This window comes from Aptenodytes patagonicus, chromosome 2, assembly GCF_965638725.1.
Source record: "Aptenodytes patagonicus chromosome 2, bAptPat1.pri.cur, whole genome shotgun sequence".
Classification (NCBI taxonomy): domain Eukaryota; kingdom Metazoa; phylum Chordata; class Aves; order Sphenisciformes; family Spheniscidae; genus Aptenodytes; species Aptenodytes patagonicus.
This window is the reverse complement of record NC_134950.1, coordinates 33,026,921-33,171,099: the sequence shown is the minus strand read 5'-3', so window position 1 is coordinate 33,171,099 and position 144,179 is coordinate 33,026,921. Positions and strand designations below refer to the sequence as shown.

Sequence of the window (144,179 nt, the reverse complement as noted above, 5' to 3'; positions counted from 1 at the left end):
ACATTTTAAGGGAGGAAAGTTGTTAACAAGAGGTAGAGCATTTCAAAGAACATGGATGGAGTTTGCTAGCTGGACAGGACACAGCCTAATGAAGAGAGATCTAAGGCTCTTGTAGTTGTGGCATGAAAAGCTTAGACAGTTACAACACAATAATCTTGATTTATTTATTTGAGTTCTTCTTGTACCAGTAAGAACAGGTGGTTCCACCTGCAGAAATGAGGGCCAGACCATTACAGCCTCCCCACCTCCGCACCTTCAGCCATTACTCTGAGCAGCGAAAGGGTTTATTCATCCTAATGAATTGTTGGAAAATTTTCCAAAGCAGCCAAAAAGACACCAAAAGCATCTGTAAATCATCTCTCTTGTCCTCAGAATAATCTGGTAGCACTGAAGACAGAGGAACTATGGTCTTCACCTGTTCCCCAAGCTACCTAGGAGAGACCGTGCTGCCAGAATAGCACGCTAACTAAAAATAAATGAGTGAATTTGCTCAAGAATTTGCCTAGATTGTTAAAACCAGTGGGAAATGTTGCTTCAGAGAGATACTCTGACAAGGAAAACCACTTATGCAAAAGCATCAGAATTTTCTAGGGGAAATGTCATTTTCTGCTAGGAAAGAGAGGTGCAATTTTCTGTCAGGAAAATAAAAATGATAGTTTTGTGATTGCCCACCTAGAGGGACCCTATCTATTAAATTCACTACTCACAGGGAGAAAGCAAATAGGTAAGAGCAATCCCTCAGGAAGCTGCTACCTGCTGCAGACATTGTTGTCTCCCACACAGATATTGATTAAGGTCCTAGGTTTTCTTTCACGTTTTCCCGCTTTCCTAATGTTTTTTTTAAATTATTATTATTTTTGGTTTAGATAAAAATTTTCTAGATGCACACATAACATTTCATAAATGCTTAAAATCCATGCTGACTCAGTATAGCAACAACTTGCAGGAGAACAGCTTTAGGAAAGGAACTACTATTACAGAAAGCATGGTAAATTAGTTTTTACTGAATGTCTTCCAGGGTCTGCTCAAAAGTCTGTAGTTACTGGGCAATATACAAACCACATTATTTCCACCCACATGGATTTGCACCAATGTGAAAGGTTAACTTTCATGTAAATTGCATGGGAAATGGAATGCCACCCCTGGAGCCAAGGAGGAGGTAAGTAAAAGAAAATGCACTGAATGGTATCATCTGAGATAAAATAAAGGGGAGAAATGAAGGAGGATGATGTAGTTTATAAAAATATCCTCGAGACCAGTAGACTTATCTCTCCTTTGCATAATTTCTCTTCTACACCAACATCAAGGTCCAGATTCTGATCCCTATAATTTACCTTCTTCCAAGAGCAATGCCCAATTCCCTGAGCATTTATTTTTCTTCCCTTGGATATATTTGTCCATAACTTACAAAAGTGTATAGAATGTAGCACATTTTCTGTGTCTTCTTCTATAGCAAAATAATGACATGATTGTTATAAGGAAAATTACGCTGACCATGACCTCAAATACTTAGCTTTTGAAATGAAATTCAAAGAAGAGGAAAGGAGGTTGTGATATTTATCCTTTTTAACTCTGTACATCCAGGACAGAAATGTATCCCAGCAGAGTTTGCAGAAGTTGTCATACTTTCATTTCAGTCAGAAAATTTATACCTCCAAGACGCTAAAACTTGGTGTTCTGAACCTAGAAAGAAATAATTATAATGAGAGTCCCAGACACTAGTATATTTGCAATGAAAACTACCTCTGCAGAAAGAATTGAGACAAATGGCAAAGTGAGAGCTGTGCAAGGCAAAAGGAGGAACTGGGAGTAAGGGAATTAAGAAGTAGCAAATAGCAAACATCTGCAAGAAAACTGCTGATTTGTGGCTGAACAACCTCTCTTACTAAGCCAGATGGTTCGTTAGCAAAAAGCATGGGTAGATGCCAAAGCAGCTTTAACTCTTCAGTGACCAACACCTGTATCCAGTGCTTTCAGGAGCATTACAGAGACAGGGCACTCCAGAGCTGTGTCACGTACTTTAATGTTAAGGCTGGCAGTACTGGAGCATGGGTCTCCACTGCAAATTCTAGCCTTTAAATAGCCCTGACACGCATGGAGCCTGGGAAATGAGGCAGCAGTTTATTTCTAAAGGAATAGTAGATCTGTTGCTTTGTAGCAGCATCTTGCTGCCCTTTGCTGTTACCTCTCCTTTTATGACCTCTTCCCACCACCCATCATGGTCCAGGGCAAATGTGGTTTTGCACAATGTTCAGTTTGTTTCTTTTCCATTTCTCAAGGCACAAGACGTTCTTTCTTCATCTGTGCCTTTACCTTTCTCTGTGACACTGATATTGGCCTTGAGGAATGCTCTGTTATTCTTGTACCCAAGGCAGAGACTTATTTTTAACTTTGTAAATATACTACCTGCCGTGGCCAAATTTCCAGCCGCTCTCTGCTTTCACTATAGTCTTAACTGTGGGTGAATGAGCATGTTTGAAAAATCAGGCCCACCCAGGCTCATACAAATGCTCTGTGACAATATTTGGGCATCTGCCTTACAGCCAGCATAGAGTGGGCAGAGAGATTACTGCCCTCTTTCACCTCAAGAACATCAACACTGTAGATTGTCTGTGAAAGGAGGCCTCTGAGAACCTGGGTTTGTACCTCCAGGACCATCTCTGTGGGACTCAGCTGATACTTCACGCCACTGTCACTAAATGCTTTCTTAATATCATACATAGCTGAGCCCATGACAGGCATTTTTGGTTGTCTTTTTCAGGCTTTCTTTTCCAGGAGGCGGCCTCTTGTATCTGCCCAGCCATCTCTGTCCTTTTGCTTCTTGGCCATGGCTAGCTTTTAGGAGATGTCTACTTTCCCCTTCTCCCAGAGGTCCTTTTTCACTTCAGGCCAGAGCCTGCCTTGCCCTGGCTGGAGGGGCTACTTCAGTGGGCAGTGCTCCCCAGGGGATAGATCAGAGACACTCAGTTCCACTGGAAGTACTATGAGCATTAATATAGGTTTCCTAATCTCACTGCAACTTTCCCCCGTGTCCCAAAACCATGGTGAGGGTCCTCCTTGTGAGGAAAAGAAATCTCTGTTTGTACTTTCCCAAGGCCATCTTCAAATGAAAAGGAAAAGAGCTGAGGAGTCAGGGATGATGGCAGTAATTTATAATTACAACCCTTTACCCAGGATGATGGGGTACATAGTATCCATCAAAGACAAGTAAGTGCTTAGTAGATACTGAGTCAGACTTGTAATTTCCCACCAGCTGGCAAGGATGCCCTCTCAATGGCTGAATATGCTTTCTCTCATGCTGATAGCTTTGTGCTAAGGCTAATATTATATTTAAAAGTATACTTAATGTTATATCAATATAATGCAGTTCCTTCACCTTGCTGGAGGCATCTGCCTGGAGTATAAATGGCTTGGAAAATCTGGCACCATCAGCAGTGGTGCTGTTCCCTTTCTTTATTCTGGAAGCAGTGATACCACTTCCAAGAACCTAGACACAAACTGCCCAGTATAGCTAGCCAAACACAAAAAAATGCATACATCTGTCTTCTTTCTCCATCTGTGATAATCTGTCTGCATTGCATCTGGACATTATTCCGTCATGTTTTATATGCCTCTTGCCTAGAAGCCCAAAGGACAAAAGCCACTTACAGTCTGCACACACTACCCAGGGATTGCTCTCAATCTTTCTTCCTAATCAAATTCCAAATTCAGAAAAAAAATCCTGATCACATGTAGCTGGTCTTCCCGTTGTTCATTGAAAATCACAGTGTCATTTGAATATGTCTTTATACATTCCTGATGTGGCCAGAGAAATTGAATGCTGAAAAACAACTATATCCGCTTACCAGATGAAATTATTCTGAACTCCAGGTGTGGAAAGGCCAGATTCCCTGCTGCCCCACCTTTACTCTTCTGGTCAGAGGGGTACACTAAGGTCCCTTGGTTAAAAACAGTGAGGATATAGACATGGCAAATTAGCAAATTTAGCACATCAAATATGCCTTAGATTTGGATTCACATTTACCTACCAGAAAGCCACCTGGGTTAGGACATCACTACCTGTCTTTCCCTCAGGATAGGGGATTCCTTTGTCATTTCCTATTTTTACATCTCTCTCAGCTCTTGTTTTTGACTAGCAGCTTCTCTGGGTTTTGACCTTAATTCAAGGACCTTTTTTTTTTTAATGGAAGTGTCTAGATGTGATAACAGATGCATTTGCTTCATCCTTGAGGGAACACATCCCTTAACTTCTGTACCACATAATCTAAAGGTTTGTGTGATTAGGCTCAGCTTGGGTTTACAGAGATAAGGTGCTACGTAAAAGCCTTGCTTTTTCTCCCTCCCCATGCAAAACTACTTCTTGCACCTGTGGCTCAACCAGCCTCTATTTCAAAGTATTTCACATGGATCCTTGCCATTTTGCAAATAGCTTGTACTCCAAACCTGCCTGCTTGATACTTGAACTTTGTTGGAATTCTGTCCCCTGTTCTTTGACTATACCCTCAAGGTATAGTCCTAGTTCAGCAAGGCCACCCGGAAATTTCTCTTCTCCCTCCTCACCCCAGTCTTACAACCCAAATATTCTTGTTGGCTGCAGGCTTTACAACCTTGCTGCTGCCTCCTAGGCAAATAAATGACCTCCTAGGGTGTCAATAAATGACCCCCTGGTTGTGGTCTAATTAAGAAGTGCTCTACCATGTCTTCTGATATCTGACTAAAACACCCTACGCACTCATCAGTTGTGCATGATAGGTTGACATCCTTGGCACATAAAGAGCATGATGCTCTTTAGAATAGCAGACACCTCTTTTATTAGGCATGATACACAGTTAGTGCATCAATCAGTAAACATTTCTTTGTGCAATCAAACTCAGGAAATAGCTTAGTTTTGCTATTCATATTTTGGGATAGCATGCAGCATAATTTATCAGCACCTGCATTCATGGTCACATATCTGACAACTGATTTGCAGCTCTGAACCCCTCAATATGCACCTAAAGACAATCACCAGTAGCTGTCTTGTTATTGTTCCCCTGGCATCTCAAGGATGTTTATTCATGGGCCTCCGGCTGTCTTCCTATCACTTCAGCCCTGCTCTCAAGTCAGTAGATCTGAGCCTGTGTCATCAACTGTATTTCTCATTGTCATTATAGAATAATCATTTGTATTTCCACCCATTTTCACTGAGCCTTGATCAAAACTAAAGTCACTGTCTAGAGCTGTCATAGCTTTCATGCACCAGCTTTTTTCCATTGTGGAAACAAACAATAAGAAGCCATCACACCGCTATGGAAGAGCAGCTCCCTGGGACCCTATTTTTGTGTCCTGCTTCATGACTATGATATTTCAACCACATCTGTATAACTTTGGCTCTTTGGCCCTCTACTTCTCCGGTCCTCATCTATGCTTTCACTCTTTCATTAGTTTCATGCCACAATCTGTTTCACAGTTTCTCACTTCTGCTTCACTGCAGTAAAAAGCTGAAGTTGCTAATCCTCTCCTGCTCCTTGCTCGTACAGTCAGCGTCAGGGAGCAGAGACAGGAGAGTCATTTCTCCGTAAAATGCCGTCACTGCTGTTGTGGGGTTTTTCATTCCATCATTTTTAGAAATATAGGACACCTGATGCAGCACTGGAGCTGGCCACAGTAGAAGCACCTTAAGTGTTGAGATGCCAGGGAGACTGATGCAATCCTCCAATCATACATCAAGGTTCGCGTTGCATCTTTAACCTTTGGCTCTCTTGTAGGTACAAGGAAAGAAAGAAGGAGGACACAATTCATTTATGCATTTTTATATGTGATTTTCCTTAGGAGATGGGACAATGAAAAAATACAGACCGCCTAAGAAACTACAGTCTTATGTCTGCTCAATCAACATTAGTGTAGAGATTTCATATATAGAGAGAACATACAGTTATTTCCTCTACTTTAACCAGTAAATCAGATGGAAATTAATCTATTTACAACCAATGTGCAAAATATTTCATAATTCTACATAATTAATTATAAGTCTGTGTATCACAGCAAAGATAAATTCAATTGATTGAGAAACCAACCATGACACATGAAGGTCTTACACTGAGTAGTGAGTACATAAGTATGCAGAATTAGGTACAGCTTGATCAATAATATCTTTATCAACAGTACCCATCAGAATACAGAGCTGAGAACCTGACAGGTATATAACATACATGTCTGGGGACTTAATTTGGCTGTGTATAGTAGCTGACAAATATTTTCAGCAAAGTGTCCTTCACATATACCTCTACTGTCCTTCAACTGCACAGTACAGCGATAAAGACTGCAGTAGAAGGAAATTTAACCATATGTAACATTTATATTATACTGTACAGTGAGACTCTAAATGTAACTCTTCTTTTCACTAGGATGCTAATGTCCCTGATACATTCACTGTATGCAGCGCAAAAGAATATAGTGAAAAATGCCATTCATGTGCAGACAGGTGGAAATTGGCCCCTCACAACTATTAGCTGAACTCTAAATATAAAGACCCCCTTGTGTTGTATTTCCCTTTGCTAACGAGCCATATTTGAGTAGCTAACAAGGGCAAATTTGTCAAAACTCAAAGAGTATTTGATGACCAAACCCACTAGCCTAACATTTCAGTGGCTGTGCTCTATAACAGAGCAACTTCTACTGACACTTACAGCACAAATGCAGATGATCTTTATGCAACAGTAGTCTCCATCTGCAAGAACATTTTTTCTGGTAGCAGAAGTTAGATAGATATTGAGGTAACATTAAACTTTGCCAAGGATCAGCTTCAGATGCAAAGATGGTTTTGCTCTTTAAACAATCTCAGAGTAAAAAGCCAAAGCCTCAAAGACTGGAGTCCATAACAGATTCCACAGAAGAAATAAGGGCATAACTTTCTCTTTAAATCTGATTACAACTGTAAGCAAATCACAACACTTTTCAGTTTCACAGATAAACAAAATCAGCCAATCCATCTGAAAATACCACTTGATTCTAAAAGTAGCTGGACAGTTCTCACTAGTACTGAGCCAGGGAAAAGTCAAGTTCCTAAAAGGCTTTGTCAGTGAACCAATGGGAGATTTCTCCTTTAGTCTGATAAAACCAAGACTGACAACACCGCTACCAACACAACAAACACAAGTGTTACAACCCATTTTAGAGGGGAGACTGTAGGCATATTTAATATTCCTATAAAATACTATGTGCTTTGACCTATCTTTTCTTTAAAGGTACATAATGAATAAATGGGGTCATTAGTATTGCTGAAACATTGGAGCAATACAGGAGGTCAGGATGTCACTGTCCAGTTTTCTTCAAATTCTTTCTCTTTCTTCAAGACTCTTAATGGGAATTTCAGTCATATTACCAGGTTCAAAGGACACCTTGCTATACCGTTCAACAAGTTTGCTTTTCCAGGAGACATCTTTCCATTTTTGTAATGGCTTGCAGCATTGTATGAGGCCGAAACAGCAGATGGTCTCACAGTTACATTCCTACTGTGTTCCAAAACTCACAAAACCTGCTTTGCTTTAACCAAAATTTTTATATTCTTTGCTCATAATAGCTATCTTGGGCCAGCTTTGCCTTACTATTCAAATTTCATTCCTTTTATTGTTACACTGCCAGGGTGAGAGCCTGAGAGTGGCTGTCAGTGAGTTGACTTCATGAGGCATGCCTTTGTACCTGTACACAGGACAGCACAAAGTTGATGCCACATGGTGCATGGCAAAAACAAAATTTTGTCTTGCTCAATTTCACATGTATTTGGAAAGACTGTTCTCATTACAATGTATTTCCTAGTTTAGGAAAGAAATATGCTTGATTGTCAGGTCCTTAGTGTTTTAAAATTTCCCGTGATCTAAATGTTGCTCTTGCAACAATTTGTCAAAGATAGATTGTTACATGAAATGATTTTATGTATCAGAAAACAATTAGAGGTAAGAGGTAAAATCTCTCTTAATTATTTATACCTAAAGCAAAGCAAAGACATTAAGAATGTATTATTTTAAAAAGAAGTAAAAACGTTTGTGTGTTTAAGACAAAGAAATGGCACATCAGGGATCCTGCCTTCTCCTCTGTGTTCTTAGTGACTCTCAAGTGTGGTTTTAGTCAGGTTGCTTGTGCACTGCGCTGTGGACTTGCTCCTTGCAGGGGCATTGGCAACCCTCAGCAGTTCACCTGTTCTGCATAAAGTGTGATGACAGCTAAGTGTTGGCATTTGTGAAGACTGGCAAAAGCTACTAAACCCTAGCCAGGAGGTAAAGTTGAGTGACTCCCAAATTCTACCAATCGCCAGGGACTGCAAAGCATCTGAAGTGCTATGAGGAGGTGGATCCTTTCATTCAAGGTTCTCAAGCCTACATCTTCTTCTGCAGGTAGTTTTGCTCCAAGATCAAGACAAAAGTCACCATTTATGGATTTAATGTTAAATAGCCATTAAATGAAATGCGTAAGTCATTAATGGAGCTAGCACTGGAGCTCCAGTTTGCTTTTAACCAGGCAAATGTCCTAACTATTGCCAGAGAACCAGGTTTCTTCTGGAAACTCAGAAACAGCCCAGCAGTTTTATGAGGACCACCAAGAACTTTGGATGTATGTGCTGAGTACCCCTTTAGGCCTTCAATTATGTTTATGAACCACGTTCTGACTCTTTGAGGAAACAAAGGAAAAAAGAGTAAAAGCAAGGTCCATAAAGGTACTTGAAAGCTTAGTTTCCTCATTTCTAAAATGGGTCTAGTGATCTATACTATGTATTTATGTGTTGCCATGTCAGTGCTAACTGTATTATTTTCTTGCTCACGCCACTTACAGCTGCACTGTGTTATGCAGTGCATTGTCTGTTTTGATATATTGCTCCGCAGAAACTGAGTCATTAGCTAATCATATGTGCAGACATCCAGAAACACTGTTGAAAGGATTTTGGCTCTTTGATTTCTTCAAATATTCCCTTCAAATGAAAATCACAATTTTTCCACTCCACTCATCCAGTGCTCTAAATGTTGTTATACATAATGTTTCCCACAGGGGCTGAGGCATTAGCTGGTATTCATGGGCTCCTAAAGCTGTTTCTGAGAGATGTTGATGTGGAGCTTCCTTATCTCAGTCTCATTATATATATACATACATTTATGTACATGCAAGAGAAACAGCCCTGCAGACTCCAAGCTCAGAGAAGAAGGAAGGGGAGGAGGTGCTCCAGGCACCTGAGCAGAGATTCCCCTGCAGCCTGTGGAGGAGACCATAGCAAAGCAGGTTGTCCACCGGCAGCCCATTGAGGAGCACGGTGGAGCAGATATCCACACTGCAGCCTATGGATGACCCCACGGGTTATCCGACCCCATTCTTTAGCTTCTCTCACTTTTCCCTGGCTTACAGCCACACATGGATAACTAAGTGCTACCAAACCTCTGCTTCCACACACCACCATACATTTTCAATGAATTCCTAGCTAATAACAATGAAGCTAAGGAGGATTCAAAGCAGGTTTGCCTTTGGCTTCATTGTCTTGAGCAATAGTTTCCTCCTACTTTCAGCAGCTACTAGTAGCTATGGCAGCTACATAGATACCTATGTAACGTACCATTAAATCACGTAACGTACCACATAAAATCAGTACCTTGCTGCTCTACTGTAGTTGTCTGGTTGTTTTTTTCACTCTGGCAGAGGGGTGATTAAAACCCCCTTCAGCTTTTGCCTTGTAGAGGACATGTCTTCCCACCAGTACCACTAGCATAGGCGTGACATCCCAAACTGCTCTCTTGATTTCCATTTCTGGAACTAACTCCCACAGGAGTTTCCCTCTGCCTTAGGAAGTTTGTGGCATGGAGGTGTTTTTCTACTATTTTTCACTCAGTCAGCCAAAATGTTTACGAAAATTGTGGTCTTATAGAAACAATGGATCCTAAAGTAATGGGGTATACTGCAAAGCAGAACCAGATTTCACTCTTTATACTAAAAATGCCTAAACCTCAGCTCTGATCTAGCAGTTTACATGACCCCATCAGCAATGAAGCCAACAACTGGAAAAGTGGAAGGGCTCTGACTTCATGGGAAGAGTCAGAGGGCTGTGGTCTCCACACCCTCACTTTAGCTGCCAGCATGCAGATGCAGCTCCCAGCTTTCGACCAAGTCATTGCAAGACTGCCAGTTCCCAAAGGAAAATTACAACAATGTTAGACAGCTAATTCTGCTTGTTTATGTTATCAGCATCAGAAAACATATGTATCAGCACAATTTTAAGTCCAAAGATTAAATGAAAAATTAGGCTCTGGACAAAATAAATGGCTCCAACGAGCATCAGTATAACTGTTTCACAAAGCCAAAGATCATGTTTAGACAACATCAGCCAGTCAGTAATTGATTTGGGGTAATTTTCTATCCAAAGCAAGTTTACTGCCCACCTGCTCTTCTTTTCAGGCACAGAAAGCTGCCGCGGTGCTAAAGGAGGGCATCCACCCAGACCAGTAATCACAGCCTGCTGGAAATGTGCTCCTGAACAAACCACCACCAGCTGGCACTCATGGGACTGCATCAGCAGCATACCCTGTACTGCAGATCTGGCGGGCCCCAGGATTTCACTGAGACACTTGTCCTCAGACACAGATGCTTTTTGAGGGAGTTGTTTGACTTTGGGAATCTTTTCAGCCTCAGTCTCCTCTTAAGAGTTGCTAGTCAGCAAGCAATACAAAAATAAATATGTTTCAGTAAGGTAACTCACGCATACAGACTCATCAGTTTGTAAATAGAAGACATCCACCCAAAGTAACTGGTGATATAGCTCTGACTCCCTCCTATCGTATTACCCAGGTAGCCACACTTCTTCATAGCTTTATTTCTAGGAAATGCTTCATAGCATTACAGGAATTTTCAGTTTCTGATGATATAATTCAACTGTCCCACATTCTGTCTTTCTTTTTCAAGCAGCACTGCTGGGAAAGATAAGAAATAAAGGTATATTACATTTTTACAGGCATTCTTGCAGGCACAAATGCCTATATCTTTTCCATATTCATAAATTAATAATTAATAATAATAGTGTTTTTAAGTACACTGGACCACTCAGATTTCTAGCACTAATAGTATGTCACACTTCAGCACCAAAAATTATCATGTAATTTACAAAAAAAAATTCTTAATTTTAACTAAACCATCATTTTAGCATGAATTTTAGTGTTTGCCACAAGTTTCTAGTTCCTCAGATGAAGCAATCTGCAGGAATCTGTGCAAAATCCAGACGTTCTCATGAAATTACTGAAATACTCCATTTCAACTTTATCAATACAACCTTTCAGTTACCTATATGATCGTCAAAAGGGTGTGGTTAATCAGAGCATGGCTGCAGGATATTCAGATTTGTGAAGAGTTCCAAAATGTTGATTTTTCACCCTAATTCAGGGTGGGGCCAAATTTCTGAAATTGCAGCATCTCCTATAGGGCAGGATTTCCGTGCTTTGACCATTCTCAGGTCAAATGACTGAAATGACCATTCTCAAATGACTTGACATTTCTCGGAAACTACAGTCTCATGTACAGCTCCACCACTGTGCTATAGTGTGCATTGGGTCGAAAGGGTGTAAGCATTTTAAAAGTGTTTGGGAACTGCCATTGCTCCTTTAAGATATATTTAGAACACTCCTGGTCAAAATTAACAAGTATTTCTACAAGCAGCTATGTGACACTGCGTGTTAGAGGCTAGAAAGAATGACGGTATGTGGGCTCTTCTATCTGAGAATGGCAGTAACAGATTAGTAACAAAATCTTAGAATAAGCCCTAGGATAAATTCTTTTAAGGAGGTTCGTCATTGTGGTACTGCAATTCATTTTCATGCAGTGCCCCTTTCCATTGTACCGATTCAATAAAGCATTTCAGCATGGGGGCACGTATGTGAATTCTGTTCAAAATCAAGCATAAGCTTAAACCACTTAGGATCCCAAAAGGCCTGAGTTCAGGAAAAAAAGCATGTTGCCAGGACCTTAGCAGAAATGGCTATGAATCCTACTTCTGGGTAATGTCGCTGGAGTTGACAGGTTAAATTTAAATTCTCTGCTTCATGAAATAAGGCGGTGGAGGGAGGTCTGTCCTAACAGAGACATTCAGAAAAATTGTGCAGATGGAAACTGATAGTGCTTACCAGCTACCTTTCCACTACGCTCTGCCAAGTATAAGCAGCTATGTGACCAGGGAGCTGGGAGACAATACAGCGAAGAAATTAATTACAAACTGATTACACACAGCATCAGTTTCATGCCTTCTCACCATATCACCGGGAGACTTGGACACACATCAGCAGATCTCAGTTCCTGCATACGTGCTTTTCTGGTAACAGCTACCATGATGCTACATTACACTAGGAACACTTTTCTTCCCTCTCGCTCTCTTTTTTTGTTTTTTAGTTCAAAAAGAGTACAGAAGCACTTGAAGCTGACCTAAAAAGGTGGGGTTAATGAAAATCATGCAGATGGTGAATGTCAGAAGAATGGGTCGAGGATTTGCATGCATCATAGTGGAGCCACTGCATATATTTCCATAACAGTAAGTGATGAATAATAAAATGTACAAGTTTTATGGTTTTATCATGCCATCATCTCTGATGTAATATTCTTTTTGGTGCATTTTTTTCTTCCTTGTCCACAGTGCTCCTTCCTTCATTATTTAGTTCAAATAATGAGCCTTTCTCCACCCTTGGGAGTTTTATTTATACATTTTTCCCTTCCTGACGCAAAATAGAAATATGCATTAAGAAGCCATCCCAGAGGTGATTCGAGTAATTCATATGTAAAGCAAATGGAGTAATATCTGGGGAGGACTACTAAGAGCATATCACTGTTCAAGAACCTCTTGTTTTCGTCTTTTTTTCTACCATTGTGCCCCAAAAAAAGAAAACTCACACGTGTCAAAATAGATGACAAAAAAAAATTGGTGGTGCTATTTGGTCAAAATCTTGGAAAGTTTTTCTCTTTAGGGAATGGTGGTAATTTATATTTTACTGTTTACCAGGCAGATGGGCAATCCTCGGGACAGCCTGATCCTGTAGCTGCTGAGTGCTAGCAGAAGTGCTATTAAGCCTGATCCTTCCACACAGAACCCAAAGCGAATGTTTACATTTCATTTCAAAGCAAACAAGACCAAGGTTTATACTGGAGGTTATTATCTCTGTTTTACAAATGAAGACCAGTGTAAGAAAGCCTTATGATTGCCTGGCTGTCTTTTGGACCAAAATTTTACATTCTCCCATTAACCACTGCATGCACAGTGGAAATTGAGGGGGAGATGAACTGCACTTAGCTGTCGCCAAACCAGAGAGGCATCCAAATTTCCTTTGTCAAGAAATTTCATCATTTCTGTTTGTGGAGCCCAAGACATTTTTCAGTGACCGTCGTAAACATGACTGTGTGATTGCTGTATGGCCGCTGACAACTTGCTTTATTTTAAGACCCTGAGAATAATGCAGGGATTCCCCAGGGTCTGCGGAGCAGAGCTGGAAAATGTCAGCATTGGGTGCTTAATTTTCTAACTGAAAAATTCTGCCTGTCTCTGGCTAGGATCACCTAAGTGTCAATAATATTGAATTTTTTAATACCCAACCTTTACACCTGCTTATCTCTTAGCAGGATTCAGAGACTCAGTGTTCCTCCATCAGCTCTGCCTATGGAGCTCTTTCCAATACATTTTCTTTAGAGTTTACCTACTGGAGCAGATCTGAGCACATCAAGGTAAACATTCAAATATTTTCAGTTAGACCAAAGCTGTTTAAACATAGCCTTCCTGGAAGATTTTCAGTGTCCTTCAGATGCCGCCTTAGTCTTTGCTAACTTATTCTCTTATTTTATTCTAAATACATTAAGATATTAATGTTGTGAACTGATGAACAAGCTATATTTGCCAAATGTGACTAATTTACTTTAAATGAATTTTAAGCCTGTAGTTTTGACAGCCTTCAACAAAGGCTTAAACAATTCTGACAGCTGCCAATTATAACAATAGCTGGGGCTGGAGACTAAAGAAAGAAAAATAGGTAGAAAGAGAAACAACTAATACAGGTTTTTATGAGGGACACTGAAACGATTTGCACATTAAAAATTCATTTGATAAATAATTTTACCTTCCCAAATGCATTTTGCTCAACCTTTCCAAAAGGGATCATTTAGACTTCTACGTCAAAAAAAAAAATTTTCTTTTTCAGCATTTAAAAAGGGGGATAAAAAGAGCTAAAAACTAAATCCCTTGCTGAAATGTTCAGTTTTATTTATTTGACCTGCTTTGTTTTATGTCTGTTTGTTCAAAAACAAACAAAGCACCCTAAAATTTTGTCAATTAGGGATGACCTGAATTACCTGTTCCTTCCCACGCTCTTCCATTTTTTCAACTCAGCTGAACTCAGGAAAAAAAAAATCAATTACTTGCACAGACATGTTACAGCCCTCAAAAAGCTAGAAGCCACAGCTCCCACAGTTTGAGATAAAGATAAAAGGCAGGCAGCAACCTGCCTGTATCATCCATTAGATGGGAGGGAAAAGCTCTACTCCACCTATGAATGGGAGATGTACTCTTTTTCCAGCTCCTGCTGACTGGCTGGATCCTGAGCTTGACCTGCTCTTTTGGTACATGTCTCTCACCTCCACGATACAGTTCCTTCTCTACAGGTTCCATTTCCACTGGTCAGGGTTTGGGGCAGGAGGGGAGGCAAAGAGAAGAGGGATGGCCATCCAGCTTTCCTTAATGTAGGGCAGAATAAGGAAGAGCCTGACGTTGCCTTTCAACATGGTTGGCATAGTTATTTGCATGAAAAAGTGAAATCTGGTAAAAAAAAAAAAAAAATCACCAGAAGAGATCTATAGTAGTTTGCACTCCTTTTTTTTCCTTAGCTTAAATGAAAATATAAGCAGAAAATTGAGAATAATATGCCAGAAATTATCTTTTTTCCCTTGTTCAAAGTGTAAAATTTTCACTGGGATTGGAATTTCACCCCAGATGGCTTGGCCAAGGAACGTATGCCAATAGTGTGACCCTCACTGTATATGATTTGACTTCTTGACATTTAGCAAACTTAGAAAATGTTATTAAGAGACATAGATACTGTAAAGATGAGCCTTACTAATACTAATACACCTATTTTCTGTCATTGTTTTCCTGGAGTATCTGGCAGTGCGGAAGGTAGCTCAGGCTGTAAGCAAAATATCTAAATTCATACAGTACTACACCCTCACTAACAAGTTTTGCCCAGTCCTGGACATTTCTGCAACTCATTTTACCCAATCCAGTCCCTGGTAAAAAAATGCTTTCGGGAACTGCAGCCTATGATAGGAGGCAGGAGAGCTCAGAAAACTCACATAATGGAGCAAGTATCTATCTACACCTCATGAAGGCTTCTATATCCTCTGACAGAGATGAGGCTGAACCAGACTGGTCAGCAGGGGTAGGCAGTAATGAGGAACTGACCCAAAGCAAAGACGGCAATATGGCACCACCGAGGAACAAAACCCCTTACGGCGTGACACCCGCCCCTATGCCACATACCCTCTCTGCACAACATGCTTTCTGGAAGCAATGGTAGACCTGAAATGGTACGCCTACCTTACTGTTTCAGTTCAGGAGTGTGCTTCTAATAGCAAGTGTCTTGATATCCCCCCCTACCTCACTTTGGCTTGCACTACAGAGGGGTTTTGGAGCTGAAATTCTGAATTTAAACAGAAATGAATTTGAATTTAATTCTTTCTGGATGAAACTAAACAAGAAGGTATACTCCAGAAAAGCAGCTGAATCAGATTAATTATTGTTCTGCTCTCAGAAACATGATTTCAGTGCTCACAACCAGATAAGAATTAGTCCAAAGTAAAAATTCTTGAAATGCATTGAGCGTGGACATCAGGTCTCGTGGCATTTCACCGTACAGACCTTGCTCCCTCTGGACCGCAGTACGGGCTAATGTAGACATGTTAGCTAGCACGCCAAGGGAAACAGAAAGCATTAGCGTCCCTCAGGTGCTTCACGTAAGTGTCTGAACCATCTTGCAATCAGATTTCAAAGCACTGAATATTCATTACAATGAATTCAATCAATCTTTATTGTATACAGAAGTGCAACTGCAAAGTATTCTACAGGCAATTTCTGTAAGTAATTTTTATTGTAATTTCCATTACAACTGCAAATAGAAACTTGCTCTTAATGTTTTCATAGCAGTCTCCCACTTGAGCTGTTATCATGAAATACATTTTCTGTCATGGAGTACTGAGGACAGCATAGCACAGATGGGACGGGCAATATAAAATTATTTAGGAAATGGATCTCATTACCAAATGGTTGACATGTTAAAAATTAGGAGAAAGGGTGACAGGATTATCTTACAAAAAGGATGCAGGGGAAGATGGATTACTTCTAATGAGATTTATTCACTGATTTTTTTTTGCTTAGAGTTGAGACTTAAAAGACCATTAAAAATAAGACAATAAATTTTAATTATAGAGATGGTTTCCTTTTTCCTGGGGTTCTGTAGAACTTAGGGAGACACCAAAGGGAGGTGTCCAAAGATTGCTCTGTACAGCACTCTATCAAACCGTAGTTGAATACATACAGTTATTTATCTAATGCTCAAATGAATTATTGTTCTGCTCTCAGAAACGTAATTTTTGAAGGAATTCCTAACAATGTCCTTTTGCTTTCTAATGTGACTCATGGAGGATGCTAGTTTAGGCTACAGCTGCCAACATAATTAGTCGATTAAGCAAAGTGACTCTGGAGTGTGCACTGATCTGATGCATGTGATCTAAATAATGAAACATTTTGTCCCTCCAAACAGGAATGCTTCTCAAGCACATGCCTAAATCAAAAAACATGTGGTCCTGCTGTGGCAAAGTTCCAGGGATGCACCAGTGGTTACAAGATGCACCTTGTACCTAGCACTGGCACAAAATTGGACTTCGTATGACGGTTCAGTAAAACTTCTGAATCAGAAGACAGTCTGCAGAAAAGGCATAAAAATGCCTTACAGGATGAAAAGATAATAGACTATCACACTATATTTTAACAAAGGGTCACCATCCCCAGTGGGAACAAATAAACCATAAAACTGTTACTGCAGTTGGCAGAAAAAGAAATCTTTCTTCCCTCACTTCACAGGCACCTTTCTCCTATGAAATCAAATGCTACTGAACCAACTAAACTTTCCAAATAAACTGTATAAGCTCATCTTTTTTTTAATTGATACGATAATTTTATTTTATGGTAAAATTAAAGCAGTTGTGTATTTTCCCCCCTTGAATAGGAAATTGGTTCCCTGGAAATGCTGAGAAAGGATTTTCTACAAAATCTAATCCCATCTGATAGGTTTGTTGGAAAATTTCATATTGGGTATGATAAAGAAGACTTTTTTTGTATCTGCCTTCTCTTGCTCCATCAGGAATAGTGAATAAATGTCCTGAATAACATCTCACAGCCCACCAGCAGTAGCAAGAGTTATTGGTTTTAAAATAGAAAATTAAACCATTCTGAAGTTAAAGATTTTCACGCCAGATGAAGCCTCTGCTCTGTTAACAACAGTTCTGGAGAAATGCATTCATGATTTTCTGGTAATCCATAATTCCAATTTACTGATATTTGAAAATTACCATAGGGTTCTCCTCTGGGATGTTCATTTACTTCTACTGTTAATGTGAAAAAACTGCATGTCTATTTATCAGTCCACACAGTAAACAGCCAGTGTTTAGTCAACAGTCCCTAGTTAATGTTCACAACATTTCTGTGAGGTATTGTTTGTTCCATCTTACCATCAAAAATGAATCCAAGAGAGAAAAAAAGCAAATGAATGGATCAATATTTCAACAGATTCAGTGTTAAAGCTACGATTGTAAATTGCAGCGCTCTGATGCTCATGGCTATATACATTTCTACAGATCCCCAAGAGATGGCTAATATCTATTACCTCCCTCCTTGTCAAATGGCCAATGAGGACCCAAGGAGGACCTACAAATCAGAAGTTTTCTATGCTGTTTTGGAAAAACTAAGCATTTTTCCTCCTGTTTTCCTACTTAGCTATGAAAGATTAACTTCACTCATTGCTCTACAGAAGTATACATGAAGGCTAACTCCCTATGTCCTTCTACAGAGACATTTTTGACTAAACTACAAGGATCACGGTCTTCAGTAGAAGAATAATGAATAAGGGTCCGAATCAGGGAAATTATGTTTAATTTGATGTCAGCAAGAAGCTTCCTGACTTCCTACTTTCTGGCAGCACCACATGTTCACATTCAGCAAAATTATTCAAGAACAACCTCCTGGAAACACAAGAACAGCCCATCCCCTACAAAGGGAAAGGAAGAAGGCAGAACAACTCGGGCTGTTCTATGATTCTATGAAAATCAAGATCCCATTGCAACATTAGGAGAAAAACTGAACACAGACGGAGGCTGAACCTGTAAAGAGATAAGCCATATGAAATTATAACATTATTGACATCAAATGGGGAAAAAAAGAAAACAGAAAATCAGAAGTATTGGTAAGCCCTTGAAAATGTTTCAAAAGAAGCTTGAAAGTAATCTTGAAAGCCACGTGCACAGATCACACAGTGAAGAAGTTCCCAAAATGGAATAAGGGGCACCATGCTGTAAAATAACAAAAAAGAACACAAGCAGAATAAAAGAAAGATTTAATAAACAGGAAAGTCCAGCAGAAACCAAGCTAAAAACAGCCAGCTCACATGATGAGCTACAAACTATCTGACAAGGGTTTGATAGTGATGCTATACTCAGGACTCTCGACTTTTACTCAATCCCTGCCTTGCCAAAAGGGTTTTATTTTGTTGTTACGGGCTTATTGCTATTAAAAGCCATGTAACAATGTATATTTACATTGCACTTTGTGACTTACAGCAAAAGATCCCTTGTAGCAATTGTCTCACAGGTGAGACATCCTTATGTGTGCGTGAAGGCCTATGAAGCATTTGCACTGAAAATGTCATTATGTTTACAGCAATGAGGAATGCTTAGTATGGCTGAAGGGGTTTGGGCTGGGGGTCTGAGGGGGGAAGGGAGCAAGAGAAGTCATTCCTGAAAGACCTTGGAGGGAAGGCAAAATCCTGAGAATGGCACACTGGCTTGAAGAGCAACAGGGCTAATTTACTGATGGGTTAGTAATTGTCAGGCTTCAGTGAAAGCCACAGAAAACCTTTAAAATCTCTATAAAAGGGGCCTGTTTTAAAGAGGCTGTCATTGCTGAAAGGAAAAATAACAGACTAATGGGACTAATTCTAAACCCAGCAGGTCTGGAGGTGAGTCCCCACAGAATAGAAAGGGAAAGCAATCATGTCAGATGAAAGGGAACTTGTAAGGGAAGAATATTCTTCTGGGTACCATCAAGCCAATTGTGGACTAACGCACATCTCTCATTGCTGTCACTAATTTAAATAGGCTGAACATTCAATCACTATTATTATGTTATCTTTTTAGCTGAAGGTCGAACACATGGGCATTGAAACCTTACCATTTCTCCTGTACATGGAAAAAATGTATGCCCCTACATTTGGTATGTAACATTGCACTTTGTAACTAGAACTTCTACTAGTAAGTAGAATTGAAGGATGTATCTGAGCAAAAGAAAGCAGAAAACGCTTTGGCTGGGTGGCGATCTCTACCCAGTGAGTAGGGATACATATCAGCAAGGTAAGAAATGACATGCTCCCTCTCATAGAGCTTCCCAGTATGGACATACATGTATGGTATGCTGTGCCAGGGCTGTGGCCACTGGTGAGCAGTTCTTTTTATTGTGATTTATGATTATTTCTCATAAAACTGTACGACGGAAAACAACAGAAGTCTCTACAGGGCTTTTCCTTTATTTATGCACTCCGTGATGCAGACATTGAAAAAAAAAAATCACAAAGCAGAGTTATTAGCAGGAAACCTAGTCATAATTCTGTAACTCCAAAACAAGAAGTATCCCTGTTCTATAAGTTTCTTAAAGAATCATACAATAATTTAGGTTGGAAGGAATTTAGGTCAACTAGGCAGACCTCCCAGAGCAGGGCCAGCTTCCAGTTTAACGAGGTTGCTCAAGGCTGTGTCCAAGAAAGTTTCAAGTATCTCCAAGGATGGCAACTCACCAACTTTCCTAGGTAACTATTCCAGTGTTTCTCATCCTCATTGTGCAGAAATATTTTCTTTATATCTATATCTGGAAGATTTAATGGTTTTATATTGAAAGTAAAAATTGCTAAGTATGGTCTTTTCAGCATGCTAAATAAATATATTTAAATAAACAAATGCCCAGCTCTTTGCTAGAACTTGCAGTGTAACCTGGAATACGATAATACATTTTTAATAGCCTATGTCTTGCAAAAAAAAAAAAAATTCAAGGACTCTTAGGATTTCTGAGTTATTACTCTCCCAATTTGAACAATGGGAACAGAGATGACAGATCATAGCTTTCCATCCTGCTTTGTAAACTAAAAAAAAAAAAAATCCTTCTTTGGATCCTTCCAAAAAGGAGATTTTGATGCACCCTGTTGCAGCTCTGTCTTCTAGACAGGACACATGGTGTGCTTCATCAGCACTCACCAAACGTTCACTGAAGTAGATTCAGATAATGTGTTAGAAATTATTGAAGTTATACTTATTTTTATACGTATCCCAGTGTGTTAAAAGACGCAATTCTGCTACGGACTATGCAGCACAGAACAGCACAAGGGTTTCTATCACATTTAAGCAATAATACAGAACCCTCACAGGCATGGACTGGTCAAGGAGGAAGAGAGGAGGTGAGAGGACCTCAGATTTTCATCTCCTGACTTCTGTCCCAGCACTGGGCTATCCAAATCACAGACCCAGATGCACTGGGTAGAGACCTGCTGTGGACAGCTGAAGGCTACAGAGTTGTGTGCCTCCTCGTCCCAGCAGCACAAAGAGAAAGAGGTCCCCCACCACACACTGGGATCGCCTTGCCCTCCTTCTCCCCTGCCACCCAACCTGGGGCTGCGGTGACCGCAGAGCCAGATGCCACTGGTGGACAACCAAATAGACAAAAGGGCAGAGAGAGACAGCCCTGGCACAAGAAAGTGCTACACAGCAAACAATAATTATTGTGGATCCAAGCAGCACATAGAAATGTCCTTCTCTATGTGACTGGTTTTAACTAAGTGAAGTATCCATGCCCATGTCATGACAGTCCTTAGAGCGACCATATACAAGTCAATGCACATAATGTCACTGTGCCTTTTGCAGTCAAAAACTATGAGTGATTCAGCAATTGCCAAGCAAGCCGAGAGTACTGGGATAATATAACACAATCTTTTCTATAACTATAGATGTTTCCTGAATTAATTTCTGTTTGGATAAGAACATACCTCTAAGAAAACACTGACCTGTAAAAATGCCAGTGACGGTAAAACCATCACAACCTTTGGGAAATAATTGAGATGATTAGTAACCTCCATGGTTAAAAATGTAACCTGTACTTACAGGCTAAAATAATCTTCTTTCAACTTCCAGTCTCTACCTTTTTTTACACCTGGGTGTGCTAAAATGAAGGTCCCATTATCAAACTTTTGTTCCTCATGTAAAACTACCCTGAAGTAATTTTTCTTCCTCCTCAGGGAGCTCAATGGATTAGTTGACCTTATTTTTTTAATAAGTGGGTCCTGTCCTTACAGCTGTTGATGTTTTCACCACTTGATGTTTCCTCAAGGACATTTACATAATAGTTAACTTGAATTGTGCTTATTACTCCAGCAGCTGAAGCAGGGCACACCATGGTAACGGGCCCACAATTACTTCTGCGATCTCCGACAGCGCTACAGCAATCATTGCTATGTGAATGGGATGAACACATTTACTGACAATCTCAGGGAGAAAACCTGGAAAATGATTGTATAAACACACATCGTGGTCTTCCATCTTAAATTCAAAACCATCTGAGACAAAACAGCAACTGAACCAAATATTTGTATTTTCCTTCACTGTTAAGGTTGTATGTGTACATAAAGATGTAATCTGGTTTTATCCCGTAAAAAGAATGATGCAATACAGGTCCAGGGATATAAAAGTGTAAAAGCAGATATTTTCAGCCTTAAACAGTACTTTTTTTCTCTATTTCTCTCTCTCACTCATGCACAAATGCTTCTCTGAGACACACTACAGAATGAATCAATGCACCATTGCAGTAATGGGAGCGGGACTGGCACCTGAATGCCTAATTTTGAAAAATACAGATTGCTCCTAACTCTTCTGAAAGGTGTAATACCCCCCACCCAAGGCTACGAGGATCCTGGATGGCTCCCGTTGCTATTACTTGAATGTGTGTCACTCCTGTTGTTTCCACACTACAGAATTTCCAAAGTATCTGCAGGAGGTTTCAAATGAACTCCAAATTTCAAAGCGATACCCAGGGGGAAGCACTGAATTTGATTTGGGTTTGCTCTGAAGCAAAGACCTTCAGGCATGAACCCCAGAGTTTCCTAAACTTGAGTGAAGCTTTCAGGAAAGCTGACTGAAGTTAGTAATAAAAGCCAATGTTAGGCAAGCTTTCAGTTTCAGAAACCACTGTATGTAGTTCACAACATCGGTATCACAATGCTCTAACCTAAAAGTAAAATACTGCTGTAAAAGTGTAATCTTTGGTATAAATCCAGAGTAAATCTATGGAAGTACATCTGCTAACTGCAGCTGGTCAGAACCATCACGTATGACTCTATGTCATTCAAGGAACCAACAAATTGACTCTAAAAAAACTCTGCTGAGAAACCAGTGCAGCCTGCTGAGCATGACAATTAATTGTTTCCAGTTCAATAAGATGAGGGAAACAAACACAGGAGACCTGTGACAGCTGAGCCTAGCATCCACCTTGGGATGTTCAGCAGCTAGCTTTTTGGGATGACGTTGCCAAAATCCTTCTAAGCCAAAATTCTTCAGAGATCAGCTCTGCAAGCCTTGGCCAAGGAGGTTGCTACCTCCACCTCCTACTGGGGATCAAATCAAGTCCTGAGAGCTGGCAACTGTTCTCAACAACTGCAGTGAATGAACTGCAGCGTAGCCAGGTGTCTCCTCTTCCCCAGCCCCTGCTGCCTCTTACTGCTCGCTCACGGACTCCTGTTGGGGCTGTGTGTGTTTCCAGTTCTTCTGCAGAGCACAGAAATGCAGCTTCGCTCATGCTAAGCAAATAATACACGCTCTCTGCTCAGGCCTTGACTCTTTGTACTAGTATCTGCAGCCTGCAGGACCAAACCGAAGCTTATTCATGGTGTACAATACTTTGGCTTGAAAATTGGCACCCTAACACGCAGAGGATTTATGGCACATGACTGTGCATAACAGAATCAGATTGTTATTCCAGGAAATCGGACCCAATCTCATCCCAACAAAGCTAGTGGTAATTTTCCTAATTAATGCATCAGGAGCAGTCCTCAGGAACTATACTGAAATGTAGTTTTCCATTAGCCTCCGCAGGGCTGCAGTTTTACAACGTGACAATTATTCAAATATCATTTAATTGTAAAAATTATAGTTTTAAACTGTGTCATGGGTTTTGACATTTGATAAATTCATGATACATTTTACTACATGTTCCTGCTCAGGTGTTAGTGTGCAAAATCCCACAAATGCAACAAAATACAATAAAACTTCTGACTTAAGATATTAATTAGGTAATTAAACTGTCACACAAGATTTGTTTGTCCTTTGTAAATTAGTAGCTCAATCCTCACAATTTATAAGCAGAACAAATCATAAAACAAAAGGGTTGGTTCACTATAAAAACCACTAAGCTTTTGCACAAGGCCAAAGCAGCCATGGAAAATTGATTTTCCACAGCTTACTCAGTCCTGAATAGGCTCCGCTTTGTAGAAGATTTTTTATTGAGTGAAGCCAAAACTCATTATAGCTAAGACCTTTAGCAACAACGTGTGTTTGCTCCATTATTTTTAATGTCATCAACATCACATTTTAATCTCATGTATTAAAGTGGGAAGAGCACAAAGATATATTTGCATTTTATTACCAGTCTAAAAGAAGGAGACTATGCTAGATCTTTAGTAAAATGTGGGCCGTGCGAGAAGGAAAATGATTATTCATTATTTCTCACAGGATGAGATGTGGGTAAAGAGCAGGTTTAAGGTAAAGGGAAGCAGGGTTTTTTGTACAGTGTACTATTAAATTGTGTGACTTGTTATCACTGGATCTTAGGGCAGTCAACACATAAATAGCTCTAGACAAATTTGGGGGACAGGACACTAAACACAGCATTCCAGGTGCTGCTTAAGAAACCTCTCGACCAGTGATCACCAGAAGCTGGGAATCCCTGAGCAACCTGGTCTCTCCTCAGAGTCTGGCCTTGCTGTGGGCAACAGGTTGGACCAGAGACCTCCTGAGGTGTCTTCCAACCTGAATTGTGCTACGTCCCTCTATACATGCTCTTTTCTTACACCGTTAACATCCTAGCTGGTATCAGAAACAAGTTAGAGGGCTACATGGACATTTGATTTGAGTTGGGATGGAAGTTTTTACATGGTGTTAACAGGCAAAATTGTGTCACCTGATCCGAGATATATTAAAGTCAACAGTCTTCAGTAGCTTCTCTGGTCATTGGATTGGTCTAGTTAATTTTGTCAGGATTATCACAAAGAAATTCATCTGGAACATACTCCACACACCTGAATAATAATAGTGTAGAGGCTGGGCAACCTGCATTTTACAAGCGGTACAATTTATAATCCACACAAAAAACACCAGCTGCTCACCCAGCTCTTGGTAGAGACGTGATCTCATGGAGTCACAGTGCTTAAATCCAGAAGTGCCATTTGTGATCATCTAACCTGATCTACTTATCACAAGCCATTACCTTTGTACTGAGCTCAATAACTTTGTGTTTGACTTAAATACATCTTCCAGAATGACATCCTGTCTTAATTTGAAAATGAGAGATGGGGAATCCATCTCTTCCCTTCATCATGTATTTCAATGATTAATCACTCTTTCTGTTAAAAACGGGCACAGAATTTCTAATTTGAATTTGCTGGTGACAGCTTCCAGCCATTGCTTCTTTAGTAATCAGAATTTTCCTATTGTGAATATGCTCACGCATTTTAATGAGGTCACCTCTGAGTCTTGTTTTTAATTCACTAACATGCCAATTTCTTTACTTCTCATGGGATGAGGTATTTCTTACAGCTCATGAATCATTTTGGTAGTTCTTTCCCTTGCTCTCTCAAATCTTTCAACGGTTTTTTAAATATGAAAATGAACTGGATACAATATTTCCTTTCTGTGCAGAGAAGACATCTCCACAATCCTATTACGAATCTGTTTATCGATGGACATCCTACTATTGGAGGATGCAAACTGGATTCCTTTGGATGAAATAAAATCATATTAGAAGACTGACAGTTACTATAGGAGAGGATCTGATATACGAAGGTTTAGTTGAACACCCAGATTCCTGAGTAAAGAAAACAAATTTCTTAGTGAAACATGCTGACTGTCAAGCTGTGGCCTTTCAAAAGTCATATTACCACCTGACCTCAGCTTCCATAACTATAACATTGGAACAAAATCTTGTTAACCCTGACACACCAGGAAAAAGAAAAGATTGCTTGTTGTATTACTGTCATAGCAATTCCATTCTTCACCACAACTGAAATTTTCAAATAATTATGCCACCTTAATGTTAAAAAATTAATTTTATGCTATAGTCCTTTCTTCTCCAGGGGCTATTCAAAGCAAATTCTTAGCCCCTATTACCACCGCAGACATAGGAAAAACTATTATCCTACTGCTACAATGGTGAGATAGGTGACTGCTGAGATAAAAAAGGGCATGGGCTGTACTATGTTAGTTCAAACCTACTGAATTTTGCAAACTTTTAGCTGACGATTCTCAATTTAGAATCACTGCTGCCATTATTGATGTTTACTAATGCCAATTTAAATGCATTACTGAATTGAATATTTGAGCTCTCCACAATGTGCCTTATTTACTTTTGAAATTATTCCTTTTTAGCAATAGAGATACATGGTTTCTCAGAAGTGACGGATGCTGCATTCCTTTTGCTGCTCAGGATTCTTACCATCCTTTCAGACAATTGAATTTCTTCCATTTGTAAAATCTATTAGAGAGGAAGGATTGCAAGTAAAACCCAATGACTGGAATCAGAACTGTTTTGGCAATACAGGAATACTTCATTGCTGCATATTAATACCTAGGGTTCCCATTTTTAAAATTGTATTTACTTAAGTCTTATGAATTAGAACTTGAGCAATATTATGAAAAAGCTCATGAGGGATATAAATTCATTATATTCATATAACAGATTTCTGTAAGATACACTTCAGCTTGAACTAATTTGATGTTTTGATTTTTGGAAATGCCCTATATAAATGTGACCGCATTAAATGTCTAAAGCTTGATTAACCAGAGAGACTGAATAAAACAATAGCAAGCACAGCATCTTTGTCCAAAGAGATACTTTCTAGACAGGTTCCTAAAAAAGGATCTACTTTAAATCAGATGTGAAGCAGTATTTGTCAGTAATTTAAATGGGACTATTAAACTGATGCTAGTAGATATGAAAATACTAATAAAATTTGTGACTTCATAAATAATTATTTGCAGAATGACTCAGAGAAAGTAATAGCCCTTTCCAGATTTAAAAATTTATGAACTGTTGACACTCTATTGATTGGAGCATTTACTGCACCTTCAATAGGTCTAATTAATGAAACTTAGAATTAAACATAGCACTTAGCAGGATGACACTATGCCCCAGTTCTTTGCAAACATCTCCACATTCAAACATTTTCATGCTCATGGAGTGGCCTACTGCTTGTCCTAGTGAGGCCAGGGAGTGTTTCATATTAGCTTCAGTTATCTTATGCTTACCTACATATGAATATAAAGCTACTTACGAGACACATAAATTGCAGGATCTGACACTTGATGAAACAACACTGTTAAAAATCAGAAGTAAAAGAACACTTGGTTTGTTTCTTTTATCAGTTAACTTTAAATCATTACTATAGCAATGAAGACGTAGAGGATCACTGCAACACACTGGAACCTGTGTCACAGATCCGGAAAAATAAATTTGTTATGTTTTGCAAATAAAATAAATTTGCATTTTAATATGTTCCAATACAAAGGTATAGATCCAGAAATAGGCAGTCTAACGTAACAGAGAACAATAACCTGGAAAGCAGACTCTGAAAGGGATCTGTAGGTCCCAGTGGAGAAATGGCATGAACTCTTAAGCAGCTACATTATGGCAAGAAAAGTTAATATAATTTTTGAACACGTTAAAAGAAAAGAAATAAGCAAAAGCAGAGAGGCAGTTTTTGCCAGTTGATGAGATCATTTTAGAATAACGTGTTTCTGTCTGCTACTCTTTTTTTAAAAGATGTTAAGAACGAAGGACAGAAATGGAATAAGAAGAGCCATAAAGCTCAGGCCTAAGATAATGCCTTAAAGCAAGAAACTTCAGGGGCCAGATCGTCTTGGGTTTTCAAGAAAAGGACTGAGAAGAGACTGGAAACTAAAACAGAAAAAGACACAAAGAAAACCAGAAGATGGACTTCCCAGGCCAGTCAGTCTCACGTCTGTGCCTGGGAAGATCATGGAACAGATCCTCCTGGAAGCTATGCTAAGGCCCATGGAGGACACGGAGGTGATTTGAGACAGCCAGCATGGCTTCACCAAGGGCAAGTCCTGCCTCACTAACCTAGTGGCCTTCTATGATGGAGTGACTTCATCAGTGGACATGGGAAGGGCTACAGCTGTCATCTATCTGGACCTCTGTAAGGCCTTTGACACGGTCCCCCACAACATCCTTCTCTCTCAACTGGAGAGGTATGGATTTGATGGGTGGACTGTCTGGTGGGTGAGGAATTGGTTAGATGGTCACATCCAGAGGGTAGTGGTCAATGGCTCAACATCCAGATGGAGATTGGTGACGAGTGGCATCCTGCAGGGGTCCGTATTGGGACCGGTACTGTTTAATATCTTCATCAATGACATAGACAGTGGGATCAAGTGCACCCTCAGCAAGTTTGCAGATGACACCAAGCTGAGTGGTGCAGTCAACATGCCAGATGGATGGGATGCCATCCAGAGGGACCTAGAGAAGCTCGAGAAGTGGGTCTGTGTGAACCTCATGAGGTTTAACAAGGCCAAGTGCAAGGCCCTGCACCTGGGTCGGGGCAACCCCCGGTATCAATACAGGCTGGGGGATGAAGGGATTGAGAGCAGCCCTGCCGAGAAGGACTTGGGGGTACTGGTGGATGAAAAGCTGGACATGAGCCAGCAATGTGCGCTTGCAGCCCAGAAGGCCAATTGTATCCTGGGCTGCATCAAAAGCAGCATGGCCAGCAGGTCAAGGGAGGGGATTCTGCCCCTCTGCTCTGCTCTGGTGAGACCCCACCCGGAGTACTGTGTCCAGCTCTGGAGCCCTCAGCATAAGAAAGACATGGACCTGTTGGAGCGGGTCCAGAGGAGGGCCATGAAAATGATCAGGGGGATGGAACACCTCTCCTATGAAGAAAGGCTGAGAGAGTTGGGGTTGTTCAGCCTAGAGAAGAGAAGGCTTCGGGGAGACCTTCTTGCAGCCTATCAGTACTTCAAGGGGGCTCATAAAAAAGATGGCGGCAAACTTTTTAGCAGGGCCTGTTGCAACAGGACAAGGGGGAATGGCTTTAAACTAAAGGGGGGTAGATTTAGACTAGATAGAAGGAAGAAATTTTTTACACTGAGGGTGGTGAAACACTGGCACAGGTTGCCCAGAGAGGTGGTGGATGCCCCATCCCTGGAAACATTCCAGGTCAGGCTGGACGGGGCTCTGAACAACCTGATCTAGTTGAAGATGTCCCTGCCCACGGCAGGGGGGTTGGACTAGGTGACCTTTAGAGGTCCCTTCCAACCCAAACTATTCTATGATTCTATGATTCAGAAGGCAGAGAAATTCAAATGAAAAACTAGACATCATTTTTCACAAAAATTGGTGGATTTCTCATCTCTCAGTGCCTTCTGGTGAAGACTAGATACCATTCTAGAAAAGTTTTAGGAAAAAATGAGTCATCTTGCCAAATAGTTGCTAGAATGTAAGAGTAACTGTGTATTTATTCAACACATGAAAGAAAGAGACTTTATGATTTATTATTCCGTTCTGTCCATCTGCAAAGGTAGAAAAGTCAGTGGAGCAAGGATTTCAGCTAAAGGAGATCAAAGTTTTCTGGCTCAATGAGTCCTGTTGCCAGAATTTTACTGATAGCCAGGCATCTAACAAGCAATTTGAGAAGACCCACATCTTGAAAGAATGGAATTTGATCCTTGCCTAACTGTTCAATCTATAAATCCAAGAGCTTAAAGTTGTCATCCTGAAAGTCATATTGTTACATCTGTAGTATCCTCCTCATATTGCATGATCTCATATCACATATACACTGCAATATTTTAATGCAACAGCCTCAAAAGGAGATGAGTTTACAACCTTTGTTTTCTCAGTTTTGTGAGCTTCAGTCAGCACCAAAATGTTACTTATACTTTAGAGGTGTATTAGAATACCAAGGACAGCAAAAATTTTTGGGTTAGCAGATGGATTTTCTACTGCTAACCATCATATAAATGTGGTATTCTAACTTGTGAAATTTTGGGTAATGAAATATTTCTAATTCTAAAATTGACTTAATTCTAAAAGCTACCTGCCTTTGGAAGCTGATATCCTATAGTAGTCCACAGAATACAACTGTGGCTAGCAATAGCAGTACATATTCACCTGCCAGTGTAGATTTCTACTTGAATCTTCCCTAGAAAGGGGGTGCTACACTCTTCAGCTTACAACCTCATTTGTTCCCCAGGAACTTCCCTCAATCATCTCTCCTTTTCACCCTTCAGATAAAAACAGCTTTCATGTATTGAGTGAATCTGTAGGTTACCAACACTATGACCCATCCATCCTTCTCTATCTACCAGCTTCTCTGGAGGAATATAGTAAGTCCACTCCAAAACACCACACTTCAAAGAACTTTTGGACAATTGGAATTTAAGTTTAAAAACCAGTATGAAAACACACTCCTAGCCAGTCCCATTCAGCTGCTGAACTGGAATTTTTAATCTAATGTGATTTTCCATTTTTGGTTATTACAATGGCTACGTACCATGAAGCCATCAACAAAGGCGGGCAGCTTTTGCTCTTTTTTTCATTTTCTGGCTAAAGTTAGAGCCCTTACATGACTTGAATCTAATAGCATTTGACTGAATAGGAAATCAGAAGTCAGACAGGAATTTTTCAGCCCTAGAAAAGATAAAAGTGAGTTACTGCTTTAATTGGCTGTTGAATTAGCTCATATGAATAATAGCTCACGGTCTTTTCAAGTTCTGTGCTTTAATAAGACTCCATTTTACTTCTTTGTCTGAAGATTTACTGGAAAATGTTCATTCCTTCTGGACATAGTGATTACATTCAAACTCCAGACATGAAAAAAGAAACAGCTATGCAAAGCAAAAAGCATAAATAGTATAGGCTGCTGGTAGCACTGGTTTTTTAACCACCTTCTCCATGTGGCAAACACAAAGGTATGTTTTAATTATGCTACAGGATAAAAACTGAGGGGGCACTTCGTGACATGGGACTGCACCATACGGGCTTTGCAGAGCTGCATATAAAAATGAAAACAAGAAAAGGCAAAAAGGGACAGAACAGATGTGTGCCAGTCAGCAGAACCATCACCCATGTCACAGAGCTTGAACTCACGGGCTTTTGTAAGTTCAGAGCTGAACCAACAAACATGCAGAGAAATTTTGTGTGATCCGAAAAGTAGATTCCTACTGAGCCCCATACCTACAGTACCTACAAGCAGACACTACCAAAAAGCCACCTTGTGTATATCAATAATCAAAACAAAAAGTCAATACAAAAGGAAACAATTCTTTATTCTCTTTGAACGATTTTTGTTGTGAGTTACTAAGCCAGTAGCTCCCTACCTGCATGTACTCTTACTAAAACACCCCTTTCCTTGCAAACAGTAGCATTAAAGATGTTTATCTAATCTCCAACCAGTCACAAGCTTTAATGCATTGCCACTATCTTCCATGGTACCAATTAAATATCTACCTAAGCACTATTTACCCTTAGTGGACCCAACCATACTACTCGGAGGCAGTGACTATGTGGGGCATAGTGTGGAGCAAATCCCCACAAGAGACAAGAACCTCCAAAATTTCCATCACCTTCCACTCTCAGCACAAAGTGCACTCATGAACCCTACACATTTAAAATAGGAGTATAGCCATTAAAGTACTCATCACAAATCTGAAACCCCATACTATCCAAACAAACAACCCTGCCCTACAGACAGAAAAAGGCACGTGGAGCATCAGTACATTGTTTAATGCCCCTCTTGGAAATCTCTCCTGTACAAGGGTGATAATAACATCTTGTATCTATGTATTTTGACATCGTCTTTAATCACTATTTTTGCATAGGACCACTGCTTCATTCACCAAACAGCTAATCAATAATTTGCTTTCACCTCATAACTCACTGTGTGGCCCATGCTTTGTTTACTGCCCACTATTCAATTGTGTTATGATGGCAGAATTATTAATTTCCTCCAGGGCTTCTCAATGGTGCTCATCACTTCAATATCTGAGTGCTGCACAAATGCAAATTAATTTAGCTTCACAAAAATCCACAGTGGCAAAGAAAAGGTACTGCTGCTGTCTAAAATATAGAGCGTGAAGGCACAGAAAAATTAAAGGCAGAGTTATTCACTGACTTTAGATGTCCTGTCTGAGGCATCACAGATGTAATTTAAAAGTATTTAACAATATTTCAAGCATAGAGGTTGCAGCATCAGTCACAGGTGTGACTGCTGAGCAAATTGGATTTAGGATTCTAAAGGTGGTCATTAAAAATTAGATAATTAGAAGCTATTAGACTATTAGAGGTTCCATACACAGAGATCACAGAACTTGTTTAAGTGGCTATATTAGCACTAGATAGGAAAAGTCCAGTGCAACAGTGCATTGTTTCAGTCACATGACCTTCCTTTACCCTCCCTTGCTTCATTCATTAACGACTTCCCAGCTCAAGCAATAAATGAGGCAGGAGTCATGCGGGCATCGCTCGTCTCTCCTACACAGCCCTAGTACATCCCTAGAGCAGGTCCATCCTGCACAACTTTTGAGCCAGAAATCCTGCATAAAAACAATATGTGATCACACGTGTATCATAAGGGGACCAAATTAAGGTTGCCAAGCAACCACCTCCCCATGTTATGCCACAAATCCTTGTCCTTCATCTCTTCAGCAAACAAATGCCAGGCCCTGTCTCATAACCCTGCTCTTTCCCTAGTCTGCTTCTGCAACCCTAATTACCCGTGCTCCCAAAGGCTTCTTCATTGCAGTTTCTTTGTCCAACCAGTACCAGCCTTCCCTCATTACTCCAGTTGTTATTCTGTCTTTGTGTTCTTCATAATTAGCATTTAGTCCATCCCATTTCCTATTTCCCTGACCAGCTCTCAGTCCCAAAAGATGAGACAGACACTGTTAAAAAAAATAAATCATGCTCAGTGAGGAGGGAAACTTCAGAGATTTTAGCTGTTAAGATTTTAGCAAGTGTCTCCAAAAGCAGTATAAAGCACAGTTTTTTCTAAAGCATTAAAAAGTTGCCAAGTTTAAGCAGATTTTTACAGTGAAAAGACAGTCCACTTCTCTGCTACTGAAAAAATTGCCTGCCAGATTTCAATTATCTATTGCAGAATAGGGCATGCTACCGCATTTCCAAGAAAAGATCACCAGAATGAGCAAAACATTGTCATATTGCATAAAGTTTATCCCCAAAACCAGCTAAGACATCTCAGCTGCCTTTTTTCAAATACAAACAATAATCAATGGGCATGTAACACTGAAAATGTCAGATAAAGATAATGAAGTCTGGCAAAGCTGTGAGCAAAAACAGTTGTTAAATGAAATTTTCTTTAAACTTCTTAATGGGCTAAGAGCAAGACTAGCAATAAAAAAGTTCTCCTACACTTCATTCTCAAAGTGGTTTTCTGCTACTGTTTCCCTCTAAGTGTGAATTTCACTCAAATGCAAATAATATTGTTAAAGTCTATTTTATCTATCCTCAGCATATTTTTCCTTTATCATTGTCTGTTGTCTTTACTGTGATAAATCACCGAGTAAGTAAAAATAAATTTTAGTTGCAAAAAGAATAGATGATGAGCCTGATATCAGGAACTGGATCCTTGTTTGAGAGACAGCAATAACATACCATTTATTGTCCTAAAACACACATATCTATGGATATGCCTGACTACATAGAGAAAAATGGTCTAGAATATACTTGGAGCATCAAATGGTCTGTTGGTCTTCTCCAAGGGGTGTGAGACAAAAGCCATGATGAAACAGCTGATAACCAGCAAACAGTCACAATAAATTTAGTCAATCCAAAGAAGAGCAAAAACAGCAAAAGAAAGTTAAAATAATCATGTACATGTCACTGCAACAGGAAGGGAGACAGAGCAAAGTGAATCAGGCACTTTGCAGCATACTTTTTTTGTCTATTTCTTGTTACACAAGGCATTTTGCTGTTCAGAAAACTGCAGTCAGCAAACCAAATCAGAAACGTGCCAGTATATACCTCATTTCAATAGGACATTTGGAGGACACTTTCAAACTAGGCCTCCTGGTCTTGGAATGACTTGTGATTTAGATCTGCTGATTATTGACTCTTTTGTTTTTCTAGGAAAATTTCACTGTGAACCTCTGAGGTGCAGTGGATGGCGTTGTCCCCCATCTGTCTAATCTAACTCCTTCTGCATCATCTACTTGTCTCCTCCCATTTTAAAAGGAGAATTGGATCTGGTATTCTTCACTCCATTACTTTTTACTTTACAGAGCGAAGAACCCTATGATTTTAGGATTGAAAGCGTACTTAGTATCCCACATCTAGATAAACATAATAGGTCTTGGTAGGACACATGCTTAAAATAAGCAAAAGAAGATGCCTCTTTACCCAGCAAGGATCCGGCCTGTGGAACCAACTGCCACGGGACATTGTGGACATTGTGGAAGAAAGAAAGATCCATCAAGGGTTACTGAGTAGGAAAACTGTATCGGGCTCAGGCATCTCCTGACAGGAATCAGTGGCCGGAACGATCCCTGGGGGAGTACAGCCCAGAGTGTGCTTGTCCTACTCTTAGTCTTCCCCCGGCGTTCACCTACTGCCAGTGATAATAGGGAGAGGCTGGACTACTAGGGCATTACTAAATGTGTAGAAACCATAGGAAGGTCTGAAACTGCATACACTGGGAGAGTAACAGGAGCTCTATCATATGTGCTCGCCCTCTGCTGCTACTCCTAGGCCCATGTTTATGGCTGCTCTTCCTACACGGTTTCCTATCTGAGAGACAGGTGTCAGCTCTTCCCAAAAAAAAAAACCCTAAGACTTTACCTGGGAACAGTGAACTGAAGAGGAAAGAAATCAGGGAAAACAAATGCAGGGGAATATGGAAGTGGAAACAACAAGGCAGGGGAGAGTCAAAGGATTGCAAATGTAAAAAATAGGGATTCATAGGGGGACATCAAGCTGAGCATCTCTAACAGCACTGCTGTGAGCACTCTGAACGTATGCAAGGATGTGGGGAGGCTGCCCAGTGGTGGCCTATCCCGAGATGGGCCAGGATAAGAAAACTGAAATAGGCCCACAGCCACTGGGATTCCCCTTCCAGTTGCCTTCTCTAAGAGCAGAGCTGCTGATGACAGGTTCACCCAAGGCAAGAATGTCACTGACAAGAAAATCCTGCTACCTGGTGGGGTCTTGGAAGGGGAGGATATACAATTTACAGGCTACTGGATAGGTGGCCAGATGGTCTGATCCCACACAACAGTTCTCATGGTCTCATGAACATGCTGTCCTCATTCAGAATCACACAATCGGTTTCCGCCTCAATTTCCCCCATCTTCCCCCACCAGGCCTATGGTGTTTTATGTATTTGCAGCACAGGACTGAGCCTAGATGTAACCAAGTCACTCCCATCATGAGGCCTTGCACAGCTCTAGCTCACGTCTCATGGACAAGGGTGTTGAGGAAGATCTCATTATGTACAATCCCCGTGTTAGCATTAAGCCATTGCTTACAGATTTCTAGGAAAAAAAAGATCCGCAAATACCGTAATACCATTATGCAGCTTCCCCACAGTGATCCTGAATGCTGCTGAAAGGAACACCATGTGCAGCCGTGCAAGTATAAAAGCCTGCATGAAACCAGGCGAGCACTAAAGCTGCACTATTCCAACGTGTATGTGGAATGAGCAGCAACTAAAATCACTAATGGTGACATTGTTTGCAGCTGGCTTATCAAGCCACTATCAAGCTTTAACAAGATGGTTTTTAGATAGGCTGTGCCCAGCAAAAAGGCATGATTTTGGAAGCGGAGAAATGCTAATAGAAACACAACAGCACGTTACTGCTTTATAACATGAATGTTACACAGGAAAACAAAAGGATAAGAAAAATATAATTCAAGAACAAAATGGTGACCATGCTTCAGATATAAGACACAGTTACGCATATGTATCAGTGCTCTTTCTTTCTCCCTATGCTTTCAGTACACAGCTAATCTTTTCATCTGCTTGGTGTATTTCTAGCGTTCTGCAGAAAAATTCAGGAAGTTACAAAAAAAAGGCAAAACATCACAAAAATTACAAAATCACACATGCACATGTTTGTAGTCTTCTCTCTCTAAATTTCACATTAAAATGTGCAGGGTTTCGTTGCTTACTGAAACACAAGCTATGCTAACATCTTCTAATCTATACTTAACCTGCTGTGAAGAGTAAGGCTAGACAAAAGATTTTTTTTCACCCATGTTAGGAAAATATTCTGGCAAACATTCCTGCAAGAAAATCTTTATTGTACCCGTGCTTTCAAGGGCACAGAGGACTCTGACAAGGTTCTGTTTTATGAGAACAGAATGAAAATAAAACATCAAATAGTGCTCGCCAAGGGAGTACCATCCATCTTGTTATGCATGTAGGGTGAATCTGGTGGAAAAAATAGCATGTGAGTATATCATTAAAAACTGTACCATGATATATATGCATAAGAAGGGTAATTAAGGTTGCACAGGCACCATTCTTCTCTGACTTTTAAGGACTTCGTCATCCAATCTGAATAATATATTTTTCCCTGGGTTTGGGTGAGGGGGTGCGAAGCAATAGGGATGAAAACAAGCTAATCATGAACTAATTACTAATTAATTTTCTAAAATTGCACAGGCACAAAGAGAAATTGCTCCTGGAGGCCTAAAGAAGTAGGAGTGACCAAAGAAAAAAAATCAGCTGCTCTGAATAAAGTCCATTATATTTCCTAATGACAAAGGCTAAGTGTAAACAAGTCACCCAAAAGTCAGTAAGAAAAAGCTGAATTTCTCAAGTTATTTAAGAGAGCTAAACAAGGCTGCACGGTCTCCCAGCCTATGCAGCAGAGACAAAAAAGCACAGGCAGAGAGTATGAGATTCATGACCTACCTCTGCCATTTGTATCATTTCAGTGCCAATGTAGTTCATTTACCTAGCAACAATAGTCTTCAAAGTGCTGCATAAACATTTATGTTTCCAGTACCACCTCCCCTTCTCCCTTGTCTGCAAGGGGGTAAAAAGTAAGATCCTTTCTAACAAATGCAGAAAGGAACAAATGGGAAAAAAGAACAAAAGCTTTTCAATGATCTGGCCAAGGCCACAGAAGAAGCATCCAACAAAAGTGGGACGAAAGCCCCAGTTATATTCCACTGCTATTTAGAAGCAGTTAAGGAGCACTTTGCTCAGCAGCACATCCTTACAGCCCCTACATCCACAGACCTGGAGGTAGGCTGGGCTGCAAATCCATTTTAGTGTCAATCAAGAGAAGGCCCAGCCTGTGAAAGAAAACAAGTCCTAGCCTTGCTAGGACATGCTGGAGCTTAATTCATGCTCCTCTAAAATTTATGTGAAACACAACATCAAAAGGTGGCAGTGGATCAGAAATTATATATGGAGTGTCTGGTAACTGCTCCCGTATATGGCCAAGGGTTCGACAGGACAGTGATTGCCATGCAATTTCTTGCACAGCTTTCTCGGCAACCCCCGCCCCGGGAGTCCGGTACCCCCTTGCAGGCGGAGAGCAGAGCTTCCCCCTCCCACCCCCCGCCTGAGCACCCGCGGCCGCACCGCGCCGGCTCCCGCGGAAGGGGCTGCGGAGGGTCCCGGCCCGGGGCACCCGGGGGCCGGGCAGAGGAGCCGCTCCCGCACCGCCGGGTGGCAGGGGCGGCGCCGGGGAAGGGAGCGGGGAAATGCTGCTGTCATTGCGGCGGTGGCTACAGGAGAGCCGAAAGTGAGCTCCCTCCCGCAGGGGCTGCGGGAACCCACCGCCGACGGGGACCCTCCCGCTCTGCCTGCCGCCCGTTGCTGCCGATTAAGCTCGGAGGAGAGAAAAAACGGAATTAAATAAAAAAACCCAGATGCCAGGGCGGGTTTGCTGCCTGCTGGGCGTGCCGGGTGCCGCGGCAGGGGATGGGGAGCCGAGCCGAGCCAAGATGCGTTATGGCAGCGCGGCCCCGCTGTCCCCGCCCCCTCCCCCCCCCGGGCAGCTGAGCCCCGCAGAGCCAAGCCGAACCCAGCCTCTTCCCCGGTGCCGCCCCGCGCCGGGAAGGCAGCAGGGCGGCGGGGAGCGGCCGGGCCGGGCGGAGCCGGCACCGCGGCCCCTCACCCGCTCCGCGCTGCGGCTGCCGCGCTGGCGCAGGGCCCGCGGGGGGGTGCAGGGGGACGGGCAGCCGCCCCGCGCCCCGCGCTGCGCTGCCGCGCCCAACCCCTGCCCTGTCCCCGCCCTGCCCGCCTCCTGCCCTGCCTGCCCCCTCCTCGTTCCGTCTCTGCCCCTCCCTGCCTGCCTCCATGCCTCCACCCTGCCTGTCTCCCTACCCCTCCCTGCCTGCCTCCTGCCCCCAGACCGTCTCCCTGCCTGCCCCCTCCTTGCCTGCCCGTCCCCCACCCCGCCCACCCGCCCCGGCCGGCACGCAGCTGCCCTGGGGAGCGCCGCCGCCTCCAGCACCACGGAGAGCGCCCGGGCACCCTCCGCCCGCCCCGCGCCCCGCCGAGCCGTACAGGGCCGGGCCGGGCCGGACCGGGCCGGGCTCGCCGCCTGCTGCCCCGCCGGGCCAGCCCCCCACCACGGCATGCATCCGCCTGAGCCCGGGGTAGGGCCACCCCTGCCGGGGTGCTGGGGGCCGGGGGGGTGTCTCTCGGTTAGGGCGAGGCTCCCCAGCCCTGTGAGGCGTCCCCCTCCCTCCGCCCTTAGATGCGCAGCACTCAGTCGTTTCTCACCATTTCCTTTCAGGAGTAAGCTACTCTCACTACAGACATCCCGGCACAATTAGATCTCTGTCTCCTGCTCACCCTACCCCACAGGCAGCCACACAGCTGAAGGCCCAGAAGTGTCCCACCCCAAAAGGCCGCAGGGCCCCCGGGGCCGCCTTGCTGGTCCCGGTGAGGACAGGGCCTTCCATTAGCTGATCACTCCCTGCATCCCAGCAAACCTGCTTCATCCCCCTCCCGCCAACGAGCCAAAGCTGCCTCAGCAGGGAGCCATCACAGCATCTGCCGTGCCGCAGCTCACACGCTGGTGAATCACACGCCTCTCTCTGTGCACGCTGTACTCTTTGGGGATGTTTCTCTCCCCAAACTCACTTCCAGGCTTTACTATTCTCATTTAAAGAAAAAAAAACCCTAGTTCCTGCAATTCAGAAATCATCAATAGTGACTCAAAAGAGAAAGCTGCCCTCAGACTCATGCTCTGGGCCCTGCTTTACTCAAAGATGCTGTTTACTGACCTCAAGGAAGCTTGAAAAGCATAATCCCGCGCTACCTGTTCTAGGGGAGCACACACAGAGGAAGAGCATCGCAGCGCTGGCACACCGCGTGGACTGTGCAGCTGCAAATGGCGCTGCTGAAGGAAGGAGAACAGTGCCAATGCCCTGCCTGCTCTGGGAGAACACAGCTACACTCTGGAGACCTCTGCCCGCTCTCCTACTTTTCTCACCCACCCATACACACCATGAGCAGCTCCATAAGTAGCGTCCTCCAAATTCCAAGCTGAAAATTTGCCCTATGCCCTGTCTGTCTGCAAGCAGTGTGGGAGTCTGTTACCACTGCAAGCTTTTGACTATAAGGCTGGTTTTCCCCTGGGAGAGGTAAATGAGCTCCAGCCGGACAGTGTAAGGATGAGAAGGTGAAGATAGAGTGTCCCCCTCTTTGTACCACCGTCTTGGATACTGTCTGCTCTAGGCCAGCAACTGCTTCCAGCCCTAGGAAGTGTACACATAGGTCCCATCACTGCCATGTTTCAAGCAAGAATTTCAGTTAACCACCCACATTTGTTTAGTGGCTGTCAGTCATGTCACTGGCTTTCCTCTTGCTGGGGATATAGAATCCTTACAATTAATGTAGAGAATCCTTAGAATGTGTCCATCCCCTTTCATGTAATAATCGTATCAGGTCCCATTCTGCACAATTTATCAAATGAATCAAGCTCGCAACTTCCCAGTGGCTCTTGTTTTCTCTAGTACATCAGGGAAGCGGTTATTGGCTTCTTTTCCCATTCATCCTGGTTTTGGCTTTCCAGAGCCCTTTGAGAGTGTGATCAGGTCCAGCTGCCGTTCCCCAAGTTTTAGCAGAGTTTGAGTTGGCCAGGGTTAGGTCTGGGGATACTAAAACAAATACTGAAATGCAGAAACATTCAGTATAAAACAATTGTATATGGTGTCTGTATACATTTGTAGGAAATGGGATGCAGAGGTAAAAACAATCTGAGCAGCTGTTTTACTGAAATGGTTTAGAAAATCCCTTGCATTGGTGCCTTTTTTTGTCATTTCTTTGGAATAAACTGTGTTAAAATGAATTTGTGCGTGTTTTACAGGTAGCAACAGCAGAGCCTTCAAGACCAATAGGCTTTTTTCATGTAAGACATAAAACATTTGACATGGAATGTACTATTAAAGCCAGACCAAGGGGGGAGAGGCATGCAAGGGCTGATTTCCATTTCAAACTGCATTCTGGCACTTTGTACTCCAGCACCATTGGTGGATCAATATTTAATGCCCGGAGATTCTGGCTCTGCAGGAGTCATGTCAGGGGACCTCTAGAGCCAATCTGCTTGGGTAGAGGAGTGATAATTATTCATGGGCTCCTGCCTCTTGCTCCTTCTCTTGCACAGCCCCACTCTGCTGACTCAGTGCCTTATTCAGTCTTCTCTCCCTCTCTCCACTGCTGTAGCTGGACCCCTTTGCCTTCACCACCTCTGAGAGCCTGCACATCCCACCATGGCTAAAACAGCAATGGGTAAGAAACCTCATCTCTTTTTCTTCAGCCAGTACGACGGCCACTATTTCCTAGGACGGCTACCTACACTGGGTGCTCTTCTCAGTGTCCCTAAAGTTTATAAAAAATCAAGACAACGCTAAACATATTTTTAATTTCTTTGATCAGAAAAAGAGGGAGGAGGTGCGGGATCCCGGGGGTCTTTTAACGTCCTGAGATCAGATTAATTATTTACTGATGGGTGAGGTCGGCGCATGAGCGCAGCCTAATTTTGAAACGGCTTTCATTATTTTAAAGACGAATATCTATATTAAGACATTAAAAAAAAAAAAAGAAAAAAAAGCAAAAACGAACCGGAAAGTTATCCCCGCTATAAATACGCCTCCCACCGCCCCCGTAGCCCCCCTCGGCCGGGGCCGGCGCTCCCCTCCGCTTCCGAAACGAACCGCGTGGGGAGGAGAAGAAAGGAGGGAAGGAGGAAAGGCACCGCCGAGCGAAACCCAGCACCGCGGCGGCGGGGGCGGGGGGCTGCGGGCGGCGGCCCTGGGGGGGCCGGGCCGGGCCGGGCCGGCGGCGGGGCGCGCGGGGGCCCGCGGTGCCGGGGGGGGCGGGCGGGCGGGCTGCAGCGGGGCGGGCACCTGCCGCGGCGCGCACTGCGGGTCGGCCGCGCCCAGCCCGGCGCAAGGGGCTGCGGGGGGGCGAGGAGAAGGAGCCGCCGCTTGTCTGCTGCCCCGGCGCTGCCCGCACCTGCAGTCTGTCGGGGGGGCGGGGGGGGGGGGGGGGAGAGCGGGGCGGGGAGGGGGGGGGAGCGGGGCGGGGGGGGGGGGGGGCTGAAGTAGGTCACTGCATCACGGATAGCTGGTATTTGCTAGCAGTTCCCACCCTGTTTTTCTCTCAGGGGACAGCTTCCAGGGCTGCCGTTATCTTGCGTTTTTCAGCTGCAAGCAAAGCATCCTCCCACCCGCCTCTGTTCCCCCCCCCCCCCCCCCCGGACGGGAGCCGCACCCTGCGCCCTGCCGCCGCGGCGCGCCGCCCCCTCCCCCCCGCGCCACCCCCGCTCGGCCCCGGGGAGCGGCCGGGCGGGGCGGGGCGCGGCCGCGGGAGCTGCGCGCTCCCCGCCGCAGCCCCGGCCCCAGGGAGCCTTCGGGTCTCGGGGAGCCCTTTGCCCTCGGGTCCCTTCTGGCCACGGGGCGTCTGTCCTGGCGCCAGCGGCGGGAGCGAGAGGCAGCAGCCCGGCTCCGGCCCCTTTGTTCGAGGGAGGCTGCTGGAGTGGGTGGGGGAGCGGAAAATCGCAGTGGAGGGTGTGGGAGCGAGAGAAGCACAACCGTGGGGTCAGGCTGCTGAAAGCATGCGGACCCTATTACTCCTTGGTCTTTCTATTTTTTTTTTTTTTGGGGGGGTGAATGAGGCAGGACCTACGTTTGACGCATTCAAATTCAAGTTTTCACAGTCATTCACCATTAAAGTCATGCACACAGAAATCCCACAAAATAAGGATGGAGACCTCCAATGCAATTATTATCCTTCCCCCAAGAAGCAAATCCCATTCAAATTCACGTTCTGTGCAGACTCTGTTATCACTCTTAAATCATGTTGCACAAAGTTATACTGAATCCTCCTGGCACTGGCTGTAACCAATGCATTATACATTTATTTATTTATTTGAATGCTGATGTTCTACTCCCGAGGTATAATCGGTGGGGATTGAAAGCGTGTTAATCTGGCTGTGGCACCCCTGGGAACAGGGCATGAGACAGTTGTAGGTGCAGATAGAGGAGGGAGACAAGGGCTGTGGGAGTCTGGCCAGCCCTGCAGTGCCGAGCACGCCGTCCCCTCCCCACTGCAGCAATCTGGTAATCAGTATTGATAATTTGTAGTCAGTCGGAGACTTATCGCTGCAGAAGGCCCTGTTAGGAATTCTGTCACAAGGGAAGAAAGGGCTCTTCAGCCTTTGATTAATGATCTCGCAGCACACAAATAGAAAGGTTTCTGCAGCAAGAGAGATGCCTGGAACCATTAGGTTTGCCCAGAGACGGATTGACTGTGCCACGCCAGTTTGCCTATTAATACCTGGTTAACAAGCTACATACACAAGCAATAAAAAGCAATGGAACTACCTAGGTTTCTAAAGATACTAATTACAACAGCATTCAATTAAAAATGAAAGAAACATTATGAAAAGCATCTTCCTTCGTTAAACTCACACAGGTTAAGGATTCTCTTCACCATTTCTTTGAACCTTATTCTTCCTTACTGTAGGTATTTGGAGAGAAAATTTGGATCTAGACAGCATATTAGAATAAGCCACTTTATTTCAAGAGTTTTTTCACGGCAACAAATTTTATTTTCATGTGGAAAAATAGGTGCATTCTCAGTCAGACCCATTTCCAGTTAGAGCTAAATAAGCTACATTTGTTTTGTACTCAAGCTTTACCCAATAGACCACTGAGAGAACTACAGAGTGCCTGATTTTTTTTCCCCTGTTGAGCACCGTATTTTGCAAAGTGGCAATAAAGGCTAGATCCTGCTGCCACTGGAGCCAACAGAACGTTTCTAATCAGCTTAAGCTGGCCCACTATTATGTTTCTGGCCCTGGTCCAGCAAGGCACTTAAGCAGGTGTCTGAGTTTGAGCATGTGAATAGCCCTACTGGCTTTGGACAGAACTCTTCCCATAACTCAGGTTAGGCAGATGCTAAATACCTTGATAGGCCTGTGTTTATATTCTGCCATAGAAAGCAAAATTAAGCCTCATTTTCTCTTAGGCTCCGTTAAATAAAAGGTTTCCAAGGAAAGCTCCTTTGACTTACATAGGAATTTCAACAGCTGCAAGAACTTCTGGAGCTCAGTACACCCTGAATGCCCATGAAGTTCTTTCTGTTTAGTTTCCATAGTATATGAATGATGCACACCAGGCACACACATATCTATTTATTTCTTTTATTTTTTATATTTAAGTGTGTCTTATTTTAAAATTTCATATAACACGTCCGTACAGAAATTCTGGGGGCTTCCTCCCCTTGACGCCATCTTCCAAATGAAATCTGGATTGTATGGGTGGACTCCTTCATACCTTATGCTCCCTACCATACAGGATGTGTGTCGCATAAATCAGCAGCTTTTGCAGGTGGGGTCACTACAGACCTGATAGGCCATGTACCTGGTTGGATAAACTTTCCTAGGGTATGTACATGGCAGTGTGAGGGTGAAGCGGTCAGTGATGTCACTGGAAGTAAAAAAGGTGTCTGAAACCATTATTTCATTGTTTCCTTGCAGTGTTTAATTTAAAGAGTATTACGAAAACATCTTCAGGAAATTATCATACAGAATGTCTCAGTCCCGATTATGGTTCTTGTTTATTTTATAGGAATTTGTCTAACAGAAATACATGAGATATGTGTGAATAACGTGTTAAAGAGGTGTTTTAATTCAGACTCTTTTTGAGATAGTCAGGAACTCTGTGAGGTGACAAATGGGTGGGATTATGGGGATACGGGAATTCAGGCAGCCCCATGCTGCCTCCTTTGCATATCTCAGTAAGACTGATTAAACTGTTGTAAAAGTGCTTCAGAGTTGTTCTTCTATTTTGTCATTTGCATTTTACTTACAAGCTCAGACCTCAGTACTTAGCCTGATGGATGCAATGTCACTGCTAAGTTTGTCTGTTAACTGAGTACTACATTATTGTTTTATCTGGTATGTAAACATACATACGAAGTCATAAATATGTGTATGGTTGTTGGAGTTTAACTGGTTCAATCATTTTAATAACTAGGCTTTTTTACTGCAAAGGGGTAAGCATTCTACCTCTGATCTGCCAGTACACTTAAACAATTGCACGAGTGGTCATCTGGACATCAATGGCAGCGACAAGCTTCAAGTTAAACAACATACGGCTAAGCACCAGGCTGAATTTGGACTGAACATGCTCCTTTCCATATTATGCAGTTTTTAGCAGAAGGTTTTAACCTTCCCCTTTTATAAATAACTATGGTTCTTACCCTTTTATAAATAAATGAACACAAGTCAGCACTGAATTATTTTCAACTGTCAGAAAATTACATATCTGAATAGACAAATGGGAAATTAAGGTGAGAATGAATGTAGACTAGATTCAGAAAATAGTTTATTGTCTCATAATGTTAGCAGAAATGTGATTTGAGTGAGACACCATTATTCCAAATCTTGTCAAGATCTAGCAGAAGAAACATTTCAATTAGTTTATTTTTCTGAGAATTTTGATTACTAAACTAATATAAAGTTGCTGTCTAGTACAATTCACTAGATAACTGAAGGTTAACACCTTTTCACATTCTTTTCCTGTTTTTAAAGAGTAGATTACTCTTTCTGCTATTGATAATTCAGGCAGTGATAATTTTAAAAACAGTCCATATGGCTAAGAATTTATATTGCCTCATAGCAGCTCTTTCCTTACCCTGTCAAGTGTAGAAGCAGGAGGATGGAGCGTCATCTATTCCATCATCTTATGGAAGAGATCCCGTAACATGCTGAGGAAATAAAAATAAAATTCAGCAGCTTGAACACTTCCAAAATGCTCTCTCACCTCCACCTCCATCACCTCTTTGTCCCAATATAAGCTCTATTTAGACTAAAGGCTTCCCTGTTTAATAATGGATGCCTGTAATTCATTCACATTGATTTTGTGAATTTGAATTTCCTTTAATTAATTAATTAAGCCTGGGGGGGGGGGTTAATTTCTTTTGTATTTGTACTACAATAGTACATTTCTCTAGATCATTTTTTGCACACCTGTTTTTTACTATAAATATTTGTGTAACCTAACCTCATGGTTAGATTTTTCTCAGGTGACATTTATATTCATTTCTTTAGAAAAGAATTCTCCATTTTCAAATTAACAGCATTAATTAAAAAACCTCATTACAGAAGAGAGATCATAGAATCATAGAATAGTTTGGGTTGGAAGGGACCTCTAAAGGTCATCTAGTCCAACCCCCCTGCCGTGGGCAGGGACATCTTCAACTAGATCAGGTTGCTCAGAGCCCCGTCCAACCTGACCTTGAATGTTTCCAGGGATGGGGCATCCACCACCTCTCTGGGCAACCTGTGCCAGTGTTTCACCACCCTCAGCGTAAAAAATGTCCTCCCTATATCTAGTCTGAATCTACCCTCTTTTAGTTTAAAACCATTACCCTTTATCCTATCGCTCATATCCAGCAATATATTTAAATAGCATTTTAGCCTTCAAAGACTGTACAAAATTAACTAATGAATTCTCCGAAGAGACTTCTGTGAGAAGTAGGCATTATTGTGTAGTCTGAAACACAGAGATCAGAGGGTTCCCACAACAGGTAGGTCTGAGCAATACTTGACCTGTGCAGCATGTTCACGTAGGTCTAATTTAACTACGTTATTAGTTCATAGTCAAAAGGAACAATGGACGTTCCGCACTTCTGAAAAACATCAAGCCCTAGGTGTCTTAACCTAGGCATCCTAAAATGGTGTCACACCAAATAACTGATGTAGTTGGAAAATAAACTCACTAAAAGCTTTGCTAAAGATTATACAGCAAGAAAGCCACCACCTGAACGTAAGGGACTGAAGGCGGCTCCTAGGCGGCTCGGCTCATTGCCCTAGCCCAGTGACCAGTGGGCAACAACACAGCTGGAAGTGAAGCCCGCCAACAAGCCTTCTCGCAGAGTGTGCTCCCCCCCGGGCTATACATATATTGAGTACATTTGCCTTTCAACTTACGTTATCAGGCTTCAAAACTCTTTATCCTGGCACTCTCAGTAGTTCTGCCCAATGCTTTAATTGGGCAGGAAAAAAAGGAAAAACTGTCACATCATGAACCAGCAGTGCTTACTTACCTCTGCAGTAATACCTTAAAAAATCCAGCGTTAATTCTCCATACAAGTCACCTTTACAAACAAAAACTGTTGCTGTCATCAGGTGGCTTGCAGAGAACATGTCTTCTTCAGCAGTATCCGTAAAATGGTTGATAGATGAACCAACTTTGCAAATGAGTCTTGCCTTATTGGAGTCAATGGAGTTCAACCACTGGCCTTAGCACAATCAGCTGATGCTTGGCCCATGCGGACACAGAAATTGGTAGCTGATTTGGAGGAATGGCTGCTATTCACAATTCTCCCTAGGGTACACATGATCCTCAGGCTATGAATTCTGTGGATAGTCTGAGGTGTTGTTGATTTTCATTCAGTTTAAAAATACTGTTGATCCCACTTGGATGTGTGAGTCCACCTGTGAACATCAGCCAGCAATTCTACCTGGGACACATTATCTTGATCCTGAAAGGTGCTGGGCACCCATGACTACAGTGCAGGCAGTATCTTTAGCTCTAGTTGCTCAGCACTTTTCAAAAACAGAAAAAATTGCTTTGGAGACCTCAGTCTGCAAAGACCTGCATCCTCAGTCGAAAAAATGGACTAATGCAGAAATGTTGGCCCCGGGAACAAAATGTTCAAGATGTCGTGTGTCTGAGCAATACAAAGCTGCTCTGTAATTATTTCATTTTCTCTTCCACTTACTATGTTTTTCTTTTTCCTGTCTGCTAATACATAATTTAAGAAATGAAGCAAATTTAAGCTCTTTCTGCCAGGATATGCCATTAAACTGATGCACAGCATTTACACGAAACATTAGGCTTTGCTGAATACATTTAGCAATGTTATTTTTTGTAGGTGTAGCTGTCTAATCCAAGAAGTTCATAAATAAATTATAATTTATGCACTCATTCTGATACACAAAACTCATCACTGTTGTAGCAATTATTATGTGGAGAAATTGTGATCTTTCACGCACACAATCACAAAACAGGATTGTTGGGGTTTGGTGGGGTTTTCTTCACCAGTTTTGCCCCAAGCAGGGAGGTTAGTTTAGGAAGGTGAGTGAGGATAGAGTTAGTAAAGCTCTAAGGCACCGGGCTGGGATACAGGTGTGACTGCACCTCCACAACACGTGGGGAGAGGTCAGCGCCTCTGGCCGTGGTTGAACAGCACATTGCTGAGGTCTGCCCAGAATGGATGTACTTGTCGCTCAGTGACCGGAGGGAAATACAGGGGGGGATGGTGAGACTTCAGCCGTCCCTTGGGCACTTCACCCGCGGCTGCAGAGAAGCCCTGATTTGGCCTTCACCACCGTAGTGCGAGGAAGAAGAGGTGGTGATGGGTACAGTCCTCCCCCTCAGCCAAACAGCTGGAGTTTGGCCTCCGAGTGTGGCACGGGATGTGGCAGCCCTTGTCCCTGCATGTCCTCCGTCCCTGGAAAACAGCAGAGCCTCCAAGCTGTGGCCCCTTCCCACTCCCCCATGGGAACGGCATCATGCTGGAAAGAGGACAGGAGAGCATACAGGAGTGAGCATGACCTCCACCTAGTAACTGGGAAGCTCTAGTTTATAGGACCATCGCTGGATTTTGCATGATACAGCTACTGGACAAAAAATAGAAACAGCTGTGGGAGCAGAAGATAAAACTCGAGTTTCTTCGGGTGGCAATTAGGACCCTTCAGCTTTAATCCCCTCATTTCTGAAAGAGATTGAACCCAGCTCTGGCATTTCCGAGTCCAAGGTGGTCACTGTAGACAGCTGTACCAAGGGGCAGGAGTAAGACAGCCAGCAACGTTTCTTCTCAGCTACATTTTAAAAGAAAGCAGTGTCTGCCCCTGCATTTATGAAGGACCCTGTCCTATCTATGTGTGTGACATCCTCTCAGAAAATAGGTTACACAGATTTCTTCAGGGGACGGGGACTGGTTTGGAAGAACACCCAATTCCCAATATCGGGGGATTAAACATTTCAAGTCTGAGGCACCCTTGCTTGTAGAAAAAAGTAGCACCCTACAATGCACCAGCAATTTGAAGAGCAGAAATTGTGGTATTTACGGATTTTCATGACCTCTCTGCAGCTGTGCAGGAATTTGCAGAATCCGCATTTTGGATTTAGAAGCCTGAATTTTTCTTAAATATCATTTTAGGCACCTAGCTCCTTTATTGGATTTGTCCCTTAATCATTTTATGACCTGACTTTCTCTTCATTAAGATGGGGATAATCTTACATACTTACCTCAGAGTTGTGATGTGAGGTTATGTTCCATACTGCATGGAAATGTGTAACAATGCTCTAATATTATAGAAGTTGCAAAAATCCATACCAATCAGATTAGGAAACAGAGCAATTTACCTTCTAAAGCTGTGTTAACATTCTGTGATATTCAGGTACTTTTTATAATCCTTAGGGAATTTCTTAGGCAAAGACAAAATAATGATGCATATATTTTATACTACTGATTGGCATAGAAGTCTACAAATTGAGAATTCAACTTAAGCTAAGATATGCTTTACGTGAAGCTAGCTAAGGTACCTTTTAATGTTTCAGGTTTTTACGTTAAATTTAAATATTTTCACTAGTCATTAAGAGACTACGTAGCTATAACTTGTGCTCTTGATACTATTTTTGATCCTTTCTAAAGTTGTTGAAAACACAAATTGTCCTTTTGGCCTAAGATTTCTGATACACACATGTTCCAATTCATCCTCTGGTTTCCACTAGGATGGCTCCTGATGGGGTTTCATTGGCAGGGCTCCCTGAAGTGTCTAATATTATTACGGTTATTATTTTTTCCATTTCAAAAGACTGTAGAGACCACAGCCAGCTCAAAGATGCACAGAAATTTTTCCCTACATTTATATATAAAAGTGTAGCAAAATTTGTTTGTTTGTTTGTTTACTAGTATTTTTGTACTGCAAATCCTCCAGTTACCTGAATGGAGCTGTAAGAAATGTTTGCAGGCTCCTAGCAAATCTCTTAAATTAAAATGAATGCATGAATCGAGCTCTATAATTTTTCAAAGACATTTTTTGGAAGTGAAATTTACTTCTGTAACCCATTTTATTAGCCTTTACTAAATATCACATTTAACTATTTTGATGTATTTGTTTCTTACATCACTCGTGTGAAAAGAAAGACCAACTGATGTCACTCAGCAGTTGTGTTTATAGTCACTTGAATATACAGTCTTTGTCTCCAGGTACTGGCATTTATTCAATTTATTATGTAGGTGCAATACAAAAGACTATTTCTAAGCTAATATCTTTTCTATGTGTTCAGATATTTTTTGATGCTGTCAAGACTGCAGTCAGGGAGCTTTCAATGTCGTATGTTGTAGATAGGAAAGAAGCCCATACTCGTGGTTTAAAAAACAAATGTTTAATATTTGTCAGCAAAACACTTGTTCTCAAGGCAAATAGCTTCTTGCTGGGGAAATGATGTTCTACCTCTAAACATCCTTATTTTCTAAGTAAAATATCAATAAGGACTTCTTAAGAAAAGTAAGATATTTATTTTAGTCTGCATTGAGGATTCAAGTTATTCCCTTTGGAAGTGCATTCACATTTTTTGCAGTGAAACATTAAGAAGAGAAATATCTTATGTAGAGAATCACACTGCGTTAGATTAACAGTGTAAAGAATTTCACCTTCTAGTGGTGGGAGGCCTGAAAAACAGTATTAAATATGAAAGAGGTACTTTTAAGTGCTCTGCAAAATTGTAATTCTCCATTTGCATAGCTTGCCAGTGCTGTTCTAGAGATCTCAGCTCTGCTGGCATCCTGATCTCTCCTGCACGGAAGATGTGAACAGTACTGCAAAGGGTAAAAAACAGCAATAATAAGAATAAATACTGAACCGTGGCAGAAAATTCAAGGCATTTAGAGAAGCAAACAGGAGTAATCTACAATACAAAGGTTACAAAATTGGATTTAGTATATTTCTATGTAGTTATACAGATATAATTTCCTAGATTAAAACAAAAATTAATAAAAAGTATCCTGGAAACAGAATATTATATCAGATGGACCTCAGTCTGCCCTGAACTGCTACTCTAATATTTTTATAGTGTTTTAGTGCCATTTACATATTAGAGGAAAGTCTGAGCTAGCAGTAAGGAAGACTTCTATTTCAGGTGACTCTGAACTTCCTTGTGAACAATCTGCCATCCTAGTCGGAGTTTCCCATCTGCTCCATCCCCACCACCTACTGATTTCCAGTCCCAATCCATTTCCTTCGTACCCTTCCCCTCATTTTCTTAACCCAGCCTCCTCATCCAGTCAGTCATAGTATCACCCTCATTCTTGGTAGAGTTTCAATCACCCCATCCCCTGACTGACTTCACCTTTTTTTTCCCCTCTTTTTATTTAATTCATCTGCTCTTGGCAATTTCTTCCACCAGGCAGGTTCAACTCTCGTTCCTTCACACAGCCCATTCCTTCTGATAATCCTCCACATTTCTGCAGGGCCAGAAGGGGAGGAATTAAGACCACAAGATAGTTGTTTCCTCTTCTTTTTCCAATTTCCAGCACTCCCCTGGTCCACAACAGGGAGGAGCAACCGAGAAGAGCAGTGTTTGAAGCATCACTCTCAGCCCATGTGGAATCAGTCATGTCCAGCACAAAGTGTCTTCAGAGAAGTTGGTTGTAAATCTTGGACATGTCTCTCCCAGCCATGGTTGAAGCCTGAAATCAGATATTTCAGTGACTTATTCCATGGCCAGGCCTGGGCAGATTTTTCAAATGAGGAATGATTTCCTGGCACAAAGTGCTAGAGCCTTTCAAACAAATACAATAAATGCTTGTTTAGTTTACCACGTGCAAGCTATGTATTTTTCCATAGTCATCTTCCCAGAAATAGTGAAATAATTTTTGCTAAAAGCTTCTCCGAAATTCAGCAAGAGGCAGCCCAACAGCCAAGAAAACTGTAGGCCAAATCATTGTAATTTAACAAAGTGATACTCGGTGGAAGGAGGACTCCCATATTTTCTAATGCAGTGGAAGTAAAAAAAGTGGCACTAAATGGGAAATAGCAATGGCTCACTGTGGTGTATGGGTCACACATTTAAGTGGCTAAGATGTGCAAATGCCAAGAACACCAATCTTGCTGGAATTAGATCCTAAACCAGTGCAAATCTATGGTAGGTGACCCATGTTGATTTATGTCTGATGAACCCATTTTTTCCCCTTCGAATCTCCCGAAGCAGCAGCTTAAGAAGGAAACATCTCCTTTATTATTTTGAAAAGTCATATAAAAGCCAGCTACAATAATAAAGGAGAATTTGATTATACATGAAAAGAGACTTTTTTATACAGGAAAAAGAATTTGATTATACAACAAAAGAGAAAAAACAGGCCATTATAAGTTGACATTCGGATATCTCCAGCTCCCTTTACTTTTAGAACATATGGGCATGGTGGTGTTGGGTTGACGGTTGGACTCGATGATCTTAGAGGTCTTTTCCAACCTCAATGATTCTATGATTCTATGATTCTATATTGAAAAATGGGATGGCCAAGCCAGTCCTGGAATTTTGGTAAGTGTGTTATAAAGGACAGGCTGAACAACACAGAAGAAGTTCTGATTTGCCTTTAATGACAGACTGTTGATGCTGGGATATGCTGGTGCACAGTGCCCTGAAAATCTAGCTATTGCAAGTTGTCCTGGTTTCGGCTGGGATAGTGTGAAGATCCTTTTTTATTCAAAGTGAGCCAAGCACCCTCGCACCAGAACCCCACCGAAATCAATGGAGCATCTCCGTAGGGATCGTCTCCTCATGTGGTTAATTTAGTAGCAAAGCAGTGTCTCTGAATTCATCAAGATCCTCTTCTGTGTAAGTGGAGGCCAGTGCTGCAGAAAGAGAGAGAGAGAGAGAGAGCGCTACAGAGAGAGAAATAGACTGACAGAGCAAATGAATTCTAGAAGTCTTCAGTAATATTTCAGAACAGGAGAAAGATCACTAAATTGAAAAAACAGTGTAAAAGAGGGAAGGAGAAGAGAAAGATGAAAAACAGAGGTGGATCGTGAAAGACTTAATTGGGAGCAGTTACATTACTGAAAGTCCATATAAATTGTTAAAACGTAGACATTTATGCATTAATTTTACATCTTCAAAAATCAATGTATTTCTATTATGCAAATCGGAGTAAGCTACTTAAAACACAGGTCACTTTCTCTGACCAGTGGTTCTTGTTCTAGTTTCATTGTAGCATCAAATGTAACAAAAATATCCCACCAGCAATTGTTCTCTCTCAGCCAATTTAATCAATTCTGAATAATATACTAATTTCTTTGAACCATCAGCATGGCTTCAAAGAAGAGGCTGTTGTTCTTTATTTTTCTTTTTTTCTCATTCATTTTACACATCTTCTGATTAAAGTACTCAATAATATTTACAATCTATGCCTAACTATGATAAATTTTAGCGATATGCTGTTGAGTGGTATCATTATTTTCTTAATGGAGGCAATCAAATGTTTGAATATATGCATAAAGACATGGCAGGATGCAATAGTAGAAGTATAAATCAGGTAATTAGTAATAATAGCTGCATAGACAGTTTAGTTAAAGAGCATACAGAAAAATCTGAACGCCACAGAATAACAGACATGTGACAAATAGCTCAAAAATTTCATCTTAGAAAGCCCCCCAGAAAGCATCTATTGGATAAAACTTAAATGCACCAAAGTCAAAGAGAACTTTTCAGTTGACTTAAAACAAGGCTGGGATTTCATCCACGAATGATCTGATTGCTAGTAAAACAGTATTTCAGCTCAAGATCAGGACTGACAAAAACTTCAAACTATTGTAATTAATTTTACTGGGAGTTAGGAGAAGTTCACAATGGTGGAATGGTGCAGGACATGGGCCGTATCTTCTAGATGGACTTCTAGAGGACCACTGATAAATGGCCACAGCTCAGTGGGTGCTCAAGCTGAAGCTTTATTTTAGCATACATGCTTTGCGTGTATTTTTTCTCAGGCTAAGAAAGGATGTGACAAATTGGAAAATGCTTGTCACCTAGCAGGAGTCAAGGTTACTGAAGATTTCATCCATCACTTCACACAAGTCACTTCATTGATTGTTGTCACTGCCCAAATCAGTTTTACTAAAAGAAGAAAAGAATGTCCAATTAAATAAATCTCTCAGATTTATTTTATGGTCTGGATTAGGTCTTAAGTTTGACCTATATTAATGTTTTCGATTGTGCCAATTTCTGGTTAAAATAGGCACACTGATATCCACATGCTCTATTTCCAATACGATTTTATGGTTTTGTTCAATAACAAAACTTGCAGAGACCCCAGATTTGTTCTGCTACATAAGTTAATACTCGCTGATGACCAGACTGCTATTTTATTTGCAACAGTTCCAAATGATCATTTAGACTCTGCAAGCTATACAAAATCTTCCCAGTGAGGCAAACCCAAAATTTAAAAGAATAGTGGCAATAATTCTCTTTATTTGCTTTTATGTGTCCTTTTTATTGCCTGTGTCTATTCTGTATGGCTTATTGCTTGCTTTGCAAGCAAGCTTAAGTGCTGAGAGAGTTTTTACCAAATCTGAAAGGGTACTTGGAAGACTGCATTTCAAAAAAGAGGTAGGATGACTGGGGAAGTGGCCTATGGTGATGGCCACATCTGAAGTCCAGCAGCTGAACAGCCAGGGTCTCTTCCTGGTGCTACCCCAACAACATGCTCTTGGAACGTGGCAAAAGGAAACCGTGAGGTTCTTTGGCAAGAAAGGAGGTAGGATGGAGGGCAGCGAATGAGTGAGTGGTTGGGGAAAGAGCCAGGGAAGGAGCCCGAGGGATTTGGTTCTGTAATGTGCTGGGGATGAGCTCACCAAGAGTCCACAGCTAATGCACAAATCCTGAATGATAACAATAGTGCAGAGGTCCAGTGAGATGAGACGCATTTTTGTTGGGATAGCAAGCACTAAAAGATGTGAATAACAAAGAGGAGTGGAGCTGGGACTGTAAGTTGCCAGCAAGCCCTCCCTCCCACAATGGCACACAAATTGAGCTCGCTCTGGGAATTGAACTGTGGAGAAACTGGTTGGAAGGACATCTAGAGGTTATCTAGCCTGTCCTCCTGCTTGAAGAAGGACCATCACCACTTTGTCTAGCCAACTCCTGAATGGATGATCTCACAAATTCCCAAGCCACAATTTGTGGCTGTTGTTCCTTCTTCTGTTATCTGGAAGAGTTCGGGTCTGTCATTTCATTGGTCTTTCCTTCAAATAGTTGTAAGCCACTAGTATATTGTCCCTTAGCCATCTCTTTGCCTAACTGAACAAACCTGGCCCCCTCCACCACCCTTCACAGGCCACAGGCTTCAGGTCCCTCACCTTCCTAGTAGCCCTCCACTGGACCCAAGTCCCTCCATGTCTCTGTTAAATTGGGGGCCCCAAAACTGGATGCAGTACCTCAGGTGCAGCTCCACAGCACCAAATACTTTCAAGTACCGGTGAACCCAACCTCCCCTCCTGTTGATTCACACACACCTCTGCTTCTGGCCTGCTTCCTCTCTCCATTTTCCCAATCTGACCCCTTTAAAAGAAAGATGGAAGAAATAGCAAAAAACCTCTTCCTTGTGAGACTTTCAGAGCCAACCTACGTATGCTGAATTTATTTCTGTAAATTTATTTTAAAAACCGTCACTGCCCGGTATCTGTTCCTATTTTGGTGCTTAGACTTCATCTTTCAGCATTGACAGTTACGGGTTTACGTAGCCACACACTGAAATGTCATCTGAAATCTCACTTGGGCATTTGTACTCTCTTTAGGACTGTGTAGAAGACTAGCAGAAAATTCTCTTACATCTTTAAATGCTGTGAAAATAGGTTTTCACAGTGAACATGTTGAACACTGAAATGTCTAGAAGTAGCCCAAGTTTCTAGATTTAGGGACCTGCCAAAAGATACTTTTCCTAGTCATTCTGTTGCCCGCTTGTTAGGAGATAATGCCAAATGAAAAGATGAGTTTTACAGAATCTGCTTTGTATCAACATGGTTGATCAGGGAGTTGCTGTCATTTTTGCTTGCTTTCTATGCAGTGCTTTCAAAGTCCTTGAAAACCTAACGACATCATTTTTGAACCAAAGGATTTCTCCAAGGATAAACACACCCTTGGTAGGCTTCCTACGCAGGGAGACTTTCTTAAATTAGGGACTAAATTTCTCTAAACCCAGAAATTCAGTCCTTTGGAGTATCTTGTAATTAAATAAATACAGCCCCTTGCTCCCACATATATGCAACTGAGTAAACTCTTAAATTTGTATAAAAGAATTTAAATTTCTATAGTCTTTGTTATGAAAAAAGGGAATTAAGCCCTACAATATAAAGCACCAGAGTATAAACCAGAGTATCAGGGCATCTGCAACACAGTTTCCATTATCACACCTCCTTGGGTTTAAAGCAAAATCCTCCACAAATACAAGTTACATCAATAGGCAGACTTTAATATCAGTTTTATACAGAAACTTAAAAGTCATTTACTAAGAGCTTATTTTGTTCTGGCATTCAAATTTGAAACACTGTTGTTAATTAACACAATTATAATGTGTATGCCATTGTTTGTATTATTGCCAGGATAGGAACCCTTCACTTTTAAGTAATCTACTTACATATGTCATTTGCAATTGTGTACAGAAAGCAAACTAATGCCTTTATTCAAGCTGATGAGACAACCTTATTTAAAATGTCCCACAAAATTAAAATTCCATTCAAAACCCAGAAGAAAATTGGATTTTTCAGACTGTCTCCTTTCATTGTCTTCTGCATTTTGACATTTAGTCGGTAGTCATGGCAGCTAGTAAGAGTGATGTGTAACATAAAGATGCAGTTACACATATTTGGCTTTGGGTTAAGTACATTGAATACATATGGATTGCTCAAAATCAACCAATAAACTTATGTAAAAAAAGCTTTATACATTTTTATGTATACATATATATAAACTAAATAATGAATGCTTCTATGTGTTTCCTATTCAGACTCTATAAAATGGGTTTTCTAGGCTAAATGAAATGATTAGTTTGAGGGGTACCTTCCACAGCCCTCACAGCAGCATATTGTCTCTAAAATGGATTCTCCTGATAATTATGTTGTGAAAATAATTGCAATAGGTTCTGCACTCAGTGAAATGACTCAGCAAGCAAGGAATACATTTAATTACTGGAATATAAAGATCAAGAGTCCAACCCTACTGCAAATTATAATTGCATTTATCCCATATAATAAAACCACAAATTTCTACTTAGCTGATTGCCCTCAGTATTTTCTTTGCCTAAAGCAAAAAAAAACGCACCTTGCAATTGAGTTTGCTTATGCAAACTTAGTTATGACTAACTAATATTTTGGCTTTCATCAGTTCAAAGCACAATTTTTAAAATACTGGAAGACATCAAAGAGATCTGCACTTTGGAATGGCACAGGATGTGTGTTAATGAGGGTTGTGGTTACAACCCCCATATGAGTTACAAAAAAAGTCATGTTTTATATCTGACTTACAGTTCTATTAAAACCACATGTGTATCTGATCCAGAAAAATGGCAAGGATCAGACTCTCTGTTAATGGAAACTGGTAGCGATGCAGCTCTGTTCTCTTGATTGAGGTACTCCACAACAGCTGAGACTCCCTGAATGATGAAAACAGAAAAAGCTGGATTCTTTACCCAGTCTTTCTTAATTGCCTGCTTTGCTGAAGCATTTTGGGCCATTCCTTTGCTTGATGCTGTATCAATGGCTTGCTTTCAGAACATGTGGGTAATTCCTAAAACTTGCTCTGTTGAGAAGCTCAATATGGCTCTTAAAACAATTTGACTGTAATCTCAGTCCAAAGATGGGGAGGAGGGATTTCATAACATAATTGAAATAATATCAGTACAGGTCCAGAAAGGATCTGCTGTGTCCAGATGAAAAGAAACAGTAGCAGAACTCTTTTTTCAATTGTGAGGACTGACAATATGCCAGGGTTATGTCATTACTCTCTAGGCATGATATTACACAGCTGCTGTGGAATAAAATTACATCCAATGTCAGTGGGTGATGCATGGCCAGGTGATGCAAGACCAGAAGAGTTTGTCGAGCCTACGTAAAGGGATCAGGGTGGTGCAAAATTAAGTCAGTGGAAGCCTCTGAAGAGATCATTAGGAAAAATTGAATGAATGCCACCATTCCAAACACACGGGGCTGAGGGCGAGATTCAGAAAAATAAAAGAAATGCTGGCAGCCAGCTCTGTCACACCCTGCTCTAGTAACCCGGTCTTACTGTGCTAAAACAGAACCCGCAGCACGATTCATACCTTGGGAAGATGCTGTTTGATCATGTGTCACTAAACCATTGCCGTTCTATTTCATCATACTTGATTTGCATCCTCACTCTAGGGGCTGTTTCACCAGCCAGCACCCATATTGTCTGTAGCACTCTCAATCTGAGACAGCCTGTGCCAACGGAGGTGCCACTCATCCAGAAATCAGGAGACCTGTGTTCTCCACGAAGCTTTCCTACAGAGTGGGTCTGTGACCTGAGGCAGTTTTTTTCACCTCTGGATCATTTTCCCCCCAGCATCCCTTGCCTGTCTTTCTCACTTACACCGTAAGCTCTTTGGCACAGGGTGTTCGCATCCGACATGTTTGTACAAAAAGTAGTGCAGATCTCAGCTGGGCCTCCGCGTGCTCCCTCAATACAATAACGAGATGACCTTAAGAGCATGCTGGGAGACAGCAGCCATCTCCGGTAGCCTAGTACCTGACTGCTGGGTGCTCCAGAGGAAACTAGCATGCTCAACACAAGGACTCGAAATTGCACTTCCCACCCAGTGCCTGGATCACCAGCAAGCAGAAAGCTCTAGGCACACTGCCATTGTGGTGACTGATACCTGCATGCCAGGGCTGTCGGGGGACAGCAGGCTCCTGCAGGCTCTGCAACTTCTGTCCTTCCAAGCTGTAACTCAGTCCACCCCACACGTCTCTTGCTATCTGCTTCGAGGACACTAAAGAACTACCACCTCCTTTGCCCGTCCTTCCCTGGTGCTTCAGCCACCAGCACGGACCCAGGACCAAGCCGAGCACCACAGCTTTGCACCCAGGAAACAGCATGGCCCGGGGGGCTCATAAGCACTACATAGCCACTTCTGAGGGAAGGATCATAAATGTGGGGGATGTCCTGCTGCAGGGAAGTCCTGAAGCAAACTCCACTAGACTGCTGTTAAAGCAGGCTAGCAGAGGTGGTAGCCCCAATGTCAAAAATGCTGAGACAAGATAACCTGTGTACAGCAGGGCTGCGATGGATGTGTTGAGGAAAGTCTCTGAGAAGCCGCCTGCTTCTCTGGCCTTCACACATGAACATTAGCATTCCTGAAAACACTCCTTTTAGTCTGTGTGGAGACTCAGGTTCTGGTTCAGTGCTGCTTACCAAGAGGGATCTTCAAAGTCACATTAGTGGAAATTTTGGAGTGAAATATCTGGCTTTTTAAGCCATTTTATATGTAACTTGTCTCAGAAGTAAGAGAGTTTAATGGCTTTGTGTGCTGGCGAAAGGGTATGTCACAACCCTTCAGGCATACAATGCGAAAGAAATACATTACACACAGTGAGCATTAAATCATGGAAAGCAAATCTGCCCATTCAGAAATGCCAGGGCTTAAGGTTTTGATCCTTAAATCATTCATATAAAACTCTAAGTGATACCTCAGGGGATAGGGATTTTTCTTGAGAACAGGAAAATTAATGATAGGATTAGACGCAGAATGATAACGTGCAGAATCATTAATACTACTCTGTCAGTAGTCCTAAACTAAAAGTAAAACTGAGGATTTTTCTATAAGACATGACAGAGCCAAGCTTGCTATAATACCAATCGAAGGAGACTGTTTTCCCTGTGTGCAGGTACGTAACAAAACCAACAACAGTTCTCAAGCAGGCAAGGTGAGCCAAGTAAGGAGAGTTATTTAATCCTGGTGCAGCTGCTACCCCCTGTGCCCTTTTTCCATCCAGTTCACATTCAGGAAAATCTCTTCGGTTTACATCATCCCATAGCTGAATTTCCACAGTCTTTTGTGCTTCCACAGAATACAGGAGACAGCAGATAGCAGAATGGTTACTGGATGGGGCTGCCTTAAAGGCTTGCAAACTATTGATGCTTACATGACTTTCACACTTGGGTGATAAGAGTGTATCAGGAACTATCTATGGCTGTGATGGCCTCTTATGAAGGTAGGCATAGGTTCAGCATCTTAAACATCAGCATCCTGCCAAAGCATCTGAAGAACAGGGGTAGAATTTCTCACTGCAAAAAATTAAACAGTTTTTTTCAGTTAACCAGCAGGAAATAAAGCTGTCTTAGGAGTACTGTAGCCTTTGAGTTCATTCCTCACTGTTCATCCTCCCCATTGTCTTCAAAGTCTGTTTTAGTAGCTCACATCCTTTCCTACATAAAAAGCTATATGGGAAGAAAATTGGGGGAAGGGAGATGGGCTGTGGAGGCAGGGAAAGAAATATGAGGGGGATGCCTTGAAAAAATTGCAAAGGCAAGGCAGACCTTAAAGAAGGAGGTCTTCTCCCCCTGGGGAAAAAAATCTCTGGAATATTTGTTTTCACCCTGGCTGAAGTTCCCTGAAGTTCAAATGGATTTCAGGAGGGCTGCAGACCTCTGTATTAGCATTGGGCTCTGTTGCCTTCCCCTCAGTCCTGGAGGACTGCTGGAACTGAACTACCAAGACCTTCCTCATGCTGATGTGATGCACTGGCTCTCCAAAGGGTTGGCTCACAAGAGAGAGTGCAGCGTCTGGCTCTGCCACTGCTACGAACTAGTTTCTGCAGAGCTGGAGAAGGAGGAGAAGGTTACCCATAGCTTTCTTGTCTGGCTTACTTCTGTTCTTCCCATGTTTCCACCAGCACGCAATGTTGTGAGGCTATCAGGGCCCTGAGTGCACTGACAGGCTCTGGACAGGCACATGTCTGTATTCCTTCCACCCTGGAAGGAAATGGGTGTGTTTACGTTTCTGTAAACAGACAGTACAATCTGGCCCGAGATTCTCTAATAGTGACTATGGCAAAGCATCTGCATCACTTTGTTTCGAGTAACCATGACAAGATTTTTTTTTTCCTCCAAATTAAAAAAAAAACCCTTCCATTAAAATCTCATTTTGACAATGAGGTTGCATTAGCCTGACAAAATAGTCCCATTAACTCATGTCACAGATGACCATAACAGTCAGGGTTCAGTAAATGGATTTTCTCATTGCTTCAGCAGTGAAAATCACATAAATTGAAATAATACAACATAGTAAATTCACATCTTAACATTCTGACATCAGAAAATAAAGTGAACAAAGACATTTGAATCCAATCACACACATAAAGTAAAAATCATAGACATGGGATCTGGAGTAGTCCATTTTAGTCCAAAAATCCGTAGTAATGATCAGTGATTAAGCTGTAAATTTAGGGGCAATTTCCAGTCAGACTTGTGCCACCCTCCAATCTGCATGTTTGCATGTGTTTGCATCGACACACCGTAGATGCAAGAAATTCACTACTGGGCAGCCTTTGCATAAGCAAACAGCTGCTTGTGTATTCCTTGGGATGGGTTTTCCAGCCAGACCCTAAGCTGTCACCTGAGCTATGCTGTAGAAGTGGCATGCAAGGGCTTGCACTCGAGGACAGGGTTCATTGGTACAATTTGACACAGCCTCAATAGGAAGCTGAAGGGTCAGATGTGTCGCTTGCATCTTTGTGTTTTGAAGAACTTATGCTACAGCGCTCCCTGATTTCACTGCCACCCTGTGCTTTTATGAATGACACTAATGCTTGATTCCATCCCAGGCCATTTCAAAGCTGTTTGTTAAAAGGATCTCTTGTTGGAGAGAATAAAATTGCTAATACTTCTGCTGAAACCTAGGTAGCTTTAGCGACCTCAGAACAGTCATGAGGGTTACAGAAATTAATGCCTAAAACTACTTTTTAATAGTTGCCACAAAAGCAGATTAGGTCTGTCCAAGTTCTTTCTTTCTCATTTTCTGGACATACGGTAGGAAATGCTAGCCACTGTTGACAGAGGAAACTCAGTAATTCACAATTTCTTTTCCTCATTTTCTGTTTCTTGTTTCCTTTTCATAGTACCTGCTTACTCTATGGCCTAGATACGGAAATATCACAAAACTCAGGGGCAGGGGACATGACCAAAACTCTATACTTGTCCCTATATTAAACTGCATTGCAGTATATGAAAAGTGCAATTTTAAAGACTTGGTCACCAAATAATGGCCCCAAGTGAGTGAGGATCCTGTGCCACCTTTCCCACCAGTGAAACGTGAGCACTATAGGGCATTAAAAAGGCGGTTCTGTCCAGCTCATCTCGAGTGCCTTTGCTTTGAGCCCATGAGCCGTTAGTACAATTTGAAGCAATCTAATTTTTGTTGGGGAAACTGGACAAGTACACATGTACATGAGGTTGCGAGATGGACTCAGACCAAATACTCTGTTGAGCAGTGTTTTGCACTCAGAGAGACAGTCACAAAATAAGCCCCACCTGTGTGAACCACCAAAATGAGATGTAACTCATGATTAAGCGTAAGGGATGCATAAGATGTATTCACTGCAGGGGCTTTTGCTTTCATTCCCTTCATCACTGGTAACTCCATAAGCCTATAAACATCCTTAGGTTTTCTGACAACAGAGGGAGATTCACTGGCCTTAAGACAACCTGATTCGTTTATCTTAGACGTCTCTCTTGGAATGGGACTAATCACTTTCTATTGGTGCTTATCTCTCCATTGACTAAAAAGAAAGCTTTCATGACTGCGGCAAACTAGCTGTCTTAAATACTAGATGGCCAGCATTAATTAAAGTGAATCCCAGACTCATACATCTCAGATGAGCGCCAAAAATTAAATGATATGTAGAATCCCTATCACTCATGCCCCATCTTGAGTTTTACTTCCCCCAGTCCCATGTACTAGTCCCAATACTAGTTCACCACTTTACTAGCACTCATCTTGCAGCCTTCTTCAAATACCCCACCAGCTGTGGGGAAACAATTGCAGTTATGATCATGTAACACCATTTCGTTTGACAGAAAAGGATGCAGCACGCTACTAAAATGGATTATTAAAAAAAAAATACTGGTCAACAGAGCGTGCCTGTTGGTGTTCACAAAATGCATGGCTTTTCATGACTTAAAGCATTGTCTTGAGAAGCCAAATACTCTAGCACTTCAAAGGAAGCATTAACAAAGTGAAATTTGTAACAAACTGCTTTGTCAATAACATCCATGAGAAATCATTGTAAAGGATGGCTGTGGTAGGTCTTCTGTACCTTGCATTTCATGCTTCACCTAATCTTACTTGTTATTCCTGCAGTCTCTTCCAAAGCAGAAAACAAAGCAGGACTTCAGTTCAGTCTCAGAAAGCTGATTGTCTCACAGGTGCCTGGCAAGGGAACATAGGGCTGAGCTGTGTTATGGGTTGAACATTTTGACCATGGACAACGTGCCAGTTTCTGTTTCCTTCCAGGGTGCAGAACTTCAAGAACTAGTTGGCTAGTGGGACTTGAAGTGTCAAAAATCAGTAACACTTTATTATATGCAGACTTGATTCAGTAAGGGAAAAGGAATCAACATATTTGCCTTCATCAGATGTTAATTATAAGTGACATTTACACTTATCTCTCTGCTTTCATGTGTTAAAAATAGTCTTGCTTATGAATAATGGTCTCTGCTGTGACACAGCAATCTGTCCTAGCTGTGCTTTGCCAAGGAACAAAATGTGACCCAAATTGGCCATAGCCTGTCAGTCAGGACAGACTTTCATTTTACAGTGTAAACTGTAAAAAATTCCTTATAGCTATTGGATAAGAGATGAGAACAGACAGGGTGGTTTTACCAGTGTTTTCCCTAATCTTCCTATTTCTCCCAGCAACAAATAAGTGGTTGCTGACTTCTAATGGCAGCCATAGCACTCTTCCTTATTGGGTTCGCTCAATGGGCACATGAGCTGCAGGACTGGCGATGGACTAATTTTCTGTCATTAGTGGAGGAATATGAGATGTATCTGAATAAGCACATTATTTGACATCAGGAGAGCACTTTTGAAGTGAATCATCAAAACACCCCAGCTGGCCATGCTTTGGTTCACACTGCGGAGCAATCTTGGAGTGCACAAACTGGTTTACTAGGTAATAAAATTGGAATATGTGCTTTAGTAGTACGTCTGCTATGCTCCAGGCACTAATGGGTGTTCAGACCATGGGACCAAACTAGTCTAGAGAAAAGACCCCCAAAAATATATACAGCATGGGCATGGAGTCCTTAGAATTGTTTCCCTCTGGAGATCCAGTCCTGCTCTGCTTCCCTGCTTGCTCATACAGACGTAGCACTGGCGCCCTTGAAAGCCTCTGGGAGATCTTACCTGGACCAGCAGGTAAAGAGCCCACAAAGGAAGAGCATGGAAATGTTCACCCAACACAGGGAGTGGTTTCACAGTTTCTAAACATAGCTGTTGAAAATAATGCCTGAAGTTTGAGAAAATGGTGACATTGGCTTAAAACAATGATATTAAGGTGCATTTGGGTCTCATTCAGAAAAGAATAATGCATTCTTGAGCTTCAAAGCTATCTGAGTTTCTTTTTCTCTGAAGCTGTCAAAGCTCTTAGGGGCATTAGATAATATTTCTAAGGTTTTCTCTGCAACTCTGAATATGAGGATTTATTTAAAAAAAATAGATGAGGCTCTGAAATAATCACACAGCTTCAGAAATTAAGAAGACCTCTAAATACTAGGATATTCAGAGCAAAACTGCAAGAATTGCTAATACTGAAATCCCTTCTGGTCTTAGCAAAAATCAGTGTTCTGTTCTTGCCCAACTTTGAAGGTTTTAATGCATCTAAACATTTAAATCTTGGAATCATAGAATCATTAAGGTTGGAAAAGACCTCTAAGATCATCAAGTCCAACCGTCGACCCAACACCACCATGCCCACTAAACCATGTCCCTAAGCACCTCATCTACACGTCTTTTAAATACTTCCAGGGATGGGGACTCCACCACTTCCCTGGGCAGCCTCTTCCAATGTTTAACCACTCTTTCAGTAAAGACATTTTTCCTTACATCCAATCTAAACCTCCCTTGGTGCAACTTGAGGCCATTTCCTCTCGTCCTATTGCTAGTTACTTGGGAGAAGAGACCGACACCCACCTCGCTACAACCTCCTTTCAGGTAGCTGTAGAGAGCGATGAGGTCTCCCCTCAGCCTCCTTCTCTCCAGGCTAAACAGTCCCAGTTCCCTCAGCCGCTCCTCATAAGACTTGTTCTCCAGACCCCTCACCAGCCTCGTTGCCCTTCTCTGGACACGCTCCAGCACCTCAACGTCCTTCTTGTAGTGAGGGGCCCAAAACTGAACACAGCATTCGAGGTGCGGCCTCACCAGTGCCGAGTACAGGGGCACCATCACTTCCCTACTCCTGCTGGCCACACTAGTTCTGATACAGGCCAGGATGCCATTGGCCTTCTTGGCCGCCTGGGCACACTGCCGGCTCATGTTCAGCCGGCTGTCAACCAGCACCCCCAGGTCCTTTTCCGCCAGGCAGCTTTCCAGCCACTCTTCCCCAAGCCTGTAGCGCTGCATGGGGTTGTTGTGGCCGAAGTGCAGGACCCGGCACTTGGCCTTGTTGAACCTCATACAGTTGGCCTTGGCCCATCGATCCAGCCTGTCCAGGTCCCTCTGCAGAGCCTTCCTACCCTCGAGCAGATCAACACTCCCGCCCAACTTGGTGTCGTCTGCAAACTTCCTGAGGGTGCACTCAATCCCCTCGTCCAGATCATCGATAAAGATATTAAACAAGACCGGCCCCAAAACTGAGCCCTGGGGAACACCGCTCGTGACCGGCCGCCAACTGGATGTAACTCCATTCACCACAACTCTCTGGGCCCGGCTGTCCAGCCAGTTTTTGACCCAGCGCAGAGTACACCTGTCTAAGCCGTGAGCCGCCAGCTTCTCGAGGAGAATGCTGTGGGAGACGGTGTCAAAGGCCTTACTGAAGTCCAGGTAGACCACATCCACAGCCTTTCCCTCATCCGCTAGGCAGGTCACCTGGTCATAGAAGGAGATCATGTCCAATCTATCTTGTTGCATATAACTAAGAAGATTCTGTTGCTGTCTTTTGTCAACATTGTTCTTTCCTAGCAATTTCTTTATCAAAGCTTTTGTAGTATTACGATTACCATCATTTGCTTCCCTTCATTTAACTTGCACAGTTAATGGAATGATATGTACCCTACATGACTGCACAAGCAGCTATATAATTAGCAAGCCAGTTGAAACACATTTGGAAAATAAACTTTGTTGCAGTCACTGCTTGTCTTCAAGTATTTTTAAAAGCTCCACTATAAGACAGATAATTTTTGTGCCTATTTCAGTTAACACAAGAGGTCCTGTGCAGATTGCATAAATGCTGTGCTGTTGGCTTTCTGGCCTAAGTGTGCTGTTTTTTTAATAGAAAAACATTTATTTTTGAGAGAACAAGCTTCCATGGCTAAAGCACTAACTCCTCGGGATTAGGGAAAGCACAGTTATCTCCCTGTTCAACCTGTGTGACATGGGCCAGCCACTCTAATCAGACCACTAACCGGAATAACATTACTGCTTTTTTTTTTTCTTTAATGTATGGCAGTTTAAGGAAAGGACAGCTGAGCAAAGCAGGGCTCCTGCTACTCAGTGCTGCCAAATAAGCTGTTCTTTGCCTGGTCAAGGGGGACAAGTCATCACAATGCTGATGTTGGATACCTGAGGAGGTGTGTAGGTCTTCAGTTCCTTTGAGGCTCTCAGCCCTTAAGTCTCCAACAGGAAAAGCAGTACTTGTCAACATGGCAGGTTTTTTGGTTCCCAGGGTTGCAGCAGCCTCCGGAACTTGCTGTGAGTATTCAAGCCAAGTTCCAACTATAGTTGAAGGACTTTCTAGGGCAAATGGAGACTAAATCAATACCATGAAAAAAAAAATGTAATGCTTGTAAAGCATAGAAGGTCATCCTAATTCTGTCAGTAGCCAGAATGAAATAGGACAATCATTTCACCAGCGTGCTTTCACTGCAGCTATTGTGCTGAAAGGAAAGAGAGCTGAGCACGTTCTTATCTTTCTCCAGCCATGGTTTGCAGATGACAAGCTGGGAGAACAAACACCTTTTCCTAATTATTTTAAATGCTGTTAGAAAACAACACATATTCAATGTCAGGCAAAGGTAAAAAATAATAACAAAGGCCCCAAAAGGCAGGATTCCTAGGATGCTGCTTTGCATGCCTCTTTCTGTGAAGGTATTGCAAGTTATACATTGTAGCAGTGATTCAGCAGACCTTGTACAAGAACGTTTAGCTTTCAGCTTGTGTCATCAATGGCCATGTCTTTAACACGCAAGCCAGCATCCATTTTCTGTATGTTTAGCAGCCTCCCAGGCAGCATGCAGGGTCTCGTGTACTCCCACGCCACAACCTCCCTGCTGAAAAGGATGCAATTTTGGTGGTGTGGGCAGCTGGCTGGGCAAGCCCTCCTCAAAGGACAGTCTGGACAACCACACCTGTGTGCATAGAATTATGCATGCGGCTAAATGCTTTGTTGGATGGAGGCCTAAATGAACATATCATTATGTTTGACTATTAACAGACATCAGTTGGACATGATTTGTCTCTTCACAGGATTTTTGTGTTATTCCTTGCAAGTTGGTACTTACGTTTCAAACCAAAAAACTTGTCAAGTTCAAGCTTCCTTGACAACCTCAGTTCACAGAAAGCAAAATCTTCAGTACGCTCTTGACCTGAGGTGCTGGCTTTCACCAATGGTTTCTGAAAAGCTATATGTCCTTTAGGTGGGTTATTTAGGGTCCATTATTAGAGGCCCCCATGCAAAGCTTAATTAGATAATTAATCATCCACTGGCAGTTAGAAATCCATTTCTGAACTGATGGATCATTCAAATACCACCATTTTGAGCAGTACCCAAAGGCTCAACCTTGGGGGCCTTTCTCAGTAGGAAAATCAAGTTCAAAAAGCACAAGAACAGCCATGAGAAAGACTGAATGACAATTTCGTATGTATCCACAATTTGAAGATCAAAGGGCTGTCTGATTTTCCTTTAGTAACATCAAGGATTAATTTGGTCTAATCTGTTAAGAACAATACTTGAAGCCACAGTTATATTTTAAGCAATCTTTTCACATGCTGGCAGCAAATGTGTGTCTGCCTCTGCAGATATGATTTTGATAGTAGCAGGGATTTGTGTGTGCCAAGATGAATTTTGAAGCAATCCCCCCTCAACATACATATTTTATGCAGTGTGGGCAGTGGCTAGGACACCAGGACTCAGGAGCTGGCTCTAGTCTGAGCTCTGTCATTAAACTGCCAAGCGACCAGATACAAGACTATTTTTCTACTTATGGGTGATAGCAATTAGAAAGGGTGAATGCAGAATATCATTTAATGGTTAGGTATTGATATCACCATTTCTAGACCAGCCCCTCCTCAGTCCATGACTGGGGCCTATAGGCATTACAAGGTCAGTAAAGGTAACACCATAAAGGTAAATTACAAGGGTATTTATTGCATCAGCTGATACGCACTAGATGTGAGTATGGAAGCAACGTATTTTGGCCAGTAAGTGAGGAAGGAAAAGCTTTGTTTCAAGTAGTTGCGCATATTAAGGACATTATGCAAAGGATTTGATAAATATATCCTCATTTCTGCTTTTATTTTTAATTATCTGGATGACATTTTCATTTGTAACAGATAATGTCTTTAGCATCTGCCTATGGCAACACATGGGCAGCGTTTCAGAGCTGTTCTCAATTGCATTTGGATACGTCAGAGAATTTGTAAGAGCTTCATGTCTCTCCACCTGCCAGGAGAGAGTGGAGTCATGGCACTCTTCCAATGCTAAATACAGTTCCTGGTAGCCAGATTAACTTTCTATAAACCAGAGAGGACTGTCTGCATTACACCCAAGGCTGAGGTAATGTAGGAGATCAGAAGCAGTCTCTGCAGTACTGAGCATCTCGCGTGATTTTATAAAGGCTCAATGTTCAGAAGAAATAGTTGAAAGTAAATATTCTAGAGAAATCTGCCAGGTGGATGATGGAGCAGATTTGCTGGTCCCCAGCCAGTCACCTCAGTCAGAGATTCACTAAGGAGGAGCTGGGGAAGTGAAGCGTGCTAACAAGGTCTCTCGTTTCAGCTTACAAGGAAAAGATGAAGGAGCTGTCCATGCTCTCTCTGATCTGCTCCTGTTTTTACCCTGAACCTCGCAACATGAACATCTATAAATATGATGGTGAGTGACTTTCACTGGAAATCATCCTGCAGGTCAGATAATGTGCTACTGCTGGGAAATGACTCAGTTCACCATCCCAGTCCATAATGTTAGTCAGTGGATGTTTTGCTGATTTAACAATTCATTTGCTGGCTTTGGCTATTACCTTCTATTGATTGTGTATTACCCGTGATGCTGGCTATTGTTCCTAATAGCAGCTAACTAAACTCTTAAAGCTAGCCCTCTCATACTGAGCTGTACTTTTCCTGCTACCCATTTGAAAATTACAGCTCTTCACAGCTGACATAATTCCCAAGGAAACCAAGAAAAGATGAAGGCATGCTTAAAAAATTAATCAGCTTGGGCACTGCTCGCAGGGGGTGTGAAATGACACAGAACCCCAATAAGCTTCCAAAACTGCTGTACATTTTTATCTTTATGAGATTAAAGTATAATTAAGCTATTACAGATAAAATGGAATGTACTTCTCCTGAGAACAGTTTTCAGCCCATAATCTGCCATTGCGTTTAAAATGCCCAAGGCAAAGATGCTAAATCTTTTGTCTGTACTTCTGATCCTACACTAACGTCTGTGCTGCTTCTCTCCTCAATACCGCTGAGGTATTGAAGGGCTTAGCATTTCTCACTTTATTGTGCAGACATGGAAGTGAAACAAATCAACAAACGTGCCTCGGGCCAGGCCTTTGAACTGATCCTAAAGCCGCCATCTCCGGTCTCAGAAGCACCACGAACTTTAGCTTCTCCAAAGAAGAAAGAACTCTCTCTTGAGGAGATCCAGAAAAAGCTGGAGGCTGCCGAGGAGAGGAGAAAGGTATCTTTCCTTAAAAAAATGCTAGTAATTAAACCTGACTTGGTGTACAGAATAACAGCCACGTTTCCTGTCCGTTGATGTGTTTTCCATTGCCATCACTGAATCACAGTGGCCTGCATGGACAAAAATTAGTAACATGTTTAAAGAAAAAATGAGTTTATTTTCTTTCAGCAGCTTGCAAACAAACCTCACTGGTTTTGATGATTGGGAAGTATACATCACAAAATACAGATAGCTTTGGACAGGAGGCCCAAGTGGGTTCAAATACACATGCTTACTGTGTGAGTGTAAGTAGTTCATTCAGAGCATCTATAATAGTTGCTGAAAACCAGTGCAATTCTTCTGGTGTCTAAGTTTAAGAGATGGATGTACAATCTTGACTCCTTGTAGTGCCCATGGAAATTACGCACAAGGCCTGCCTGAGGCAGCTAAAATGTCTTATTTATGCAGTATGGAAGCATGCCAGCCCTGAATAAAGAGCATTCTGGATCACTCACCACACACTTGGATGGAGATGCTAGCATAGCACAGCTGCTAAGGAGAGGCATTTCTAGCAGACAGTCTCAATAGTGCTGGAAGTTGGTCTTGTGGGGTTATCTACAGACTAAGTCTTCCCTTTATGACCTTACCCTTAGTGGTAAAACCCTGTTTCATAATCAATAAGTTTGTCACATAGGGTTTGGAAGGGTTGTTACACCTTCTTCACAAAGGTTAGCACAAATGCAGGGTGCATGCAACAGGAAGTCCACGTTAACTGTTTATTTGGCTTTCATCATGACTGATGTGTTGAAGAGGTCTTTATTTGCTCTAACTCAGAGCTAGCTCAGATTGCCTTTTTTTTTTCCAGAAGATAAAAGGCAAAGTTCCAGATCAGGTAAGTCAGAGGATGACAAGCAAAGCCAATGACACACCATTGCCAGCCTGAATTGCCAGTCTGAAAATTAGCAGTGTTCTGTATGGGCCCAGTGTTTATGCTGTGTTGCACCATTTCAGGAAAGTCATGGCTGTCTGCAATGGCCACAGAAAATTCAAGATGTGGTAATATATTGTCCTGGTTATTCCATGTTTCCTTTTGGTATGGCACAAGAGGAGAGCCACAGAAGCCAGAGAAGCCTCAGGAGCCATAGAAGGACTTTCTGTGTCCTTCAACCACGCAATCAATGTTATTTTGTGGCAAATCTGCCTACACCAGTTAAATTGGAGTTAGAAACCCCTTCCACCTGCTCATGGAGTCCCTGGTAGAGCATATCTAAAAATGAAACAAGCTTAGATGTCTCTAAGCCTTTAATTTATCTCTTAAACAATGTGATTTGTTACTAAAACTGGCATTTACATAATTGTTTCCAGATACAGACAAAAGTGTATACAGAAGTCCAGGGAGGGACAGCAGATATGCCACAGATAGCACCCCAGACCAGGGTTGCTTCCAAGAAACCCAGTGGAGTGTTTATACTGGTGTGTGGTGAGATGTGAATCCATTGGAGTCAGCAGATCTGGATTACTGACAGGTCCTTAAAACCTGGCACTCAGTTTTGATTTGCAGTGAAACCTGACTATTCTGGACCTCACTAATTTGAACAATTCATTTAGGTGAACCCTGAAGTGTTGCCACATTTGCCATTTCTGCTGCCTTGCTAACACAGACTCTCTGCTTCTAATGCACACACATTAGCACTATTGCTTCTTTCAAAGAAATATTTCTGCCAGAATATTCGTTTCAGTAAAAGGACATGACTGTATGTGAAAGGAGTATGCATTTGCACTAGCACCTGCCCAGAAGTATGAGCTTTCACACACGCAAATGATGATATGCCCCAAAGACTCGATCCGTGAAGTGCCTCTGTACTGAGTACAAATGCTCAAGTAAAGATATGGACAGAATGAAATGGCAGCAGTTAAGAAGCCTGATATTATACTTAGTGGGAAATATAAATTTAACGTCGCAAAGATTTAATTTCATTTATTTTGTTACTATTCATTTCTTCCTAAAGAAAAACTCATTATGCAGTAAACTGGTAATCAGTGATAGCAATACAGACACCTGCCATTTCTTCCCCTTGGTACTATATTCATTTTGAATGAACATATAACTGAGTTCTTTTAATAGACAAGATCCTCCATATTAGCATTGCAGCAGCAATTGCTGGGAAAGGAACAAAGAACAGAGCGGAAAACTTCATTACCTAACTGTTAAAATCCCTGGTGCTCCCACATCTCAACTATTGCCTTCATTTTTGGCCTGAAAAAGAGTATATTGCAGAGAAGGATAAAAAAGCAATCAGAGGAACAGAACATCTTCCATAAGAAGATAAATTAAATAGTCCACTTTTCAGCTTGGAAAGAGACAACAGATGGAAGATAAGATAGAAGTCTACAAAGTCATGAATGGTAATGAGAAGATGAATAGGAACAATTATATTCTGTTTCACACAATCCAAAGGGAAAGAAACACTCAATGAAATCATCAGACAGCAATTTCAAAACAGAGGGAGGGAATCACCTTTTCATGTATTGTTTAATCAAGCTGTATTTGTTATCACAGGCTATTTAGAGATTATTAAAATATTATTTATTTCAAAAATATAATAGCAAAATTGATAGAGCACTACCTTGTACGAAATTATTATATGAATGCAGCCTCTGGCTCAGAAAATACGTAACTTGGTGACTCCTGAAAGCTAGGGAGCTATATATCTCTCTCTCTCAAGGAAATGACCAGGCAGAGTTGCCCAATTTCATCTACACTCTCCCTAAGCATCTTCCACTTTCTGCTGCTAGACAAACCAGACAGACTTTCTGACATCCAGCATGGCATTTGTTATCATACTTTTCAATCTATGTACAACAGCTGTCAGGCATGACCATTCTAGATTGTGTCCTTCCAGCACAGTTCTAATTAAAATCAAGTATAACTAATGGATGAGAATTGCCTTTTCAGAACAAATACTGATTGATTTCACACTGTTTAGGAATTAGGTTCTGCTCCGTTAATTAGGCAGTGTTCATTAATAAATTTTCAAACTCATGAGAACACATACAGCAATACATGCACTTCCGCAGTCTCCTGCTTATGCTGTTTCCTGTCATCATTCTTGTTGATTCCCTTATAAGCTTTTACAGGGCTCTTTCTTTTTCTCACCCTCTTTCTCTACCTCACTTGACAGTCACTGTAACCTCATACTCTCAGACCAGACCGAGAGTTTCACCTGAGGCATTTTTTCCTTTTGCACCACACAGCGAGACCCATTTGGGCTAGTTACAGATTTGTCCTTTCCATTTATAGAATCCTCTTTAAAACATGTCGTTATAATCCCATTATTTTTTTGGCATATGTGTGCTATATTTTCCCACCTTTGTGGATAATCGGAAAGATCTTTTCATCCTTACCACTTAAGAAATTAGAGCACAGTGACATTGTAAGCAGCAGAAGTTTATTCCTCACAGAACCTTTAACATTTATCAATTTTTATCCATTGGCCTTGAATGTTCAGCTATTATTACACTTGATGTACAGACTTCAAGAGCCATATGTTGAATTATATATCTTTATTGCCCATGTTCAACTTACTAGCATAAAAATGAAACACTAAAGGGACACACATTTCTACTAGACTTTGGATTATGGGAGAGAATCGTATGTAATTAAATCCTCTTAATGGCTTTCTATTGGGATGAAATTGAATCAGGCTCGTCCCTAGTGCTTAGCGCCACAAAGAATGCAGGAGAACAGTCATAATTTTTAACTTTCATGCTGTTGGATATAGACTTATAGCTACATGAGTTTTTAATACCATTACTATGAAATGCTGCAAAATAAGCCCCCGGTGCAGCCTAGACTGGGCAAGGCTTGCTGTGCTCCCTGCAGCAGGCAGGCAGCCCAGGGCATCTCTGCCAGCATTGTGGCCGCACTCTGCATCGGGCTTCAGCACCCAACTCGCCGCCCCTTTGAGCCAGCCCCACAGCCTGCCCAGAGGCACTTCCTAATACTCTTGATCCGTCTCTCCTTTGGCATTGAAAAAGCCACCCATGCGTTACCGCACAGTACAGCAGGCTGTTGGGGGAAAAGGCTTCCCCAAGGCGGGGAAGATGGCGGAGCTGGGGGACAAATGCCCCCTCCTAGAAATTGTGCGGGACCTACAAAACTGCCGCTCCAGGCAAGAGGAGAGGCAGAGAAGGGATCAGCACCTTCCCTGGCAAAAGTGGAGCTTTCTTTGTTCTTCCAACTCATTCCTATTCCCCTCCTTGGTTTCCTGTAATTTGTAAGCGAGCAGGCTGGGAGGGAGGACGGGCACTGCCCAAGGCATTTGCCTCCTGTCTTGCCCATCTACTCATCTCCCTTTCTGTTACTGTTGGCCCTTGGCTGTGCTTGTGCGGAGAGGGAATACAGCATGAAATGCTTTTCTGTGTAAAGGTCCTAGCAATATGTGTGGAATCAGCACTGGAACCATGTGTTTCTGCCCCGTTTTGATTTACACCATAGTGTTTCCATACATGGTGCTTCACCCCTAATGTTTACAGAAGATAACCAAAACTGCAAGCCACTCCACAGTTCCTCATCCAAAAAGCGTAAGCCTATGGGATATGTGCCCATGGGAAGGTGTTTGCTACCAGCTGGGAGAAGGTTTGGTGTTAGGCACCAGGGTCTGTCTTGGAGCATGTGGAGTCGTGAGCAGAGACAGCATATATCGCAATGCTGGCAAAGCTTCTTTCCACAGTCTACCGTGGGCTTTGCCGTTTTGCAGCAATCATAAGACAAACTGACATTGATCTTCATTAACTTTAAAATGCCAGGCTTCAGACTGCAGCAGATCAAGAAATGCCTCATGAGCAGGTAGGGGAACATCAGGTAGAGGGCTCAGGTGATACCGCTTGCATCCCTCCAACATGCCTTGTTCACCCCCATGGGTCACAACCCTGAGAGCAGCAATTTTGTGCCAGCTGAGGAAGAGACAGTGAGTTTTCTGGAATCACATTGTGGATGGGCTCTTTATTTTTTTTTTACTCTACTTCATGTTTTTACTAGCCCTGACCCAAAGGTCCCTTGGCAGACTGGACAAAAAAAAAGGATTCTCATCTAAATTCAAGCAAAATTTTGCACCATCTAGTTTCAGTAGAAGCAGGACTTCACCTACGGTTATAGTTCAGATGTCTCTGGCTCTCCTGCCACATGGCCGTTTCACTCCTCTGCTCTGTGACTCCATGGAGCAGGATCATCCCCCTCTTCTTCATGTCTCTTTAGACTGTCATCACTCTGGGAGAGGAACTGCCTCTCCCTGTATATTTGCACACTGCCTGGGACAGTGAGTCCTCACAACAGCCAGAACAGGTGCTAATGTAATACAAATAATAGTATTCCCAGTGAGGAATAGCATGTTATCATACAGAGATTTGAGGAAGCCAGTGCCATGAGCGAGGTCTAACTTGAGTCCATTCCCTTGCTTTTACATGGAAAAATCCCAACCTCAATTACTTCCTCTGAAAACATCACTACTTCAACTCACCATTTCTTTCTGACTAATACCTAGGCTTCACCTTGGCATTTATGTTGCAGTAGGAGCCTTTAATCCTGTCTTCACATTCTGCTCCATTAATACTATCTCTTAAATACACAATACACTGAAGAATACCAAGGTTAATGCAGCTTCTGCTGAACAATTTAATTTTAAAAAATCCAGCCAGTGAATGAATGTGTTACGAAATCAGAGTTCTCATGGCTGGTAGTGTGCCTCATACATCCTAGTAACTAAGATGGTCGGGTGAATGCATTCAAGCTGAAATTCCTAGTTTAAAAGCAGTTGTCTGAGCCCATTTCTTGCTTAAAAGTAATCCTTTAATTTTATCTCTGCATAAATGACTTCAATATTTGGATGTACACATCAAAAATAGATAAATGTGAGAAAATAAAGCACCTGTTACTCAGATAAATAGAATTTTCTTCCTGTGAGTAATGATTAAAAAATATGTCTATCTATCTCCAAAGCCAGTTTCCATAAACAATTTTGCTCATAAAGTGAATGTTTAGTTGTCTGCATCTATCTCTGGCCAGCTAAATATGAGATGTGGATTTCCTTTTGAAACACTAATCTCTGAAAACTGGGGGTGCACATGATCCTTTAGAAATATGACATAGAAGTTTTTAGCACAGTAGTACATTTCTAGGAGCAAAAGTGTCTGTACCAGGAATGTTTTACAACATTTTTATCCTCCACACCTAGCATTAGATGTGCTGTAGCTTCATTGATTAAGCCTTGTTATATTTAAGAAGTCTTCTGAATATTCCCTCTTGAGTATTGTTTCTTCTTTTCTCCACCATTCCATAATTTTCTCTCCTTATTAATCTTCTTTATCTTTCATCCCATTTCCAACCTTTTTTACTCATTTTCTTACAATAGCTGTACAAGAAGCACTTACCATAAGCCATTTACAAGTGTGTTAGAATATCAACTATCACGGATTTCAAAATATCCTTTCCAGCACTTCAAACAATACAATGTTGAAGATAAACTTGGAATAAAAACTTCCTATGTATGTTGGAATCCTGTGTCAAGACCACGGGAGTCCAAACATAGCAGTTAAAAGCCAACACAAACAACAAAGGGAGTCTGTTAATCCCAGGCCCACTAGGTATCTGGGTCATTCATTTAGCCATTTCTGGATGTGTAGTAGACTTTCGAACAGACAGGGTGGCCAAGTTCTTTTGCCAAATGTGTTGGAAACAGAAAGTTGTTTGACAATCCAGTACAAAAACATACCAACCACCTTCCAAAATTGTCCTAAGGGGATTTCAAAAATGGTCTGAACACCAGGGAAACAGGCAGACTCACAGCTGGGGTACAATGGCATTGGAAGAGGGACGTCAGTTTAAATGAGACTCTGCCCCATGAATGTTTTGTGGCAGGGAGGAGGGTGCCTGTATTTTGAACCAGTCCTGGGTACCTTGAACATTTTGAGTGAGGAAAAGGAATGCCATTTAAGGTATATCATGAAGGAAAATCGCATTGGAGTGTGCAGTCAGTTCCTGAGGCCTGGTTTAGCTTTCATTCAGACTCCTACTGGTGCCAGTGCAATTTGCATTCAGTAAATACTGAATTAGTCTATAAGGATTTTCTTCATTATCATGCATTAGTGGACAAATTACTTTTGAATGCGATGTCTGCCAGCGTAGCCTCCAGAACTGTGTGTACTTTTATATGGAACTCTAATTTTTCACTGTTCTCCTGGATTTATGATAATAAGTAGTTCCAGAAGGCAGTTCTCTTCCAGAAGAGAAGAAAACAAATCCTGAAAAATGGGCAAGTGCCCCAAAGTCTCAAAGGCATTTTGCTACCTCCTGTTGAAAGCCAATGTTCTTTTCAAAAATGCTGCTTATAGGCACAGTCCAGATCTTACTTTTTATTACAGCATCTCCATGGGCCCTGGATATGTCCTTGGAAATGTCTGTTATCTGAAAGTGCTTGATTTTATAACACAGTATATATACGTATTTAATGCCATGAAACGTTAGCCATCCAAATTAACAAGTCACTTCTTAAACGTTTCATGGGAAAGGCCATTACAATTAGTATCATAGTATCTTTTCTATTCAAACTCCCAACAGGAAGGGAAATAGATTCTTAGATTATCAAAGTTACTTTTAGATAACTTAAGCAAAGGGTTCACAAAATTCCTATCAGCAACCAAAATTTAATGACAATAACTTTTCCAAAATTAGATGAAAGGTTGCCATTGAACAGTAAATTAAACAGAAAATGCAGAATAACTTCACAAGCACTGGTCAAACTGAGCCACTCAAATTGGTCCAAAAATAGTAAAACAAGATGAAGATGTTCAATTATTTCAGTTTTACATTGCACCAAATCTTTCAAAATAACTTTTTTACATTTTAAAATAGCCTACAGTTAAAGAAATGTTAAATGCTAAGTATCTGGAATCAAGTATTTTGCTTCAAAATAACCTATTTTTATTATATGATTATTAAAATTATTGATGTTTTTGTTAAACTTATGGGGCTTTTATGATTTTTCAATTAGTCTACAAAATTCCTTCTTTGCCCAGCTCTTTTTCCCTTTGGCTCATCCTCCTTCCATTCTCCACCAGTGAAACTCCCTCTTCTCTTGGCTGTGCCTGTCTGGGGACTTTTTGTTCCCATTTGCAACATCTTTTGGCCTGCACAACAGTTATTTTCTCTGAGTCAAAGATCTGAAAAATGCTTGCTCTATTACTCTCTGTTCAGCATAAGCTGTAATGGAGGTAAGAGCAAGGAAGAGCCTTTGTAAGGTACCAACCATTTCAGTAGACCATTCCCATCAGCAAGTGCTCCAGGGATCACAGTTTGAGAAATGAACCCTTAACTGCAACCAGGCCAGAGGTGAAAGCAAATGCATTAAGTAACCAAGACTGATGAAAGTAGTTTTTTCCTCTGATCTCAAGCAAGCCATTACAGCCTTTCAAAGCTAGATATGTTTTACTCCAGTGTCTTGCTGCAAGGTGTTCTGCCTGGCCTTTGCAGACTTTTCTAGAATCTGCTTAATTTGCCTCATCAGTGCATTTGGCTTTATGTGTATCTTACCTTCGTTAAAATACTTGTTTTCTCCTCCAACTTGGATCTCACTCATGTAAAAGAATTGCAGCCTTTTTCACTCCATTTAAAGCCACACGATATAATTTAATAGGATTCATTATCACTAATTGTAATTATTGGTTAAGCCCTTTAATTTAGGCCTTAAACTAATTTATTTTTATGGATAACAATGCTAACAGTGTATTGTGATCTGCACTGAAATAAACACTTAGTTTCCTGGAGCCATATTTCATTCCCTGTTTTCTGTTTGCTTCTCATGCGCCCTCTAATTTATTTTATCCAGAAGCGTACAATGTTGTTTATCATTTCCAAATAACCCCTCTGTAACATATTGCCTTTTCAATTAGACTTGCCTGGAGGATGGACCCAATGCTGCAACTTCTTTGGCTTCTCTCCTAGTATTAGTGGTTTCGTGTTAGTAATTTGATTTAAAATAAATAACAAAGCTTATGATTCTGAGCAATGAGTTTACAAAGAAGAATAACATAGTATTGCGCATAGGCTGCATCCATTTAATTCCTACTTGCAGTTTTCATCTTCTTGCAAAATTTGAATTTTTAACTAAAAATAGCTTTTTTTTTATTTTCTATAGAATAAAACCCTTTTTTCCCTTCCTAATCAGTGAGATGAAGCCAAACATAAATATCATGGGAAAAAAACATTGTCTGAATTGATTCTGTCTGTCCTTCACAACAGTAAACTTCAAAGCCTGTTATTAACTATTCAAGCACATTAAAGGATAGTCCAGCCTAGGTGAAAAATGCACCTCTCCTGTGTCGGCAACTTCCTTTTTAACACTGTTCATACCTTCAGCCCCCAATCCCGTATCTCTACAAATAAAATGCTCATAGCTAAAAGACTGCAGCTGACAGAGGTTGAGCAACCACTGCAGTAACCCAGACAACCCAGGGCAGTAACCATGACAGCATTTCTTGTTAACAGAAGTGCTTCGGATGCTTCTCTGCTGCTGCCTCACACGCATACCTCACATTTAGCCAGTGTCTCTAAGCCCCTGTTACTGAAGCTAATCTGGTTTACACAGAGAAGTGATCTTTCCAAACTGTGCATGTAACAACTAAGCAACAAACTTTATGCAGTTTCCAAACTCAGTGAACTGTTGCCCTATGAGATTTTTTTTGCTCCACATGAGTATTTCATTTCAGCTGCATGTCTCTCTGTTTCCAGTCCCAGGAGGCCCAGGTGCTGAAACATCTGGCAGAGAAGAGAGAACATGAGCGAGAAGTGCTTCAAAAGGCTTTGGAGGAGAACAATAACTTCAGCAAAATGGCAGAGGAAAAGCTGATACTGAAAATGGAACAGATCAAAGAAAACCGTGAAGCTAATTTAGCTGCTCTTATTGAACGTCTCCAAGAAAAGGTAACCACACTATCACTCCTCACCCTAGACTAGAAAGGAAAATCTAATCAATATTTTGAAGAGATGTTGTGGGTAGCTCCTATCTTAGTTGCTACAGTTGAGCAATTTTTAAATCAGAGCCCCTGATGCGTATCTAAACCACCACTCACTTTTGAAAAAGAGTAAACATCCATAACCACACAATCACAGAATGGTTGAGGTTGGAACAGGCCTCTGGAGATCATCTGGTCCAACCCCCCTGCTCAAGCAGGGTGACCCAGAGCAGGCTGTCCAGGACCATGTGCAGATGGCTTTTGAATATCTCCAGGGATGGAGACTCCACAACCTCCCTGGGCAACCTGTGCCAGTGCTCGGTCACCCTCACAGTGAAAAAGTGTTTCCTGATGTTCAGAGGGAACCTCCTGTGTTTCAGCGTGTGCCCATTGCCTCTGGTCCTGTCACTGGGCACCACTGAGAAGAGCCTGGCTCTGTCCTCTTTGCACCCTCCTTCAGGTATTTATATAAGATCCTCCCTTTAAGCCCTCCCTTCTCCAGGCTGAACAGTCCCAGTTCTCTCGGCCTTTCCTCATAGGAGAGACTGGGAGATGTTCCAGTTCCTTAATCATCATGGCCCTTCGCTGGACTGTCTCCAGAGAAAGGTTGATTTTCTAGCTTTTAAGAAGTGCTGTGAACAAATGAAGGGTCGCTTGTGTTTAGATTTCGACTTTTAAGAAAAGTCATTGAACAGATCAAACAGTTGTCTTGTGTCTGTAGTTCTTGGTTTCTCAGAGGAGAAAGATGAAAAAATATGGGGAAAAAATATTTCCTGTACATCAAAAGTGTCCTGTTCTTCCATAAGTCTTGCAACTAAAGAGAGTACATTTTCTTTTGGAGATCTTTGGTACAGTCAGAGGAAACAGGTAAATCACAAACCCCACCATGCAGACTAAGTGTGCCTTTCTCCAAAACAACCCTTCCACACAAGAGAGGGAAACATGTGAATAAAGATTTAGAAGTGTTAAGAAAAAATTAATTAGTTCTGCATAAGTGATCACTTGTTTCTCTCAATGATGAACTTTCTAATATGTTAGTGAATTGACTAACAAAGAAAATAGCTCTCAGTGGTTTTCAATGAGATCTTCTCCATAAGCACCTCTGCTTCTTTGTCGGAGAAAAAAGTCTTGGGGAGCAGGAAAGAAACAACAGAAACCAAAGGATCATTCTTGATCTTAAGAACTGTACCCAGATTACTTGATGTTTTTGCATTAGATTAGTTTGCAGGCGCATATCCCAAAGCTTATGAAAACAAAGGGAAAAGTCAATTAGCCATCCTTGAGGCCCAAAAGGAAATCAGAAGGACAGCTGAAGCGTCTCTCTGTCCTAGGTTAATGTTAACAGACTGCTAAGCCCCGTTTCCACAGCAATATGATGGCATATATGCATGAAATCCAAAGAAGGCTTCTGAACAAAAATGACAATAATTCATTTGGGAACATTTGTACACACCAGTAATTAAAAATTGCATGACTACACAGTTTGCCAACACAAAAGTAAACCCTGAATATGCAGAAAAAGAAGAAGTGAGATATCTGGGTCCAAATCTTCAAAAGTTACACAGAACTGTGGACGCCCCGAGGTTTTGGTGTCTAGAAGTTCCTACAATCAAAGATAACTTCTGTATACTGCAGTTAACAGGAGCAAGGAACAAGACCCATATAAAATCTAGCATCCAGAATTATGGATCTTATAAGAAACTGTGATTTACAGAGTCAGTTGATGCAATAAGCCATCTTGGCCTGTGATCCATAGTCCAACTCAGACAATAAAAAGATAAGTGTTTACTTCAGTGAATTTTTGACTGTAAAAGACCCTCTAATGCATGGAAATACCTAGGGAGCGTCTTAAACTGAAGTCAGCTAGGGATGGATGTTTGCTTCTGTAGTGAGCTTGTGCTTGTCATTTGGTTGTCTGGAGTTTTTTTCAGTGATCAGACACAAGAAATAAAAGTCTGATAGTTTGACAGTTGAAAGGAAAGAGGCATAAACCAAAAACCCTAAAAGCCAGAAGCTGCCAAAAATAATAGTTTTATAAACACCCCAAGTAGAACATTCCTAAATTCGACAGCTGTTGTTCCTGACCACAGGCCCATTTCCACAGAAGTATCTGAATATACAGTGGCTCAAATAAGTCTAAATTAGTTATGACTGCTTTTGTGAAAGGGAAGAAAACATGGCTGAAAGTGGAGAGAAGAGCCTAGCATTGACTTTTGGTAACTGTGTCCCTTCTCCATCACAGCCAGAGAAAGAATGGAGACGACAGCTAGCTTCATCGTTTGGTCTAAGGCGATGTTTGAGATGTTCAGATTGACCCGTCTTGACGGAACTAAATTCTTGGACCTTTATTTATGGTTCCTAAATGCTACAGATAACACAGTAACTAACACTTCTTCTGCATACAGTGTGCAAGGAATTAATTCAAGCCCACTCATCCTTCCCTATATTTAGTTTAACATCTAGGAATTCGAAGGGCAAATGTGAGCACATGGCACATTTTATGCTGCAAGCAGCACCTCTCTATGTGGGCCTTTAAAATGAAACTCTGTGAGGTGCTGAGGATTATAAGGCCATATCAGATAAAAGACCGAGCTCCAGAGCATAAGTAGAATGTAAGCATCGGACATGCCTCAGGCTGGTCTGGTGGGACACCTCTCCTGAGTTGCATCCTTTAAAGACAGTTGTGCTGTGAAACAAGTTTTGCACAAGCATCAAAGGCACAACCTAAATGGGTTGTCACCAGGAGCCTCCCTGGGCAGGCAGAATGAGAAAGAGTTTTGATTTTTCCCTTCTTGATGTTTTCCAGGAGAGGCATGCTGCAGAGGTCCGTAGAAACAAGGAGCTCCAGGTGGAACTGTCTGGCTGAAAACAGCAATGGTGGATGTGACCCATCCCCACCATTAGTAAACTCCCCCTGCCTATATTATTATGGATCATGCGATATCAGTATGGGAAATGTATGACATGGTTTAAAAAAAAAAATCAAGAACTCAATAAAAAACTTTAAAAAAGAAACAAAAATAAAAAACCAATGCGGTCTCTTTGCAGAATGATTTGCTTGATGTTTAAAAAACTTGGATCTTACTTTGTAAATACTTACATTTTTGTTAAAAAATACAAGTATTGCATTATGCAAGTTATTTCATAATCTTACATGTCCTGTAACAGGCTTCTGATGTTGTCTATTTCCACTCAGTTGAATTTGCTGGGTCTGTTCATTTGAAGCACCTCACGTCTAATTCCATTCCCTGCGACTTTCATTCCAACCCACCACGAGGTCAGTAGTAGTTCTATGGTGCTAGAGACCAGTCATTGCCTAATAACCTAGACTGCTTTGCCATCAATAAGCTTTGTTAAAACAGTGACTAGATCACAGGTTTTGTGACTTCACGTTCAGCTGTCCAAGACAAAAGCCTCTTAAAATGTAGTTTCTTCAAGTGCAACTTAGACTACAGGACTCTGTAGTGTGCTATATAATTGAGGTTAAATCGCCACGTGCAGTACTTGTTGCTTCTGCTTTTTGAAGTGAGAGGCAACAAATACAGCTGTGCAACAGAATGAAAGCAAGTGGGATCAGTTTGAGGCAAATTTAAGACGCACATTGTAACCATCAAGCTGTGACAAATTCTGATGATGCCAGACAGCCATACAAATGCTAATTGTAAAGTGAGCTTAATTCACCACCTGAAAATTTATTGATGGAGCAACTAAAAGCATCAAGTGGCTTTATCTGTAGATGCCATGACCTATGACACTTATCTGATGCTACCACATTACATGTGTAATAGTACAAGAGGCTACCGAATATTTCATCTGGAACCCATGAGCCAGTTGTTACCTTTTTTTTTGACACTGCTGACTTCCATTCGTCATGAATTTTACTCTTCAGTGTTAGCCAACCCTACCTAGTGACAGACATCTAGGACTAAGAGGGCTGAAGCAGGAGGAATGACTAGACAGGGTGCTTGTGCCAAGTACAGTATCACCAAACCTAACACATCGTCCCCAAAATAGCTGCAGTTTTGAAGTTGTCCCTACCCCCCTGGAGGTTGCTGCCTGCATATTCTACTCTTCATTAGTGCTATTTTCCTGTATGTCATTGTGAGCAAGCTGTGATTAATAAAGAATTGGGGTTCTGTGAACTGAAAAAGGGCTTGTCTCTTCTCTTGCTCCATTACTTTTCTGACATGTGCCCATGTGAGGTGAAAACCTAATGTAGTCCTAAAAGCACGGAAATGAGACTTAAATGAGAACTGTTAATAAACCAAGCCTATTTCTCTGCTAACACAGGACTAACCCCTGCTATGCGTTTTCCAGTGCTTAGGCTGGTTGTTTTTAAAGATTATCATATAAACTGAGCCTATAAATGTGACCTCTAGCACTGGGTTGATTAAAAAAGATAACTAGCTACACACACATGCACATGCACCCCTTAATCCTGACTCAATATTGGGGAAAAAAAGGAATTTGGGGAAAGAAAAGTGAATAATGTAGCTCTGGGCACATACATCAATAGCTGCAGCAAGATTCTGGCTGTTAACACACTGATTTTCAGGGTAAAAGGAATTCATTTACAGGATTTATTGAAAACCACAAAATTGCTAGGGAAACTGCTGAGCTGCAGAGCTGAGATATAAAATTGGGTCTGACCACATTTAAAACTGGACAGGTGATCGAAAGTTACCTCTAGGATTAGTTTTCTGATTTGAAGTCATGAAAGTGGCATTATTTACTTGCTCTTTCGGAGAGATGGGCCAAAAGCTCCAGATCTGCAACACTCAGTTTCTGACCCATGCAGCCTATTTTATTTCAGAGCCAAGTTATGTCCCAGGAAGACTTGGCCCGCAGTCAAAAACTAGCAGAAGCTGATCCAAGCGCAAGGCTGCAAGCTCAGCTCTGTGTGCAATGAGCTCTGTACCACAGAATGAGAGGAGTACTCCAACTTGTTATGGCAGCTGGATTTCCTTGCCTAAATTCCTTGTCTTTCTGGCAAAATTACCAGAAGTAAACCTGGTAGAGAAGCCAAATAGCAAACTTTGAATCTGGATGTCATGAGTTTCAATGTTCCCAAGGCTTCAAAGTTTGTATATTGCTTTAAGCCCCAGTAAAATATGTCATTCAGTCAAGCTTGTATTTCAATTTAAGGTCCAGGATCTTGGTTTGAGGGCTCCTGGATTTTGGTTTCATTTCCCAATGGCAAGTCACTTAGAGTTTTCCCTGTCCATTGACTTCACAAGCTCTGGTCGTGCATCAAGCCCTTTTCCCGTTTGTCTTGCTGGCTACGCTTGCTCGGAGAACAGGCCAAGGGCAGAGCTCTGATGCTGAGGCCAAGGAGGGCAGCCTGCCTTGCCTCCATGGGGCTAAACTTTCTTCCCCCACAGACGAGGGTGTCCACATCCAAAGTGCCAGTTGGGATGGTCCCTGGCACATGTCCACCCCAGCACAGACCCGGGCATTGCCTGGGAAATGCTTCTCCACAGGTACCAAGACTGCACCAGGGAAATGAGTGAAGAGCAAGACAGTGTGAGCGCTGTAGACCTATGTCACAGCCCATGCTCTGCTCCTGTTCACTTGGATCTTTTAACAGTTGTGGGTCTGGAGTTCATTTTATTATTTATTTTTTAATTCACGACAAACGGAGTGCTCAGGACTTTTAGATTAGAAAAATTGGGCCCCCTCTTCGATTAACTGTAGATGCCCAACTACATGCCATGAGCTTTGAGCAGCTGGCACTGCAATGCAGAGCATTTTCCGTAGGCTGCCTGAAACCTCCCAAAGGACGGGAGGGAGCCTGGAGCTCCGGCATTGCACCACGCAGATGCTCCCTCCTCTCACTGAGGTATATGACGGCTCAGCAGCAGGGCAGAGCTGTGCAGCACACCAAGAAAGGCGCTTCTGACCTGTGGCCTCTGCAGGTCCCAGGGCTGCCCCTCCGAGGGTGGGTAGGGCTGGGTTTCCTGTTAGCTAACCCACCAGTTACGTCAAGGCTGCCACGAGGAGACTGCCTGAGTAATCAAACAGGAACAATTCAAAACTGTCACAGTTCACGTGGTCCTACTGAAGCCACACAAAATTTATGCTCAAACCAAGTCAGACATTTCCAAAGTCAGGAGGCTTGGGTGTAGGGTTTAAACCCATCACTGATCCAGAACTTGAAAACAATGCCTTTTTTTCCCTTTGTTATCACACTTCTTGTCACGTGGAGGTGGTTTTTCTGAATGACTGGAACAAAATCCTAACCCTTCTATAGCCAAATAGCAATTTCTCTCTGTTCCTTCACTCCAGAATCCCCAAACATGTCACTGATGTGCAGCAACGTGCTACGCACACACGCAGAGTCGTCTGCCTGTCTGCCTTTCAGCAGTCCTTTCAGAGGGATGGGCTCTGTGATTAGTGGGGGAAAGAGCTTTACTCCCAGCAACTTAAACCATATGGAGAAAAGTACTTCTCACTCGTCTCCCAGAGGGAGAGAGACATGGTTTAAAACCTACATTTAGAGCAGCATGAACACCTTCTTTCTCATCCAACTGTTAGATCTCATCATGTCGGATCAAACCCTCTCAGCAGGATTTTGGTGGAGAGAAGAGAGGATTGCATGGGAAGAGGCAGGCCCTACTTCCATCTTGCAGCACATGCCCCATCCTGCGCCTATTTCAGCAGCGGAAGGAGGCAGCCGTTCACACAGCAGAAGGGATACTGCGAGGGAGGTAATGGGAGAATTTTAGATAATCTTTCCCATGCCTCAGGGCTGGTGCCGCAGTGATGCTGGTGCAATAGTGCCATGCAGTGGTCAGTCTTAATAATGGTGATCATCTCTAAACACACGAGGGATTGCAAGGATTTCCTCTGAAGGATATCCATTTAGTCTGCTGCACAGTTTACACTAGGTCTTTATGTAAGGTAGATGGTAGCTCCGAAATCTGAAGACTGAGTCCAGACATTTTCAGGCTTAATTCCACTGTAACGTGAGTGGCACGACCACGGATAGCTGTAAGATCAAACAGGGCTGATATTTTTGTATGGAACAAGGAGTAGCCAGAATTACAGCTATTGCACCACCACCATCAGAAACTCTCATGACTATGAGAATATCTGCATTACTGAAACTTCAAACATGTCTAGAAAGCAACAGATAATACACAGCGGCCAGCTCAGAAGAAAGACCGAGGACATGATATAGGCAACGTCAGAAGTATAGGGGAGAACAAGAAAAGCTAGCATCAAAAACCATCAACAGATCAGGAGCTAAATGAACCATGAAATATCTCTCGCATTTGAAAAGCAGACTTCATCTGCCAGCAGAGGAGAGAGGATGGTCACCCTTGAAGCTCCATCCCCTGAAAAACCCCGAACACTTTCTCCACCCCCACCCCAATACTTGGAACTAGGGCATAAGACAGAGGAGCCTAAAATCCAGCCTACAGTATATATGTAAATGTAACCCATAGCTCTGTGAGCAGCAGAAACCAGAATATGCTATGGACTCCCCATGGATTAGGGGGTTCTCCAATGTACAATAAAATGCCTGTGCTTCAGCCATTTATAACTTCAGTGTTACGCTCATGCTCTGATAGCATCTGAGCTTTAACTTTTCTTCTGGGGAAATTAATGGAGGTTCCTTTTTCTATTCAAATGTCCACAAAGACCATAGGAATGCATATAGTTGATAATTTACTTAGGGAAACATTCACCTTCTTCAACTTTACAATGTGATGCCATGCCCCCTTTCTTTTGGGTGGCAGTAAATAGCTGCTGGAAAACATCTTCCTACCATAACAGGTTGGCTTTGATCAAATGGGTTCCAGAAAAGGAAGCTCCTGGGCAGCTCCTGAAGATGGAGGACATGAAAGGCATTATCCAAGATACAGCCCAGACAAGTGTGATGTGAGGAAACAGCCAAGCTTCAACTTAAATTTCTTTTAGCTATTATAGTTGCAACAGACTTTTAAACAAACTTTGGAAAACAAGTACACCATAATAAAATACATTTTAAAAACATTAACTCTTAAAATATAAAATTTGCCAGAGTCTTTTAGATAATAATTTCCACGGGTTCACAGAAGTTCACAAAAAATCCCCATGTACAACTGCTCGTGACCAGAAGAGGGCAAGCTCTGATTATTTAACAGGCAACTACAGCTGGTAAGTTTTACTTAGAAAAGCCTGTCAAGCTGTGTTCTATCCTGAAATCCTGCTTTAGAGCATCGTGGAGACTGATGTTCTACACTTGCCCTAAAATCTGGATTTGGGCTTATATGCAACATAAAAGATAATACTTTTTCTTTGGGCAAAATTCATTACTTTGGCTAGATTTCCTTAAGAATACAGCACTGGGCAGGCATTGTATAAGCTAAAGGATAGGGTAGCCATATGAATAAACAGGTTCAAATTAGCTGCTCTGTTAGTCTGGAGTTTAGGAGCTGGTTCCTACTCCCAGTCTGAACCAGCCCTCCTGAGTGCAGGATGGAAGCAGGAAAACCTCACTGCTTTTCAGCTGGATTTTGAGCAGGCTGGGAAAGGGAGACGCTCACAGCAGAAGCAACCAGACTCAGCAGCAACTTCCCTTCCTGAACTGTTTTACACTTACACATTTGCAAATGATGAAAAAACTGGTAGAGCGCTGTGGCATATGAACAGCTCTCAGTGAACCACGAACCAGTTACCCAGATTGCAGATTATCCCTGACAGGTATTAGCACGGGAGAAGCACTGGATAAATGCACATCTTCTGCCTCCAGGGACAGGTTTGGAAGCAGCATAGCTGCTTGATCACAAAACACAGCCTGTGCCTGAATTAACAGTTTCTGTTAGACCTTTAGATGTCCCCATGAAGGGCCAGCTCAGTTTTCCTTGTGCCATGCTCCTAGGACACCCTACCAATGCTGGAGGCAGCCTGACCAGACCCAGCATGGTGTGTCAGCACAGGTCCCTGCCTGCCCAGCCACAGCCTGCAGCAGAGCTCTAGGGGAAGGAGAAGGCATGCCCTGGGTGCTGCAGGGAAGGAGGACGCTGCCAGCTGCCACTGGGAGACAGCAGAAAATGTGGCAGCAGCACTCGAGTTGGGGGAACATAAGGGCAAAGTTGGGGGTGCCGCTTCTGCTTTGAGTTACCCCCCAGCCCTGGGACCTCAGGAGGGGTCCTGTGGGAAGGAGTGCTGTGCACGGGGTCACAGGATGTCCTGGGAGCTGTACTCTGGAGCCATCCAAGATGCTCTCCAGAACTGACACGGCTGTGTGGATGTGTGGCCCTGTGTGCCCCAGCTCACAGCAGATCATCAGCCTTGGGCATTATCTGTGTGTCCTGGCCAGCTGTTGGCTCCATAGTAGAGCTGACTGTAGAAATTGTACTACTTTTTTTATTTTCCAGTGCATTTTTACCCTCCTGCTTTATGCAATAATCAAATGCTTGGACTAGTTTTAAAAAAGTTAGTATTTTTCTATTAAAGGAGTCATGATGACTTTTGAAGGCAGGCAGTCATGTCTGTTCTCTCAGGAGGCTACCTCCGTAGCTGTGATACATCTCATCAGCAAACCAAGCTGGAATTTACAACATTGAAATTGGAGAGATTCTTCCTCATTATTTCCCATTATTTTTATGGTTATCCAAGGTTGCCAGTCTCTCCACATCAAGGCTGAACAGAGATTTTTTTTTTTTCTTTCAAAGCTACCTAGTTGTGGAAGACTAGGAGGAAACAATAAAAATAGAAGAGCCACCTAATATCATTCTTCCCTACCTAATAATTTTACCAAGAAATTGATAACTCACACATCTTCTTCCAGAGCTCTTGAACATGGAGAGTTTACAGTGTTGCCAGGCACACTTTTTGCCAGTGCAAGCTGCTGCTGTGCCTGGCACGTCCTGGGCAGGGCTGGGGAGTCCCATGTTCCTACCAGGCAGCCTGCACGCAGCTGTGCTGCTTGGACACTGTGACTGAGACACGGGCTGTTTGCACCATTCGGCCTCCGTGCTGAGGCCTGTTTAATGCTCATAGATGTAGCAAGCGGTCTTGGCTACATCTTTGGTTCTTTGGTTCTTTGCATTGCCCAAGGCATCTGCTGGCTCTTGCAGCACATGTCAAAGGATGTACCCAAACAGCCTTAAGCTCCCTAGCCTGGGCTCAGGGCCGGCTGAGCTCAGCCAGCTTGAAAACAGGATCTCCCCAGCCAAGCAACTCCATGCTGGGAGTCCCAGGACACGCCAGTGCAAGCGCTCGGCTGCTGTAGCACAGCTACGGGGGCTCCAGCTCACTGTGAGCTCGGCTCAGCCGGTGCAGAGGGCAGAGCCACCATGGCTAAGCAGGTCCCTGCAGACCCCGGAATCAAGGCAAAGCTGGCACTTAGTCCTGCACCAAACTCTGGCTCTTTTTCCCCCAGCGCCACAGGTTCTTCTGGCCAAGGCTTCCCATGTCGTAGCTCCCCACTCTTCCTGCAGCCAGGCTGGCTGCTCCTGTCTTTTTCTACTACATCCCAATTAGTCCTTGGGGGTTTTTGTGAGTATTAAAGCAGACTTGATTCCCTCTCTCCTCCAGGAGGCACTGGGTAAATCCAGTCAGCTGCCACGATGCTGAGGCTGACTCCCAGAGCCACTCAGCCACCTCCCTCCCTTTGCTGCACCTCTGCACCGAGACCTCCTCCAAAGGCGGATAGGAAGGGAAGGGTGTGGGCAGGACTTGTGGGCCTGTCCTGTAGCTCTGAGCAGGGCTCCCCAACACATTGACCGATTTTTCAAGCTTTTCCAGATTACTCCTACTGTTTCCCTCTGAATTAAGCAAGTACCTAACTGCAAAAATGATGTCTTGCAGGTTTGATTAATTCTGCATCTTTTGAACCTTCACTTGCAAGAGCAGCTGCACTGGGTGAGACCAAGTACTCGTTTGGCCCAGTACTTGGCCACTGCTGGTGGGCAGTGACAGATGCTCAAAAATTAGTATAAGAACAGTACAGGCACATAGCGATGCTTCTCCAGCCTCCAACAATACGCACTTCTGAAGCTGCCTGAGCAAGAATTACATAGTACATTTAACATCCCTGATGGATATTTTCTTTTATTAGTATGTCTGATCACTTTTTGAGGCCAATGCAAACTTCTGGTATCCGTAACATCCCACGACTGTGAGCCCCACAGGTGTTTGATTTCACCTGGTAGTGGTGTCTGCTATCTGCTACATCTTCAAGAAGCTCATCAGTTCTTTCAAAAAAAGAGAGGCAGGCAAGAAACTTTGAATTTGTTGGCAAAGAAGAGAAATTTCTTGGACAAAGTTCTTCTGTTCGTCCAGACCAGCAGCTCCCCAACTCTCTGAACCCTACTCACCCACCCCCTACTCAAACACCAGCATGAAGGCAGAGTCACCCCGCAAAAGTACAGTTTGCTTGTCTATAGTTCCCAAATTATTCTATTTCTTCCCAGTTTAAGCAGCGTAACTCTTGAAGATGTCTGTTTTAACAGACATGCTCCACAGTATTACACAACGGACGTACAGATGTGCCTTCCTGGCCTGCACAAGCCAGCTCCTGTTCTTGGCAGTCGCCAGCCAAAGAGTAGTCCTTCCCCTAAGGAGAGGGTCTTTCTCCATGAGGGATCTCAGAAGTAGAGTGGCTCTTCTGACTCACTGGAAATGAATACTCATGCACACTTTGTATTTTCAAAGCTTCTGGCCCGGGGTGAAAAGCTGCCACATGGAAACCCTCCTAGCTAGCACAGGTCACCCAGAGATGCTACTGCTTACTACTGTAAGTATGGAGCACTGTCCCAGACTATATGGAAAACTGGATTTTTTTTCTGTGTTTTAATACTGGAAAAATTCCTCTCTTTTTATTTGGACCAATAAAATATAGGGAATATTTTTTCATCTTCCCATTTTACTCCTTTCCGAGAGAAATTAGATTTTTCTTAGTTTGGAGGAGAATAATTAGCTACACTGGAAGGGGATCCCTGCTTTACCCTGTCCTGTAACACAGGGGGACCACCATGCAGTCAATTAGTATTTTACCTGTAGCCTTCTAAGGATTCTCCAGGCAAAGAGAGAAAGGCAAGAGGTTTCTAAATCGAAGATAATTGCTTTCCAGGGTGTAGGTGTAGCCTGTATCTCTCCTTTTTTCCACCACATTTCAGACTATTTTCCAACGGACTTAAAGGCAGGACAAAACCAAGAAATCAACTAAGTATTCCAGCTTGCTGAAGAGCCCTGTATGCATTTTGTACCTCGAAAATCCTACGCCCAGCATAAGATGATGTACAGATCTGGAGTGTAAACAAAAATGAATTATTAAAAAAGAAACACACCATGTTTCTAAGCAGTATATTGATTTCTGCAGTGGAAATCAAACACAAATACTCTGATACTGAATCCCAGCATAGCTATACCCATAAACTTAATCTTTCTTGGTTTGTGTAACATGGGAAAACATGATCTTTCTCTTTATTCTGCTCAGTGATTTATTCATTATTCTGGTGTTAACAATAACTTATTTTCTTTCCACTAGCCTGTTAGTAGAAGCTATAGTTGACTGAAAGCACAGAAAAGCTTTTGCACAGAGCATATTATCTCAACTAAGAAAAAGGCTTAAAACATGCTTTTGCATCTTTCCATCACTGTGAAGACAGTATTGTTCTTCAAATGACCACTATGTTTACAATGGTCTTAAAAGCAAACAGAAATGAAATATGAAATTACCTCCATTATACTTGGCCAGACAATGGCTGACTGAAAATACAGCTGCAAGTAGCTAGAGCAGTTGCAGTTTTATTCAGCAGCTGGTCTTAGGGAAAGACTATGAATTTGAGATATCAAAATGCCTAAAGAAGAGTTGGAACAACTCCGCAATTTTCTCAGAATTAGGTAAGACTCATGAATCTTACCATCTTGAGGGCTATTTCTGAGAAAATGACTGGAGATGGAGATAAATAGCATCAATGACGCAACAGACTTTAGGAAGACAAAGGCAGGTGGGTATGTGGGTGATACTATGAATATTCATGGAATTCATTGCATTGCATGAGGTAGCTGCTACACATCAACAGAGGTAAGCATGTCAGTAACTGCGGATATTTTATTACATCTACATCTGAGGAACAACTCCACTATGAAATTACAAATGTGGCACTTGCAATAGCAAGTGTAGCAGTCAGCCTGCTACTGGACAAACCATTAACTACATGTCTTCATAGGCTTTGGGTATGATATGCCACTAAAGTAATACAATCTATGAATCAGTAACAACTCCCTATGGAATCATAAAATTATTTTCACATAATTATCAAAAAAGCTGTAGAAAGAAACACCCTCTGACAAGGGACCAATAAGGAGGATTCTTCATGCAGAAGAGGAGAAATAGTCTATAGTCCTGGACAGAAACATGAAGCGGAAGCCACCTGTGGGACACAGAATGGCCACTCCTGCAAACAGTGGCCCAGATAGGTACATGGTTCTGGTGAAAATGTCCTGCATTCAGGTAGCTGCAATTACTTAGCCACCACTGACAGATTTTAAGCTGCCTTTGGGAAGTTGCTGGCAGTACAGACACTGTTCCTATAAACAGTATTAAATTCAAGGCAACTCCAAGCAGAAATTAAAGCTTCTCTAATTTTGTCTTCTCACCCACACTTTGGATGACTCACATGCTACCTACCTAAGTGGACCTCTCTCATGACCCAAGTCCTCCAGGCAACTGCCCTAGTTACCCTTACAAGCTACCTATCCCCTGAGTAAGCCTGTGCATGGCACTGGGCTTCATTTGGTACAGCAGTCGTAAGAGAATGTGAATCCATGAACTTCTCAAATGCTATTAAATGTCTTAGAAAGGACACACACACACCCCACACACACACCCACTTACTACAAACTGCTTCATGTTTTCTGGCAAAAGAGGTCTCAGAGGCCATGGTAGAGAAAAATATGTAAAGGAGAAGGCAGACAGTTTCTAAAATATGTCTGGTTTACTCCATCTTATGTATTTTGTCCACTATAGCATAAAATAATACTCACAAGTCCTGGTAAAAGTGTTTCATGGCAAATGCAGGTCATTCTTTGGGATCTGCATGAGGGGATGAAACAACATAAATAATAAGGTAACACATCATTTTGAGTGTTTGGACCTCATCAATTCATGTGCGCTTCTTGAAACAGTCCAACGCTTACCCTATGGAAACCTGTTTAAGTCACACACAAGGAATTGCACAGAATTCAATACTTGTTGTCAAACTGAATAAGTGTTTTACTTTGTGAAGAATTAACTTTGCCTCTCAAAAACCAGATGTGGATCTGCAAAATTACTTAAGGATAAGTTTATTTCCTTTTCTTTCCCATTAATCACAATCTGATTTACTTAATTTACTTAAACTTGGACTATTTTCATGGATTCTTAAAAGAGAATGGATTATAATTAAATGGCTGGGGCATTCTGAGCATATATGGAATCCTTTAACTGGATATCACTAGTAAGTGCTGCAAATGTTTTGTATTACGTTAGCATTTAATTGGTTTTGATCATTCATATTTTCATCCCTGAGAGAATATGGAATGAATTTTTGGTGTTGAAACATTATCTCAGTTTTTATTATTCTAAAGAAAAACTGATGGTGCTATAACAGTCACAAATAAATACATCCTGAAAGTAAAATCTTTTTAGTTATAGATTTAAACCTTTGTATTTTGACCATACTTTAAAAAACCACAATTTGAAATTAACTGTAAACTTCATAGAAAAGGACAAAACAACACTTAAGAGGTGTGGTCATTCATTTGATCTTTGCACAGCTAATCAGGGTCAGGGATCTGACCTCCATATTGACTAATACCAACAGAAATTTGTTCCACAGTGTCAGTAAATGTTGAATGAGGCTCCAAACAGGTCACTCAAAATCTCATAGTTGAAAAGCTGAGTCATTGTAAAAAGGAAACATTTAGAGTCACTTGAGTAAATAAGAAAAAGCACATACTATGGCCCTTCAGACAACATCCTCTTTTTATCTAGATACCATGGCATAATTTTCCCTAAAATGGAAAGTACGTTGCTGTTGATGTGGAACTGTGGCAACCATTCATTCATTCATCACGTATATCCAAATAGTACCTGTATCTGACTGCAAACTGAAAAAAGCAATATCAGCAAAGGAAATACTGTCTTTGGCTTCCTACAAAGGAAGAAAAATTTACCTGGTTAAGTACCTGTGACCCCGTGTGGGACTCAGCTCAGGAGCTGCATCTCTCCATTCTCTGACACAGATGAACTTTCTGGTTGGGCTACCTTCCTACCTTCCTGCTTGCCAGAGCTCTCGTGAATTTATCAGTCCTCGTTGTATTAATGAATCCATCAGAATAGTAGGTTTGGTACAAGACATACAAACAATAACAGACTCTACATCTCAATAAAGTACCTAAGCAGTGGCATCTATTAAGAGTAAGTCCTCATGTGCTGGATGCAGGCAACACTGGTCTCATGTTGACAGCAAGAAGAAATGCATGGAGGGGCTTGCCTGCTTTACTGTAGCTCCCAGTCACAAACCAACCTATCCTCAAAGTAGAAAGTCAGGCCACAGCCCTATCTAATTCTCCCATCATGTTAAGTGCTAAGCCTAAAGTCAAGGACATGTTGTATAGGTTGTAGTTAGGCATCTGTGAAGATGACTGCAAAGATTACTTTTATCTATTTTAATCCACCCCAAAGAGGAGTTTCTTTATCAGCCCTTTTGGAGAGAGATGTAAATGATAGTACCTTTATGCTCACTTGATTTAATGATACATGGTTTTGGGCCTGCTCCCAGTGGCCCATCGCACAGAACATTTGAGGGAAGCAGAAGAAACTGCTAGGAGTAGGAGAGCTCAGTAGTGATCCCACGTCATTTAAGATTATTTAGGATTCTGGCAGGATACCCCAAGTGAACACAGCACCATGTAGGAGCCGAATGAGGGAAGAACCCGGTTCATTCCAGTGTTAAAAAATGGTTGACCTTTCAGCAAATCCACTGGTAGTTGTATGTACCAGAGCAGGCCTGAAGTAAAGATAACAACAAATGATGCCTGGTGATGACAGCTAAAACCAGAGTCCTAAAACATTTATCTGCTGAACAGAGCCAAGCAAATCCTGAGCTTGTGCCTCTGATCAAAGGCCACCAAGAAAGAGCTGCAGCATTCCTTGGCACATTCAGGAGGTCCCATGGCTATTTTTGACAGCTACCATATGGTGGCCAGCCAATATATTCTGCAGATGGGCAGATGATCACATCTTGTTGACAAAGAGCTTTAAGAGATGTACTCTCTTAAAGAGATCCACAGTATTTCCAAGCTCTCTCCCAGACAGTAGCATCCCAGCACAGGGTGAGCTGCGACAAAGTGTCCAGCGGGTGATGGGGCACTTCAGCTCACTTCTCAAAAGATAATGCAGAGCTTATGGTGCTCTTTTAACCAATTCAGGGGAGACCTCAAAGTCACCCATACACCCAGAGGAAGGATCATGTCAAGGCCATGAAGGTGCCTTTGTCCAGATGAAGTCTGTTTCTGGGCACAGACGTGCTGTTTTGCAGTGTGTCTCAGGCAACCAGCGCAAACATAAATCTGTTCAAATTTGAGGGGTGTTTTACACAGAGCTGAAGCCCCTTTGAGTAACACTCTTCCGTCAGCAGAAAATAAATCGTGTGGATATTACACCGACTGAGCATCCCTATTAGCATTTTCAAACACAATGTCACGTAGGAGGATGCCAGAGAAGTAGTGAGAAAACAAAAGAGACTGCAAGCCAGGGTCTTGTAAGTCTCCAGTGGAAATGGTTTTCATGTCAAATGACATGTGTCAAACATGAGTCACTGCTGCCATTGCTCCCTACCCAGAAGAGGGAAATGTATACTCTGTGGTCAAGGCAGAGCAGGACAGGATGATAGATATTATGCAGTTTGACTCCAGTGCAAATGAGCTGTTAGGGTTTAATAAAGGTATCTCTCTATAATGCATATTACATTTCCATAGCACTCCATGAAAGGACTGGAAATAGAGCCTTCCAGCCAGTGTGAGTTCACCAACATTTCAGTGACAGAAAGCAATACTCTTGGAAAGGTCTCCTGAACCGCTGCCCGCATTTGGTAACTCTGGTGACTAATACGAAGCTGTTGTTTTAAAAACGGCATTGGAACAAGAAAACTGTAGTTCTGCTTCATTTTCCTCCCTGATTATGTGCCAAGTGGCAGTGATGACTGACAGTTTGATGCAAAGAAAAGTTTAGGTTGGGGTGTTATTATTTAGACATAAAAAAGACAAAGCACCTGCAAAAGTATGTACACATAAAACACGTCTTTTCTTTTTGAGAACATGGTCTTATATAAAGGGGGCTGCTTAAACTAAGAGCAAAGTGGGCCAATCCTCAGCCATTGCAGTATTTTGAGCAAAGCTCCAGCAGCTCACCAATGCCAAGAAACTGGCCTATTGTCTGCCTTTCAACCCCACTTCGTTGTGAGACTCGTCTTCAGTTTACCCAAGTTTAGTGTACCTCAGTAGCTCAGTCAACAGAGGGAAGTAGATGACAAACATTCCCTCCCAGAAGTGTGGGCTTACTTTCTGGCAGCTTAGCGACATGAGAGCTGTCGCTGATGCAAATCCTTCAGCCAGCACCGCTGTGCTTTGCCATCAGGCTTCCTCTCTAGTCAAGGCATCACTGCCTCTTAAAAGTCAAAGTGACATGGTTCATTTTCGATACCAGCAGTGTACGTGGTTTGAATCATATCTCACTTCTTCAAAGATTTGCCCAGAATGAAGCATCTGTTAGGAAAAAAATTGTAACGCTGATCCTTCCTTGCTCATCTGGACACCTTAGAGGCATGCGTGTCATTAAGGTCACACTGTGTCATCCCTTCCATGTGATGCGCAGGCTGGGTTATCTCTGAGATTATAGGAGGAAGTTCAGGGGCCAGGAGGGAGGATTTGCAGTGATGCCCGCAAGTGCTGTTACTTTTTAGGTATGCTTGTATGGGAGCCTGCAGGACTCGGACAGTTCAGTGTGCCCACCGCATTTCACTTTTCAGACTGGGCTTCTCCATTACTATTTTCTTATTTTTTAATAACAGTTAATTCAAACCTATTAATAGTGACTATTTCAACAGAGCATAAACACAACCCCTCATCTGGAATAGGCATTTGCAGGAGTGTGACACTCTCGCTCCAAAGAGATGCCAGTACAGCTCCAGAGCAGAAAGGTATTTTCTGACACTAGATTATTTTCTGTAAGGGATCTCTCGGTCCTCAGTGGCACCGAAATTATTATTTTGCAGTTTTGACCACGTAACACTTGATCCCACAGGTCTCAGGAAGAAAGGGCACTCTTGGACTGCAACAGGGATTTCATCCCCATGAAGACAGCAGGGTGAAACTTAATTATTACCCATCGTGCCAAGCCTCTGCACAGGTTTTTTGTTTGTTTGTTTTGGTTTTTTTGAAGGAAATCCTCCTTCTCTTGTGCCCTACATGTTAGAACTGAGCCCAGCCACAGTTGCTGGCTTTAGAGGGACAGGAAGGAAAGCCAAGGAGAGTCAGTCCACTGCGCCCCAACCTGCAAAAAGCCACGGAGACGTCAGGAGACAATACATACTATAAAGTCCTCTGCTGGAACAAAAGCACCCTCATTGCACTCTCGTTCTCTTTTAAATCAACAGAGTTGTAAAAGTTATTTCTATAGGCGCCTATTTTCTCTCTCTCATAAAATTGTATGAAAGCGTTTCCCAAACAGCCACATCACTATTGTGCAGCCAACACCCCCGCCCCAAATGGCGCTCCTCCGCTCCCATGGGCCACACCACTGAATACAGCAATTGCTCTGCTGCCTCACAACCTTCCTCCTCTGTCTTGTGAAAGTCAGAGCATAAACCAAAATTGTTCCAGAGACACTAGTCTGTAATGTGTTTTCTGTACACTCCCTAAGAAGAGACATAACTGGCATATTTTTGTATGTCCTTGAGAAAAGAGTTTTCCTTCCTGCTCTAAAGAGATAGTGTTTCTTTCCTTATGGAGGATCCCTAAACAAGCCTCCTGACCAAATTACAATTTTTTTTCTGACATCATCATGAGGAGACCACTTGCCCAAGGTTATAAGGGCTTCTTGTTCATTTCTTGAACAGGTTCTTGCCGTCACTCCAAGGTACAGATTGACCATTTGAAGCAACTGAGCCATGTGTAGGCACAGATGCTTTGCTGAAGCATCCAGTTGTTTATTTAGTGCTACACATTTGTGACTGTTCCTGGTATCAGGCAGTAAAACTAGAGAGGCAACAGAAGGAAAACAAGTAATTAGAGGGAAAAAATCTACTACGGTACTGCTTATGCCCAGGGAAGACTGTAAGAGCACAGCTGTGTCTGCAGCAAGTCAGGTTCTGGGCCACCTTGTGCAAAAGAAGCAATGTTTTATTGCCAGCTTGTCATCCAGGTAATTATGTTCATTTCATTAATAGAGGCAACTTCATTCAGAATAAAGGTCCAGCCCAACTGATGGTGATCCTACCTCTCGTGTCCAGGTTACTGATGAGTCACGCAGTGTTGGTAACCACCATGACATTTCTGGCAAATGAGGAGGATTGAGGGGAGTATCCTCTCCCTTCACACACAAGCCTTTCCTCAACCTTAACCTCTTTCCACAGTCCCAACCAGTTTCCTTTCATGCCTTTAACTCCTCCCAAAGCTGCACTCTGACTGCAAATTTTCACCTCCTAGACGTTTTTATCACTGCAAGATTTTCCACTGGAATCCCAGCTTGCACTTCCCTGTGTCCCTACCATGACCCAGCACCACACTGGCAATCTGTGCCATCTCAACAGAGCCTTCAGCTGTGCATCCCCCTCCATCACCCCCACGCAGAGCTCCTCGAACAGATACTTTTCTCCCCCTTAAACCCACTCTTCTCTAGGTCTGGACCACATGAAGACCACATGTGGCCACCACTTATCCCTCCCAGTTGAAGGGGTCTAAGTAGCAAATCCAAGACCTTCAGCCCCACTGATGAACCATGTGCTTGATGATCTGAGACATCGTAAGGGAAGCTGTGCCTTCAAATAATTTATTTAAGACCTAGTACATTATACACAAAAGACTGTGTTAAAAATACAATGTTGAGTTGTGAAGTCAAACACACAAAAACACATCTAAGGGGAGTATTAATTTTGCCTAAGAAATCTGTTTCATTCCAACCACTGGCTGGATTTTCTTTCATCAGGGAGTAGTGAAGGGGTCTAGTTGTTGCTGAAATAGTTGAATGTGTTAGGAGACTTTGGAGTGTGAAATACACTCCTACAGTTAAGGGTACTGAACGGTACTGTGGGAACTGGATTCTTTTTTTTTTTGCTTCTATTTACATAAAAATGTGGGAGACTAGGAAAAGGTTTCCTAAAGGTTCTCGCTGCTCCTCACTGCCTGAAACACTGACATGGGAAGTAGCTCAGTCTGATGTGAAGAAGTACTCACCCTCTCTGGCTTCCAGAAAGTCAAGAGCAGCTGTGCTTTGAATCCAGGAACTGCTGCAGAAGTCCTGAAGAAAAAAACCAGCCCAGTTTGAAACACCTCAGCCAAGCATCTCAATCAACTATTTGATTTTCAACTTTCTGAGTCCCAACTCCCTACCCAGAACGTAGTGCTACACCTCCATGGGACACTGCAAATACCACTTAACTTTGGGGAAGCGAATGTAATAGTGTTGAGACTGAAAAGCCCTGGGGATAGGGAGAAGGAGGCTTATTAATAAAAACTTCCTCTTTAGAGTCAGGCTTCAACATAAAAGGGGTCTCAACTTTTCCCCTGTACCACTGTACCACTCCCCTAGAATACATGTCATTCTGCAGCTTCTGCGATCTTGGAACAAAGCGGGACTAGATGCTGGATACAAGTTCTGTATACAAATATATCTTCATCATCTCTCACTGCCCCATAGGATTAACAGCACTGTTGCAACAGTTCTGCTAGTACAAACGAGTGAGGAGCAGACACTGTCACCAAAAAATTAAATCTGAGGTGGCACTAGCCCCTGGCAAAGTCTCCTCTAGTGTTTTTCAGTCCGTCAGACATAGTTGTTAAAGGAACCTTGTTTGGGATGTGTCAAATACAATCTCATAAAAATCTCCTTTCTGATGGGAGTTTTGGGTTATAAAAGTTAATGCAATGAAGATAGCTGAGCTGAACAGGCTGTTTCCCAATAGACTCTGGTATAAAAAGTATTTCATTATATAAAGCTTGAATCACAGCTTTCTCAGCAACTGTTTGGTACAGACTGGGTTTCTATCTCACGCAAGGCAATGAAAATAGTATGGAGGAAAGGCTTCACTTCCTAGCAGAGGAACTGGCAATAAGAAGGGATTTTGAACCTTTTTTTTTTTTTTTTTGCATTAGAAAGTATACAGCCAAAATGAAAGCTAAAGAATAATTTCATTATTGCTCCCTCTTTGCTTAAAAAATGCTTGAAGTCAGACTGTCTGGCTAGCACATTATAAGGATATTGATGTTGTTAAAAAGGAAAAAAAAAAAAGCAAAGCAGGGATTTTTCTACCTAGAAACCTGATGCGTCACTCCTTCAGCTTTGTCCCTGGGGGCAGACCATGGGAATTCCCAGTCTTGGGCCCCTGTGGCTCTCAGCCAGCCCTGCCATTGAAGCTGTGCTTTCAGCCTGGGATGTTGCTGTGCTGCAGGGGCGGAAAATGAGGCTTCAGTCTGTTAACTGGCAGGATGAGGTCAGGCCTGAGGGGGCTGTGTAAAGAGTCCTGCAGACCTCTGTCAGCACCATGAAGAAGCAGGGAGCCTTCTTACTGCCCAGAGAGGAGATAAAAATTAGACAAACGTTGTCTAAAACAACAACCCAAAGATTTTTAAAGCCCCATGACAGATTTTGCTTTAACGTCTTTCAGTGAGTACCTTGACTCATTGAGGGCTCTCGCAGCTTTGTGGCTGGTTGGGCCGAGGTGGGGGGTATGTGGGATTTCAATCCTCTCTTTTGAAACAGGCACGGATTTAACAGGTGAGGGGGTGACAACCATTGAGCTTTAGATCTACAATCACACCTCTCGGTGTGCTCGTTTGATTTGATGCTCCAAAACTTGGGACATGGCTGTGGCCACGTGGCAGTTCAGCCCCTGGCTTCAGGTGGGGGCTGCACCTGCCCCTTGCTCAGCCGATACTGGCTTATGTGGTGGAAGAGGTCTGTGCAGCTGGACCTGAAGTACAGAGGGCCAGATCTCAGATACCTAATGGAAGGGAAGGGTTTGTCTTCAAAAGAGCTGCTCTTTCTGCTTGCATGGCCCTTACAACACACCTCTGACTAACACATCTTACCCCTCCCTGCCCACACCGACTTAATGGGTATTTGGTTTTGTCCAACAGGCATGTGCACCATTCACATCTCCACCTATACCAATTCTTAACAGGGTAAAGTTTAATCATTATTATTCCTGGTGCTATTTTTGGGAAGAAAAAGAGTAATTTTGTCATTGCGTGCTCCAGAAAACATGAAAGTCTCTAAGGAGCCCAAACTTCCTGTTACCAATGCCTTCAACTTCGCCCCACCTTTGGGAAGCACAGGCAGCTCGTGGAAGAATGTCATCCACTCTAACAATTGATTTTCTTATGTACAATAACGTCAGGCCTTTTAAATAAAAGGCTGACCCGTCTCCTTCTAAAATAATTCGTCTGTTTTATGGAGTGTTGTTCTGATTATATACAATTCCCACAAGAAGGGAAGTACCTTTAAAATAAGGACTATTCAGTACTAGTACAGGATTTCCTCTTGTTGTTGATAATTTCCTCTTAACAGAAAACGCAATGAATCCCAGAGAAATTCAAAGGGGCAATCTACAGACAGTTAGGCATCTACATTATACAGGGAACATTGTTCAATCAAATTGATGTTTTCCTGATGAAGTAAAAAATAGATCTACCTGCTGTGTAGCATGTAAGGGTTCCTACAGCACAGACTTCAGTTCCCTTTGCTACATTTTTAATCCCTATCCAATCCCACAAACTTTTACGTAACCATCGCTGAACAGCGATGACAGATGACAATTATTCTCATTTCATCTTTTGATATTGAAATTCAGCCTCTGAAATGGCCTCACTGTTAAAGAAGACTGGCTTGGTGATAATAAGAAGCAGTATTACCACGTTATTACCTGCACTATCAATAGCATATATATAATATGAAGCAAGTTAGCAACTCTGCATTCTCTCTACCAGATGTTCCTTATCTCAGAAGCGGGCTTCATATTCCCTTTCACTAGAAGAGCTAGTTTTCCACTACTGGTCTGAGCATGCACCTGCCCTGCTCACCTGATGGCGAAGGAGACCTCATACCTACATAGATGGCTAACACATGCCCAAAACCACCATACCAAAATCCAGGAGCTAAGCAGCTGCACCAGCAGCCGGGTGGTAGCTGCTGATAAAGGCTGAGCGATTTGTGGAAACGGCTGCCAGTCATTAGGAGCTCCTATCAGTTATCCTGATATTTCAAATTCTCTGTCAAGTTGGGTCACAAGCCCCCTCTCGTGCACGGACCATGCTTTAATTCCTTGACCTCCTTACACTCACTTGACCAGATTGTACAAATGCTACCAGTAAATTATGCTGTGATGCATTCTTATAGCCGGCAGTAGTCCATCTGAGCCCTGGTTCCTCCCTAGCCACTGAGATGACCCATCAAATTCGATGAAGACATTCACACACATTTGTTACAGCACCTTACTGGTTTTAAATTACGTGCCTCAGTCTTCATATGTTGCTCATCAGATTCTGGCTTACTGAGCAAAACTATGAATACTAAGAGTATTACCTTCCCCACTCTGAATCCTTTGCATACTTGCATGCAGCTTATTTTGTCATCTGACATCACTTATTTCCATATCTCTGCAACAGGCAATGCAAACAATGCAACTCTTCATTCATCTGTTCACAGCCTCAGTTTTCCTCTGATCCTGCACATCAGCCTTCCTTCCTGCTCTCTCTCTGCCATTCTCTCACAGAGCTGTTCCACCAACTTTTCTACTCCCAACATCCTTTCTTCTGTGAAAGCAACACAAAACAGAGAAATGCACGTACCGTCAGTGTTTAACCTGTTACTACTGCCTGTGCCTAGATTTTACAGCTTACCTTGGAGAAAGACAAGCCACCTGGAAAGTTCCAAGAAACCTTTCCAATGCAGAGAGAAGAGAGTGGTCTGCAGAGGTCTCCCTGTGCTGAGGCTGCCCCGACGAGCAGCAGTGCAGAAGATGCGCAGAACTGGCTCCAGCTACCCCTCCCTTCCTTTCCAGGAGGCTTCACCTGAAGAAAGCGGCCTGGTAAAAGGCTCTGAAAAGGTCCAAGCAATGTAATGTGGTTAAGGGCTTTGTAAGCAGGGCAGAATGCCCCTGGTGCTCAGCTGTTTTGCACACTTAGATAAGCCCATCCTGCATTATACAGCTGTGTTACATGATCTATTGAAGAAAAAAGAAAACACAGCTGGAAGAGAACCTCTCTCTATGAACTTTGCTCTGCTGGGAAGGCTTGGGCAGGCTGCACACAGCACGGGTCAAAGCGAGGCGGTTTGGTCCACTCCTTCAAGCTGCATGAATAATTAGTAGAATTTGCTAGAGAAAAAATTGCGTGGGACTAGCTGGAATAAGAGAGAACAACATATAATACCCAAGCACTTCCTTAATAAAAGCTTTCACCAAATGAACGCTTCAGACTCCCAAAAGACACCTTCAAGTACCTGTATCTTACTAGGCATTGGCATTTCAATATTTATTACTGCAGTCAAGCTACTATATTGCAAGCATGAGTCAATGCCTGCATCTTCTGGCTCCAGAAGAAAGGGACTGTTCTGATTTTTATTTATAAGCTGGGCAAGTGGAGAGAGAGGCATTCAGTTACAGGCAAAGCACACGCTGCTCTACGAGACCGGGTAGGCTGGTTAATACATGGACACATTCGTGCCTTAGCATCCTGAGGCACAAGTACCACAACCCATCTCTGCAACCTTTCATGTAAGGCCTCAGAAAAGGGCTTTGTAAATCATTTTTGTTGCCTTCCAGCGCAAAGCCCATGACCTCCACATTATTCATTAAGACTTCCAGCTCCGTGTAGAGTATGTTACGATCCAAACTGGCAGTTTCTGGCAAGAAGCGCTTGTGAATATGCACACAATATAAAACAGGAAGAAGGATTTCAGTTTATCTGTGCTCACTTGGGCTTGTCTGTTGCTTGGAAAAAAAAACTGGCAGGCTTCCCACCACTATGCAATAGTCTAGGAAGGCTCCTGTCACCTGGGGACTCACATGCTGATGTGTGAGTGAAGAGAGCAGTAGCCAGGATTCATGGGGTTTTTAGCATGATCCTAATAAACTCTGTCATGCTACTAGTGTTAAGACGGGAGCGCTGAACAGAAACTGTCTTAAGAACTACTGACAGCTTCTTTCCAAAAGCTAAAAAATGTCACTTTCATGAGCTATTCCTTTACGCCAAAGCACAGAACGGATTTCCAAAGGTTTGTATCTGGTTTTATGCAGCATTTACCAGCCTCTTAAATTTATTCTGCACTCAAATCCAGCTTCCTTGATAAAGGAAGATAATATTAGCTTATATGAAATACCACATCATCTTACATCCCACACAAAGCTTTAGCCTGAGGATTTCCGGACAGACACAGTTCATCCAAAGCAATTGAAGGTAGTCGGGGGGTCATGGGATCAAGTCACACATGCCTTTCCTTTCTCCTCCAGCATCCCTCTGGTTGAGCTTGTGCTCCTAAATTGCTCTTTTGCAATAGGGTAAACAAGTAAATGTTTTGGGCTCGGGGGATACCTGTTGTCTATAGAAGGAAGCTGATTTTGCCTTTCTCAGTTTGTCTTTAGAAACCTAGCATCCCATAGGAAAGAAAAATAGCGGACCATCTCAGAACTGTAGTTTTTGAGAAACAGCAGCATTTGTCATTCATATAGAAAATTTCCAGCTACCACTGTCTCTTGATGAAAGGAGAACAAGCACTGCCATCCCTTTTTCACAGCTGACAAAACAGATACGGATTAAGTGATTGCCCAGCATGATTTACTAAGTTAGCAGCACAAGTGGTAATACAGCCCAGGTAATACATGCTTTTCCCATTTGAATTACTATTTTTTGTGAGTTCCTAGAATTCGTTCATCTCTTTCTATGATAACAATCAGTAGATTTTGAGTCTCTAAAAATTAATATAGACTTACTGCAAAAGTTGAATAAAATTAGTACTTTTCATTAATACCTTTGCCATTGGTAATGGAAAGAGAAGACAGTGGATAGAGGCAAACACCAGCAGCTAAACTTTTATTGCACTCTCTGCTTCTGAAGTCCATTCAAGAGTAGGACAGTGGGACAAAAATAATTATAGGGGTCTTTCTACACAAAAGAGCCAGCTATTTAGAGGCAGGCAAAGTCATTTGAATGTCAATGAAATAACCATTAAAAGGCTGAGAAGCATTGCCATTTATTAAAAGATCTAAAGAATAGTTGCCTGCACTATAGCAATCTTCTAGGTAGGAGTTGTTAATTTGGTATAAAAACCTACTAGGGACAGGGCAAAGCATAATTAAACAGGAGACAATGCACACTGTGAAAAGGAAACTGGATTTGGAATTTTATAGCCTCTTACTTCATGTTTCTACATGAAATACTATGCTCTATAATCTCTCCTTAATAACACCTATGTATTTCTAGCTCCCACAGTGTTTTCGTTTCATTTCTAGCACTGGTCTCCTACAGCCTAGGGAGGAAGGTAAAACAAGGTTACGCACTTGAATGCCCTCCCACTCTTTCCAGCCTCACGGCAATCCTTCTTCCGAGAAAGCCTCTCATCAATGCCACTCCTTAATTGGCCTGAGAGCCCCTCTTTAAACAAAGCTCTCGTCTCCCACAGGGCCGAGCACTTTCTGCTATGCTGGCAGAGCTAAATCCAGACAAGGATGTGCCATTTACCAAGACAAGTGTACTACAAATTCAAATGCACAGGAAAGAAGCGAGGTACTTCCAGGAGAAGTTGTTGATGTGCTGCAGGTAGAGATTTGCAGGTAGGAGGGACAGCATCTGGAGAAAACCTTCTATCTACGTGTAAGCCTGTCAGGTTGTTACTTCAAGACAAAGTGTAAGACGGTAGTAATACTGCTCAGTAACAAATACAGATCAGTCGGAGACCTTGGGTAGACACTGCACTCATGCACTGAATGTGAGCTAAACCAGACTGTTAGGTACAAAGCTTTGTTACAGAGCTATAGGGCAGATAAGACTTCATGAGTTAGACGGGAAAGGACTCTGCATTTTCTAAAGATGATCACTTTTTAATATTAATACAAATCAGTAAGAATATTCAGGTGCAGTGCAGCTTTCACCTCTTCTTTAGCAGTAACCCTGGTCTCTTCGCCGTCCGCCCACACACTGCCGGGCAAGTAGAAGTGACACACAAAACGTATCCTAAATTTTCATCCCCTCGACTGTTATTCTGTGGCACCGCGGTTCTTTATGTGCTCAGCTAGTGTAGCTGAGTATACCACAATATTTGAGAAAAAAGCAAACACAAATGCCCACAGCAAGACTAAACAGCAATTGTTCGACATCTCCCGTGATACCCAGAGGCATAGAATTCTCCCCTGATACGTATCAGACAAACGTGTCATTTAAAATACTTTGTTCTTTCTCCTTTATTTAGCCACAACACAAATACAAGAGCAGTCAAACCCCGTCCAGTGGAACTCACTAGATAAACCTGTTTGGATTAAGATTCTCATGAAATCAGCCAAAATATACATGTACACGCACACACTCTCACGCACACAAGAATGCAGCAGAGACCTTACAAAATGAGGAGTGGCACTGAACTGCACCTAAAACGCAACAGAAAAAAATCAACCGGTTAGGATACATCTGTTAAGCAACGAGGCTGTGCACTGAACGGGTTCCCACTGTACCATTCCATCGGCTATTTCAATCAGCATCATTCGTTTCAGGTGCAAATTTGAAGCTCACAGAGAGAAACAGCCTGATCTCAGTTACCCAAGAATATGGGGTAATAGAACAATTACTCCACTGTAACTCAAAGCAGAATCTGGCCCTAGGAAATGAATATGCATATGACCGGCTCCGGCTGGAAGACTATTGCAGGTGACACCTTTTTTTCCCCTTCACTTTCCCAGCAACTAAACCCATCACCAAAACAGTGCGTAATTTGGCTTTTGCACCCTCCCCACTCTAGAGTTTGCTCTAAAGCACATACTGCTCCTTTTGGTGGAAGAAATAGCATAGTGATTCTGTGATGCGAGTAAATGTCCACTAGGGACTAGAATAAGACCACCAAATATACCAAACCACTGCAGAAGAAGTAGAAATTGGGCTGTTAGATAAAGCTGGTCAAGCTTGTCCATCTGATTTGTCAACGCTTTGTTCAGAAATATAAGACTCAAATATAGTTTACAAAAAGAGTAATTCTTTATAGAACATCTCAATGTCAAAATACTAACAAAAACACAGCTTGTTAATGCTGAGAAGAGTGGTCTTGGAAAAATTAAAAACTAAACTAGGCCATTGCTAACAATAACAGGTGATATCTCTTCACAAAAAGGCGGTCTGATGTACTCAGGAAAAATGAGACATTTGAAACAAACTGTTTACAAAAGTGATTTAAATGCTCAGCACAGATCTAGCACAAGTGTTAACAACCACTATTGTAATTTTATTTTTGGACAACTTCAGCAACTATTTTAAAAAAAAATTGCTAATACAAAAATGTAGAAAACAAAAAGAAAAATCCAAAGAGACAGTTTTTAGACAAACTTAGTTAAGGTGAAGCTGTACCTTTGTCCCAGTTATTAAGAACTTCAACTTTAAGCGTGGCATAACCCAGCTCAGCTAGGTTTGTAGGCTTCCCCACCCTTACTAAAGAGTTAGTTCTTAGAAGGCTCCAATCTCAGTCCCCCAGGGTCTGTATGGTTTGCCAAGGGTTGCTGACTGCGTCGGTGCAGATGGGCTCAGCACGTTGGGGGACAGCAGATGGAAGGAGCCAAACGAAAAGGGGAACGCAGACAGAGATGCCATGGAGGAGAGAAGAGGAGGAGACAGTTTGGTAGTAGATGTGACCACGGGAAGCACTGGTCCAACGCTGCCATTTGGGGGCACTCTGAGTGAGGAAGTTTCAGCATGTGGGGCGCCAATTCTGGTCTGGTGATGTGGGTCTGTGGAAGATGCTGTAGTACTGGTATTACCGTGCCCGCTTTGAGCCAGCAGCAACGGATGAGATATGTGAGGGTGATGTCCAAAGGCACTGCCCCAAGGGATGTGTCCAATGCCAGTGTGTGCGCTACTTGCTGCTTCCCGTTGAGAGGCGTAGTTATTGAGATGAGACACAAGTCGAACTCGCAGAGGATCGGAGGCGTCCAGACCCTCTATAATACTAAGGTATCGAGCAACTTCAGCCAGGCACTCTCGAAACCCTAGACTCCGATAGTCCATAGCCAAAGCATGAGCATCAAAATAACCTAAGAGAAAAGAACAAAGAATGCTGTTTTCTAGTCATTGACTACATGTAGCCTCCCCACTCCACCCTCCCCTATAAGCATATTTCACTTGGATGTGGTTAGTATTCCCAACCATAGATGAGCTGCCAAGCTCCTTTTTTTTTCCTTTTTCTTTTTTTGTCTAACAAGCTTTTCTTTTATATCTGTGCTGTGGTGCTGCAAGTCCCAAGACCAGTCACAGACTGCCATTTTTAATCTGAAATTGCACACTGCCACTGGAGGAAAGTACTTTTGTTCACATCTCCCCAGTGCAAGCGAAACCACAGCGCAATGAAATTCATTAGAAACACAAGTCCTAACTTATCAGAGGGGACTTCTGCAGGCAACATACTTTTTTCCTAAAAGCGCATTTCACCATTTTTGCTAATTCTCTTCATTACTCATTTCATCCTGTATTTTTTTCTAGTTTCTGTTCTGAACTTTCAGAAAGTTAGAGAAACAAACATTTAACAACGACAAAAACTTTGTGTTTTCCAAGTTGCCAAAAGCTGATTCACTTTGCAGAGCTGACACATTGCTAGAGAGACTTGTAATCACTCTCCCCTAGAACAACCTGGAGCTAGCACTGTAAAATGTTTCAGTGCTAGCGATGCTGCAAATCTTGTCAAGTAGAAGAAAGTCCCAAATTCCTGACGAAACATGAGAGTTTCCATTCACTTTCTCCAAGCACCCCCGCAGCACACTGCACACCAAGTGCTTGGGCGCGCACTCCTCTCACAGCAGCCTCTCCACAGAACTGCTGACCCACTGTCAGGCACGAAACTTTACCTTTCCCTCCTGCTGTATGCAGCATTTTCAGATGATCGACAGTCATCTGCAGAATCTCTGCTTTTTCCAGCTTGGCTGATCCCTAGGAGAGAAGGGGAAGCACGAAACTTTTTAAGCAGAACCAGAGACGTTAAAGAGGGGCGACCCTTCCTCCCGGGGGCAGGGGGGAGGCAGCGCGGAGGGTCACTGGGCGCTACCTGCTTCTCAAAGGCGCTGGGCACCAGCCTCCTCAGCTCAGACAGGCTGTTGTTGATGCGATCGCGGCGGCGCTTCTCGATGATCTAGGGCAGAAAGCGGAGGGTCAGGGGGCGGGCGGGCCGGGGCTGAGGGGAGCCGCGGCCGGCCGGCGGGCACTCACCCCTCGGCGCCTCTTCCTGGCCAGGATCTGCGAGGTGGTGGAGGGAGACATGGAGCCCGCGGCCGAGCTCAGGTTCCTGCGGGGAGCAGCGAGACACCGGTCACCACCGGCACCGCCACCCCGGGGAGGGAAGGAGTGGGGGGAGGTCGGGGCTCCGCGGGGCTGAGGGGAGGGAAGGGGCGTCGGACCGCCTCACGGCGCCCACCCTGCCTGCGCTCACCCATTCTCGTCCGCGCTCTCCTTCTCCACCTCGACGGCCTCGTCCAGCTCCTCGCTGTCCGACGAGCTGTACTCGGGGTGCGCCCGCTTCATGGCGGCGGCGGCGGGGCGCGGGCGGCCGTCGGGGAGGCGGCGGGCGGCGCGCGGGAGGAGAGCGCCCAGCGGGCGCCCTGCGCCTCGCCCGGCACCCGTCTCCCCCATGGCGTTCCCACGCCTCGCCTCTTACCCGCCGCGGGCGGGCAGGCGGGCAGGCAGGCAGGCAGGCGGGCTGGCTGGCTGGCGGGCTGGCGGGCGGGCGGGCAGGCAGGCGGACGGGCGGGCGGGCAGCAGGCAGCCGGGCAGAGCACGCCCGCCGCCGCCCGCTGCCCAGCACCGCCACGCGCGGCCCCCGCCGCCCCCATTGGCCGCCGGCGCGCCGGCCTCAGCCAATTGCCGCCGGCCGGCCGCTGGGCCCCGCCCCCTCGGCTGGGAGCGGGGCGGCGGGGGAGGCGCGGCCGCGCGCCGCCGGCCGTGGGAAAGCGGCGCGGGGCGCGGCGGGCGGCGGCGCTCCGGCGCGGGGCGGCGCGCGGCAGCGGCGGCCGCCGCGTGCGGGCCCCGGCGGCGGGGGGGCCGGGGGGGGGGGGGAGCACGTCCCGGGCTGGGGAACCAGGCGGTGTCCCTGCCGTGAGGAGCGGAGCGGAGCGGGCGCGGTGGGCAGGGCAGCTGCGGGGGGCCCTCGGGGTTGCCTTCAGCCCTCGCGCCGGGGTCCTCGGTAGCCCGAGCCCTGCGGGTTGATTACACCCTGTGGAGGGTAATTGCCTCTTCCGAGGCCGGCGTGGCTTCGGAGCGCTTCCCCGAGGCAGGCGGCGGCAGCGAGGCCCTGGGCGTGCGGCGTGAGGAGAAGGGGAAGCCTGAGCGGGAGCAGCTTGCCCTCCTTCGAAAAAAACAGTTACATGGGTGGCTAAAGCCCGAAAGTTGAGGAGGGTTAAACTTCGGTTTTTTTCTTTGTTGGCAGTGCAAAGGAAATCAAGGCGTTCCTCTTGACTGTGCCTTTCTAAATGGCAAATCTGCCAGCCAAATCCTTTCCTTGTCTCCCCCCCTGTATTTTGGAGGTGGGGAGAAGCTGGAACAGTTTTTAAGCAGCTGAAAGCAAATGCGCTTTGCTATGCAGTTGCTGGCAAGGAAGAAGGGATGACAGGAAAGGTCAGCGTTGCATGCGGTATGTGCAGAGTTCTGGCCGGCGCGCTCACAGTGAGTGCATGCTGCTTTGCACTAAGCAGGGCCCTGAGCTTGGATGCCATATTTCCCCAAATTGCCATGTTCCCCAGCACAGGTCCTCTTCATTCTGCCAGCTCTCTCAGGCTGAGGTACTGGCAAAATGGGTCAGGTGAAATGAGGGCATACTCTTTGAGGTGGTTTCATAATAATTAAATTTTCATTTACATGAAGCCTTTCAACTAAAGCTCCTTTTCTAATTTGATTGTTTTGTGTTTCGCAACTGAAGGGGCTGGAGGATAACTAGGATGTGCACAGTGTGACAGCAAAGAATCGATGAACCCAGATTTCCCCATTTCAGGACCCTGGAATAGCTGCTTTCAGCCTCCCGATGTTTAGGTAAAAGTTCACGGCACAGAGTTGCTCTCGATTTCATGCAGATGCCCGTATTTTTGCAAAGCATCTCTGGTTGGAAGGGAAACGGAAGCAAGGACCAGGCTAAAGGTAGTAAAAGAGCTGCAGGTAAGAAGATGGAAACAGTCCTGCAGCCACCTCTAAGTAGCTAACAGAAGATGATAGCAATATTCTGTTCCCACATTACATTTTTCATAAATCTATCCTTTCTGCAGTGCTACAATTAAGCTTGTGTCAGCACTTCTATTACATCTGCCTTTCCAGCCTCTATATTTTTGTTGTAAGACATCTCTGCCTGCACCACTTGCTTTTACAGGACCAAAAGCCAGGTCAGTGGCAGGCACAGTGACATTCATGCCTTTCTGGCCTGCAGACTACACATCAGACTTCTCCCATCCAGGCATGTATATGTCTTCTTCATACTATGGGGAAAAAAACGTTGTAAAAGAAATTTCTTGGCATTAAGCATTCATTGCTTGTGAGTAGAGGTTTGGCCACTCAGGTTCCCAGCAGTCAGATCCTGGAGCTGACCCCCATTCTTAGCTCCGTGAACCACTGGAGGCAGGCAGCCTCCAAAGATGCTTTCGGAGCTTGTGCAGACACTGACCTCTCCGAATGACTTACAGGAACGGGCAGGTAGAGTGTAGCTGGGCCTCAGTGGGAGCAATTGCAGTTGGCTGTCAGCTGCCATGGGAAGATAAGAAATGTTTGCCCGTGTGTGGTTTCGATCTTCCCATCCAGCACTAGGAGGAACAGACAGCAAAACCAGCTTTAAATTACTCTTGTGCTTTCCTGGTACTGGGCAGGGCCTGATCCTCAGCATTGGTCTAATTGTTAATCGTGGCCCAAAAGGCAGTTTTATTAGCCAGAAATTACTAACACATTGAGACAGTGCTGTCATGCACCTCTCTCGCCAGAAGGGCAGACAGGAAAGCAGCCTTTTGGCTCACCAAAGTCCAAGGAAATTAAAATGACAGTGCAGAAGAAGAAGGCACTTCTAAGAAGAGCTTAATTTCAGACCCCACTGATATCTTCACAGCAATGAGGCAATGAACCTTACGAGATGACAGCCTTCTCTCCTGTCCTCATGATGCCTCCCTTCTCCCTGCTTCACGCTACAGTGCAAGCACCCTCTTGCCTTCTACCTGCCCACCTCTTGCTGCCTGTGCCTCAATTGCTCCACCGTCCAAACATTTCGTCCCACAGCTGCACCCCACACCCCCTCCTGTCATACACACCGGCATGCTTGCCTCCTCCCCGGCTTCCCCATCGCTTCCAGGTCTGGCACAACTCAGTGTTTCCAGATGCAGGCTCCACAGCCACATCTGGCAGGAACGGCAGGACAGGGTAAAGCCAGCACGGCAAAGCAGAGACTCAGGTTTGAAACATGCAGGAACTTTTGGTTGCAACTGTCCTTTAGAAGGGAGTGGTGTCACTTTTTGTGTGCACCCCCCTTTTTTTCTTTGTTGAATGCCTCCTACGGCGATTTCAGTGCTAGTCAAAGTCCCACTGAAAGGGAGTTGTTTATTGCTGCTGCAGGCTTCCCTCCAGTGGAGACCTGCCACTGCTGACCCTTGCTCTAGTGTGTGCGCTAAATTAACTCCCATCCCCTTCCTTTAGGTCTTCTCTCCCAAGGGAGCAAGTGCTTTGAAGAGTAATCCCGTCAACCTGTCACCCCGAGTCCCGGAAACTCACCGTTACTATGGTTACTGTGCCCAATTCAACCGGTGGCTCTGGCACTCGCATTGCAGCCAGGCAAAAACATCCACTCACCCCCACCCCCCCACCCCCCCCACATATACCAAGCTGCGGCATCAGCTCTGCAAGCAAGAAGTTGCTGCTCCAAATCTTGTATTTTTCTTTACTGACTTCTGGCTGAATGTGTCGATTGTTGGGTGCCACTGACGCAGTTCAAAACTAGTTATCACAGATCAAATGGAAGCGCTTGAGAAGTGGAGCAACAGAAGAGGTTTTTAGACTTACTGCATGATCTGTTAGCAGCATTGTGACTGTAAAGGTGTTTTCTCAGGAGCTGAACACTGAAATTCACATCTGCACGTCTCTGAGGCCCAGATACCCAGTTCAGAAGTTGGGTTTGGGTGCACTCTAAGCATGCTGGCCCCAAGTTCTGCTGTGCAGAGGCCGTGCATCTTTGTGCTGGAGCAACCGCTGCAGCAGCAGAACATACACTGCACACATTTACACTCACATGCATCTGTAGTGATGTCCAGGTCGTCAAGACATTTCTGTCTTCAAGCTGGCCAAGGACAGGGATAATTTTTACATGAAAGTCCTTACTGTAAGCAAAATGCCTCGGCTGCAACACTTCTGCTGCATAGGTTTCAGCTCTCATTTTTTAGAAGTAGTGTATAGCTATAAATAAGCAAGACTAGCACTGTCAGCATATTAACAGCAGCAGTGCAGACAGATTTCTCTTCTGGATGGCTCTGAACAATGCAGGTAGACTTTGCATTTACCTGATTAGGCTTCAGCCCATCTCCAAAACCAGACCTGGGCTATAACTGTGTACAAGGCTAATCTGTGAAGGCACATTCAAGCCGCTGACAGGCAAAGCTACCTCATATTCAGTCGGCCCTCTGTCTGAGGTGGGAACAGGCAGATTGGCTATTTTATCACTTGATTTCCTGTCCAATCAATCCAGCCCCTTTTCTCTTTCTATGCAAGCCTCCCTCTGAGTCAAGGCTCTTGCAGTCAGCAGCTTCTTCCACTAGACATCCCTTCCTCCATTCCCAAAGCACAGTCTGTCCTGTGCACTGAAGGAGGCCAAGATCCTACAGAAGGAATGACACCAGGTCATGTTAATTAATGGCTGTCTCATAATAGATACAAAAAGGGGCTGACTTGGGGTGGCATTGTGTACAAAATTCTGGTTTACTTTGCAGCCACCTTTGCTCTTAATTACAGGAAAATAATCTAATGTCCATGTGTATAAGAGCGTACCTCGTGTGTAAAATCACACAAGAAATTCAGTAACGTGTCATTGGCAGGACAGCCTCTATCAGCATTGCCAAATGCTAGAGGGGACAATGGCCACAGATGTGTTTCACCTACAGACAGCAACCCGTCAAGATGACAATGTCACCATAGCTGGGCAGTTTATTTATCCCCGTGTTCATTCCTCAGTATCACACAGCACAGTTTGCACCAGATGTCACAGAATAAAACCATGGTTTTCTTTTTGCTGACCTTTTTTCAACCGAGCCCTCTGTAGCTTGCCAAAATAGTTTTCTTCTGTTCTTACAGTACTTTTCTCATAATTGGACTGAGGAATAATCATACAGAAACTTGCTCTGGTTTCCTGCTGTCGAAATCCTCGCAGTCCATCAAGGAACAGCCTGACTAGCCATTTTTCCTGTGCAATTTTGCAACTTCAATGTTTTAAGAGCAGTGTTTAAACCATGCTTTGTGTTACACAGTGATGTATGGAGAGGAAGTCCCTGCTCCAAAGACTTTACAGTCTGAGACCTACTTTGTGTTTTCTTTGCCAATAAGATGCAGCTTTGACAAAAATGTGTGTGTGCTATTCATTCTTGCTAGGAAGCATAGGATAGAAAACAACTCCCAGACCTTCTGCTTCACCACACAAACTGTTATTTAAAGGTATGTTCTCTCAAGGGGAAAACCTGACTTTTTGGCAAATGGAAAACAATTTTTCCTAACAAGTTTCCTAGAACTACATTTCATCATGCAAAAACAAAAATGAAAGTTGAGCTGTTGGTAAGTACAGCTTGGAATAAAGCAAATCAAAGTAATAGTTTATTGCTTGTGAAGGTACCAGCTATGAAAAGCTTTGATGACCATTGCACAGACAAGTTAAATGAAAACGGTGCGTATTACCTACCTGATGTGGTGAGCACTGACTCCTGGAAAAGTGTCTCTTTACTTTCTCTCATGTGATAACTTGTCTTCACCTCACACCTTTCTGCCACAGCATTTACTAGACACCTGCTGTCCCACAGCGATCAGCCTCCTGAGCAAAAGTTAGACCTGTGGAAACAACCACTACGTAAGACACCCCCCAATCGCAGAGAAATGAACTGTGAGGGGATGTTTAGCATGTGTGACAAGAGTGAGAAAGTGCCAGGGATTTTTAATTGCCACAAGGCAGTCGGGACTTTTGCTGAGGTTTCCATCACGGAGATCCTGGCAAAGTCACCTGATTTGTCTGCTTTAGATAAAATAAAGACTAAGCTTGACTGGTTTGAATGTGAAACCTTATTGCAGGCAGGCAGAGTATTTGGACATTGGAGGAGATCAAAATCAAATCCTATCATTAGTTGTCTCTCCCATCATGTTATGGAATACCAAGATAAAAGTAAACAGCAGAAAAGTGCCGCTCTGATTTTGCCAGAACAAAGTTATATGCTGAACCTACTTTTTGTTAGGGAAACTTTTATTTCTTAAATCATCTAAATGTGTATCAGCATCTGACCTGAGGGGTTTTTGAATCTAAACTGAGGGGTCATAAAGCAGCTAATTCTGAGATTCAAGCTGATTTTGAAGTGCCACAAAAACACAGTAACAAAATAGCAATGGCCTGTGTTGACACTGAGGGTATTTTCCTGTGAGATACCTTATTTCTGTCTTGCTCACGGTACTTAAAAACGGCAGCATTCCTATGGGTTTCAGAAAAGTCAAGACTTGTGGACCTTGCAGAGCTGACCAGTGTAGCAGTGCAAGACCAATACCCTGTGCGGAGCCACTGTTCTCAGAGTGACCTTCATTTCACCTGCTTTTAAAGAAGAAAAATTATTCCAGGAGAAATGGTTTTATTCCAAAATAGCGCCCATCTGAAAGATTTATTCCAGATAATCTCAGTTATATGGGAACAGGAGCTACCAAAGCAGCATGCCAGGACAGCTATAGCAGTAACTTCCCATGCATACCCAGGCCTCTCTTTTGATTCATACTGCTGTAGCTGTGATAAAAATCCCTTGTGTTTACTTGTTACAAAACCAAATCACTAGCATATGGCTCTCGATACATAACTGTCTAAGCACTGCGATGCCGCGATGATGAGCTCTGTATGAACACCTCCACGTTCAGTATTAATGACGGTGCTCTAAAGCAAGTGCAAGCAGTCACACGCTCCTAATGCTTAAACCACAGCAAATGTGTTTAATCCCACACAATAGCTCCGTTATGTCTTAAAGCTGTGGTCGGCTGGGGAAGCGGTGACCACTTCTCACATATATAACGTATATCAGACATATTCAGCTTGGCAGGAAGACAAGAAGCTGGAAGTGTCACACTGGAGCCTAGCCCCCTGACAGCATGAGACATGTGCTTGTAAGCTGTATCAAGGAGGATATTTGATTGCCCTCTTTCTTCTTCTGCCTCTCTCCCAACAAAAGTGGAGTGACCTCCCCCATGACCTGGCAAGTGCTGAAATTCCCCAAACACATTTTTCTGTTGTGCCCCAATGCTGAACAAAAGGAAACGAAGCAGCCTCGATATACTTGAAGTATGGAATGAAAATAATAGCTGGCTCTTGCTCGGCCCGCAAACGCCGATCTTCACCTCCTGCCCAGCACGGTTTGCGCTGCCTCCCACACTCATCTGCTGTATTGCCGGCAGCTCTTTTGGATTTATGCACTTATTTATTTATTTATGCCTTTATTTATTTATTTGGAGAAGGGCAGAGTGGGGGGTGGGCGGGGGGAGGAGGGGGGGTCTATGTAATTGCAGTTTACACTGCGTTCCCACGCTACTATTGTTTGTGACTTTGTTTCCTATTCCCATCACGTGTGCTAATTAGTTGGAGCTGCTGGCTAGCTGGGAGGCGTGTGTCTGGAGTAAAAGCAGAAAGATCACTTCCTGGAGGGATCTAGGCAATTTGAACAATTCTTTGCTTTACTTTCAGCCCTCTCCCTCCCCCCAGCTTTACCACTCGGAAAAGAGAGAAGAAGTGCTGATTGTCAAACGCTAGCCACGGGAGAGGCACAGATTTTCTCTTCTGAAAAGGAGCAACTCATAGAGTCAAAGAAAATCAGGCTGGAAAGAACATCTCATCTGTGTTTAACAAACCTGATTTTTTATTATATTTAACAAACCTGATTTTTTATTATATTTTTTCTTCTCCAGAAATCCCCAATGTCTTTCTGTTGTGGCTAAGAAGGTAAAAGCAGCATTTAAAAAAATCCTCAGGTTATTTTAGCCTGCCCTTAGGAAGTGAGTCAGATTTTTATGGCAAGGCTAAAGCTAGCTCATGCCATGGCTTGCAAAACAAAATGAGACCCAGAGAGAGGGAGAGAGGGAGAGGGAGCATTACCTGAGTCATGGCATTTGCTTATTAGCGCAGGCATCAGACAGCAAGGCCAAGTCACATGGCAAGACCAAGTACCTGTGCATGGATCAGGGCTCAATGTTTGATTTGCTGGGTTTTTTTTTCATTTAGATCTCCAATTAAATCCTCCTACCCATAGCCCTGATGCTTTTCAAATGCCAAGCACACTAGACCCTCCCCCAGATCATGCAGGCAGCATGCAGCTCACACAGGCACCGGGCTGGAGCCCCTCTGATGGGAGCTGCCAGGGTCCCACTGACTCCTGGTGTCACGTCAGCAGCCTTAGCTGAAACCCATCCTTCTCGTTCAGGCAGCAAGCCCTGGGGACGTGCTCTTCTGGCATTAATAGTCCTTGTCCCACTGGTCTCGAGTGACCCTCCATGTTCTCTGGTTTCACAGGCTGAGGAAAAAAGTGAGGGGCTGAGAGCATGCCGGGCAAGGGGAGGGGGCTTCTGCAGTCGGTGACCCCCTGAAGGGAGAGTCGTAGCTGGGGCTCTTCTCATTTCAACCGTGGGCAACTGGCTTGAGTGCCTAATGCCTGTGTTATCATCGTTGTCAGGCTCAGCAAAAACACAGGCGTGCTCAGGAGGAGGCAGGTCCTAACCTATTACATTGAAGGGGGAGTGCCAAGTGCTCACCCAGAAACAGGAGAAGGTTTAAGACTGCATTTGCTTCTCTTTCACCAGGCACAAGCCTATGAAAGCAGAGGTTTGCTGACAATAGCTGCAGTCAGGCTCAGCGCAAGTAAATATAGCCTGTGCTTTCCTATACAGCTCCACCAATGTCTAAGGAAAAGCCCAAAGTAATGGCTATCGGTCTGCTCTGTTGTTGCGGGGTTGCAGCTAGGTAAAAATCGAAATTTCCATCCTCTGGGAAATTCCAATATTTCTACACTTTTGTTTTGTTTTTACTTGGGTCAGGGAGAATTGAAGTATCTTAAGTCTGTTTGGTTTGGGGTTTTCCTGTCCTTTCTGTGGGGAAAACAAGTCCTAGGTTTTGGAAACAGTGAAACACTTCCCTGTGAGTCAGCTCAGCTTTAAAGGGCATCTCTTTGAGTGTCACATTAATACTTGGACGTTATCATTTATGTCATCCCCCAACCCTGGTTTTTTCTGGGCCCCTTTCTGGGTTACCTGTCTCATGATACCCTCTTCAGCTCAGGGTACAGGAAAATATTTTGAATTACTGAAGGTACAGGCTGGCTGGCTGGACCACAGCAAGGCTGGGTAATTTTCCTGCCGTGGAAAGAAGTGTTTTACAGAGTCACTGTGCAAGGCTTCAGAGCTGGTGTCCTCACACCATCATGCACATCCTGCTTTCTGTTCATAACCACTTGTGCCATTTACAAACACTTCACATCCACGCAGTAGCTCCAGTTGCTTTGGTAGGTAAATTGGGAAAGTATTTGCAATCTAGCTTTCGATGAGATAAGGAGCTAGAATTTTAGGAGAGATGTGATCGAGTAGCTGGTGACCCAGCCCTCTGCAGATGAGCGGGCACTTCTGGTACTCCAGTGGGTCGCAAAGCACAGTCTGCCTTGGAGTCGGGGTCACCCGCTGTGAATGTGAAGAAGCCTAATGAGGCAAAGACCTGCAGAGTCCACCCTGCATCACGGCCTGCTTTACTCAGCAAACAGGTGGCCGGCGAGGAAGGCACCCTATAGAAATATGGAGGGCATTCGCATGTGCATTGTTAACTTCATTATTTCCGTTAAATAACACCTGACTTGGCCCCAGGTTTATATCTTTGGCAACCATGACAAGCAAATAGTCCTGAGCAGTGTCCTGTCAGATCTTCCTTTTCCTCGTGGAAAGCATCTCTCTCCTTGGGAATGGCTACAGTATTATGGAGGGGAAAACTAGGCTTTAATGTAGCACTAACAGTCTGTAGAGTTTGCAGCTTTTTGCACCTGTGGTTTTCCACTGGCCTTAAACATTTTAATTTATTATTATTTATTTCTTTTATAATACAACTCACAAACTGCTCCAGCCACTGACCTCCCAGAGAGATTGCTAATCAGGCAAAATTGCACTGCAGGGAGCGGTGAGTGCTGTGTTCAGATATCTCCTAAGGATTTGTGAGGACCACCAACATCTTTGCACAAGTAACCTGAACCAAAGGAAAAATAATCTAGCAAGGCAACTCTGTGCACTTGTAACAATTACAAAATTTCATCAGGACTTAATCTAGTTAATGATTTTTTAGTTCTTGCAACTCATTATTTATATTTAGAAATGAAAAAGCTCCAGCAAGGACAAAAAAACCTCAGCCCCTCAGTGAGTCATTCAAAAGCTCTCTGTTCTTTTTCCTGTTTTCTCACTGAATATGGAAAGTGGCTCATGATTTCTGCCCTGATATGCAAAGCCTATTTGAGACTGGTTTAGCTGCCTGAGGGAGCTTCACTCAGACTTCATGGCCACAGTTGCCTGCAACAGCCACTGCAATGGAACAACATAGCTCTAGCTAAAAGAGAGGCTTCTGGGTGCATTGGTCACGGTAATTGCAAAATGCTCTGTGAAGATGCCCACCCCTTTTGGAACTACAAATTAAGTGAATGACCTCATTTCAACTTTCTCTCTGTGTGTGTACTGGTACAGTATACTCAGTTACACACAAAAATTTAAAAAATGGTGCTTTTCCATCGTCAGCAAAATTAATCAAACCTTGTTTCCTATGGAGTGATGCTCTACATCCTGATACTGGCCCAATATCTGTACCTGCCAGTTGGTTCCACGGTGCTGCTGCCTGCGCCCACAGGCTGCCATGTGGGCAGGAGGCAGACTATGCTGCAGCAGGCACGAAGGCTTGGGCATGCTGACTACCCAGATCAATTCTTCTGGCATGGCCAATGGAAGACTAATCTAGGTCCCTCTTCTTCACCAGTTTTGCATAAAACCTGTAGGATCTTCATTAGTTTGAATCTGCCATTTGTCAAAGGCAGTGGGTGTTGGCCAACAGGCTTCAACGTTAGTGAGTGGGGAGTGACTGATCGACGGACGGATAAAGAGCAAGGCAGATAAATGAGATTGTTGCCCAAGCTTGGTTACCAAAGGAAATCCATTTAAAAAGAGCCTCTTTCAAGTACTGAAATGTTTCCCCATGGATTAGGAGGAAGAAATTATTTCTCTCCTTACAGGTAGTAGTAGCAATGATATTGCTGTAGACCTGATGGTCTAAATAAATGAGATGCAGGTTTTTAGGAAGAGTCAATATCTTTAGATCTAAGGTTTGTGTGCCCAGTTTATTCACTTTCTCAGCTATATCACCTGGTATAGTAAAAGATATTCCCTTTCTTTGCAAACTTTGCCTCTCTTAAGGATTTGGAAGACTCTTAGACGCTGGAGTAATGGGCCTCAAAGTAGGTACACAGATTAGATAGTTAATCAGTCACTCGCAGATTGTTTCTGAGGTAGAAGAGCTTTCATACACTCTCTTGAAGAGTTCTCAGGTTTGTGATGACTGAAAATGGGGGATGGTTTCAGTACTGCATTTACAACAACAGGAATGTAGAACCCACCTTTAACTTGAAAATATTTGCATAAAGTATTCAGGTAATATAAAGGAAACTGATTACTTTATACCAGCTGGATTACAGCAAGCCAATATTGACTTCAGGTTTTGGTTGTCAGCAAGATTTATTTTACTCGAGGTAAATATTGACTGTGGCACAGCCAAGGCCAGTATTTACTTTGGAGGAATATCAATCTTGTGGCTCAAAACTGGAAGTCGATATCTTCATTGTTATACTTTTTCATAAATACTAGGGGGGGGGGCTTTGGCTAATGGGAAACATATATATACATAATTTAAGAGAGTAGTTCTGATGCAGTGAAAAAAAAGAGAAAATATGGAAAGAAGGTTATTACCTTGGACCAGTAAAAGACGGGAGCTGCTGAAAGGAACAACACATTTGGAATATTATAACTCCCAGGCAAACCCTCCCTGCAGACACTGGTTGTTGACCTCTTGAAAAGTAAACAGCAAGAAATGTAAGCGGTAGCTGCCATCAGGAATGGTATAACGTATGGAACAAGAATTTCTGTTCCCAGCCTCCTTTGAACTGTCAGTTGATTTTGTCTTAATACTCTGGTAAGCCCTACAAAATACAACACGCCTGCTCTGTTATGGGATAAGTTTAGAAGGCCATTGAAACTGTGCTTATTGGAGTCTTTGTCACTTGTGTCTCTGTAAAGAAACACAGCATCTAAACTTAAACCAAGAGGAAGACAGGGAGTCTGGATTTGGGGGCACTAATGGGGAAAATGCTGTATGTTGCTTTTCACTCTGTTGGCAAAACTGTGGAGGAGGGCATTAAAATCCACAACTATTATGTTATCCATGAAATGTCTTGGCCATGCCAAGACACCATCTTCCTTGAGGCAACATACAACACTTTCCCAGTTAAAGTGCTACAAGAATATAAAAAAAGCCATTACCCTGCTAATGTCAGAGATAGTCCTATTAATTACAGAGATAGACAGCCTGCAGGATCCCATGGAGCTGGAAGAGGAGGAGTGCTCCCCAGCACAGAGCCTAGGTGTAACAGCGTGCAGGAGGTGCTAACAGGTAACCCCAGCTGTGAAGAGCCAGCTACCATCTGGACAAGTCTACCAAGGACTATGGCTGGTTTCCCAGAGGCCTCGTTCATGCAACCACATTGCTGCTGGTAGCAGGATGAGTTTGATGCAGGCTAGCTAAAATACACCTTCTTAGGTAAGAAGCCCATAGACTGATTCCTAGCCAGGTATAGCTTGCAGCTGCTGGAGCTGAGACCTTCCTGACCTGGAGCTCAGCCCCTCCAGCAGCACAAAGGAACTCCAGCCAGTAAGACAGCTTCATCAGGGGCCCAACTTAAATGCCTCTATGCAAACGTACATAGCATGGGGAATAAACGAGAGGAGTTAGAGACGTGCGCACGCCTGCAGGGCTACGACCTTATTGGCATCACGGAGACGTGGTGGGATGGCTCCTATGATCGGAGTGTTGGGATGGAGGGATACAGGATCTTTAGGAAGGACAGGCAGGGGAGATGAGGAGGGGGTGTCGCCCTCTATGTCAATGACCAGCTGGAGTGTATGGAGCTCTGCCTGGGGATGGATGAAGAGCCGACCGAGAGCTTATGGGTCAGAATTAAAGGGAAGGCAGGGACAGGTGACATTACGGTGGGGGTCTGCTATGGGCCACCTGACCAGGAAGACCAAGTGGATGAGGCCCTCTATAGACAGACAGGAGCAGCCTCACGCTCACAAGGCCTGGTCCTCATGGGGGACTTCAACCACCCCGACATCTCTTGGAGGGAGAACACGGCAGGGCATAAGCAATCCGGGAGGTTCCTGGGATGCGTCAATGATAACTTCCTTCTCCAAGTGGTAGAGGAGCCAATGAGGAGAGGTGCTATGCTGGACCTTGTTCTCACCAACAAGGAGGGGCTGGTGGGGAATGGGAAGCTCAAGGGCAGCCTGGGCTGCAGTGACCACGAAATGGTGGCGTTCAAGATCCTGAGGGCACTGAGGAGGGCGCACAGCAAGCTGACTGACCCTGGAGTTCAGGAGAGCAGACTTTGGCCTCTTCAGGGATCTGCTTGCGAGAGTGCCATGGGACAAAGCCCTGGAGGGAAGAGGGGCCCAAGACAGCTGGGTAATAGTCAAGGATCACCTCCTTCAAGCTCAGGAGCGATGCATCCCAACCAAGAGGAAGTCAGGCAAAAACGCCAGGAGGCCTGCATGGATGAACAAGGAGCTCCTGGACAAACTCAAACACAAAAAGGAAGCCTACAGAGGGTGGAAGCAAGGACAGGTAGCCTGGGAGGAATACAGAGAAGTTGTCCGAGCAGCCAGGGATCAGGTTAGGAAAGCTAAAGCCCTGATAGAATTAAATCTGGCCAGGGACATCAAGGGTAACAAGAAAAGATTCTGTATGTACGTCTGTGATAGAAGGAAGACAAAGGAAAATGTGGGCCCTCTCCTGAAGGAAACGGGAGACCTGGTTACCCGGGACATGGAGAAGATGGAGGTACTCAATGACTTTTTTGCCTGTCTTCACCAGCAAGTGCTTGAGCCTCACCACCCAAGCCGCAGAACGCAAGGGCAGGGACTGGGAGAATGAAGAACTGCCCACTGTGGGAGAAGATCAGGTTCGAGACCATCTAAGGCACCTGAAGGTGCACAAGTCCATGGGACCCGATGAGATCTATCTGCGGGTCCTGAAGGAACTGGCAGATGAAGTTGCTAAGCCACTATCCATTGTATTTGAGAAGTCGTGGCAGTCCGGTGAAGTTCCCACTGACTGGAAAAGGGGAAACATAACCCCCATTTTTAAAAAGGGTAAAAAGGAAGACCCGGGGAACTACAGGCCAGTCAGTCTCACGTCTGTGCCTGGGAAGATCATGGAACAGATCCTCCTGGAAGCTATGCTAAGGCCCATGGAGGACACGGAGGTGATTTGAGACAGCCAGCATGGCTTCACCAAGGGCAAGTCCTGCCTCACTAACCTAGTGGCCTTCTGTGATGGAGTGACTTCATCAGTGGACATGGGAAGGGCTACAGATGTCATCTATCTGGACCTCTGTAAGGCCTTTGACACGGTCCCCCACAACATCCTTCTCTCTCAACTGGAGAGGTATGGATTTGATGGGTGGACTGTCCGGTGGGTGAGGAATTGGTTAGATGGTCACATCCAGAGGGTAGTGGTCAATGGCTCAACATCCAGATGGAGATTGGTGACGAGTGGCATCCTGCAGGGGTCCATACTGGGACCGGTACTGTTTAATGTCTTCATCAATGACACAGACAGTGGGATCGAGTGCACCCTCAGCAAGTTTGCAGATGACACCAAGCTGAGTGGTGCAGTCGACACGCCAGAGGGACGGAATGCCATCCAGAGGGACCTGGACAAGCTCGAGAAGTGGGTCTGTGTGAACCTCATGAGGTTTAACAAGGCCAAGTGCAAGGCCCTGCACCTGGGTCGGGGCAACCCCCGGTATCAATACAGGCTGGGGGATGAAGGGATTGAGAGCAGCCCTGCCGAGAAGGGCTTGGGGGTACTGGTGGATGAAAAGCTGGATGTGAGCCAGCAATGTGCGCTCGCAGCCCAGAAGGCCAATCGTGTCCTGGGCTGCATCAAAAGCAGCGTGGCCAGCAGGTCGAGGGAGGGGATTCTGCCCCTCTGCTCTGCTCTGGTGAGACCCCACCTGGAGTACTGTGTCCAGCTCTGGAGCCCTCAGCACAAGAAAGACACGGACCTGTTGGAGCTGGTCCAGAAGAGGGCCACGAAAATGATCAGGGGGATGGAACACCTCTCCTATGAAGACAGGCTGAGAGAGTTGGGGTTGTTCAGCCTGGAGAAGAGAAGGCTTCGGGGAGACCTTATTGCAGCCTATCAGTACTTCAAGGGGGCTTATAAGAAAGATGGCGGCAAACTTTTTAGCAGGGCCTGTTGCGACAGGACAAGGGGGAATGGCTTTAAACTAAAGGGGGGTAGATTTAGACTAGATATAAGGAAGACATTTTTTACGCTGAGGGTGGTGAAACACTGGCACAGGTTGCCCAGAGAGGTGGTGGATGCCCCATCCCTGGAAACATTCAAGGTCAGGTTGGATGGGGCTCTGAGCAACCTGATCTAGTTGAAGATGTCCCTGCCCACGGCAGGGGGGTTGGACTAGATGACCTTTAGAGGTCCCTTCCAACCCAAACTATTCTATGATTCTATGATTCAGATGTGTTGTGGTTTAACAGGTGTTAATGGAGCCAGAATTAGGTCTCTGATCTGGAAATCCAGCCTTGACGTGGACACCTCTTCCAAGTGGTGCCAAAGACAGCCTGCCAAGAGCATGTACCAGCAAAGGAGAACTACATGGCACTGGGCTGCTTCTCACCTGCCAGCTGCACCAGGAGGCACAAGCAGCAGTGGGGACACTCACTGAGCCCACAAACGTGACAGGAGTCAGGTCTCTGCGGCAGGCCATTCACTATCTCAAGACAATCCTCTGCTGGTGGCTTACAGCTGGATTTGCCATCATCTTTGCTTGCCAGCATTAATGTTTGCCTTTCACAAGCTCTACGGACTTAACAGCTGTTGTGGCGATTGCTGCGAAGATCCAAGATGAGCTTGTTAGAAATGCCGGCCTCCTTGCTTCACGTGTTATTTGTATTTGTATGTTATAGCCCCTCCGAAATGTAGACATCAGAGCTGAGAAAACTCATACCAGCCTTCCCATCCACTCCCTCGGCTTCGCTGTGCTTGTGGGAGCGCTAAGCATCCAACATAGGTGCGTTCCATCTAGAAGGTTTGCTGGGGCCAGTCCTGTGCATGAGCAATGACAACTCTTCAAACAGCTTTCAGGGGACTCAAATACCATAGAGGAGCTGCCCAAGTCATGCAACAGCAACGCTAGCTTAGGTCCATCCTCTCTTGCAATAAGTGACTCTCTATATATTTAGGATCAATAAACGTCAGCCTGTTATGAAATGACTTAATGAGATTAAGTTACTGTACATTAACAAGATAACATCAGGGTAACATGATCATCTATTGCCTTTGACCAGGCAGCAAACTGCTATTTTATAATTTTTCTTCTTCCTGTATTTTTATGGCTTGGTCTAGAAGGTGGAAGAAATTTTGGCTATGGAATTTTACATTTTTGAGGTAGTAGATGTGAATTTTTTCCCTCAATTCACATGAAAATAATTCACTCCTAACTGATGCAAACGCCAAGAGAAACACAATGGGTTTGGAATAAGATACTCCCCTGCATGACTGCCTCAGAATATTGTAGGAGGGAACTCTAGAAAGTAATGGACAGCAGTCCTTTCATTACAGCATCTACAAGACATAGGGTTGTTTAGGAAAAGATAGTTGCCACACAAAGGCATGTGGTCCTCAAGATGAAAAACTGTCACATGCTGAAAATTCATCTGTGAGCAGCTCATCTTGTGAAAAGCATTTGCTCTCGTAGTGGCAAGGGACTCAGTTTTGGCTCAGATAATTGATTGTGTGTGTGTGTTCACCTTGATTGGCTGTAACTTATGGATCTCACCTTTTTTTCCATGTGGACTTCTTCCTTTCATACAAAGTGCTGTTTCCAAGGGTGGGACACATCCAATCCCTTCCCGCATGTCAGGCCTTCAGCCTCAGTCTTAAAATAAATGTGGGTTCTCCCAGTGGGCTCATGTGAGGGGTAACCAGGCTATAATTGGGTCCCCCAGGAGGGTTTTACATGAAGAGGAGATGGGGTTTGTGGCTTTGTCCAAGCCAAGGAGCCGAGGGAGGAAATGAAGGGGGACCCAGGAGGAGCTGTCCCTTGCTCTCACCTCCCATGCCAAGAAAGGCATAACGATGCATTTTGAAATAAATATTTGTCTTCTGTTCCTACTGTTCAAAAATATTTCATGCCCTGTGTTTGTGTAGTTTTAAGGCTTCTTTGGCTTTAGTGAAATCCCTTCCCTTGCTCAGATTCATAACATTTTTTATAACTGGCCGTGCTAGAGGTCTGGAACGCTGTCCGCCTCTTTGGGAAATAATTACCGTTTGTGTGGTCTAATAAACGGTCCCAGAGGGTTCAACATGAAATAGCCAGGGTCTACAGGAAAGAAAACTATGTGGAAACTCGCGCAGCCCCACTAATCTGCAAGGAACAAAACAAACTTGTACCCTGGGGTAAGAACCAGTAGCGACTCGCTTAATTGCTACCATGTCAGCGTGTGAAACTACTACCTCCGCACAAGCTAATGCGAACCTGATGCGGTTAGATTTCTGATTAAGACCAGCTAAATTTCACTTCAAACGAGCAGATAATCCCCGTGACAGATCTGCTGTGCAGCCAGAGCTGTGTTTGTTATCTGAGCCTGGTGAGGCGGCCGGTGGGGGGGACACAGACACCCCAGGGCAGTCACCTTTAATGTGCGATGGGTATAAATAGGGCGGCCAGTGCCTCTGAATCTGTGTCACTCCCTCGCCCACCTCACCCATGCTGCCCCTGGAGGGGAAACTCAGCCAGAGGGTGATGAGAGCAGAAGGCGAAGCCCCTTTAATTGGACCACAAACGATCCTCTGCATTTCAATCCCATTTTCTTCTTTCCCCTAAGAAGGTGTGCTTCAATGAGGGCAGCTTTATAAAGTCTCCCAAGTCCAGTAGTCTCTACTGTGACTGCATGAGGAGGGACTGCGAGTGCAGAGGAGGACAAATTTGGGCTCAGAAAGTCATAACTCAAACCCCTGCTTTGTTCCAGCTGCACAAGCCCCAGCGGGGCCGGCCAGCCCGCCCAGAGACAGTGATGCCGTGGCCAGGACGATGCCTGTCTCCCCTCCAGCACGGGACAACCTTCCCATGCTGGCTCTTCCCCAGATCTGTGCCCCAGACCAGGCCATGTGATGGCCTTGCAGCTCATGAGCCACTCCAAGAGCAAAGTCCTGACCCCACAAACGCCCTGGCCGCAATCCCAGGGCATTGCTCCCGGTGTGCACCGAGATGTGCTTACGCTGTCAAGCCCTTCAGTGCCTGCCCAGTCACACAGGAAGCCTGTGGTAAAGCCAGGAATAAAACTATTGCCAGAAAGACCTCCTGGCAGTCCTGCGCCTGCCTTAATTACTAGATTGCACTTCCTTTGCCTCACCCGTTACACAAGATTTCTTCTTTTTTGGTATTTTTAGTGGGACACTCTCCAGTTTCCAGTGGGTTTCGAACATGGTAAAAAACAAGGCTGCTGTTTGTTTCTTTTAGGTGTACGTGAATACTTTCAGACACAAATTCCTGTAGTCTTTTCTTTGAAAGGAATCAAAATTCAGAAGTGAGGAAAGCTTTTCTTATAATGCTTTTGATGCTCCTGTAAGTCTTTTCTTTTTTTAATTAAATCTACAGAAAAGAGTACGTGACTGATGCGGTAGCTCCCATGTTACACACTGCAGTCACTGAAGGAGAGTTCCCATGGGTGCTTGGTGGTGCACCAGGCAGCTTTTAGTACAGGGCAGAGGTGTCCTCATTCATCACCAGTAGAGATGCTATGGAGACATTGGGTAGGTGCAACAAGGAGGGGCAGTGCCAAGACATTGCTCAACTCTGTGTTCTGCATACACCATATATTTAAAAGAAAACTAGTTTTGTTTTATCTGAAAATACTGAGACATTTCATTATTAGCTCTCATACAAGAAAACTCTGTTTTTGAAGGAAGTACCAGGCAGGTTTTTAGGAGGAAAGGGGCAATGAAACAGGAGAGAGCAGCTGTCCGAGACTGATCAGAGGAGCTTTAAGTAGGTGAGGGCAACAGTACCCGGCTTCTCTTTCAGGTCCCTCAGGGTCCTGTGTCCACGTCCCTTCACAGAACCCCTTGTTTGGGTGGCATGTGCAGACAGGAGAAGAGGGGCATTTATCTTCTGTGGCCAGACAACATTCTGAACAACTTCTAGAGGAATAGGTGTTGGGGACCACAGGCCATTGCTGCTGCTGCCAGCAGCAGATGAGCTGGCCCACACTTGCAGCAATTCTGTAGATGGTCTCTGAAGGCCAAGGCGGGTTAAACAGCTCACGGAGCATGCATTTGCAGATGTCCACCTTGATAAGCTGTTTCATTGGTGACCTCCTCCCCACCACCCCTCCGAGACCCTCTTTCCTCCATCAGCAGCCCACCAGCTCTGATGGGCACACCGCCCCATTTCTGCAGCATCTCTTTTTGCCTGCCCAGGAAACAACGTCCTGCTCTGCAACCTTATAATGCACGCTAGCTAATCTCACACACCCAGCGAGCCGGTGCCGATAACAGAGTTGACATCAAAGGGCTGAATCCCATGTCTGATTTACACTGCCCGACCTGCACTGAACTCTACCCCCGGCACCCCATCCCTATGACCTCTGAGGTGCTATATTTACCGGGGCACTCTGTGTGCTAAGTCAATGTGGAAATTGGGTTAGTCATACTTTCCTGGAAGTGTGATCTTGCCCTGCTTGGCTGCAACCCGTGAGCTTCCCCAACACTGCGAGCACTTTCAAAACTGAATGCTTTTCCAGTGGAAAGCCTTCCTGCTCCATTGTGAAGCAGGGCAGAAATGATTTGCACTGCGAGCCGGCAGGAATTCAGGTTATAAAAAAAAAAAAAAGAAAAGAAAAGGGTGTGCTGAGGTGACTAAATCAATGCGTTTCACACGGAGGTTTGTTTTCAGCTGAGAAAGGGATCAGTGGTTATGTGAGATAGGAGAGTCCTGCAGAGAAGTCACAGGACTGGGTTGTTCCCTAGCTGAACCACTGCATCTCTCATGAAAACTGGAGCAGCCCCAACACAAAACGTAATTGCCGACCCTTAAAGTATCATGAGAATGAAAAGAGAAATTATATTGCAAGCATGCAGCAAACAAGGAGAAAAGTTACCTGCCCCAGGTAGATGAATAGCCAGGATCTCATCAAGCTGTGATAAATTCAAGCTGTCTGAAGGACAACATCACCCTGTTCCTTGATATTCCTATTTGGTGGGTCTTCTCTGAAGTTATGGGGTAACCTTTGGAGGACCCCCATGCTAAACATTCAGACTCCAAGCTGAATTCTCAAAAATGTTGGCAAGTTGATAATATAGGAAAGATTCACAACAATTTATTTAACAGCAATTTTAGTTAAATTATGTTTTAGAGTAAACTAACTAAAATACCAAAACTAAATTATATTTCAGTGACTTTGTCACAGCATATTCATTTAAAACTTTGAATAAATTGAAGCACTTCTCTCTCCAAAATCCTCTTCTGGAGAGTTCTGCTTTGAAGAATTTTTGTTTGCTGGTGCAAAACACTCCACAGAAAGCTCCTGACAGCCAGAGTTTGTGGATTTACACTGTTTCAGCCCTGATAGCACTGGAAATTCAAAGAAGGTGAGTCATTTGTGCTATATGCCTTGGCCACCCTCTGCAGAACTGCAAATGGACCCCGTGCTGTCTCCTGCCCTGCCACACTGCATCAGCACCTTCTCACTCAAAGGCAAAAACCTGTCAAAATGTCTGAGACTCAAATGCATCTGTAGCTCTAACATCTTACCTCATTCGATGGTTACCTCTCGTAAAAGGCCATGAAAATGGCTCATAAAGCCATGAAAAGTTATCCGACTTTAAAACTTACACAGTATAAAAGTCTGGTTTTTCATGGTCTTTGTTTCTTTATACAAGAAAATGTCTTTTGTAATGCTCTGCTGTCAACTAGCAGATTCTTCAAAAGAATTTGTTTCTCTTTTTCAGGACGACAAACTGCTTAGCTACATCTGTGAGGAGGTGGAAGCAATCCTACTTTGCCCTGCCCCACCCCCCTTTCACAGGGGTGCCTGCTGGTGTAGGGTTACCCCTGAGTGACAGCAGCAGGGACCAGAATCAGTGAGTTATTCAGCAAGTGAGCTGTGACGAACCCCAAATCAGTCAACAAGCTGGAGAAGCACCTCCTCTCCTCCTGGCAGTCAAGGCTTTTGAGTAACGTAGCACTGAACAAGGTTTTCTAGTCCTATGTAGGGGTCAACACAAAAAAATAATCGCTTCCCTCATGGGAGTCCTAGGCTGACCTGGGAGACTTCAACAAAAACCGTCTCTGTGCAAGAAGAAACATCTTCCAGGGGTTAGCACTAGCTGGAGGAGGCCTGGCTGTTGGCCAAAGACTGGGGCACCTGGACCCTATCACTCTCCCGCAAGGCTGTGTCAGCTTCACCAGAAAGTTGGGCTGATCTCCTCCAGCAAGGTTAGGCCTGACAAAACGACAAGATGAGGCAGTGATTTCATCAGTGAGAGCACAGCTGTGCCCATGGCAGCTAGCAGAGCTTGAAGGCAGAGGAACTGGGGGATGCTGCCCCATGCATCTTTCAAGTTCTCATTTGATAAGTGTAATAGAGTATGAATATCAAAACCACATGAATTTGGGGTTTGCTGTCTACCAACAACTTCTGGAACAATCCTTACACTCTTTCCAAAAGTGAACAAACTATAAACAACAATGAAATTGGATGTATCCCCCTCCCCAAATAATATAGTAGACAGCGCTGTAAGGAACTCTGGATAAGCAGTAAGAAACCCTGTGTGGATGAGGCTTGCAAGCAGCCAGGGCTCAAAGCTCCCCTTACACTGAGAAACACAGACATCTCTTACAGAAGGTGACATAAAGATCTGTCCATCTTCATGTGTCTTTCCCCAACTTTCGCTGGCCTGTGAGCAAGGCGACTGAGCAGAAGATGCACTGCAGGGGACACTTTCCTTGCAGAGTCTGCCAGGCTCTGTCCTGAGATTTAATTTCCTGTGACCCAAAGAAATGTCAGTCTGTCATGTGGCAGGTTGTCTGTGAACCGGGAGTAGCAAACCTCTGCTGTAAAGCTCTGGGCTTACTTCTACCTGGACTATGTCTATACTAGTAAATAAACAGACCAGGGCTTATGAGGCCAAGTGCCACAACACAGCTTATATCCATACAGCTAAACTTTCTTCTGCATGTTCGTTGGAGACTGGACTAAAACCATGCTAGATAGTCATGGTAGAGTGGCCAAGCCCAGTGCCAGTCAGCTCGAAATCCTGGTGCTGAGGGACATCCTGCTCTGAACAGGGATCCTGAAGTTGATCTGGCTGCAGCTGAGACAGCTGAAGCAGTTGCTGTTCAAGGTATTCATCATCCCTCCATCCCACCCGCCTCAGCAGCTCTGCCACCATAGCTGTGGGCATTATTCATCCAGGCCAGGTCAGCCAAACCTGGCTGAGTTTGAACGGTTTTGGTAGGAGGTTCTTTGAGGACCTGGGTCATTCAGAGAGACAGGAATCAAGGACTGATTTTGCAATCAGCTGTGATGTCTGCAGGAGGTGAAATGACCTGAAGCCGGGGAAGTCTCCCTCTGGCTGACATGCAGGCAGGGGATGCGTCGTGGCCCTCTGTGTGCCCTTCACACTGAGCACAAGACATTCACTGCTCACTTCAATCTGCAGCTCAGTGTGACAAAATGTGAATATGCCAGGGGGTCTGCCTTTACCGGGAGTATCCTACCAGTGGAGACAGTAGGGCTCCAATCCAGTCTGTCAATCCCTGGGAAGAGCAGGAGAAAAATGGCTCTGATTTTTATACTGCAGGGCCACTTGCTACAAATCACAGCGTACCTCTATGTCTTTCCCAGTTGAGGACCCACAACTGCGTGAGCTCGGTGACAGCCTCTCCCTGCTGCCAGCCACTCCAGTTTTCAGCCAGGCTGCACAGATCAGCCTCGCAGTAAGTCTCTGAGACTTCAAGAGCTGCAAAGGGTAGGTCTGATCCTGCCCCGTAGCTGGGGGCAAGCTGCCCTCTGGATCCTCGGAGTCTGCGGAGCCCTGGCTCCACTGTCAGGCATTGTCTCGCTCTTTGGCTTGCGTTTTATTTATGAGAATTAGCCTGGAGGTTGAGAAATTACAAACGGACTGGCCAATGTTTGTGAGTAGAGATGGGCAGAAAGGGGATTATGCAAAGCAGGAGACACTGGAAAATCAAATAAAAAATAGTGTCCTGAAAAATGGGTTGCATAATAAAAATAACAATTAAAAAAAAGAGAAAAAATCTGGTCTCTGGACGCAAGCCTTTATGGTCATTTTCTGACCCCTGCTCACCCAGCCCTCGGGGAGATGTGCAAACGCAGGCGATTAAAGCGGAGGCAAGGAGGCTGTTTCTTCCCCGGCAGAGCGAAAGCCGCCGCAGCGGATTCCTCCTGCGGCGGGGTGGCGGCGGGTGCGGAGGGGTGGCTGGCAGGCGCGGAGGGGTGGCTGGCAGGCGCGGAGGGGTGGCTGGCAGGCGCCGAGGTGCGATGGCCCCACAGAAGGCCACGCATTGTGCACGGCACGGCGAGCCGGCGCTTCGGTGCCAGCCAAGAAAACAAATGCCTTCCCGCTGTCTCCTGGAAATGCTTCCACTGCTCCTGCTGAGCGAGTTCATTTCAAAGCCAGCTGACTTTTTGCCCTTTCTAATAGAGCTTAAAATGTTTCTGTTTTCCAGCCCCCCCCCCCCCCCCCCCGCGACCCTCAGCTCGGAGGCATTAATACCGCAGGTTTGTGAAATGCCAGCGGAGTATATGGCAAATCAAAAGGATTAGGAGGACGATTGGTATCTGAGGGGGCCGGTAGGGTCTTCAGATTCTTCCCCACAGCGGTAGTGAAACGCTATAAACCCGCAAATCTTAAAAGGTATCGGTTAAAGCCAGCAAAATCCCCTTTGGAGTCTGACCCCTCCAGCTGCGGGGCTGCCATCCCGCTTTCCCATCCCGGACTTTTCCCTCCCCCCCCCTTCTTTTTTTTTTTTTTTTTTTTTTTTTTTGGCTCTCCTCTCCAGCCGCCGAGCGGCGGAGGAGCGGGCCGGGCGGGCCGCGGAGCCGGGGCCCCGCGGAGTGCGGCGGGGAGCGCTCCCGGCGCGGCGGCAGCTCCGCCCGGCGTTGCCCTCGGCCCGGCCCCGCAGCTGCCCGCCCGCCGGCCGGCCGGCCCCCGCCGAGGCCGTGTGTGTGTTTAGGAGGTGCCGTTTCCCACAGCTCTGATCTAATGCAGCTGTAATTCAATCTCCGTGTGACCGACACTCCGCCGGCGCTCTCCCACCCGCCGGCAGGCTCCTCTCTCCCAGGCTGTGTGTGTTACACATTTACACTGTCAATCTGACAGGCTCCCCTCAAACAACCCCTCTGTATAGATTTACAATGTCAATCAGGCGGGCTTCGGGGGCTGTCTGCGGCAGTAACTCCCGCCGCTCCCTCCCCTCCGCCTCCGCTGCGCCCGCGGTATAGTCACCCTATACCTGCCACTCAGCCCCGGCAAAAGGACTTTTGTTTAATGGCATTTGTGTGCAACCACAAAGAGTAAAGGCAGCTGAAGCAGATAAGGCTGAGAACCTGAAACAGATGTAAAAGAGATCAGACCGAGTTTTCTGCGGATCCTCAACTCCTGTAGAGATTTATGACCCCTTTTAACCCCATTTTAAATAGGTTAAACTGGGTTTGGTTTATACCGACAAAATGAGACCGGCACTTGTATAGAAATTCACCCAGAGGAATGGATCAGCCCCCCAGTTTTGTTCCGTTCCTTATCACCAAGCCGACCCATTCGGCCACTGCATTGCTCGTCGTTTGAACACTTCTCTGTGATCTCATTGTAACTCACATCCTCCGAAAGATCACAAAGCTGCCAGTTGACCTTTAGCCCCTGAAGAGTCCTAATTTTGGGTTGGCAACTTACAGCTCAACAAGCGAGGCAAGGCAGGCGGACAATAGCGGCGGCCGAGGACGGGGAGCACGGCACAACAATAAGCTGTCCTTGGAAGTGCTGGGCTGCGATTGTCATCCCAGACACAATCATGGGAGTCTCGGTTGGGATCGTTTTCTTTTGGCAGACGGCTTTGAACTCTGCTTTTCCCTTCCTGCTTCTCCCTTAATTATAAGTTTCTGCTTCTTCCCAATGACAGATGAATCTGTCAGGGGCGAGAAAAACCAAAGGAACAAATTCTGCTCAGTTAGTGCTGCTGAGCCTCCGTTGGCTTGCACCAGCTTACTCCAGATTTACACCAGAGGGCTCGAGTTGAGAGGGGAATATAGCTCAGTAGTTTGGCCAGTGGTTTGTACAAAAGGCACAAAACAGTCTTCCTTGCAGAAGGTTTGTCAAAGCACCGTGATATTCACTACAGATAACAGCAAAGCTTTTCTGCTCATTTATTGCCGCAGAACGGCCTTCCTCCTCCTCCCCCTCCTCTTCCCGTGGGCACCAGCAGCACCAACTTCTAGAGGATCCCGGGGTCATTTCTGGAGGGCTACACCAAAACTGGAGCCTCCCGTAAGACCCATTCTGCATGTCGCATCCTCGGGCTGGGGCACAGGCCGAGCTGGGGCAGGGCAGTGCTGGTCCCTGGGCTGTGTTTTGGAAATCACCGGCCAGCATTGCTGGGCTGAGCTGTCAGCGGGAGCCCTCCAGCTCCTGCACTGCCCAATGGAAGTGGTGGTGGCTCTGCAGCCCCCTTACAACTTGCCCTTACCTGTGAGGTGACTTAATGATTTTTTTAAACAAGAGTGTCAGAGTTTCGCTGATATCAGGAGGGGACTTTTAAAAAAGTGCTTTTCCCACTGTTCTCCTAAAATGGAGGCTCGAAACAAAGCAGACCTAGAAACACTACCATAAGAAGAACCATGTCAATTTATTTCCTCTGATGGGTATTACTGACTCATCACAGTTTTCTAGCGTGCTGAGCTTTTGAAGCCAGCTGTAAGAAGTGAAACATATTTCATTTTTGTCATACAGGGCTTCTTCTGAACTCCTGTGTTTTCTCTGGTTGGGGATGGAGGTAAAAGAGGAAAGTCCGCTAACAGCGAAACAAAGACTGTTCAACTTGTGGCTGTGCCTCCACTCTCCCACGCATGCACCTGTGTCCCCAAGCCTCTAACAACAGCATCAGAGCTAAAAAAAGCTTTGCTGTGCTCAAAGGAAAATAAGAAATGTGACCATCCAGCCTGGGAGGGAGGGAGAGAGAGAAAACTTCTAACTAGAGGTCATGTCTCAAATAAATATTCATAGGGCACGTGCTACTGGAAAGAGCTCCAGAGAAGAAGAAAGAACACACAGATAAAAAAAAGAAGTGTCATAAAACAGAAATGGAGGCCTCTAAGTTTTCCCATTTTTAGGGTGGGTATTTTCTGCTGAACTTCTGCCCAGCACCTGACTCACACCCGTGCAGATGACCACAGATGCCAGTATTTTTCCCCGCATTTTGCACATACATGAGAGAATTCAACTTGCACTGAGGGGGCAGAAAACCAAGTGTTTGCCACAGCTGCCGGTGCTGTGGGTTTGTGTCTGTCAGCAAACACCCAGACCCAGGGAGAGGAGGCTCCGCAGGCAGGCAGCTGCTCCCCGGAGAGGCAGCACACCCGCCGCAAAGCCCCGCATCCGGCAGCCGCTGCGGGGCCCGGGCTCAGCCCAAGTCCCTGCCTCTCCTGTCCCCATGTTGCTGGGGGAGTTGAAGTTCCTCTGGCTTTGTTCAGACAAGTCCCGGGGCCAAGAGCAAGAGGGCACAAGGAGATCTTCTTGCTTCTTTAGCGGGAGGCCAGGTAGAGCTTAGCCTAACCCCCTACTCCTGTCATCTCTGCTCCAGCCTGCAAATTAACACCATCACCCTAAATCCACAAGCTGAGCAGAGAGTTGTTTTTATTTAAAGGCAACATAAAAAGCCTATAAAAAAGGTTAAAAGCCCCATATAATTATGTTATTTTATTTTATTTTCAGTCCCGTGGTATTAATTAAAAAAACATTACCCAGCTTCAGAATTTGATTCCTTCTGCCTGATACGGGGAAGGAAAGGAATCTCTCTTGAGAAAGGTCTCCAGAGTCCTTAATCACCATTTAGGGGCCCTGCTCTTTGAAGGGCCATAGAGGAACAAAGTGGTTTGGGGATTAGCGAATGGCTTTTATTTCTTCCCTAATGATGAGAAAAGTGCAACGAATGCCTAGGGCAGATGATAAATTGAGTCAGAAAATGTTGCACGAGTGCCCTTTGCTAAGCTAGAGGATCAGTGTCAACAATATAAAAAATGCCTCTGTTTGCTCATAAGAAATAATGTTTGAATCATTAAACAGTAGAGACGGTATTGGCCATATTTAACTGCCTTGTACCTGCAGCCCCTTTGCAAACAACCCCTTTGAAGTGACTTCAAAGGGTCTGTGCACATAAGGAGAGGCTGCAGTATCAGTCACTTCATTGGTTACTCACGGGACTGCGAAGCAGAGCACAACAGAGCTGAGCTGCCTCTGCCCAACAACCTCATTCAGGGATGGGAGTGAAAAGAAAAGCCATCCAAAAGCCCCTGAGAATATTTTACTCCAAAGAAGAGAAAGAAGAAAATACAGCGTGTTCCCTTTGACGTTGTCCCCCAAGCCACTTTGAGCTGGGGTTTCCTTCAGCCATGGGAAAAAAAACAAAAAAATGAGTTAATTCTAGGGAAAAAAAGAATTAAATAGAGCCATGATGCTCTGTAGCATGTTTCTGAAAGCATCTGTGGTGAGGGTGAGGAATCCAGGATGGAGCCAATGTCCCCAGAAGTCACTGGAGACTCTCCCCGGTTTCAGAGAGTGCCAAGCCAGGGTTGAGTCAAGACTACTAGGCAGCACGAGTCAGAAAGCTCCACTGGCACGAGGGGTGCAGATCAGGAGATGACTTAACAGAAAACAACCAAATCTGCAAATGAGACTGTAATTTTTTTCCTTTCCTAAGACTGAGATACAGGTCCATCTCAGAGTGCAGGCAGGAATTAACCTACCGAATAATATGGCGGGATTTGTGGAAGAGCCTTTTCTTCTTTCCTTCTTTTTATAGACAATTTTCCCCTCTTTGCACAGACACCATATGAGTCATAGAATTTAGGCTGTCTGTGCTGTCCAGATAGGCAAAGATGGTATCGTGATGCTACAAGTCATTATTTTTAACTTGGAGGAATGATACAAATTCCTTGGGCAGATCTGGAGCTCAAATCACCTTCTTTGGAAACTAGTGAGATACTGACAGGAGGTTAATTTTATGTGCTCATTTTAGCTCTCTGTTCATTAAAGAGGAAGCCTGTGAAGATAAGATGTTCAAAAGTGCAGTGTTTTTACGTCTGGGTTTATACCTTTCAGTGATATATGATGTCCTTCTCCCACTTATTATGGCCATTTAAAAGGTTCAAAAGCACTTTCTGAGGAAAGACACAATATAAATACATACTACATGAGTTTATTCTGCAAGATATTCTTAGTAAGTAACCCTCACGAGAAATGTGTAAACGTTCTTCCTTTTTTAAAAATCTAAAACCAGTTTTTAGGTTTTTGTGTTTAGAGGATTTCATAAGGCTCTTGGGCAGGATGAGGTGTCAGGCAAGAACCTTAGGATTTCTGAGATAATTAGTATTTTTTAATGATGAAACAGCATGAATAAAAGTGCCGACAGTTTATCTCCATGGAGACAAATAAATTACCTGCTACTACAGAAAAGCAACCTGGTTAGCACCTTAGATATTTGTAAGGAATGAAAAAAATAATGATAGGGCAAGTGCTCCCCAATTAGCAGCTGGCAGACAAAGAAAATACGTTGTAATGGAGAATGAAGACTAGCAACATGCTTTACTGCACATTACCTGAATATATAAAATAAATGCTGAGCTAGCATTATTGTCTTCATTAAAATACCTACACTGTGCAGGTGACATAAATGGATGAAGTGGGAAAATTACTGAGGAATTTTAAATATAAAGAGCTGGAGAGCTTGTGTTGCCTCTCGCATAAAACTAAACAAATGTGGGAGCAATAGCTTTTTGTTAAGGTTGAAATCGGAAGCTAATACTTTGACTAAGCCAAGGAAGCGTAGAGATTAGGAAAACATTGTGGTCAAGGAATGTAAGGATGGATGCTATATAGACCTCCAAAGATGCTGAGGAGAGAAATTTAGGAGATGGTTTTTACATATGCCAAGAATGTAACACTGCCAGCCTTTACAGCTGTGGAAAGGAAAAGGGGAAATGTATCAGTGGTTCAAAAGGGCTTCTAGAAAAAACAAAAATGGGTTCAAAAAAGGTTTCAGGCAAACTGCCGTGGCTGGAGGGAGCGGAAGGAGGAAGCGAGAGGGAAAGCTTCATGGTGAAAAGCAGTGCCACAGCTTATGAAGCCATTAGGTCACGGGAGGACTAGGAATGGAGACTTGATTCCCAGGGACCAATTTCATCGTGGTCTTCTCACAGGCCAAGAAAAAGGGAATGCTGCCCTTCATCAGGAGCAAACTGGTGGATGTCTGCCTCAGACATAAGACTGATGGGGGAGTAACTAGAGACAGCTTCGGCTTTGGAGCTAGTCTTAGGAAAAGGGATCCTTCCGCAAAGCAAGAGTTAACCCTGGAAGCACATTTGTGATCCTGGAAACTGCAAACACATTGTGAATAGACAGAAAAACTAAACACACAAAGAGAGAGAGGATCCATAAAGAAAGCAAAATCAGTTGTAGTCAAGTGGAGACAGGGATGAGGGCAATAGGTTCAGCGTTGCTAAGTAAAGATGCAAGAGATTAGGATGAGCAATAAGCAGAAGGCCTTCCAACTATAAACAAGCTGGGAAAAGAGGACTCTGGGAAAGCTGTACAAATAAGCAGAAGTGACTTAAAAAGATATTTAGAGGAGCAAAAATAAATCTTGAACAGAGTCCTTCCAAGAGTGCTTTACAGCAGCGCTGTCATGTGGCATCAGGCGTTCAGAGAAGGACACGCTGCCCCCTGCCCACCCCCCTCTGCCAATACTGTCCCACGAGCAAGGCCGTATGCTGGCATCCCTATAGAGCAGACTGAGGTTTGGATGTCATTTCTGCAGATGCCAGAGGTTGTGTGAGCTCTTAAGGAATAAATACTAGAAACATTTGGCTAAAGAAGGATAGCACAGGACAGAGGAGCTTCCTGGGCTGTCAGGTTTTGATTTCATCTGAATGAAAGGCACATAGTGGAATAGAAAAAAAGAGATAAGCCAAATTTACTCTATATTCTATTAATATTTTGAAATGTTTTTTGTACTGAGTTGATGAACAGGTTAATAGATGACAAGCCAGGATATAAAGCTTTAATCTGTCAGCTACCAGTGTTTTCACAGACAACTTTTCAGCCCTCCCAGTCATGATATTTTACGTATTTACATAAGAAAACATGAAGTAGAAAATCCTGATAATTTTAATCTTCTTATAGCCTGAAGTGCTGCAGAGAAAAAAAGGGAGAAAGATGCTTTTTCATTATTTCCTTTTGGGAGAAAATCAGATACCACATGGTCATAAAGCCCTCAGCTGAGACCCATAACAAGTCCCCTTTCCCAAAGAGCTTACAAAGTGGAGAGGGGGAAAAAAAATGGTTTTGTGTGTAGAGGGGATAAATGGTCTTTTCATATCCAGAAATGCTTTATTTTCGCATGAACCTTACAGGTTTGAGTAAGTCCTCTAAAACACCTCACATTTTGGCTCTGGGCACGGAAAGACTCTGTCAGAAGTCAAGTTTCTTGAAGTCACTCAGAGGATGTATATGAGCTAGGGAAACTCGGAGCCGCTTCCGCCGCCGCAGACCCCGTCCCAGGTCACTGGCTGTGGCGGCGCTGGGGACCCCGCAGCCATTGCCACTATGGGAGCTTCAATGTGCGCATGTAAGCCTGCTTGCAGCACATCAAAGTGATACGGCTTTCAGATGTGAGCAGGGACACGCAAGCCCATCCGTGGAGGTGGAGACTAACTCATGCGAGCAGCCAGTTTTGGGGTGTTTGGGTGGTTTTTTTTTCTTTATGTCGTGTTTTTGTCTAGAAAGCATCCCTAGGGATGGCGAGGGTGGCTCCTGTTGGGGAAGTCTTTTGTGCCAGCATTTAAACAGGATCTGTTCAGGATGCTCACACTTAATTCATACCGTTCCACATTTTCAGAGCCTTTCTCAGTCCTTTTACCTAAGCCTGAAAGCTTTCAATTGTTTCCTCAGCATTTCAAGATTGGAATCAGCTCAGGTCTCTGGGTGGAGATATCCTCTGGGCCACGGTATTGTTGCCTTGTGCCCCGCGAGCGGCTGTGTTTGCTAGGACGCCCGGCAGGCCTCCCGGGAGCCGTGCAAGTGCTGCTACAGCCGTCATGGGGGTACATGGCCGATTTCAGTCTGAGGAGTTTGGGGGCATGAAAGAAAACAGAAGTGATGGGAGGCTTTGTAGCCCTCTTGGCTGACTTTCCACCAGCCGAAGGCACTTCCCCATCATCTCCCTGGGAAAGGCAGGGGAAATATGTGGGAAAAGCCTCCAGGAGCACGGATATCTGCCACAGCTCTTGTTACAGGGTTTCTGGATCACTTCACATATTTCCCTTTTATGACCAGGAACCATGCCTGAGACATGGAGAAGCCCTCATAGAAAACCTGCTCTGAGTGGCTTTCCTTCTGCAGTCAGTTGCTCTGAACTATTCTGGGGAGAGGGGGGAATTTTCAAGCAGAAACTTTGGAGACAGCACTTCGGATGATGAAAATAATTACCTCACCCACTGGAAGAGCTTTGCACCTCCCCTTTGGCCTGTTTGGCCTCTTCCAAGGCTGAATAAGAGTCATTAAAACTTCTGACAGTTTGCTGCAAGCCAGGCCTAATGTTGAAGCAAGGCTATCCCTGAGGATTTTATTGAACTACATATAAAAATAAATTATACAGTCAGTACAATAGCCCTGCATTGCCTGTTTTATACTAAAATCAGCTTTGTCCCATCTATTCACCTTCCAGTGCACTTTGAATAGGTCTAATGAGAAATTTCCACCACAGAAATGATTGGGAGAGGCTGTCCTGTCACTCAGACACCTTTCTCTCATCGCAGCCACCAGCCTACGGCTGGATTTGTTCCTGACATCGTGGTGCCACATCTACCACATATTCACATCCATTAATGAGCCTCTCTCCTATTCTGAATGTTACTTGTCACATGAGGAAGGTGAATCTATTATAAGGTGAGTCACGAAACAGTCAAGACCAAGCAGAAAAAGCCACAGATATTCCCTTAACAAGCAGTGGCCACAGGATGCAGCCAACAGAAGACAGTCTTCAGCAATTATAAGGAAAAGTCATAGCCAAGACACCAGTCAGATCTGAATTTGTCTCTTTTTATCTCACCGCATTGCTCTACGGCCATGACATCACCTAATTTAAGTAAGTCCATCATCACCCTGCCATTAGGTGCTGGCAAGGAGCTGCAGGTACACTGCAGGGCTCAGCGCAGCCAAGAGGGAAGCCTCCGAGGGTGCATTTTTGCTCCATTCAGTCAAACTCAATTTGCTGCCTGGCCAACAGGCGTGTGGCACACCCAAACTCCTTTGACCTGCATGCCCTAAGAGGACAGTTCCTGAGTTTATAAAGATATGGCACGGCCCAATCCTGTTGGTATTTAATTGCCAGCACCCTCTGTAGTAGGTGCCCATACCACAGCCACTGTTCCCACCTGTCAGGCTAACCCCAAAACAAGCACCAGGGCTGCTCATCCCGCAGGGCACTCCGCCAGGAAATGTCTGACCCGAGGAAGCAAACTGCAGTTCAAACTGGGGGCTCCTGTGGCTGCGGTGGATAAGGAGCACTGCCCAATCTGCCTCTCTTGGTGAAGACATTGTCAGCCTCCAGACCTGTCAGCAGGGTGAGGTAAGTCTCTAAATTATTTCAAAAAACAAAAACATCTAATGTAATTTGGAGAACAGATTTGCCAGAAATATGAGAAGAGAAAAAGCAGTAGTGAAGCTAGGACACCATCAGGTTTTAGGAATAGGCCAGCATGCCCTGGGCATCTGATGGATCCTCAACAGCGCTGGTAGTTTCTGACCTGACTCCCTCAAACTCCTTTTTCACAAAGATGCATGAAAGTGTCTGTGCAAGCCATGACCTCAGGCCACAAATGCCACTCCTTGCATCTTGGGCCCTTGTCACAGTCCTGCAAGAGGACTTGCCCATTCTTGAACTGTCTCCTGCTTGTCTCGCCATGCCACAAATGAGGCTCAGGCTGGGCTGGGCTCAAGGCAGCATGGCCAGACACTTTTTTTTTTTTATTCTAGGAAACGTATCTTCTGATTTGAGTCCATCCTTACATCTTCTCTGGTTTTCCCCCTGTTAAAGACAGCTTTGAAACAGACCTTGATTCAGCTGGGTCAGCTCCACTCTAGAAATTTAGCAGTTTGAACTGTTCTCAGTTGGTACCTCTAAAAACTGTAGTCCTTGTTTTTTATCTCAAGAATAACCCTGCCATGAAACCAACATGCTGGGTTTCCTAAAACAGGACCACCACTGTGCCTCTTACTTAATCCCAACAATGAGATCCAGATTTCCCTCCATGAAGACTCAAGGATATCTGTCATCCTTCACAAAGAAAACATCAGTAGGTGACTTTTCTTCCGAGAGCAATGCGTACTTCCCACATACGCATTTATATCTGCTCCAGTCTGCATGTGGGTACAGCTGTGAGAGAGCAAGGGAGGGAAAGGAAGAGCCAGGAGTGACTGTGGAAGGCAGAGCAGGTCTGAGAGGATTCTTCCCCACTCCCCCTCCACCCCACCGCAGCATCACCTTATCTGACACTAGCATCACTTCTCTCTTATCTGCCTTAGCAGCAATACCTCACTCTCCACCCTTAAACATGCCCTTTGAATTAGGGAAGAGACCATCAGCCAAAGCTGGAAT

At 43.7% G+C, this 144,179-nt stretch overlaps 2 protein-coding genes across 2 annotated transcripts; one reads left to right on the top strand and one right to left on the bottom strand.

Annotated features, from left to right (window-relative positions):
- Positions 1-40,072: 40,072 nt before the first annotated feature.
- On the top strand, positions 40,073-83,393 carry STMN2 (stathmin 2). The gene is made up of 5 exons (XM_076329510.1): positions 40,073-40,340; positions 68,356-68,451; positions 69,089-69,261; positions 79,028-79,219; positions 82,058-83,393. The coding sequence occupies exons 1-5, from the start codon at positions 40,322-40,324 to the stop codon at positions 82,115-82,117; spliced, it is 540 nt and encodes a 179-aa protein (XP_076185625.1). The 5' UTR covers positions 40,073-40,321; the 3' UTR covers positions 82,118-83,393.
- Positions 83,394-107,911: 24,518 nt separating this feature from the next.
- Positions 107,912-110,230, bottom strand: HEY1 (hes related family bHLH transcription factor with YRPW motif 1). Its single transcript, XM_076329509.1, has 5 exons — positions 110,120-110,230; positions 109,900-109,975; positions 109,739-109,822; positions 109,542-109,623; positions 107,912-108,734 (listed from the first exon to the last, which is right to left on the bottom strand). The coding sequence occupies exons 1-5, from the start codon at positions 110,209-110,211 to the stop codon at positions 108,151-108,153; spliced, it is 918 nt and encodes a 305-aa protein (XP_076185624.1). The 5' UTR covers positions 110,212-110,230; the 3' UTR covers positions 107,912-108,150.
- Between the last annotated feature and the right edge of the window lie 33,949 nt (positions 110,231-144,179).

Bases quoted from the DNA above. Each gene is read 5' to 3' on its own strand.
- STMN2 (XM_076329510.1), top strand. The intron at 68,452-69,088 runs GTGAGTGACTTT...TTTATTGTGCAG, and splicing joins GAACATCTATAAATATGATG to ACATGGAAGTGAAACAAATC. The intron at 79,220-82,057 runs GTAACCACACTA...GATGTTTTCCAG, and splicing joins TTGAACGTCTCCAAGAAAAG to GAGAGGCATGCTGCAGAGGT.
- HEY1 (XM_076329509.1), bottom strand. From the start codon at position 110,211: ATGAAGCGGGCGCACCCCGAGTACAGCTCGTCGGACAGCGAGGAGCTG. The intron at 109,976-110,119 runs GTGAGCGCAGGC...TGCTCCCCGCAG, and splicing joins GAGAGCGCGGACGAGAATGG to GAACCTGAGCTCGGCCGCGG. The intron at 108,735-109,541 runs GTAAAGTTTCGT...CTTTTCTCTTAG, and splicing joins GCATACAGCAGGAGGGAAAG to GTTATTTTGATGCTCATGCT.